General features: G+C 51.2%; 7 protein-coding genes across 15 annotated transcripts; 2 read left to right on the plus strand and 5 right to left on the minus strand.

Moving 5' to 3' along the window:
- Window positions 1–12,639: 12,639 nt before the first annotated feature.
- Window positions 12,640–25,698, minus strand: Slc4a3 (solute carrier family 4 member 3). Of its 5 annotated transcripts, none has more exons than XM_034497400.2 (23): window positions 25,563–25,698; window positions 24,806–24,905; window positions 24,321–24,486; window positions 23,486–23,763; window positions 23,281–23,396; window positions 22,689–22,885; window positions 21,088–21,236; window positions 20,804–20,984; window positions 20,327–20,462; window positions 19,893–20,076; window positions 19,472–19,571; window positions 18,914–19,098; window positions 18,223–18,448; window positions 17,879–18,097; window positions 17,398–17,546; window positions 17,009–17,203; window positions 16,515–16,733; window positions 16,142–16,231; window positions 15,529–15,695; window positions 14,693–14,946; window positions 14,238–14,407; window positions 13,876–14,049; window positions 12,640–12,902 (listed from the first exon to the last, which is right to left on the minus strand). In XM_034497400.2, exons 2-23 carry the CDS (start codon window positions 24,854–24,856, stop codon window positions 12,825–12,827), a joined length of 3,684 nt encoding a protein of 1,227 aa, XP_034353291.1. In that variant the 5' UTR covers window positions 24,857–24,905; window positions 25,563–25,698; the 3' UTR covers window positions 12,640–12,824. The 5 variants fall into 5 exon arrangements, with proteins under 5 accessions (XP_034353291.1, XP_034353290.1, XP_034353289.1 ...); XM_034497399.2 differs by lacking the exon at window positions 25,563–25,698 and adding an exon at window positions 25,340–25,469; XM_034497398.2 differs by lacking the exon at window positions 25,563–25,698 and adding an exon at window positions 25,108–25,251.
- A 7,719-nt stretch (window positions 25,699–33,417) lies between these two features.
- Stk11ip (serine/threonine kinase 11 interacting protein) lies at window positions 33,418–48,293 on the minus strand. Of its 2 annotated transcripts, none has more exons than XM_034499014.2 (25): window positions 48,196–48,293; window positions 47,983–48,068; window positions 45,353–45,558; window positions 45,080–45,154; window positions 44,721–44,816; window positions 44,272–44,379; window positions 44,072–44,143; window positions 43,051–43,177; window positions 42,736–42,839; window positions 42,536–42,631; window positions 42,365–42,406; window positions 42,036–42,185; window positions 41,769–41,853; window positions 40,971–41,318; window positions 40,611–40,813; window positions 40,177–40,293; window positions 39,878–40,055; window positions 37,655–37,867; window positions 37,434–37,537; window positions 36,518–36,615; window positions 36,244–36,422; window positions 35,939–36,020; window positions 35,757–35,827; window positions 35,085–35,332; window positions 33,418–34,411 (listed from the first exon to the last, which is right to left on the minus strand). In XM_034499014.2, the coding sequence occupies exons 1-25, from the start codon at window positions 48,228–48,230 to the stop codon at window positions 34,262–34,264; spliced, it is 3,273 nt and encodes a 1,090-aa protein (XP_034354905.1). In that variant the 5' UTR covers window positions 48,231–48,293; the 3' UTR covers window positions 33,418–34,261. The 2 variants fall into 2 exon arrangements, with proteins under 2 accessions (XP_034354905.1, XP_034354904.1); XM_034499013.2 differs by having other exon boundaries at window positions 40,611–40,816.
- Window positions 48,294–62,411: 14,118 nt separating this feature from the next.
- Inha (inhibin subunit alpha) lies at window positions 62,412–66,104 on the minus strand. Its single transcript, XM_034497743.2, has 2 exons — window positions 65,103–66,104; window positions 62,412–63,442 (listed from the first exon to the last, which is right to left on the minus strand). The coding sequence occupies exons 1-2, from the start codon at window positions 65,371–65,373 to the stop codon at window positions 62,613–62,615; spliced, it is 1,101 nt and encodes a 366-aa protein (XP_034353634.1). The 5' UTR covers window positions 65,374–66,104; the 3' UTR covers window positions 62,412–62,612.
- A 16-nt stretch (window positions 66,105–66,120) lies between these two features.
- On the plus strand, window positions 66,121–89,335 carry Obsl1 (obscurin like cytoskeletal adaptor 1). 4 transcript variants are annotated; one of them, XM_034497737.2, is made up of 21 exons: window positions 66,121–67,401; window positions 68,783–69,052; window positions 69,130–69,381; window positions 69,519–69,821; window positions 69,983–70,279; window positions 71,902–72,174; window positions 73,712–73,984; window positions 74,735–75,007; window positions 77,782–78,054; window positions 78,671–78,946; window positions 79,021–79,308; window positions 79,465–79,740; window positions 80,317–80,586; window positions 80,702–80,974; window positions 82,127–82,393; window positions 83,155–83,267; window positions 83,777–83,933; window positions 84,063–84,224; window positions 84,534–84,638; window positions 84,940–85,209; window positions 85,910–89,335. In XM_034497737.2, the coding sequence occupies exons 1-21, from the start codon at window positions 66,390–66,392 to the stop codon at window positions 85,915–85,917; spliced, it is 5,691 nt and encodes a 1,896-aa protein (XP_034353628.1). In that variant the 5' UTR covers window positions 66,121–66,389; the 3' UTR covers window positions 85,918–89,335. The 4 variants fall into 4 exon arrangements, with proteins under 4 accessions (XP_034353628.1, XP_034353629.1, XP_076787732.1 ...); XM_034497738.2 differs by lacking the exon at window positions 79,465–79,740 and having other exon boundaries at window positions 66,123–67,401; XM_076931617.1 differs by lacking the exons at window positions 79,465–79,740; window positions 80,317–80,586; window positions 80,702–80,974; ... (5 more) ...; window positions 84,940–85,209; window positions 85,910–89,335 and having other exon boundaries at window positions 66,125–67,401; window positions 78,671–78,777; window positions 79,021–79,249.
- Tmem198 (transmembrane protein 198) lies at window positions 86,174–92,143 on the minus strand. Its single transcript, XM_034497744.2, has 5 exons — window positions 92,005–92,143; window positions 91,494–91,698; window positions 88,759–89,334; window positions 87,345–87,547; window positions 86,174–87,022 (listed from the first exon to the last, which is right to left on the minus strand). Exons 2-5 carry the CDS (start codon window positions 91,657–91,659, stop codon window positions 86,885–86,887), a joined length of 1,083 nt encoding a protein of 360 aa, XP_034353635.1. The 5' UTR covers window positions 91,660–91,698; window positions 92,005–92,143; the 3' UTR covers window positions 86,174–86,884.
- Window positions 92,144–92,781: 638 nt separating this feature from the next.
- On the plus strand, window positions 92,782–97,314 carry Chpf (chondroitin polymerizing factor). Its single transcript, XM_034497740.2, has 4 exons — window positions 92,782–93,111; window positions 94,076–94,649; window positions 95,140–95,319; window positions 95,651–97,314. Exons 1-4 carry the CDS (start codon window positions 92,792–92,794, stop codon window positions 96,905–96,907), a joined length of 2,331 nt encoding a protein of 776 aa, XP_034353631.1. The 5' UTR covers window positions 92,782–92,791; the 3' UTR covers window positions 96,908–97,314.
- A 267-nt stretch (window positions 97,315–97,581) lies between these two features.
- On the minus strand, window positions 97,582–120,705 carry Asic4 (acid sensing ion channel subunit family member 4). The gene is made up of 10 exons (XM_034497471.2): window positions 117,937–120,705; window positions 102,973–103,117; window positions 102,744–102,871; window positions 102,396–102,558; window positions 101,903–101,959; window positions 99,569–99,722; window positions 98,959–99,050; window positions 98,803–98,882; window positions 98,514–98,618; window positions 97,582–98,397 (listed from the first exon to the last, which is right to left on the minus strand). The coding sequence occupies exons 1-10, from the start codon at window positions 118,516–118,518 to the stop codon at window positions 98,284–98,286; spliced, it is 1,620 nt and encodes a 539-aa protein (XP_034353362.1). The 5' UTR covers window positions 118,519–120,705; the 3' UTR covers window positions 97,582–98,283.
- Window positions 120,706–121,896: the final 1,191 nt, after the last annotated feature.

The raw sequence follows: 121,896 nt of genomic DNA on the forward strand, positions 1-121,896 counted from the left end.
GCAGAATGGACAGAGAACACTAAAGGAGTGTGTCTCATGATGCTTCAGGTTAGTGTACCCTAAACGACAGTTCAGTCCCGATGATTGGTGGTAGTACAGGCAATGGCTTCAGTGGCTTCTTCCTCTTCTTCATTTGTTTGTTTGTAGAGAAGCCTTGAAATCACTATGTAGACACAATAACACGTTCTAACTCTTGGAAAGTCCATCAGGCCTCTCAGCACCATCCAGAGGGGATGAAGGAAGGATACTTCATTGTTGCTGAGGGTTATGGAGAGCTGGAAACTGAGGCTCCCCCACTAGGCCTCTGCGACACCGCTTTAACAGGAGTGCTGATGTGCCCTGTCATAGTCCCTCTGAGTTGGAAGTCTAAGCACACACCTCAGACTTTGTTGGATTGGGAGGGGGTAAACCCCATTTATTTATTACTTATGATATTTGGAATTGGCACCTTTATGTTTTCTGCCTTGCTGTAAGTCAACTTTTCCTTCAGCTAGAAAAAACAGACACACCTGGAGTATTTTGTTTTCTTGGGTCTAGTCTGGGTTTTGAGGTTGGTCATTGGTTTTCTTTTTGAGGATTCTGTCTGTGCCTATCATTATTTCTTCGGTTTCTTCAGCTCCAATGCCAGAAAGTATGAATCAAAAAGAGAATGTACCCAAGCACTGCCCCTCAAGCCTTGGAGCCTGTCCCTCAGGTAAGCTAGTCTGTATTCTTGTGTCTCCCTCCCCTTAGAATTCTGTTTCTTTTACACACAAGAGAAAAGCGAGTTTAGCTGTACTTTGCAAGATAACTTGTTTATATAGCTGGAATTTACTTGTTGATAGCTGAATTGAACTCTCCGTTCACAGATTCCTGAAGTTCTGACAGGAGCCCTTGTAAGCTGGCTCCAGTTTAACGTTACTATGAATTTCAGAGTCAGCCTCACTGCCCACCATGAAGCTAAGCCACTCGATTTCCAGCCTTCCTGGCAGACACCTAACCTGACCCTGTCCACTCAGACACTTCCACCAGAGGCCATGCTCCAGGAGCTAGCAATACAGAGAAGTAGGATGGTGGAGAATCCTGGCAGCCATTCCAGAGACAGACTAGCAAAGGTTACACCCTTCTCAGGGACTCGGCAGTGGTACCCTGAGCTCAGTGGCAGTGGTCTCACTCGATAGTGTCTGGGTTTGGACTTGACTGTGGTTCTGACCAGCTGTGTCTAAGTGTTGGGGTCCCTTCCTCTACAGTGCAGAAGGTCTCTGAATTCCTTTCTAAAATCCTGTTTGTGATTAAGTCAGTTGGAGCCTGCTTCTATTGAGTGCAAAGAATGTGAAGTGGCGCACATTTCCTCTGCCTGTTGGCCACAGAACCCCCCGAAGAAGGAAAACCTCAGTATCTCCCACCGAGTGGCCTTGCTCTCACCCACAGGAAATGTCCGGATGAATAGGCAGAGCAAAGAGCAGAGCAGAAAACAACTCTAAGGACTTGCTGAGAGGCACTCCTCAGAACCCACAGAACATAGGTGTTTTGACAAAATTCATGTTGGAGAGAGGCCTTGTGTGTAGTATTAAGAGGTAAGCTGTCCGGGTGAGTGCTGACTTCATGGATGGAATTAGTGCCCTTGTACCAGAGAAAGCCTTCTAGCCCCCTCCTCTCCCCTTTTTACCATGGGAGGAAGCAGCAACAGGTGCCATCTTGGAAAGAGACAGCCCAGCGCCAGACACTGAATCTGCTAAATTGAACTTCCTAGCCTCCAGGATCATAAGAAATAAATTTCTATACTTTACGAATTTCCCAGCCTAAGATATTTTATTATAGCAGCAGGGAAAGATAAGATCCAGCCCAAACCCTCAGCCAGCTTTCTCAGTTGTCAAAAATTCTCCTGTGAGCCCACCTCCACCACCAATAAAAGAGCAAAGGACGTTGAAGTCTCTTCTAGTGAGGTGAGTCCCCTGAGTAGCTTAAACTTGGAAACAAAGCAATCTCGCAACCCTGGAACACACGTGTTTCCCTTCTCTACTTCCTCATTCCCCAGGCTCTCTTACACTAATGAATCTTTGCCCATCAGAGGAAAAGTTTTTATATCCCTCAAGGCTGGCTTTACAACATAGAAAAAAAAAAAACACTTCTACACCTAAAAAGTCTTACCAACATGCCTGTCTAAGCATGAGATGAACAAGGAAGACACCAATAGACATACTGTCATGTTTTGTCCATGCTTGGCCCTGGGAGTGGCACTATTTGGAGGTGTGGCCCTGTTGGAGTAGGTGTGTCACTGTGGGCATGGGCTTAAGACCCTCACCCTACCTTCCTGGAAGTCAGTCTTCCACTAGCAGCCTTCAGATGAAGATGTAGAACTCTCAGCTCCTCCTGCACCATGCCTGCCTAGATGCTGCTATGTTCCTTGATGATAATGAACTGAACCTCTGAACCTGTAAGCTACCCCAATTAAATGTAATAGAACAAAGGGGGGCGTGTTCCAGCCCCAGAAAGCAGCAAAACATGGCAGCCCCAGCCATGTGACTCTGGCTTCGGAGTAAAAAATAGAAGGGACTACTGGGACAATTGATGCTGGTTAGCTGGAGCTAAGAAGCTAGTGGTGATTAAGAAGAGACCAGTAATAATGAGGTGAAATCTTCCGAGAAGAGTTTTCTGAGAGCACAAAGAAGCTGTGTTCCAGAGATAGCTAAAGCTGTACTTCATGCTGCAACTGTATTTGATAATGTGTAAAGTCATCCAGGTAGTACTGGTTTTGAAGGCATAAAAGGGTCATGAAGAGCAGCTGAGTCTTGACACTGTGAGAGGCCATGGAAGGCCATTGGTGAAGGTGCAGCAGCTTTAGTTGCAGTTATCAGCCCAGGACTGAAGGGGTCATGCAAAGGATTGAAGGCTTGGTACCATGAAGAAAGCCTATGAGAGGCTATTGGTGAAGCCTAGCTGCAATGGAAGACCTCAGCATATTGGAGATGCCAGTACCATGGGATGATCACCAAGAACAGCAGCGACAGTGGAGTGGATCAATCTGAACTTGGAGTGCTACAGAGGGCAGAGCTGGACAAGTGACACCATCCCTTTGGTGGAGCCCAGAAGATCATATGTAGATTCCAGATATTGACACAAGAAGCTGTAACACTGCGATTGCCTTGGAGACCCCAAGATTTTCGAGATGCCAGAGCCATAGGATATCTCCTGAGGAATGCTGCTAACAGAGAGTAGAACCAGCCCAGGAGAAAGAAGTTTGTTACAGTCAACAACAATGAAAGAGAAGTTGGAGATCTAAGGACTACTTTGACATCAGACATGGAGATGAAAAGTTTGGAGTTTGCCCAGCTGGTTTCCTGTCTTGCTTTGGGGATTGCAGTTAAGTGATTGGATGAATCTCAGAAAAGACTTTGAACTTTGTATTTTTAACACTGTTGAGATTGCTATAGACTATGGGGACTCTGGAAGTTAGACTAAATGTATCTTACATTATGCTATGTATAGGTATGGCCCCCCACAGATTCATACATTTGAGCAAGCCTATGGAGGCCCGGGAGTGGAATGTGATGGTTTGTATATGCTTGGATCAGGGAGTGGCACTATTAGAAGGTGTGGCCCTGTTGGAGTAGGTGTGATCTTGTTGAAGTAGGTGTGTCACTGTGGGTGTGGACTTTAAGATGCTCATCCTAGCTTCCCTGAGAGTCAGTCTTCCACTAGCAGCCTTCAGGTGAAGATGTAGAACTCTCCCTCTCTGCCTAAGCTTGGATTTTCTGGAACTTGCTCTGTAGATTGACCTTGAACTCAGAGATCTGCATAGCTGTTTCCTGTAATGGTGGGATTAAAGGCGTGTACCACCATTCCTGGATTTTAAGCTTTTCTTCACCTAGAATATGCTTTGTCCCAGGCTGGCCTTGAACTCAGAAATCTATTTGGCCTTGTCTCCTGGGATTAAAGGTGTGTACCACCATGCCTGGACTAAATTTAGCTAGGTAGAATCTTGCCCCAAAGTCCCACTCCCTTAATCTGCTATCTCCTAGAACACAGAATTCAGCTCCGTTTCACTTCCCATTGCCCCCTTTAATACTTGAAGCATGTATTTTATATTTTTCCTTTCTCAGCTTGCTATACTTGTTTAAATGCTCTTCATGAGACATAACCAGAGAACAAAGTCTATGATGGGTGTTTCTGAGACAATGCAATTAATCTGAGTCTCTTTACCTTAGCCTCAGGCAGACTCTTCAGCCAAAGGCAAAAGGTAGCCACATTCTTCACCAAAATATCACAAAAACAGTTTTTATGCCACATACTAAAGTTCTTCTCCTCTGAAATCTCTTGAGCCAGGTCAGCACAGTTCAAGTCACTCACAGCAACAAAGTCTTCTATACTCATACTAGAATGGCCCATTAAGCCCTGGTTTAAAGCATTCCATTGCTTTCCAAATCCAAAGTCCCAAAATCCACATTCTTCCAAACAAAAGTATGGTCAGACCTATCACAGTAATATCCCATTCCTGGTACCAACTTCTGTCTTAGGTTTTTACTGCTGTGAACAGATACCATAACCAAGGCAAGTCTTACAAAGGACAACATTTAATTGGGGCTGGCTTACAGGTTAGAGGTTCAGTCCATTATCATCAAGGTGGGAGCATGGCAGCATCTAGGCAGGCAAGGTGCAAGCAGAGGTGAGAGTTCTTCAACTTCATCTGAAAGCTGCTAGTGGAAGACTGACTCCCAGGCAGCTAGGATGAGGGTCTTAAAACCCACACCCACAATGACACACCTACTCCAACAAGGCCACATTTATTCCAGCAGGGACACACCTAATAGTGTCACTCCCTGGGCCAAACATATACAAACCATCACACCACACAAACATGAGTTCAGACCAGCAGTACTCTTGTGAAAAAAACAGCATCACAAGTCTAGAATCCTGGTTCCTGGAAGGCAGAGACAAGAGTAGGGTTTGCTGCCTGACCAATCTAGCCAGACCAGTGAGTGCTACTCCAGATTCAGCCAGTGATCTATCTCCAAAAATACAGCAGAGAGTGATTTTTAAAAGGCACTCAAGTTTGACCTCTGGTTTCCACACACACACACACACAACCATTCTTTTTTTGTTGTTGTTTTGTTTTTTTGTTTTTCGAGACAGGGTTTCTCTGTGTAGCCCTGGCTGTCCTGGAACTCACTCTGTAGACCAGGCTGGCCTTGAACTCAGAAATCAGCCTGCCTCTGCCTCCCAAGTGCTGGGATTAAAGGCGTGCGCCACCACTGCCCGGCCTTTTTGTCATTTCTATATGCTACCTAAAAGATTGTATAACTCTGGATGTTAAAACTATCCATTGGTGTTTTATATCAGAATATCTAGTTGAATTATGATCATCTCTTACAGCTAGTTAAGTCTGAGACCCAAGGCCATGCCTAATCACACGTCTTTTTCCTATCTTATCTTCTATGGCTCTAGAATTCCTGATTTTCTTGGACCTGTCAAAGAAAGCTTTCCCAGAGTCCATGCTCTGCTTCTTCCTAAAGCTATTAATTCCCAGGGCAGCCTCTTTCCAACCTCTCTCAAGCACTATAGTGGTCAAGGTCATTTGGGAGAACAAGGTCCTTGCAAGAGACACTGCAGCCAAATTCTATATCTCCCAGAAGGAACTGACATGGCCCAAGCTGCCAACTGGTAGCTGCATTGAGGGTAGGATTCAGGACTCCCAGCTTCTAGTCCTGATGTTCTGGCCACTTAGTCACAATGCCTTTGGTAACAGCAAAACCAGCAAAGGATGCTCCCAGATCACAACCCCAGCAATGCAGACTGTCACATGTGGCTCTCTGTAAAGAGAAGAATAAATATAGGCTTGGTTCCTGCCCTGCAGCATTCTAAAATAAATATGCAAACTGTGCATTTGCATTTCGGTAGCAAGGAGAAGCAGTAATAAGAGATTACTTTAAACTGTTATGGAAATGAGGTCCAAAATGATTCATAGGGGGAAAAAAATACAAGTTTAGGATGGAGCTGTCAATTCTGACTTCATGTTAGATTCTCTGAGATTGAGGGAGGCTTGTTTTTCAAAAGGCTAAAGTGAGAGTTAGGATAGACAGTTCATTTAGCACATATGAGCCCTGAGTTCCATCACTACTGAGAGAGAGAGAGAGAGAGAGAGAGAGAGAGAGAGAGAGAGAGAGAGAGAGAGAGAGAGAGACAGAGAGACAGAGAGAGAGACAGAGAGAGAGACAGAGAGAGAGACAGAGAGAGAGACAGAGAGAGAGAGAGAGAGAGAGAGAAGAGACACCTATAGAAGTAAGATCCAGATATTAACGTTTGTTAAATCTTTCTAAGTGATTCCAATGCACATGCAGAGTAAACTCCTGACCTGAAAACCATTTCTGACCCCTCTGTCATATGATTGTCATGATTTGTGCCATACACACCTGCTAAACTTCCAGTTGTCTCTCTACACCAACTCCCTTGTTTTTGCCTTATAAATTTACTTCCGATTTACCCTGTAGCTGCAGAATCACGGAGTTGCTGTGCTTCTTTGATTTTTCTCTATGACATGTAAAGACACCTAACCACAAACTGACAGTCTCCAAACACAATGTCAAGCCATCTTAAGCACCAATACTTGTGCCCTCCTTGAGGGGAAACAGTGGCTGGTCTTGAGAAGTGGAAAGAGCTGAGGGCTGTGGACACTTGCTTCGACACGAGGTAATCATTTAGAAGCGTTCACAGGCCAGCAGGCCGGCTCAGCAGATGAACGCACTTGCTGCCAAGCCTCGTGATCTGAACTTGATTCTGGGATCCACATGGTTGGTATGAAAGAATCAACCATCCACCTCCTCAGGTTGTTCTCTAACTTCTATTCACACACACACACACACAGAGAGAGAGAGAGAGAGAGAGAGAGAGAGAGAGAGAGAGAGAGAGAGAGAGACTGACTCATATACACAATAGAATTTTTAATTAAAAAAAATTTTATGGCAGAGTGTGGTCGTACATGCCTTTAATCCCAGAATTTGAGAAACAGAAGTAGGCAGATGTCTGTAGTCTACAAAGTGAGTTCCAAGACAGCCTTGGCTACATAGAGAGACTATGTCTCAAAAGAACAACAAAATTTCATGCCTGTCCCAGTTGTAATGGTTCATGCCTGTAATCTTAGCACACAGGAGCATAGGGCAGAAGAAAAGCCTGAGCTACATAGACGGTGCCAAGCCAGTCAGAACTACCGTGCAAGTCTCTCTTTCTCTCCCTGCACCACACACACACACACACACACACACACACACGCACACATGGGCACACACACTGAAATAAAATAAAATAAAATACACCACTGCTCTTAGTTAGCCACTCCAGGCTTTATAGTATAGGATAGAGTTCCCTGGGAGACAATTTTCCCAGAAGTCTGTTCTTCCTAAACTCTCACCCACTCGATTCCTTCCACCCAACACTTGGAAAGCTGCAGTCTCCCTCAGCTACCTAGAGTGTGAAGATGCAGCAGAGTCATTCATGGTGAACTGACACAGCACACAGGAGGGCACAGCTTGCCAACTCACATGAACCACTGCAGTCTACAGGGCGTCTATGAAAGGAAGCTGGAAGGCAGAAAGCCCCTGTCTGGCCCTTAAAGTGTACTCCCAAGATCCACAGGATGAGAGCACTTGGGTCTGGGCTTCAAAGCACATGAAGACGTAGATTCCGGGGCCTTGCCATTTCCCTTGCAGGATTTTTGAGACAGGTTCTCACTGTATGACCTCAAACACTGCTGCAGGCTCCCAAATGCTGGATCACAGATGCGCACCACCACAGCCAGCAAGAAAGACTTGGATGACTGAGAGGCAGAGGCACCCTGTGACACACTAAGAAAGTACCTGAGAAGGCTGGAGGGGAGAAGAGAGAGCCGAACGCCACCTCCAGTCATCCTGGCTTTGGCAAAAAGTACCTACTAATGCCCTATCCATGACTTGCCAGCCAAAGCCATAATAGAGAACATGATCTGAGTTCTGGTATTTTGAGGAGCTATTGGTAGAGTAGGAAGCACAGATGGACCCAGGATCCAGGGAATGGAGAACAGGCTGACTTCTTACTCTTCCCATCTCATCTCCTGCAGCTCCTGGAAAACATGGTACTTTCTCCTTAGCCCTGGCAATATCAGGATGGCATGCAGGACAGCATCATCAACATCTCTCTCTCCAACCGTTACAACTTCTATTCTCCTGCTCTGCCATCTCAGGGGGCTTACTGTGCTCATCATTTCTCAACCTCCTCTCCAAGCTGACTGATTCAGTCTGGCTTCTCTCCACTTCTAACTGAATTGATCTGCTTGGCCTCAAACTAACCCTAGCAATTTGTTCTAATCTTCTAGCTCCTTCTTATTGTCTGGATTCAACTGTCCCTGCTGACCTGCACTGAACTGCATAAACTCATGAATGATCTCAACTCCACTGCACTGCCAACTGAATGAACTGACTGACCTCCAGCTCACTCCTCTCTCTCCCTGCACTGCTCTTAAATAGCTCCTCTTTCCTGTGCTGTTCCCATGAGAGCTGGGTGTATCCTATCTCTGACTCATTCTGTCAAATCTTTCTCTGATTTGTCACTTTGTCTGCCCATTAAGATGTCACCTTCAAACATGGCTGCTTCCTTATAGAAAACAATCTTAGCTGCATTGTTTGGGATTAAAGGTGTACACTAAGGGCTTGACTATTTTCCAGCCAGAGCTGCCATGTTGCTAGATTAAAATTCTCCAAACTGCCGGGCGGTGGTGGCGCACGCCCTTAATCCCAGCACTTGGGAGGCAGAGGCAGGCAGATTTCTGAGTTCAAGGCCAGCCTGGTCTACAGAGTGAGTTCCAGGACAGCCAGGGCTACACAGAGAAACCCTGTCTCAAAAAACCAAAAAAAAAAAAAAAAAAAAAAAAAAAAAAAAAAAAAAAATCTTCAAACTGTCTCAGAAGGAAACCCACACTGCCTCTTTGGGCTCTGGGGCATTATTCCTATCAGGCACAGTGGCAGTTCTAATAGAAACAAATTATAAGAACCAAATCTTTTCTTTGGAATTCTTTGAAGGGTCTATTGGTGTCACATTTGCTGGATCCTAAAAGAGACAGAGTTTAGAACCATGTGGTCGTTCCTACTCTGACATTTCTTTCTCCTTCTTTCCCTCTGTCCCTCCCTCCACGATTTAGGCTTAGTCTCTGCCTGTCTCACAGAAAGCACAATCAATGGGTGCAGGGTGGGTCAAGGAGACACTAAGCCACTCTAAAAGCAAGCCTGGTTCAGAGGCAAGACTCTTCAGAGCCCCCTTCCCTTCTGTCTTTGCACCAGCTCCAACCTCCACTGTACCTTGCCACAAGCTGTGCCCCGCCTCCATTTCTCTCCCTCGACACGGGATATGGATGAGCTCTGGGCAACTATTTCCCATCACCTACAAACATTGTGATTCATCTGCCACCCAGAGAACATTCCAGTGACTGTCTGCTTAGTTAGCACTTGATTAAGCATCGTTCAGTATTAAGAAACAGTTCCTAGGAAATTGAAAATAATCCCAGCAAACGGTAAATCTTCCTCACAGAACATAAATCCTATAGATATTGGAGCCTGTGCTTCCCCCACCACCCCCACAAGGGATGAGGCATGCAATGGATCAAATTCAAATGATTAAATAATTTATCTGGAAACCAAATTCCTCACTCTGCATTTCCTAATTTGCCACCTTGGATTCAGGCCACTGGTGGGCACTGCCAGAACCTGTTTTTGCTGGTTCTCAGCAATGGCTTCACTGAGAGCAGAGCAGCAGGCTGTGTTTGGTACAGGTGCCCTTGAATTTAGCTTCATCTCCCCGTTGCTGCTTAGAACTCCCTCTGAGAGTGCAAGTGTCAACAGGTGATTATTTGAGTCACCTGATATGATACAAGAAGCGATGTGACCAGGCCTGCCAAATGGTACAAGTTATTGCTAGCTTCTGTATCCTAAAGGAGGGGTGTAGGGCGATGTGAGTAGATGGTCCACAAGCTCTGACAGTCAGAAGCTGTCACAGGGTCCTCAGCTGTCTTAAGTGAGATGAATCCTCAGAATGGAACAGGGCAGTGACAGCCACCTTCTTTGTACAAAGGAGTTAGAACTCTGGGCCGGAAATGGGCTCAAACTTGTCCAGGGAAGCCCCCACCCTGACCCCAACAACCTGCCTACTCTCTAAGCCTTCTCCAAAGAAGCTGGGCTGGTTGTGTAATAGACCATGACCTTTACCCACTTCTTCAACTCCTGTTAGAGTTCCTTCCTTAAAGAGACATACACAAAGCCAACCCCTACCTTACAAGGTCCCAACAACAAACTGAAGTAGGATCCCACAAAGTTCACTCTGGGGAACCCGTGAGTTTATTGGTCACAGGGTACGTGCTGGCCAGGAACCCAGCATGGATGCTGGCTTCCCCATACAAAGGTAAATAAATAAAACACCCTTCTGTTAGCCTTTCCCAGCTGACATACTCTAGCTGCTAGAGGCCTATCGCCTCCCAAGACCTTGAGGTCATGCCCCCTGAACACACCAAGTGCAATCAAGGCAGAATTGCACACAGATGGCTTTGAGAAGAGGTTACAGTCTCTAATGACCTTGCCCAAACCCTGTTCTGAGGAAATGTCAGCAGCCCACAGGCCTCTCCTGATAAGTCTCTTGCAAGCAGGCATAACCCATCTGATCACGGCAGCTGTTGTTTGGAGGACTACACTCCAGAACACCTGTCTTGTAATATCCACCCCTCCCCTCTCAAGCTGTGTCATGGGGATAGACCACCTTTCTACTGATGCCACTCTATGCTTTAAAAAATGTCCTCAAAGGTCCCAGGCCCTTGAGAGGATGTGGCCAAAGGCCCGGTCAAGGAATGGTCAGCAAAAACATGGGGACTACCAACTTTAGGGTAAATTCCAGATGTCCTCAAATGACATTCAGTCTGGTCGCCCTGGCTGGACGTATGTAATGGTCTTGTCATCCGTCTCTTACAGAGTCGGCCTATTCTCCACTCCTCTCCCTCCCAGCACCTTCTTGGTGACTTTTAGGATTATGGAGAAAGCCCTATGGGTCTCAAGCTCTGCCCAGGCACCCACCCCAGAATTCCATCTTCTGTGAGGTTCAGCTCAGGCTTGACCTCCTAAACTTCAGCCCGACCCCTGCAGCCCCTGTATCATGTCATCCTTTTCATATTGGTTGTCATGGTTACATGACTCTAATTTCATATTGTTCTCACCTTTTGTTCTGAGGCCAGCGGTATATCCTCACTTTACTGAACATCTCCATCACCTGCTACTAACTAGATAGATGACTAAGACTCATCTCCCTGTGGATCCCCTTCTTCTCACTTGCAGAAGGCTCCTGGGAAAAGCAGGCTCCTTCATGAGTTGTAAAGGAATCCCCACAACAGAAGAGCCAGCCAGCAGCCAATACCAGAAAGGGTTCCAGGCTCTCACAGAAGCCTGTCAACCAATCCTGCCTGTGATAAGGCTGGGCCCTCTCTGTTGAGATCTGCTCCACACCTGCCCGTGATTTAGGCTTTGCATCTGACCTTTGTTTTGATCCTTGGCAGAGTATTTTGACATTCTACCTTGTCACGGACCATCTAACAAGATTTTGTCTTCATATAGGCTAGGGGAGCCAGTCAAAGGCATGACAGCATCAGAGAACAGGGGTGGGTGGGCAGCTGGGATAAAATGCTTAAAACATGATGATAGCCCAATACTGTTGTGTCTGTTCTGCTCTAACTTAGGAACACAGCAAACATCTCCAGTGCTCTATGTCCCCTGCCCTGCCCCAGGCACTAGCTGTAGGTCTGAACCCATGGCAGAAAAGAAGAGATCAAATCAGAATAAGAGGAATGCAGAGCCAGCGCCAGAGGGAAAGGATCATGTGATGCCAAGTCGTCCTTAACCCTGGATGCTTGGAGCTACAGACCTCCATGAACCTTCCAGAATCCTCTGGAACCCACTTAAATGAAACCTGGGATTAAATCGGATCCGCCAGGTGGCAGCCTTCCCCCTGCTCAGCTGACTGAGCCGTCAGTACGCAGAAACAACCACCAGAGGGCTACACGAGGCCGGCAGGCTCCAGGCAGTTGGTTACCTAGCAACTGTGACGCAATGGGTCCTGTTTCCACCCTCCTCAAGGCCTCCCAGGTTATTTCTGGCAAAACAGACTGTTGCACAAGGAGTGGCTTCAGGAATCCTAGAACGGCTTCACTCTTAAGCCAGAAGAATCTAAAATGGTCCAGTGGGCCTCAAACCCCGCGCCATCCTGGCGTCTAGGGGGGCTGGGCCGCTACCCCTGCTTCCTAGATGCATTTTCCATTCAGTTTTGTAGCCCCACAGGACTAAAGTCACCCTGATTTCTTTAGTGGCTAAAGAAAAAGCAGTGCCTCTCTGTCCCCTCCTTTCTAATCCAGGGCTAGATTAATGGACATGTGACCCTCAGTAGACCTTGAGCCTCCTGTTCTTCAGCTATACTCAAGGGAGCTAAGAAGGGAACAGTAAGACCCAGCTTGGATTTTCTGTAGTCTTGAATCTACCCCTCCCCCTCAAACCCTCTCTGTCCCTTGCTTCAAATCTCTTCCAGTTCGAATAACCCTGGTAACACTTCAGGTAGGTAAATGTGGCCTGACAAGCCACAGGTGGCACCAAGAAAATGAGGCAGACACAAGACACGGAGTGTGTTATAATGACTTCAAAGCCGGTGCTGTCTGGGCTGTGAAAGTCAAGGGGCCACTGGCCTGCCATGGGCAGTGACTCCAGGCACATCCCTGGGTCCTGAGGAATGCCTGGCCCTGGTGCTGGGTTCCTAGGGTCTGTGAGGTGGGGTCTGGGAGGGGCACCATCCTGAGGTCACACAGGCATGTGCAGCTCATTGTACTCGTCCTGACCATCCTCATCAAAGTTTGGCTCAGCATCTTCGGAGTCCAGCTGCGGAAGAGAGCACGGGGTTGGGAAAGGCACCCCAGCTTGAAGTACTTCCCTCCCCCAAACCTTCACTTCCAGATCACCCCAAACAGCCAAATGGACCAGTACAATAGCAGCTATGACACAGGAGCGCATGCCTAGGATCTTGGCGCCTCTGTGTCCCATATCTGAGCATGAAAGAACTGCAAAAATCGAGCAGCAAAATGACTCCTCAGATAAAGGTGCTTCCCACCAAGCCTGATGACCCAACTTCAATCCCGGGACCCACAAGGTGGAAAGAGAACCAACTCCCGGCCTCTGCACATACACATAAAATACATTTTAAAAAGCCAGGCATGGTAGTCCTCGACTTTAATCCCTGGAAGGCAGAGGCAGGTGGATCTCTGTGAGCCTGAAGCCAGCCTGGTCTACAGAGCGAGTTCCAGGTCAGCCACAGAGAACACAGAGATACACAGAGAAACCCTGTCTCAAAAAATAAACAAGCAAAAACGTTGAAGAAGAAAGAGGGTGAGAGGAAGTGAAGGAGGAAGAAGAGAAGAAAAGAAATGGAGAAAGAGAGAGAGAGAGAGAGAGAGAGAGAGAGAGAGAGAGAAAGAAAGGGAAAAAATTAAAGAGCAAAAAAGATGTCCTTTGTGACAGCTGACAGAAACAGTGCCCAGGACTGATGTCTGTGCTATCCCACCCAAACACAGCCCACAGCCAGGTGCTTTATTTAAGCACAACTGTCCACCACAACCCTTTCTGAAGGGTTCTTTCTGAAGCCACATACCAGCAGCTTTACTTGGATTCATAGCTAAATCTCTCATCAGTTCTTCAGTAGGCTCTACAAGCCCATTATACTGGTGAAAACAGCACTTCGCAGCATTTGGTAACCTTCCCCAGTTCACACAAGCCAACAGGTAGCCAACAGGAAGCCAGGTATCTAATCAGTGCCCACCTGCCTTAATCCTACCACCCCGAAGCCATCATCCCTTACCGCCTGCAGCTCCCTGTCCTGGAAGAGCCGGGGCAAAAGGCATCGCCTCAGAGGCACCGTGAGCAAGAGCAGGAAAGGAAAGGCCAGCGAGGCCGCCGTTGACTTGACCACCCAGAGAAGTGCAATGCAGCCCAGCTGGATGCAGGTGAACAAGTGCATCCGCCATGTCTTCACCTGGGGTACAGGCTCAGTCTCATTACACAATGGTCATTCAGGCCCCACCCACACCTTTGAGAACATGGCTCTCTGGGTCCCAGTTATTCTTATCTTATTCCTTCTGTTCATCCCTAGCTGAGGAGTCCCTCCAGACCCCCTCCCATCAACTCAAGCATGTCTCCCAACTTCATGCATCTGGGCCTGACCTTGGTCACGTATGGCTGCTCAGGATGGTGCTTTGCTGGCATGAAAATGAGCAGCAGACGCTGGGACAATTGGATACCGGACAGTGATGTGACTCCCATGTACAGGAAAATCCCAAAGAGTACAGCCAGTGGGATGCGGCGCAGCACAGCTCCCATGACAATAGACAGGCCTAGAGGAAGTAACACAGGTCTGCCTATCCCTGCCCCTGCCTTGCCCAGACAAAGGGCCTGGTAAGGGGTTTGTTTATCTGACCAATCTGGGCCTCCCAAACAGAGATGAATCAGGACAAAGGAGAAGCAGGGAAGAGTTCCCAGTGTGAGGTGCCATGTTGGAGACCTGGGGGAGGGCCAAGCATGATGCACCTGCAGATTCAGGAGGGTCAAGTCCAGGATGATGAGGATTCCAAGCCATTGGACCCAAGAAAGCAAGTCTATGGGGAGACTCTGGTGCTCACCCACGAGGCTGGCAATGAGCACCCCGGTGACCCGCTGCTCCCGCACCTCCTGGATCTGGGGCTTGTCACCAGGCGCAATGGCAGTACGCATCACCGTCAAGGCGTTGACGTGAGTGACAGAGCGGACAGTGGCAGCTGTGAGCCAGGGCAAGCCGAACAACCCACAGAGGCCACCCAAAGAGCCTATCAAAAGCAGGTCAAGATGGAAGCCGGAACCCTTGAGTAGCCTCCGTGCCTTCTGGCTGACAATTAGCCTGTGGAGGATTGAAGGGGAAGGAGCTAGCTAGCAGGTGGACCTGCAGTGCACACAGCATTCACCCAAGGCTTGAGGGGAGGGAAGCACAGAAGACGACAGCTCTCCCAGCACCTGTCAGCTTCCTCTTTCACATTCCCAAATTGAAGTTCTCACACTCCAGTAAAACTGAGCCAAAGTCTCATGCTGCGAACATTTAAAGCACCACAAAAGCCAGATGCCAGATCAGACCGTGTTATTTTGGTTTAACCAAAATGAGAAATGTGTGAGCATCGCTGTCTGGTTGAGAGAACACCCTGACAGAATTCTGAGAACTTCCAAGTGCCACCCTGCCAAGGGTGATAGCAAGAGGCACCAGGTCAAACCCTCACAGGAGAACGGTGCCTGGGTCCACACGCCCATGCCTGTTCCAGCCTGTTGCTCCTCTTCCCCCTCCTCCTCCCCCTCCTCTTCTTTCTCCTCCTCACTACAGCCAGATCCCAACAAATTCCTCACAAGGCATCACTAGACAGATAAGATACCTCTGCCTTAACCCTGAAACCAAGCCACCCGTCCATCTCCCATCCCTCTCCAGCCCTCTCACGCAGTGATCTGTGTCTCCATGAATATGAGGATGAGAACCAAGAGGGCAGGGACAGCAGCAGCTACCATCATCCATGGTGGGAAGGGGCGGGCACTGCCCAAGGGTGGGATGAACCATGTGCGCTTATGCGGGGAAGTCACAGAGAGCCCTGTAGGCACCGTCAGCTTCTGCACGGCAGGAAGGAAGACATAGGTCAGAGCCAGAGGCTGCCCACAGAAGAGATCTACATAGCAGCTGTTCCTACTACAGAGTTCCCGGAACTCTAAATAACTGCTGAAACTCACTTCCATTCTCCAAAGTCACTGTTCCAGGAGCCGTCAGAGGGCATAGCAATGAGATGCCCCCATCCCCACCCCAGCTCCGAAGCTGTCAAGAAACCTGCTGTTGGAGAGCCCTGGCACTCTGCACCAGCTCACATTTATTCTTCTAAATTTCTCCCACTTAGGATCATAACCAGTAAGATCCCTGGGTAGCCCATGGGTCAAACCTCACGGCAGCCTCTGGTGTGACCCAACTTCTTGCCACTCGACCAGGAGAGATGGGCTGCAACCCTGCTCCAGATCCTGTGGCTAGTGGAAATTTGCAGTGGCCACAGGGGATGGGGCAAACTCACCTGTGTGTAGGTGTCTGTGATAGAGTAGTCCACGAGGACCATCACCAGGATGGAGATGGGAATGCCAAAATCCCCGATGATGCGTCGAGCCTGCCAAGGGCAGTCATGTTGGAAGCAAGAGGCTAAGGGACAGGAGATACCACTGCCCCCCCCCAACCAAGCTGAGGCCTGAAACACCCTAAGGTGTCCCTCAAGGTGCCAGCCCCTGAATGTCAGCCGCAGCTGGGAGGCACTCTTGTCTTGTGGGGTTGGGGGGTGGGGAGGTGAAGCGAGAGGAGGGGCTGTTGGACCAATGGATTGGCCAAGAAGGTAGGAAGATTCTCTCAAGAGCCGAGCCTAGCAGGGACAACAGGAACCAAGGAGGACAGAGTACCTTGCCCCCCAGGAAGCGGCTGTTCCTGAACTTGCGAAGGAAGAAAGCAATGAGGAAAGTCCCCAGCATAAGGATGAGGGACAGCAGAGCTGTATTGGGCTGGTTCCTCGGACCTGGTGGTCCCTCTGTGGGGGGCAGGGCACTACTATTCAGTTCCAAGCCTGTCTCCAGGACCCCCTCTGGTGGGTAGAAGGGCAGCAAAGGATGCTCTGTGAACACCTATATGTAGAGAAGAGGACGCCTTGCTCTTCACAGGCAGATGACAAACACAGCCCTGACATCCCTTAACCCCCACCTCCCAACACACACACGCGCACACACACACACGCACGCACGCACGCACGCACACACACACACACACACACACACACACACACACACGTACACAATCACAAAGCCCCTCTCCCCGTCTTGCTCTCACCAAGCTCCAGGCCTCCTTAGGGCAGCCACTACCTCTACCCTATCCCTGCCCACCATCTTGGACACTACCATACCTTATAGAGCTTGTGAAAAGTCTCATAGATGAAAATTAGCGAGATGAGGAAAGCAAAGATCTCCTGGGTAAATGGCGAGATGTAGCGGACAAGGAAGCTGCCTTCTGCAGCCACCAGGGCCAGGACAAAGACCACCAGCCAGAGGCCCACCCACACTCGACCGGTGAGGTATTCCAGGTCCTGAGCTCGACAGAACTAGAGATAGTAAGGAGGTTGGTTACCTACAGGTGAGCCGTCTGCCCCCGAGGCTGCTACCTGTGGGATGAACAGGGGTAGACAGACTCCAAGGATAAGGGAGGGTACAGAGACCCAGCTCCTGGACCTTTGGATAAGAAGCTGACAAAGGGCAGGAAGGAGGGGCAGTGCCTGGGGCAGTGGGCAAGCTTCACCTTAAAGAAAGCTTCTTCAAAGACTAGCAGAGGTCCAGAGAAGCCCACCACGAGCAGCGGCTGGGCCCCCAGCAGAGAGAAGAGGACCCCAAGCACAGCCGTGGACACAATCAGCTCTGACACGCCCATCAGCCCCTCGGTCTTCTCTCCTGAGGTGGAAAGGGATCAGCAAGATAGCCACAGGCTGGCTTTTCCTGTTCTGACCCTTCCTCAGCTGCCTCTCTAGCAAGAGCAGAGCAGCTTCCAGAACAACAGACAAGGCCCCACTCGCATTCCCAAGGAAACTACAGGGCTCCTGCCTTTACACCTTCATCTTAGAGCCCCCCGAAAAAACGGATCGCAGGAAGTCCTCTGACCCAGTAGCTCCCTAAGGGAGTTGCAGCTTTCCTTTCCTCCACTGTCCATCGACCCTCTAAGTGATGTGAAGCCATAGACCCCTACAAGTGACATCTGACCCCCACAGTGACCCCGAGAGCCTCACCTAGCAGCCCCCCAAAAGTGATAGCAGGGCTGAGGGCCGCAAAATAGATGAAAAGCACGGCAGCCACGCACTGGGAGTGCAGTGCGTCCCGCAGGTCACTGGGGTAGTGTGGGTACCGGCGCGTCACATCCCGCACAAGCCCCCCGAACACCGAGCCTGTCCGCTGCAGGGGATCATCTTCAGAGGCTGCCTCAGAGCCTCCCATCTCCAAAGACAGTTCTGGGGAAACAGGAAAGATCCTGATGAAACACAGACCACTCCATCCTGTCTGGAGGCCCTGGCTGTGTCTCCACACAATGACAGTAAGAGCACTCAAGAGAGTCAGGAGTGGGCTGGGGTCTGACCTTTGCCAGGGGCCACATAGCCCCCCCGGGTGGTCATCTCCACTTTGGTCTGTTCCCGTTCCCGCCGCTTCCTCAGCAGCTCTCGCTGGAAGGCAGCCACTGAACGTAGTAGGTCCCGGCCTTCTACCTCCGATGGTGGAATCACAATGCTGCCATCCAAAAACTCGCTGATGGCACCCAAAAGGTCCTGCCGGTCATCTGCCTGGTAGGCGGCCTCGTGAAACAGCTGGGGAGAGGAGATGGCTCTCAAGGATGGGCCACGAGAGCCCAGGAAGGAGACTTCTGAGAGGTGGTATTGGGTCACAGAGGTGAGGTGGAGAAGATGGATAACCATACGTACCAGGCCAGTCTAGGAGAGGATTCCACAACACCTCTGACTAGGCAATGCCAACATCCTACAGACTAATGAACATCTCCAACATCACCCCAGCTAGGAGACCTTTCTGTCTAAGACCAGCCATGGTGAGCATCATCAACACAGGACAGGGGGACAGTCCACATTTCCTACATCCAAGACATTGAGTCTGGGCCTCTACTACTGTGTTACCACCTTTTCCATGCACAGCCCAGGTTTCTGTTTTCTACCCTGAGCTAGCAGCTTGCCAACTCCACTCCAGAAACAGACAGCTGGGGAACAAGCAGATTCCAGGCAGTCAGCTCTACAGAACCCATCCCAGGTTACAGGACCAACCTTGTCAGACATGAGGGTGGCAATGGAACGCCCTAGTTCATGATAGTCGGTGCTGGTATGGCTGGGACCCAGCATCACGAAGAGGAAGCGGACGGGCACGGGGACCTCTAGCACAGACTCCAAGAGAACAGCCTCGCTCAGCCTCACAAAAGCTGCCGCTGGCTGCTCCAAGAAAGGCACACAGCCTGAGGAAAACAAAAGCGGTGATGGGCAGGGACAGTCAAAGCAGGCTCTGGGAGGGAGAGCTGGGTTCTTCTGTATAGTGGAGCAGTTGGACACTGTGAAAGACATCGCTGATCTAAAGTACCCTGTTCACTTAATGTGTTTATATTCACACAGCAGTTACCAAGAGGTGGAGAAAGGAAGGGTGTCTGTCACGCAAGGATCGCTTCCCCCCCTAATTCTTACAATGGTGCTATATATTAAACTAGCCAAGACGGCAGGAAACTGGGAATGGAGAAGAAAGGACTCAGAGCAGCCTCCTCCAGAGGTCCGGGGGCACAGACCGTAACAGAGGACATTCACTATGCACTGCCTCCCGCACCTGGCCCTCCTCACCCACAAGCACGACAGTGGCCTCAGCATCCTCAGGAATCTTCTCCAGCAGTTTCAGGCTTTTCCCTCGGTGACCGTCTCCTCCAGGCATGTGGAGGGGCTTCTGAGGACGCAGAACTGGAATAGGGCTGGGACCCAGCCTGGAGGCCATGGCAGGCCCTCCCAGCCCTGTCCCAGCCCTAGGTCTGAACCCTGCTTCCTATCTCTCCAGTCTCTTAGGAGGACCCCGCACCCTCCTCTGTGCCCTACCCCACCTCAGCCTTATCAGCTGAATGGCTCCCGTGGGTCAGGCACACCATCACCACATCAAAACCCTGTAGCGTCAGCACAGGAAGCCCTCGTGCCAGGCATCCAGCCTTCCCAATCTCAACTAAACTGGGCATCTTCTACGTTCCCAGGCCCAGGTCAGGCAAGGTACACTAACCTCCTTAGCATCAGGGTCATGTGGCCACAACGGGGCTGGCTCCCCTAGGTCATCAGCCATGGTGGGTACCGCACCATCGGGGCCATGACTAGGAGTTGGGTGGTGATTCCCCAAGACTGAGTTCACACTGGAGCTTGACGGATTTCGAGGGAAAAAGCCACTGTCCTTGTCATCGTTGGGATGGCTAAAGAAGGGGGCAAGGTAAGTTGGAGAGCCTTAGGTTAGACTGAGATCACGAGGTGAGAAGTGGGGGACCACAGCCTGTAGCCCTTCCTAATGTGAGAACTTTCTATTGGTTAAGGCTGTAAGAAGATGGAGGGGGGATAAGCTCCCGTCACATTGAGTAATGCAAGCTCAGGCTGAGCTTCCTCAGAAGAGACAGACAATGGTCCTAGGACAGCTGAATCAGAGCCGTCTTACCCAGCCCCTCACACCTGTGTTTCAGGAGCAGAGTCCTCAGAACACTAGCCCTGTCCTCGGGCCGGATCTGGTCAGATACAATCATGGTCTCCACCACAAGGTGAGCAATGCCCGGCAGGGTGGTCTGCTCCAGGTCCAGAAGAGCCGCTCCTAGGACACAGTGAGAGAAGGAGCCGTCCGGCCGGAGGGGAGACCCACCCCACTGCCTTGCTCCCCAAGAGCAGGCAAATGTGTAAAGTGAGCTAAGGGTCAATGCAGTAAGAGCTGATACAGGGCTCACAGGCATCTGGGGGAGCAAATGAAAATGTAGCACCAGAGGCCAAGGCATGAGGGACCAAACAATGGCAGTCATGACCTAAGACTGCAGACAGCTAGAAGGTCCATTAGACACAGATGCAATGCATAGAATTCCCTGAGTGGTCCCAGCTCACTGGGCAGCCCAACACAGATGGAGCTACAGTGGGGAGAAGGACCAGGCCAAGGGGCCCTACCCTGGGCAATGGTCCTCCTGAGCTCCAGCAGGCTACGGAAGGAGAGTGAGGCAACGTGAGGCTTCCCCCAGCGCTCCGTCTCCTCCTCCACATCCTCCTCGAACTTGATCCAGCGCGCTGTCTCCCGCCAGTGTGGCTCCTGGCTACGGTCCAACATCAGTTCATTCAGCTCCACAAACACCTGCAATAGGTATCAAGGTGACGGCTCGGAGGCTGTCAGAGTTGGGACCGTCACAAAGGGGAAAAACTGGATCCTCAAAGCTGACACCCTCAGGCTACTATACCTCATGAGGCCTCCGATCCAGCTTCTTCTTCTTCTTTTTCCGGCGCAAGATGGGTGCCAGGCCACTGGGGCTGCCTCTCCCTCCCTGTATCCGGGATGGTTTCTTCACCAAGTGCCGCCGCACTCCGGGGTTGTCCTCCAGCCGATGACCTGTGGACAAGGTGGACGTGGGCCCCAATGATCCATCTCTAGGTCTAAGATCATGGCCCACATGCTCCAGGCCCCTCTACCTGGTTATTATCCCACACACATTATCCAGGTGGCCATTTCACAGACGTGGGAAACAGTCTCAGAAGAGGAAAGGCACAGTACAGAGCAACATTGTAGCACTGGCCAAGTCACAACAAAAGGCAGCTCCCACTTAAGCCTTCAGTCCCATCTATACCTTGAAGCCCCTTGCTCTTGTGGGGCCATGGGTCCAATGCTTGTCCCTAGACACCTAGCTCTCAACACTTTCATAGCCATAACACCCAAATCCCAGCCCCACTAGTGCCTGTCGAGCTGCTTGGTCACCTTCCCACCTGCCCTGCCCAGACAAACAGCTGGAGAGAGGCTAGCTGCTCAGTTACTCACAAGCAGCTACCCCTGCCAGGGGGCTTGGGTGGCCCCTGATGGGCTCCCATAGGCCATAGTCTTCAAAGTCCAGTACAAACATTTCCAAATCCTCTGAAGCCACTAAGTCACCAGTGCTGGGGGCTGGATCTCTCCCAGGACCTTGGTCTTCAGTGTCCTCAGGCTTAGGATTCAGAGCCCCATTGGGCTCCATGACCTTGTCCACCGGGCTTGTCATTCCCCTGGTGGCCAAAGCCTCAGTCCTGGCTGTCCCAAGAAGTGGGAGCCCCTGCCGGAGGTGACTTTGCCCACACAGAGCTGGATGTGGTAAGGTTTCCTGCTCCCAATTCTCCTTGTTCCCCCAAGCCTGCTCCTGCTGTTATCAGCCCCCACCCTAGATCTGTAAATACACCACCCTCCCTATGACCCCCCCCAATACCACTGTTGCTGCCATCGGATTGTTCCTGTCCCTGTCCTCAGGCCCTGGCAACTTTCCATGACGTATTGAGCTCAAAGCCCTAACTCCCCCCACCTCTGCCCCCGCCCACACCCTGTGAATCTTAGGAGGAGGAGAAGGGCAGGAGACCAGCGATGCCCCCAGCCTGGGCACAGAGCCTCGTGGGTGATGACAGGTGGCACCAAAGCCAGGCACTGATAAGATGGAAGGAATGTGCCGAGATCACAGCCAGGCCAGGGCAAGGGTGGTAGGAAGGAGTGAGTGCAGCTGCAGTCCTGGCTTGGGGAGAAAGCAGTGGGGCCTGGCAGTGCAGCTCAGCCCTCCGCCTCCAGGCAGGTGGGTTAGCGTAGTTTACAAAGGAAGCAAGTCTCAGGAGAGCTCTCCTCCAAGAGTACATGTGGAAAGGGGTCGATTTATGCAATAGGTGACTCATAGAGCACTCCCGAGTGACACTAAGGAAAACAGCTCTGGCAGAGGTGGCTTAGTCAGATTAAGCTCTCTCTGCCACGGGGACACTGCAGAGAGGACTAGACTAGGTAGGGAGACCCTCTTCAAGGTCCCTGTCGAGGTCTCAGCCACAGAGTCTCACTCACTCTTCATGTCGTCCAGATCAGCAGAACCCAGCATTTGAGCCTCTGCCTCATCAGTGGGCACCCGCTGCTCTGGCCCAGGGTTGCCCAGGGCACTGCCTGGGCACAATCGCTCCCGTAGGTCATAACTGGCAGATGGACTCCAGAGCCGGCTCTTCTCTGTGGAGATTCGGGAAGCCCGGGCCCGGGGACTGGGAGAGCTGAGGAAGCAACATGACCCTTTAGGTTTGATGGAGAGAGGCAAGGCTCCTATAACTCCCCCAGCCTCAAGAACAAGAGTGAATACAGAGGCCTCCTTTCCCAGCATGCTCATTCCTTCCCATTTGCTGGCTCATCTCGTCTACCTGGACCCCTCTCTCTCCACCAGCACTTCAGGCCTAGAGGACTCTTGACCTCTTTATTCTCTCTTCTCCCCTCTTGCTCCCTTCTCCCACTTGTAAACCACGGAGACAGATGAGACTCTCCTCACTCTCCTGGCTTTCCAGGTCACAACTACGGAAACTATTCAGGGTTAGGAATCAGGTGGGTGTCAGGGACTTGGGCCAACTGCTCTGGACTGCAGTGGGTTCTACTCAGTGAGGGCTGGGTCCAGTACCTGCCGGAGCGCTGGGGGCTCTGGTCAGACTGCAGGCCCACCGAAGGCAGGGCCTTGGCACAGGGAGCCTTGATTGAAAGGCCTGGACTGTCATCCTCATCACTTCCAATGGAGAACTGTGGACACACATGGACAGACTTACCACTCGGCAGCCACCTTCATCATGTCTTGACCAGCCAGCCCTCCGTCCATGAGAGGACCCTACCTTTGCTTTCTGTGGGGGCCCAGGGGGTGGAGGCTCCACAGGTTCTGCCTCAGACTCTCCCTCTTCTTCCTCTTCTTCCTCCTCCTCCTCTTCTGCTCCAGCTCCCCCCTCCTCCTGGATAGGGGGTGTCCCTTCTGAGGGGGGAGCAGAGGTTTTCTCTTTTTTCCTCTTCCTCCTGGTGTGCCGAGCAGAGGTGGGGGGCAGTCGCCGCAGCTTGTGGGGTGGAGGCAGGCGGGCTGAGAGCGGGTGATGGGTGTGGTGGGATGTGTGCCGGTGAACTGGGGGGGTGCAGGAGAGTGGGTTGAGACCCCTGAGGCAGAGCGGGGCTTCCCCCACCAGGAGTACACACCTTATTCTAGCTCAAGATCTAAAACAAAAGCACCCTAGTCCTCGTCTAGAGCCAGGACACCCCTCCCAACTACTGTGTCCCTGCTCCTGTCATTGGTGAGGCCAGGTGGAGTGGGGACAAGAGTGACATAGAGGGAAAGTCAGTCGCAAAGGGGAGTCAGGAGATGTGGAACAGAAGAGAGACAGAAGCTGAGGGAAGACACAACAGGAGCAGAGGGTGGGTAAGAGAGAGTGGACAATGAAGGTCACTGAGGGAGGCCTCAGGGTCATCTCCTCTACATCTTCCCTGGTCTGGAGCCCAGCTCCCCTGACAGGTGAACAAGATGATGGTATGGGAGGCAAGATGACTTAACATGGCATGGTGGCCCAGCACAGCGTCCAGCACAGGATGACACAGAGTGATCAAGCCGGAGGTGAACGCAGTAATGGTGGTGATGAAGGTGATGATGGTGAAGGCTGTAGCACTAGGGGTCCCCAGGCTACCCACACTCAAAGTCCCGCTCGCTGTAGCTGCGGCTAGGCTTCTCAGGGTCCCAGGCTGGGGTCTTGCTGATGAGGTCCCCAAACCTGCTCACAGCCAAGGTCTTGCCCAAGTCATCATCTTCCTCTTCTACATCTGGACCCAGAGGGGGCTCCTCCAAGGGTACCCGGACCTGCAGGCCAGATAGCCTCTCCTAAGAACCCCTAGTTCATGAACACTCCCCACCCACCTCCAACTTCACAATTCAAGGGCCTTCCCAACACCTTCACCTTTGCCTGCAACAACATCCCCAAAACACCCTCTGAGGGCTTGCCCCGGCCATTGGGAGCACCAGCCACAAATGTGTAAAATACCAAAGCCCTCCCCCCCCCCCAATTCCTCTACACCACCAATACAGCTCCACGTCTGGATCTGGTGGTCCCAGGGTCATCCAAAGGACACCCCACCCATCCTGCCCCTCCTCCCACACTCCACCCCCACGAATCAGTCACCTGGGGTAGGGGGGAGGCGCCCCCGGGCGGCGGGATCACCCCATTAGCCATGGTAGGGCTGAAGACTTAGGAGTCTCTCAATCACTATGGAATCCAAACCCTGGGTGAGAAGAAGGGGGCGCTGCGGAGACCTCTTGGGGAGCCATTGGGGAGGAGGGCGGGGTCAGGAATCGCGCTGGTGGGCCCCCTCCGGGATGCTCCATCCCAGTGCCCAGCCTGCTCTCCCTTCCGAGGCCCAACTCGGTCCAGGTTAGTCCGATGTCCCCACCCGGCCCAGGGCCCACGCCTTGCCCTTTAAGTACCTCCGGCCTCCGGAACCTGCAGGGGCTTGGGAGAGCCGCCGCGCCCCATGTCCCTCCCCGCTAGCTCCGGGGCGCGGCTGCCGGGTTCCCGTCCGGCCTCTCGCCGTGCAGAGCCCGGCCAGGCGAACGCAGGCGCCGGAGCCCGCAGTCCACGGCTCCACCTCCTAGAGCTCGGCTCTGCCAGCCCGCCGCCGCCCGGCCGCACAATGGGAGTGGACGATCCCTGACTTACCCCGACTGGGCCAGCGCGGGACCCGCGCTCGGGTCCCCGCAGGATCCCACCTGCCCGCAAGACCCCTTTCCAAGCGCCCCACGCATTGCGGGGGGTGGGGGGGAGAAGGGGCGGGTGCACGGCCCTAAATTCCCACAATCCCTCAAACACACTCCTCCACCTTGCTTTTAGCCACCCCTCCCTTTCCCTCAGGAGCCCTAGAGGAGACCCCCTTCGCACATACAAGCCTCTCCAGCTTGGACACGAGATCACAGACCCCTGAAAGCCATCGCCATCAACACCTCCGGTCTCAGTTTAGCTGATGCCCTTCAAAGGCTGGCTTCTGGCGCTGGGCGCCACCCAACATTTGACCTTGGCACATTATCTACCCATCTGTAGCCAGAGGCAGCTGAAACAGGGGCATTCCAATTGGGCCAACAACTCTAAAATCCTGTGGCTAAGCTTCCACTGTTCCTCTGCCCGTACCCCTCCTCCCCCTTCTCCAACCGTGGAGGACGTAGCTCACTTTCCAAGGTCAGAGAGATCTTTGGAAAGGGCACCTGGACCTCAGTGTGTTCTCTGAGTCTCTGAAACTGGGCACCTAGACTAACCCATGCCCATAAAAGCCCTGAATGACAGTCAGCTGAAGCCATGTCCCTATGCCTTAGAACAAACAAGGGGAAAAGAACTGGAAGTCAGCAGAAGGTGGGATGGGCAGGTTCCAGCAAGAGCAACAAATGTCTCCTAGCTCAGCCGGGGAAGTGGAAAGTAGGGGATCGGAGCGAGTACTAAGCCCCTCCAACCCCTGCTGCCCTGCATGATCTCAGCCCCACCCAATGAAAGAGTTTACACACACACACACACACACACACACACACACACACACACACACACGGAGCCTTGGGGATTGCTTGAAGCAGCTGGCCATATCACATCTACAATGGGAAACAGAGATGAATGGTTTCCCTTTCCCAGTTTACACAGTTCAGAATCCCCTGGCCAGAGAAATGGTCCTGTCACAGTTAAGAGTGCTACATATTAAAACCCTGTCTCAAAAAAGCAACAACAACAAAACCCAACCAACCGAACAAACAAAAAAGCCAGTTTATTCATATCAATTAAGTTAATCAAGAGAGTCTCACACAGGCACGGCCCACCAATGAGGTGATCCCAGAAGCCACCACTTTGACAATTTAACCATCATAGGGGGATATTATTCCTTCGGCTGAGAACACAGGTGGCTGTCTGAGCACTGGCCATTTACTCCAGACTTCTCACTTTCATCCAGGTTTACAAAGATGCCATCGCTGTGTGTCAGCTGTGCAGAAACAGAACATGTGAATTGCCTTCCGAAAGTCAAGCGTATGAGACCCATGGGCTGGCATTGAATTGTGTCCCCCAAAAGTCATATGTGAAATCTCAACATCCATGACCTCAGAATGAGCCCTTATTTGGAAAAAAAGCCATTGCAGTTGTTAAGGCCATCCTTGAGTGGTATACACTCCTTTCTTATCCGATATGGTGTGTCTATAAAAAGGGGAGATTTGGACACAGGCATGCATGGAAAGAACACTGTGTGAAGACTGGCAATATGCCGTCACAAACCAAGGAAATTCCAAAAAAAACCTGAGAGGCCTGGAACAGGTCCTTCCTGAGTATCTTCAGAGAGAATTTAGGTCTGTGGATACTTGATTTCAGACACTGTGAAGCTGTTCTGTCTGTTATCCTTCGTGGCAGCAGCCCCCAGTGAAGTAACCCATTATCTCCATCTGTCATCACCCTGAACCAGCTAGCCTGGCCTGAAGTCTTAATGGAGCCATCCCTTGTTGAGAACACTCTAGGAGGTGTTTCCCTTTCATCTTAGTGATGGACCCTCCCCCACAGCCTGGAAAACAGTCAGCAAGTTTCATGTCAAGACAGCCCGAGAAGTTTTTGTCAACCTGGAAGCCCTAGGGTGCTGGGCTATGTAACACACAACTTGTCCCTTCGAGATCCCACTCCAGAGTGGATGTTGCACACAGAGTCTCCTCTCACTAGGAGGGAACACCTAACTGGTCCCTTGGAGACCCTCATCCCATCTGGAATCAGGAACTCCATTCTCAACTCCACAAGCATCTTTCTTTTATCTTCTGTATCTCTGGAATGATGAAGTAAAATGTCCCCCTGGGAGGGATTTTAGAAGCCCATGTTCCTCTCTCATTCTGAGATAGGTTGGGCAGGAGATGTTGACTCACCTACCATTTGTTCCCTGCTAACTCATTCTACTTGATGTATTATGTATGTTTTCATGACACCTGCAGCTCTCCTAGCATTCTGCCTCCAGCGTACCTGTACCTGTCACTCCCCCGCTGTGAGTTCTGGTAGAGTCTTTATTACTGTGACAAGGATGGCCCATGCATGCACCAAGGATAGCCACTTTGGCGTATGTGGGCTACCACCTCCGGAGCCTGTGTATGCTTAAATGCTGACAGGAATGGTGACAGCAAAGGCAGACAAAACCAGGGACAGACAGTTTCAAAACAAGAGCTACCCTACCCACTCTCCCTCCTAATACAGTCTGATTGGGACTTCTCACCTGCATGTTGATGCTCCAGAGTGACTTCTTGATACATGTAATGCCACCACAACCCATGTCCTCTGTCCAGGGAGCAAGATCCATTTTGTCATCCAGACTTGGGTAGAGATACAAGTACAGTTTTCAGAGTTCCTCACAGTTGAGCCAAGAGCTCAACACAGTACATTTCTCACAGTACAAGCCATCCCCTAGAATGCCTTGGTCTTGGGTTCCAACATGTTAGACACTAGACCAGTATAAAACATATCTTGTCATCTATGGCAACTTAAATCTTTGAAACTTCTTCATTTAAGTCTGCTCTTGCCAAGGTAGAAGTTAGAAACTGCATGTGTCTCGACTCTCTTGCAGCTAGGTTAAGACACTGCTCTGAGATGAGTTTCAGCAGTTAAAGTGTCTAGTACAGGTTCTGAATTCAGAAGTGATATGCTCAGAGGATACTACCTCTAAGTAATGGATGGCTATGTGGGTTCTGGGAATTAAACTCAGGGCACCTGCAAGAGCAGCAAGTGCTCTTGTCTTCAGCCACCACCACCCCCACACACATACCTATACACATCCTTCACTCTTTTCTTAAAACAAAGTCTTATTTTAATGTAGAGTTGGTTGAACGTGTCCGTGCATCTTCTCCAGAAGCTGGGGCTTCTCTACCCCTTCTGTTTCTGTTGTAAATTACTTGGACTCGGTACTTGACACGTCCTTTACTACGTAGCATTGGAGCTACCTAACGTTTCCCAAGCTTCACTATGTGCCAAGTCTCTCTGATCTATGTGTCACACACAGACAAGCTCACCTTTTTTTCTCTCAACAACCCCATAGTCACTGCTGGAGAAACCGAAGTGCCAGACACAGTAATAAATACCTAGCTCAAGTGGATATCCAGTGGCCAAGCTGGGGTATGATCTCAGGCCACTTGGCCCCCAGAGATCTCAGGCTTAGCTTCTTGCCTCTGTGGCCTCTCATAGCAAAGATAGTCTCTGAGTCCTCAGAGAAACAGGAAAGGACAGTGTGCACACATATGAATTAAGTACATGTTAGTGTATGTTAACATACAAGAGCAGTATGGTTTTTTTGGTTGGTTGGTTGGTTTTTTTTTTTTTGTTGTGGTGGTTTTTTTTTTTTTTTTTTTTTTGAGACAGGGTTTCTCTGTGTAGCCCTGGCTGTCCTGGAACTCACTCTGTAGACCAGGCTGGCCTCGAACTCAGAAATCCGCCTGCCTCTGCCTCCCAAGTGCTGGGATTAAAGGCGTGCGCCACCACCGCCCAGCAGCAGTATGTTTTTAAAGATTTATCTATTTATTTTATGTGACTACACTGTCACTCTCTTCAGACACACCAGAAGAAGGCATTGGATCCCATTACAGTTGGTTGTGAGCCACCATGTGGTTGCTGGGAACTGAACTCAGGACTTCTGGAAGGGCAGTCAGTGCTCTTAACCACTGAGCCATCTCCCCAGCCCTGCATTGGTGATCTTAAACTCACACAATGTGTATAGTTTCATGGAGCCCAGATTGTCACTTAGACTCATCAGAATTATTTCCCTGCTTCGTGGAGCGTAGCACTCAGGGCCAGTTGCTACTGGTGGGTTTATGATCAGGCTCTTTCAGGTAAGGTGGCATTGAATTAGGGCCCAGGCTCTGGAGTTTGAGATGTTGTAATTTAAAACCATTTTGATGCTTGGCACAGAACAGGTGTTCAATAACTGTCACTCTTATTTACTATTCTTGTTACTCTGCAGTGGTTTATCTCATAATCCACATGTGCCTGGCCTTGGCTTTGACACAAATCCAATGTCTGGACACTGCTAGTATTCCTGAGGGTCACCTTCCAGATCAGCCTTCCTGACATGTTTGTGCTGGGATGGCATTCTGAGAGATGAACCAACCCTCTTCATGGTCCTCTGTCATCCCTGAACTAATGGCCTGCTTGAGTTTTATTTGGGGGAAACAGATGGAAGAGAAGGCAGAGATAACCTACCAGCCTTTCTGCCCTTTTGCTTCCCCAGAACCATAGCCAAGGGTGTTTTCAAAAAAAAAAAGAAAGAAAGAAAGAAAAGAAAAGAAAAAAAGGTGGGTTAGCAAGAGAAAGAGATCTTGACCAGAAGCTAGTGGGAAAGGTGGAAGAGCAGACCTTTGCCCTCTCCAGCCATCGAAACAGGAGGAGGTTCCCCCAAGGCACAAAGAGACAAGAGTCAGATCAGGGAGCCCTGCCAAGCCCATAGGATGGGAGCTTGAAATTAAAGTTCAGCTGTTTTGCAAATATAAAGCACTATTTCACAGCACCCAACCTCACAGAGTAAGATTCACACATTCTCTCCATATTCCATGCTAAGTATTTTTTATACATTTATACATTGTGGTTACCATCCACAAGCAAACACCTACTTTTTATTATGAAATATTTTTATTTTATTATTTTATTATTTTATTAATTTATTTATTATTTATTTTATTATATTATATTTATTATTTTATAATAAAAATATAAATATATTTTTATAATTTTTTTAATTATGAAATATTTTTATTATTCAGGTAACAGGACTAGGGCCATCCTCTGTAAGGAGACGACAATAAAGCAATGACCCGAAGGATATGAAAGATTCGGATTGACGATGAAGGGTGGGTTGGAGAGGTAGGGGAAAGGGCAACACTAAAGCCCCTGGGATGGACCCTGTAGCAGGAAAGAATGGTCTGTGTAAACAATCTCAATGGTGTTCTGTTGGCGGGGTATCATAATCCCAGAAGTTGGTGCCACCAGAGAACATTTGAAAGGATTGGATGGAGCCTGAAAGGACGGGCCTTCCCTAAGGCCTAGGAGGCAATATGGTTTAAGGAAGACAGCTCAGATCTTGTAGACAGAGGGTCCAAGCTGGAGAGCACCTTAGTAACCTAAGCCTTAGCTTCTTCACCTATAAGATGTAGATCTTCCCCAGGACAGTCATGATAACATCACAGGAAGGATAATTGCACAGATGAGCACAAAGTATGTCCTTACACACCGACAATGTGCAGTTCATGTTGGTTCAGACCCATAATCCCAATACTAAGAAGACTGAGACAGGAGGATGTCAAGTTCATGACTGGCCAGTTATATAACCAGACCCTGAAGAAGAATACTTTTGTGATTCTTCCTGCATCCCTCCTCCCACAGAGCCAGGCACCTCCAGAGTGCTCAGTAAATATCTGTAGAGCAAGTGCACAAGTAATTATAGTAACTAATAAACTAAAGAATGTTTCTGTGGAGGCCGGAGAAGTCATCAAGTCCTAAATAATCAAATGACAAAAGGATGGGCCAAGAAAAAAACGTGTCCTGACTCATGCTCTTTCCAGGGGTGTTTCCTCCAAAGCACACTGGGGAAATATCCACTCATAAACACGTGGGCAATAAGAAGCAGGCAGCCACTCTTCCAGTTACAAAGGACATTCCAAGGCTCCTGGGTGACAAAGCAACATGTAGCAACTAACAGGCAGGTTTTGTAGCGAGCATTATTTAATGCATCAAGGTTTGCACAATACTTCCACTGATATTCAACACCTCTGTAAAGTAGATAGGTTATTGATTAGTCTCAATGCCACACTGCAGTTGAGCAAACAAGGGGACATTATTTGCTCACAGCTAAGCAGTGAATCATACAACTAAGACACAGTCTTAAATCCTGTGTCCTTTCTATAATACAACCACACTACACTGACCCGTGGATGGATGTAAAATATGGCATTCCTGCATACCCTCACACAGAGCCGTGTGACTGAATTCTAACTGCATATATATAAGAATATATATTATATATATTCTAACTGCATATATAAGAATATATATAACATATTATATATTAAATAATATATAATATATATTCTAATTGCATATATACATATAGAAGTATACATATATTCTTATATTCTTGGTATATATATATAATCTATCTGTATGTATGTATTATGTATGTATGTATGTATGTATGTATATAATCGAGATAGGGCTTCTCTCTATAACTGCCCTATCTGTCCTGGAACTTGCCTTATAAGCCTGGCTAGCCTAGAACTCAGAGATCCTCCTGCCTCATCCTCCTAAGCACTGTGATTAAAGGCTTGTGCCCCCACTGCCCCCACTATAGAATCTTAAAGGGGGAAAGATGTTACTCATCCCTCCATCAAAACGGACTCATCCTCAAGGACCACCTCCTAGGAGATCAGGTCTTTAGTAGGCCAGCTCCCCTCAACCAGTCCTAGAATCATTTAACCCTCAAAAAATTTTAAATATAACTTTTATGCCTATGATAACTTGGAGGATTTAAATTTCCTTTTTAAACAGTTAAACTCTCAAGGTGGGCTCACACTTTTAATCCCAGCACTTGGGAGGCAGAGGCAGGCAGATTTCTCTGAGTTTAAGGCCAGCCAGGGCTGGAGAAACCTCATCTTGAAAAAACCCAAGAGTTAAACCTTCAATGCCATTCCATCCCCTTCTGCCTCCCCTCAACTTTATCTCCTACCATTTCTTGTTCATCCCTTTAGGATCTAAACACACAAAACAGTGAACCACAATCTCCTTCCCTACTCCCTTTATGGACAATGCAGTGCAGTGGTATGGTGGTTTCAGAATTTTCTCTCCACTGCTTTCCAGGAGCCACCAGGCCTCTGATGAGTTGTTCCTCATCCCAGCCTGGGGCCAGACAGAGGCCAATCAATAAGTACTTGCTGGGCTGGTTGCCGGTGGGGTGGGAAGAGCAGACTGAATGGACCAATTGATCTCTGAGGACAGCCCAGAGCACGTGAGGCAAGAGCCTCCAGCCACCTATGCTTAAAGTCACCTCCCTAAGTGGTAATGGCCTCAGGCCTGATGTCTTCTGCTGCACAGAAAGAACACTTTTCACAATGCTGCCAAGGACGGTCATTGTTAAACAAAGATGTTTCCAAAACTAGAAGCACAAAGAATTGGGAGATGCCTTGACTCACTTCTGTGCACTTCAGCCTAAATGACTGGAGATTCTTCTGTCCCAGCCACACTGTGACCCGTTTCTGGTGTTGCAGTTGCTAAGAGATCTGTGCCCAAGGGTAGATGTGGGCCAGAGGCTGAGCAGGTGTTCTTCAGTTTTCTGCTTTCAGACAGCTTAAAGTCACAGATGGGACAGCATCGTGCAAACCATTGAGAAAGTGGACTAATATTTGGGGAAGTTTTCATTTACTTCAATTAAAAATTCAGGGCAGCGTTGAACAAAACAGAAGTAGGTGAAATTACTTTGTGAGCCTCTGCACAGGCCTGTCTAGGTCCCTGTAGGCAGTATCAGAGGACAGCCATTCCAGGAGCACTTCCTATTGGCTAGCCTGTCCTAAGACTTAGCATTTCCCCTCACCATCCCAGCAGACCAGATATGGCACTGCCTGGGAAAAACTAACTAATCTTTTTTTTTTCTTTAGGGGGCAGTTAAGTAGGTAATGTGTACATGTGTGTGTATATGCACTGAAATTTCTGGACAGGTACAATGCTTGGCTCAGGAGGTGACTTCCATAGTCAGCAATGACAGAATCTCACTTTTTATTGCAGGTCTTTATTTAAAATGTAAACTTTGGGAAGAGGGGAAGTTCACAATTTTCTCACATTGGTGGCTCATGCCATTAATCTCAGCACTTAGAAGTCAGAGGCAGGTCTCTATGAGTTCAAGGCCAGCCTGGTCTACATAGCAAGTTCTAGGCCAGTCAAGGTTATGAGACCCTGTCTCAAAAAGAACAATGAAAAATCTTTTTTTTAGTTTTTTTTTTGTCTTTTCGAGACAGGGTTTCTCTGTGTAGCCCTGGCTGTCCTGGAACTCACTCTGTAGACCAGGCTGGCCTCGAACTCAGAAATCCACCTGCCTCTGCCTCCCAAGTGCTGGGATTAAAGGCGTGCACCACCACCGCCCAGCGAGAACAATGAAAAATCTTAAAGGGCCAACTATTTGACTGGCAGTGATCCCATTCAAGGCCACAGGATAGGTCACAACCTGCTTAGGGACTGGGTACATCCGGGTCAGTGACCCTACTTTGCTAGAGCAGGGCTGCAGATGGGTCTCAGTGCAAAGTTTCCCGGAAGAGACTAGGAGACAGCAGGCTTTCTGGGAGACATTTCTATGTACTACCCATGACACCTGGCATGGAAACCTTTATTGATTCCTGAGAGAAAGTGCTGGAAAAATGTCCACTGACCACTTAGCCTGCTCTACTAGGCAGATCACCAAGGGCCAAATGGTTTCTCTTGCCCTTCTCTTAAGCTGTGGTCATCTGGAGCCTCACAAGCCAGTAGCCAACAGCAGCCAGGCAAGCAGCCAGACCCAGAGCCTAGAAGGGGCTTTGGCAGTGCAACTCCAGTGCGAGTCAGGGGAGTCGTGAAGAAGCCTCATCGGTCCAGGTCCAGAGCCTCCTGGGTTACTGTCCGGAGACCAATGGAGAACAACTCTTCCCAGGGCTCCCGAATCCAGGCCAGCAGGGCTGTCAGCTGCTCTACACACACAACACGGAGTGCCCAGAAACTCTCCAGTCGAGACACCTGGGAGATTGAGCAGCAGGCAAGGGAAACATGGGAAGAAATATACCAAAAGTCCAAGGAAGGTCTTAGGGGAGGACACACCACCCTCCGCTTTTAAAGGCTCTTCCCCCTCTTTCCCCACCCCAGGTCTATGTGACACTGCATTAAAGGGCGACTCTGAGCCTTTAAAGCCAGTCTAGTCAGCACTGCCTGAGGGCTCTAGGGGGCTGCTGTTCACAGTTCCATCTCTCATCTTCCATGCTATAAGGAACATGAGTTCTAAAGTCAATTCCAATAACTGCAGGTTCAATTCCTAACTCGACCCTGTGACTTGTCCAAGTTTCATGTTTCTGAGCCTTAGTTTACATCATCTGTAATACAGGACCAATAATAGCACCTCCTCCTCATATTGTGAAGGTCAAACAGCTGGCACACAGTGGGTAGGCTGATCACACCAGCTTACACCAGCTAGGTATTTCAGTACAGGGCTGCAAGGGCAGGACACTGCCACAGGTGACGGCTGTCCTCTACACATGCTGCTCATCCAAACCCAGTCTTGACACCAGGACTCTGTCCCCATTATACGCCTGCACCTCCCTTAGCACCATCCCAATCCATCCCCATCCTTTGGAGATGCATTGCCACATTGTTCACACACACACACACACACACACACACACACACACACACACACCTCGTCATAAAAGATCAGCCGCAGGTCCAAAGGGCTTGTGCGATACAGCTGCACAGAGCTCAGACTGCTGAGTGGTTGCTGCTCCCTGACCTGCAAAGAAGAACCTGGCCCCTGAGGAGCCGGCTGCTCAGAGGCTTCTCCAGACACCACTGGGAGGGGAGATTCTCCGTGGGACCCTGCAGGGTCTTCATCTAATAGGTACAGGGTGGTCAACGTCAGCAACAGGGACACAGGACAGGTAGAGGAGCCTGCAAAGAGAGCGAGGGAGAGGCAGGATGATGCCTACAGTGAAAGGCTGTGTTGGACCTGGATCCCCAGGAGTGTCCTGATGCTGCTCTGGAAAAGAGGTGTGAGCCACACTGAAGAGTCGGCCACAAATCAGCACTATGCTCCTACACACTCCAGGGACCACTGACAGCCAAAAGCCCTGAAGGCCTATACTGAGGGAGCCAGCACACCAGCCACCCCCATCAATGGTCCGTGGCCTCTTGACAGGATGAGTGGAACATATGCAGCCAATCTCCCACTTTACTGTGAATATGCCTGCAAGGGTGAGGAGTCCAGATGCCAGAGACTGAGCATTACTCCATGGGCATGAGAGAGGCAATAGTGGACAAGCCAAGGACACTATGGGCTGTAGAAACCAGGGAAGTACCTCCAACTTGTCCTTACCTTCAGCCAGGAAGGCCCTAAGGTAGAAAAACTGGGGCCCCTCTGCAGAAGTATCTTTTCCCAGCAATGGCCTGTGGAGATCACAGCAGACACAGGAGGAGAATCAGCCAGGGTAGGATGGGAATGGATGTGGGCACGAGGATGGGACATCACCACCTAACCCTAACCTCCTGCTGACTCACCAGAGCCGATGCTGCGGGGTTACCTCCTCCTCCGTGGCACTGATGCAGTTCCTCTGGGTACGAGGCAGAGATTGCAAAACACCTGGATAAAGCCAGCCAGAGACAGAAACCCTCAGAGGCCTCTGCAGTCTTCCACCTCAGCCTCAACCCTGGCCAAGCTCCATTAACTCTGGACCTCGGAAACTTCTACCAGTGGGATTTGACCGAACAGGAAGTTCCAGGACCATCTACTGGTGAGCATCAAACTGAGCAGCAGGCCCTGAAAGCTTCACTTCCACGTCCACCCCTCCCAGCCTCTCTCTTACCAGTGAGCTCCTCAAGGAAGGCACGGCATTGCCTGGCATCTCGGGGCAGTAGTACACAGCTGCCAGTCCCAGCTGCCCACTCCAAACGAAGGCTCTGGCCTGCAAGGCCAAACTCCATGCCACTTAGATCTTGCAGAGCAATGGCCAGCGTGGGCTGGAGCCAGCTAGCAGGAGGCCCACTGTGGAGAGGGCAGAGTAACCAAGATTAAAAGGAGGATGGGATTAGGTTGGCAGGACTGTGACGAGGCTCCAGCTATACACCTGGCACACTCACCAGATGGCCCCTGTCACCTTCAATAGGTAAAGCATGTGGTCAGACACAACCACAAGGCACAGAAACTCCCCTGGGTGGCCTGCTAACACCACTGGCACCTACAGGAAGGGAAAGTTGATGAAAAGAAACCAGAAAATAAAACCAAGCAAACACAGCCAGACCAAAACCTGAGCTGCATTCCAACCAGCGTTACTATCATGATCAACCACTTCACCATCTACGACCCAGCAATCGCCCTCCCACCAACGCCAGCATCATCTCCCCATTTCCAACCTATCCTCCACACTCAGCCAAGACTATCTATGCTAAGTAACAAACTTTTCTACTACTCCCCTGATTCAAATCCCCTGAGTAGTCCCTAGATCCCACCCACATTCCTGGCAGACACAGCAGGTTGCTTCTGGGCAGCTTTCCCCAGCCTCCTAGACTCCCCTGAGGAACCTGCCTCTAGCCCTGCACACTGGTTGTCCCATCTTTCCCACCAGCTACCTTCTCTCAGGCCTCTGTACATGTATAGCTTCCTTCTCCTAGAGCACGGGCCTACACAGTCTGGATTAACAGCCCCTCTAAGACCTTGCCCTGATGCAGCAGCTTCACACTGCATAACCCGGTTTCTCTGTGACTAAGGGCAAGACAGCTGCATGAATGAGACCGAGTGTCCTGGTCAGGAGGAAGTGACAGCACATGTTTGTGCTGACAGGAGGATCCATTTACCAAGTGCCAGGTGCTGAGGGACAGATGCCCGCTCTCAGCCTCTGTGCTAGGTCAAGGAGCATCATTCCTACCTGAATGGGACAAGTGAATCTCAAGTGTGAAGAAACATGCCCATAGTCACACAGTAACTATCTGCTCCTGCTGCTGAAACCCAAGCATTTGACTGGATGCCCAGAGCCATGGGTCAGTGGGTAGCACAGACCTTGGTACAGCACTGGAACTCCTCCTCAGAGTTGCTGAACACCTCAACATCCAGGAAGAGCCGGAGCCGGTGGTCCACAGAGCGAAAACCAGAGTGTCCAGGGGCTATGAACAATCAACAGGTCATCAGCCTGGCTCCAGGAGGCCACAGCTCTAACTTGCCTTCCCCCGCTGCCCATCCCTCCCCCAAGCACACTCCCACTTTGTTCCACCCATACTCACGAGGGCTGAGACTCCAGCTGCCACGGCCATGGGATATGGATGCCTGAGGTGGGATGCCATCAGGTGCACTAGGATAGCCACCGTGGTCAGCAAGGTCACACCCAGAATCTGCTGATTGGTCTTCCTGGTTCTGCTCTCTATTCAGGACTTCCTCAGACACGGTTAGGAGAACCACGTGGTCACTCCCACAGTTGGGACATACAACAGGAGATTCTGGAGGGAGGGAGGGACACCCTGTGAGCCTCCCAAGGGCACGATGCTCACAATACTCCCTGCCACTGTCCAGCCTCCTCAAATCCTATCTCTAGCTCCAGTCACAGCCAACATTCCCAACATCCCAGCCCTAACCCCATATCTAAGCATAGTCTCTAATCTGCCTCTCCTCATCCAAGAGTCAAGTTAGCCCTTGGCCAACAGCCGCCTAAAAATACATCCTTCCCACAGCCTTGCCTTACTCAAGCACTGCAGCACTTTACTAGCAATTCCTGAGAAACCAAAATCAAGAGCTAGGAAGATGGTCCAATCCATACAGTACCTCCTACACAAGCATGAGGACCAGAGTCCAGATCCCCAGGTCCCAAGTAAAAGCAACTCAGTGCTATGTGAGCATCCTAGCGTTCTGGGGAAGACACAGGCCGATCCCTAGAGCTCGTTGGCCAGGAAGCCTCGACAAACTGACTCGCTCCAGGTTCAGTGAGAGATTATGCCAAAAACTAAGGTGGAAAATGACTGAGAAATGATTGAGGACACCCAGTTGGTCTCTGGCCTACACACGCACGCATGCACACACGCACGCACACGGACACACACAATAATAATGATAACAACAACTAACATCAAAACCAACAGACTGGGGAAGGCGAGGAGGTCCCTCATGCCAGGTAGGTTTAAGTCCCAGCTTCATTAACTACAAACAGATGGATAATCGTGGACCAGTCATCTGTGCTCTGAGCCTGACCACTATCTGTAAGAAGATAATGAAAACTCACGTCTGCCTCAAGGAGTCGGCAGGATGCGTGAGTGGACACAGGTAAAGAATGAAGGATGTGTACCAACAATGAGGGGAGACACTGAGTGGCTATGCAGTCTAGGCATGTGCTAGCCACCACATCAATATTATTATGTGGTGGCTCCATCAAAACTTTTCATACCCCATTTTGCAAAGAAAGAAAGAAAGAACTAAGCTAACTTGCACATCCTGCCCATACCTCTGTAGCTGCAGGTAGTGACAGGAGCTACCGTATATTAAAGGACCTTTGTTTTGTGCCAGGAGCTATGCTTGGTGCTTTATTGTCACATTTAAATCTCACAAGAAAGCTGGGCAAGGTACCACACATCTGTCATCCCAGCATTCAAGAGGCTGAAGCAGGGGGACTATCACAAATTCAAAGCCAGCTTCAGGTACATTCAAGTTTGAGGCCAGCCTAGTTATATGAGACTTGGTCTTGAAACATCAAAACCTTTAAAAGAGAAATTCTATCAATGCAGAAGCCACAGTACCTATGGGAGACAGCCAGGACTCAGAAAGAGCTGTGATGTCCCACTGCTTATGTGGCGAGGCCTGCTGGGCCTGCCATGGCAAGCTCACAATAGACAATGACACAAGGGTATTTTTCTGGAAAAAAAATAATAACTTAGTCCTGCTATGTCTGCTGCCAAGAAGTGTGGCTGATAAAAATTGTGCATTTCACATAGCTGTTATCCAGAATTTCCCTTCCTTCTTCAACATCTCCAAAGCCTTTATTGTTTGACTAGCCTATAGTGGAGCGATCCCAGATCAGAATACAAAGAGAAACCACAAGGTTCTGCATCCTACCAAGTGCTTACAAGGTCAGTAAGGAAGGAACTTGTGCCAAACACCAAAGTAGCTCCCTCAGCAGCCATTGCATAGAGGGCACACGACAACCCTGAGCAGTACTGAGGGCCACCAGGCTTTATACCATTCCTGAGACGTTACCCACAAACCGCCGAAAGCCATCAAGTGAGGAAAACCTGAGGAGTGTGTTTAAGTACACTCAGAGAACAGCACTTCCCAACTGACAGGGACATTTCTGCTGTTTAATGCAGGAGGCAGGCAGTCTTATTTCTCCCCCATGCCAAACAGCTGCCCCTTCTCTCCTAAGGCCTTTCTCCCTTGGGCTCCCTCTCCACACTCCTCTCAGAGACACGTTCCCTGCAGACAAAGAGCTAGGTAGCCAGGGAGGCCAAGGGCACAGCTGGTACCTGTGTTTTGAAACAGAGGCTTCCAGCCTTCATCACTCTCCAGTTGCAACCTGGACTCCTCTGGTTTGAACTCACAGCTACAACGCAGACACTGGAATCTGGCCCCCTTTGGGTCCTTGGCCTCCCCAGGCTGCTGCTCTTTCACACTGGTGAATGGGGTCAGCACAGCGAGTAGCTCCTGAGGGAGGTGGGTCAGAAGGAAGCTAGCTGTGAGCAGGTGGGCCTGCCTGGCAGACCTCTAATCCTCCAGCCTGGACCTGCTCCCTGCCCACTTCCCACCTGCCTCTGGACTCCATCACCTGGATGGCTTCATGAGCCTCTGGCTCCAGCACAACATAGCGACGTAACTGCCGGTCAGGACAAATGTAGGAAAAGCGCAGGACAAGAACTGGAGCCCCAGGGGGTGGACCTGAGCCCTGTGCAGAAAGAAAGAACACAGCAGTGAGCAGAGGAAAGGGGTCAGGGCTACATGGAGCTTGGAGGAAAAAGAAACTCTGGACCCCACAATGCTGGTGCTGACACTAAGCCTTGCACAGAGTCCATCCTTTAGTCACACGCAAGTCACACACATCAGCCCTGCACACACTCAGCACCCCTCCTTGGCACCGAGTTCTCATGAGAGAAGATAGAAAACACCCAGCCCAGCACCTGGCACACAAGAGCCAACGGGTTCTCAAAGATGACTCTGGAAATGCCAAGAACCCCTTCCCCAGGATCTGACCCCATAGCTCACCTCGGACACTGGTTCTCCTTGGGTTCCAGTCTCTGACTCTAGCTCAGCTGCCACCAGGCTCTGTAGCTCCAGTCGCTCCAGGGTCCGAGCTGCTTGGAGTTCCACTTCAAACAAGTGGGCAGAAGTGACCCGGAGAAAGCACTCTTTGCCTTGCACACCCCCAATTCCCTGCAACGGACACACCAACATGGGACGACAGAGCTCTGCTGCGGAGAGACCAAGAGAGAACTGGAGTGAAGAAAGTGTCCAGGTCCTCTGCTATCCTGTGAGTGGCCTTCTACCCAGCCTGGCCTCTCCACAGCCCCTCTAACATCCCAATGCCATGTACACCCAAAGCCCCTATGGTCACAGGCCTCTCACCTTCCACTGCCTTCTGTTCCTGCTCCTCTTCCTCCTCCAGGTCCTCTCTTGACCCCTCTTCTTTATCCTGTTCTTCCCTCTCTCCGTGGGGCTCTGGCTCCACCCTGCCTTCCTCTGACCCTTTCTCTGGCGATTCCTTATTGTCTTCTCCTATGGCTGGAGGGCTGCATGCAGTCTCCAGGCTCTGGACATCCAGAGGAGGGGTGCTAAGGGCAGGAGTCTTGGTGGTGGTAAAAGGGGGGCTCCCCATGGTCTCCAGGCGGCTCCTATACTGCAGCCAGTCACAGCCAAACCGCTCCCGGAAGCTGGCCAGCAGCTCCAGTTCTCGATGCTGCTGCACAAACCATCCTGAGATAGAGGAGGATGAAGAGCTGAGGCCCCACCCAGACCATGGTTGACCCCAGCCTCTTCAATAGACCTCCCTCAGCAGAATGTCCTCTGGCATGTGCTATGGAATACTGTGGCCATAAGCAATCCTGGAGCACACACAAAACAAAATTTGTGAAGATTCATAAACATGGCCACACATCTCAGACTCTGAGATGACTTGTAGGAAAGAAACCTGTTTCACGTTGTTTCAGCTTGTGCTTTCCAAATAGTGGTGGCCATAAAATCTCTTTCTTATAGAATCTTTAGCACCTATAAAATCCATGTTCCTTAGGAGAATGCTACCTGGAAGCAGATCTCCGTAATAATTAGTACTACCCCAAAATCAAGTCTCTCCTCTGACGCCTACATGTAAGGTGACATCAACATTAGAGAGGTCTGGAAGGGAGTGAGCAAGTAGGGTCAACTTACCAGCTGGGGAGGGGTCCAGAGTTCGGAGCTCCGGGTCTGTGTCACTGGGCTCAGAGATGCTAGCTCGCCTCACACGGACTCGGCTCTGGTTTAAATAGATAGAATTCTATGAAAGCCAGCCTGGCCATCCATGCTACCTAACTTACCAGAAAATACCAAGTCCTAACAAGGACAAGGCCTTCCTATTGCTAGTCTACTGAGTTACCCACAGCACCAGTAAAGAGATCAGACAAGCCCAGGAACAAATCAGCAGAAGAAGCTACTTACCTTAACCTTACGAAGTGGGGCCTGGGCCACAATGCCCCCTGAGGAGAGGCTATCACTCAACTCAGGGCCACCTGAGGTTTCAGTGGTGCTCCCTACTGGCCAGGGCAGGGGTTGGGTCACAGAAACAAGCCCTGAAGATTCTGAAGTTTGCTGTGTGATGACAGGAAGGGGTCAGAATCAAAGGAGCACCTCAGCCTGCTGGAGCTAACCAAGAGGAGGACCCTACTTTCCACTGACCAGGAAGACTCTCCTACCCTGTCTCCCAAGCTACCATCCTCCCTTCATGTCATCCCACGTGTCCTCCTTCATCCCACCCCCACTGGACTAACCTGAAGATCTTTCAGGGACAAAACCTTGCCATCAAGCAGGAACTGTGCAAGACAAAGGAGAGGACAGTGTTGGAGATGGAGCCCGTCACCAGTGACTCCAAGAACTCACAGCACCACAGAGTGACTGGGACTTTGGCCTCTCAGTCAGGGACAGACGAGATATTCACTCACGCCATGAGCAGCATTTCTGGCCCGAGGTGACAAGTACTGTGCGGTGGTTGCACGATGTGCGGGGTGGAACCACAAAGGGTTACCTTCCAGACAGAGCTGAGGGCAGAAAGGAGATGGCACAGGCAACAGATCCCGCTGTGTGAAGGCACAAGGAGCCAGATCTGAAGGTGTCCCAGGCCTACCAGACACTCATGTCTCACCTTACGGAGCTCGGCCAGCAGCAATAGTGGTGCCAGCTCTGTGTGTCCTTCTAGAAGGTTATAAGCCACATCGAGATGCCGCAGGCTCTTCAGCTGCTCCAGGCCTAGGGCAGTGGAGGGAAGGAAGAAGCCTTGTGGAGGCCTGTTGTGGGTAAGAGGTATGGTGCTCTGTGTGTCCAAAGAAGAGGTAGGAAAAGAAATCTTTGCACCACAGTCCTTCCTCTAAGTCCTCACGAGGCTCTAGATGGTCAACCTGAGCCACACCCATCTGATTCCCTTCCAGACTGACGCCACCCCAATACACTTTCTACTCACCCTGAAGGCTCCGAAGCTCATTGGCCCTCAGTATCAAAGTCCCCAGAGCAGCCCCTGACGGTCCCAATCTTGGCACCAAGTCCAGGTGGTTATAGGAGATGTCCAAATGGTACAGTTCAGATAAGTCCTGGCGGCGGGTGAGGAGACAAAGGTCCTCAACTCGACAAAGTTCTAGGCAGGGTCCTCTGTGCTATCCTCTCAAATCCACGCTGGCCTACAAAAACTGCAGTGTCAACACAGATGACTTCCTCTACCCACACTGAAAGACCTGAACAAACACTAGCTTGTTCCTAACAGTTCCAGGTACACCCCTGGATAGTAACTCAAACCTTTACGTTCCCACCTGAAAGAAGACACTCAGAGCAACCAAAGAGATCCTCTGTTTTAGCCATGGGGTCTGTCTCAAAGTCTCTGAGGGACAATGGGAACCTACCTAGCCAGTTAGTGCTGTCAGTGAGAAAACTCATGCCCTTCAGTATGGACCAAGGGCCACTTCCTGATTTGTGAATTCCCCATTCTGGGTGCTGCCGACGTCCATGCCCTTCCCACTCCTTCATCCTCCAGTCAGTTCACTTTGAATCCTCCTCATTTTAGGATGTTACTTCTCACTGATATATGCCCTTACCACTTTAACCAGTACTCAGTCCTATTTATCTTTAATGGAGGACAGAACGGTCACAGGGAAAGGGTTTGTCACCATCATGGAATCTATCACTTCTGGGCCATACACTAGACTAAGTGATATAGGTACTCTTCACAGGTACTGCTACGATGTATACCTTACAGGTGAACGAAGCAAGAAAGTAACTGACTTGCCCCAAGTCATCGAGGTATCTCAAGCCGAGCTAGGAAGTGACTTGTTGTATGCTAGAGGAGAAACCCACACACAGTACTGACTCTCAGGATGTGCCTCCTCCACCTAAGCCCAAGAGCCATGTGGAGCACAAGCTAATCTGAGAGTGAGTGAGAGTAGAGCCATCTAAGGGCCAAGTCCATCAGCAAGCAAGCAGCCCAGTCTTACCATCAGGAAGCCTTTGCAGTCCTGGATATGATTGTGGCTCAGGTTGAGGAAGCGGAGAGCCGACAGGAGACGCTGAAGGAGATTGGAAAAGGAACCACAGAAAGGTTCTCCACAGAAGGAGACCTGCCAAACAGTTGGCATTCCCCCCAAAGGACCCTCCTTTCCATTCCCAAAGGCAACTTCCCTTGGGGGCCACTCACCAGGGAGCTGTCTAAGTTGCTGAGTGCATTGTAGCTGAAGTCAGCAGAAAGCAAGGCTAGCCAGGGAAGGGCAGAGCAGAGGTCCCCACCGCAGGCCGACAAGAGCTCCTGGATAGGGGACAGGCATAACTACAGTTTCACACTCTGTCTTCTCCACTTGCGTGCTCTATCTTCCAGTCCCCCGTTCATATAGACCAGGCTCTACCTGAATACTCTACAGCTCTGAAGAAAGCTCAAGTCTCTGTCCCTAAAGAGCAGACTACAGGGACCATATGCGGACCATAGGGAGACAGATATACAGCTTAGTGTGACTGTAAACACACAGACAGGTTGTAGAGGGCTGTGGCGTCACAGGACAGAGGGAGGGCGAACACAGGGGAAAACCACAAAGCTGGGTCTTCTGTAGCTCTCAGGATAAGGCATCAGGGTCCACCGCTCACCCTCCTTACCTCTAGTGCCTGGATGCTTCTGGTGCAGACCAGGGACTCCAACTGTGAGTAGATGCCACGAAGGCCGCACAGGCTTTGGATAGGGACTCCTCGAAGCTAGTTCAAAAGAAGAAAAGGAGGAAGGTAAGCAAAGCTTCAAAGAAGACAAAGGCCTCATCCCTACCTTTTCTGATGGGGAAGAGGGAAAAGACCCAAAGCCCAGCTACAGTTTAAGGAAGTGTCAATGAAAAGGACATTACTGAGGAGCAATGGTACATTCAGACACGACCTCCCACCAAAAGAGGCCATCTCTGTCCTCACCCCCAAGAGGCTCTTTTGCACTAGTTTCTGCCCACACATATGTTCTAACACTTCCTCACCTCCAGCTGCCGAAGAGACTTGAAGGGGAAAATCTTGATAGGTCCTGGGAGGCCAACACCAGGGACGTGAACCAGCTGAAAAAGGAGTATTCAGGTTACTAAGGCAGGGCAGCCTCCCTTTTATCCACACCACTTCCTCGGCATAAGCACCAGTAAGTGTCACTGACATCACCTGGATCTCAGCCTCGAAGCCTTCTCACACCCTACCCCATCCCTGCCTCCATCATTCCCTAAGGCTCTCTGCGCATCCTGTCCCCAAGCCCCTCCTAGGACCTTGAGTGACAGTGTTTTCTGCAGCACATCGAAGAGGAACTGAAGCTGGAGAATGACGGGTGAGTCTGCAGGGTGGGAGGGAAGAGCCACAAAGCCTGTCTGGCAGGGGCCCCATGGCCCCAGGTACAGTTCAAGCACTCTGTTCAGCTGCTGCAGTGTGGCTGTTAGCAGGCTCAGTGTGCTACAGCCAGAGAGAACCGCATCCCCTGCAGGAAGAAGGGCAAACGGGAAGGAGGACAAAATGAAAGGTCTTTCCTTCTGGGCCCTCAAAATGTACCCAGTCTTGTCTGTACTGAAGATATTCCACTGAGAGATCAAACTGTCTATCTCCTCCCCAGCTCAAACGTCTTCTACAGCTCCCCATCTAAAAAACAAACAAACAAAAATCCTAGCTTTTCAGCCTGATACAGAAACTTGTTTTACTACCAGACTCCAAGGGACTTTTCCAAATGCTTTTGGTTTCTACTCTGTAGGAAGCAGCCTAGGCAACTTACAGAGTTGGAAACAGCCCACTTGGCTCACAGCTCTCTCATTTTGATACAGCCCTTTCTACTGCCATGCTGAAGATTAACTTCACTCAGCAAGCCTTTGCAAAGTAATACCTCTAAGGGCTGTGGAGATGACTCAGTAAAGGACTTGCTGAGAAAGCCAGCGAATCTGAATCTGACCTCCACCACCCACATAGTGGTGGGAACTGAAGAGGCAGACATAGAAGGATCCCTGGGGCTCAATGGTTAGCCAGCCTACTTAATCAGCAAGCCTCAGGTCTCCATGGGAGACTCCTTCTCAGAGAACAAGGTAGACAGCTTCTGAAACATGAGGCCCCTGGCTGTCCTCTGGCCTTGATACAAAGATGCCCTCCACACACAAAATAAAAATATTTAAAGAAATAACACCCTGTACCCCACTTCCACACTGCAATCACCCACTTTACACAAAGGCTAACTGTATATTGATTTTTTTTTTCTGATTGCAAGAATGACATGCACATTTATAGAAATTCTCAAACAACATTGAAATACATGCTGTTGTCCATTATAGCAGTTATTTCTATAAAGCCGCTCTACCTAATGAGACCATCAGCCCTGTGAGGTCGTCTTCAAATACTGCCCACTTATCACTCTATCAGGAAAGTACACTTACAATAACTGTGGGATTTTTTTTTTTTACTATATTCTGAAACCAGGTATACTGGTGAACACCTTTAATCTCAGAATGTGGGAGACAGAGGCAGGTAGCTCTCTGTGAATTCCAGACCAGTGAAACACAGTGAGACCCTGTCTCAGGGAGGGAGTGGGGGAGGATCAAGAAGTCAAGATCATAATTTCAAGGCCAGCTTGGGATACCAAGAGTTAGCAGAGACCTCACACACCCTTCACTCAGCTTCTCCCACATAAACTTACGGAATTATAGTACAATTATCAAAAACCAGAAAATTGGTGTTGGTGTAATAGGTACAGTGTCAGTTCTATTCTGTTAGTGCAGATTATTACAACCACCACCATAATCAAGACAAGAAACGATTCCATCCCCACAATCATATTCACAATAATATTCACACATTCCATGATTCCTAGCCTGGGAGCCAAGTCGGATTTTTGCTGAGTAATAAGTCTTACAACCTTACAAAGAGATTTTCTATGTACTAGACACTGAGTATAGACATAGACATGATTCAAGGTGTCCCTTGGAAGTCTAGAAAAGGCACAGCATGGGAGTAATTATTAACACAAACCAGAAAATAAACTACCATCAAGAGACTCAACAGATGCCATGGTGGGAGTGTACAAATACCCAACACTAATGTCATCAAGGCAACACATGCCAAATGACTCTGCTGCCCCATCTAGATCTCATCAATATCTCCTAAAGACAACTACTGACCCTACCTTACAGATAGGGAAACTGAGGCTCAAAGAAGAATATCTCTTTTGTGGGGGGGGGGAGGGTGCTAGGGATTGTAAGTCAATGTTTGTACACGCTAAGCATATGCTCTGCTACTGAACTATATCCCCAGCCCTCAAAGAATCATCTTGATTGTGATCATCTAGCTGATAACTGATATGTCTCTAATATTGAGTCAAAGCTTGCTTCTACAACGTAACAAATAACATGGTGAGCTTCGCCATGTCTAGGCACAGGGGGAAGCAACCGAGGGAAGCGACTATAGTAGCACTGTCTTTTGAACACTTATTACGCATGCATGCACTGCACTAAATAAGCTAACTAAAACCCCGATATATTTTGCGTTCAGTACAATCATTACGTTATCCTATTTGCGAAGAATATTCAGGCTTTTAAAACTTATCCAAGTCTGATAGAGGGTTAGGACTAACCTATGAGGATCTCACTCCAAATCTAAGGTGTTTTAGGTGCTTTCTGTTCTTGTTGCCATATGTTTAATCTATTAATGATCCCTTCACTCTGGATGGTTAAGTGGTATGAGAGATGGATAGAGTTTAGACTGTCAAAGACATGACTGTAAACAACGCGTTACAAGGAACACACCCAAAAGAGAAGACGCTAGCACCTCGTGACCCCGCCGGCAGTGACTCGGTGATTCCCAGCGTTTCTGGACAGTAACGAACACACCCAGGACTCCCAACCAGATAAGCCAGAAGCTCACTCACCCGATTCCCGCAAAAGTCCCGCGAGCTTCCACACTACTGAATCCCGCGGAGCGGTCGTCATAGCCACGGGACGCTGGGGGCGGAGCCTGGGAAAAGGGGAAGCGGAAGAGCCTCAGGTGGGAGGTGTCGACAAAAGCCCAGCGCTTTCGTGCAAATGGAGGCGTCGCGCAATGTAAAAAGTAAGCAACAACTATAAAGAACGTCCTCTCTGACCCGCTTTCCAAAAACAGAGGGCCTCGGGAGCCCATGGGCCCGGGTAACCCGCACTCCAATCACTCTGGCAGCCAGACTCCTTTAGGGCAGGAAGTCCCGCCCCGGAAGCAAAGGATCTACCGGAAAGCCTGCCTTCCCTACCGGAAGCCACACCCTGGACGAGCTGATGTGTCAGCCGGACAGAACTAGCCAGGATTAAGCCCCGAGCTGGGCCCCAGGTCTAGCTAGGCTCAGGGTGGCCCCTTCGGCGGAGAGAAACCTGACTCCTTGTTTGCAGACTGGGCGGGGGAGCAAAGTTTGGAGAAATGGGATTTTGTGTTAGAAGGAAAAGAACTCATCCAAAACAAATACTGTTTTTCCAGTTAAACAGCTGTCCTGTCCTCCTTGCGAAGTTCTATGTCAGCCAGAAGGGCTACGGCTGGCAGGGATGCCACCTCTCAAATTCTCTTTGCTGTCATAGTCCTCAGTCTCTAGACTTTTATTTTTCCTTAAGGTTTAGCACACTCTCAAATTGCTCCCTGGTCTCTAATTTCAGAGCTCTGGAAGTAGAGGCAGGAGGATCTCAATGAGTTCGAGACCAGCCTGTTCTAAATAGTAAACTCCAAGCTATCCAGGGCTACATAGTGAGATCCTGTCTCAAAAAAACAAAAATTAGTTGCTGATAATGACCTGAACCCTGTTCAAAAAAAAAAAAAAAAAAAAAAAAAAAAAAAAAAAAAAAAAACCACTTTATTTACAGCTCCCATACCTGAGACTAAAAGTGGTTTTCCTAAGTTTGAAAATAAAATGTCTGAAAAGAGGTTAGGTTATTTACCTGCAAAGGTCAGTCAATGAGTAACAAAAGCAAGACTGTCGACTTTTCTAGCTTCCAAATTGCCATGGTGGCTTTTTACCCTGGCTCCTGGTCTGGCAGTTGACATCAACTTCTGGACTACATAATGAAATAATTTCTTTAGATGGATTTAGCTAGGGCTTGGGAGGGCAATGTCTTTTATGAAACACTCCTTTCCAATACAAGAACATTAAAATGAATTGTGAGATTGAAGAGATAGCTCAGTGATTAAGAGCACCGGCTAGTCTCCCAGAGGAAAGGGTTCATTCAGTTCCCAGCACCCACATGGCAGCCCACAGCCATCTGTAACTCCAGTTCCAGGTTGTTGTACAATCTCTTCTCATCTCCATGGGCACTGCACATACATGGTGTAGAGGCATTCAGGCAAATGTCCATACATGAAAGTGTTTGCTTTTAATGAAAAGTCTAGAAAAATGTGGTTGCGGTGAGTCAACTTTATCTCAAGTTGTCAAGTTTGGGGCTAGAGGTGGCAGAAGGTTTCTCTAGCATGAACAAACTTCCTCATACAATCTCATGGATCCAGGACATTTTGTGCAATTGATAATCCCATTACATGGCAACTGTCAGTCCTGTTTATTGATCACCTGAAGCTGGCCATGGGGGAGGAGCCATAACAATCAAGTAAACTTTATCAAGTCTAATTCTCTTAGGCAAAAAAAAAAAAAAAAAAAAAAAAAAAAATCTCATTCTTTTGATATTCTGATGTGGTGCCTTGAAACGTTAGCTTTTTAGCCTGGCCTCCCCAGCCCACAGTTATTGTGCGAAACCCTCCATTCATGTCGGTAGCCCCGATATTCAGGTTTGGTCTATACGGCCGAGCTTCCAGATAAGTGAAAGAGAGAAAAATCAAAGAAAAGGAAGCTATCAGGGAGAGAAACTAAGCTAAAGAAGCAACAAGAGAGTAAACAGTCCATTCCTGTCCTCCCTGGGAGCCCCACTCCTCTCCCCTTTCTGTCCTTGGCTCACAGTCAAGGCCTTGGCTGCCTTCCAAAGAATTCTCTCTCTTTTTTTCTCCCTCTCTTGCCTAAGTTATGTTCTTCTATAAGTTGTTACTTTAAAAAAAAAAAAGTTTTTTAATCAAAGGGAAAAAAAAATTCTGTGTAACCAAAGCTATTAAAAAAAAAAAAAAAAAAAAAAAAAAAAAAAAAAAAAAAAAAAAAAAAAAAAAAAACGGTGCACATTTTGAGAGTTCATCAGATCCATAGAAGAAAGCAAAAACTGGACGGCCCTTAAAGTGACCTGGCCAACAAATGAAAACAAAAAATTAGGATTGTAATGATGTCAATTCAATGCAGTTTGAATTCCAGTCCCAAAAGAAAGATTTTAGAAACGGACAAGTTGATTCTAAAATTTATCTAGGAGACTAAATATGTGCAGAGCCAAGAAACTTTGAAAAGAAAAAAATGAAAACAAGATCCAAGAAACACTAATAGGGGCCTTGCCCTACCAGACAACAGAGTGTCCTCCAAAGTCAAGGTGACCAAAGCTGGTGATAATAGCAAAGGGATAAACATTAATAGATTGACGGAACACCAAGCAGAATAATTAGTAATTCAGCAGTCGTAGGAGAAGTGCCTGCCCATCTGGAAAAAGCCAAATTACATTCCTTGCATTCTGAACGAGATTCCAGAAATATAAATATGCTAAAATAATAATGAATAAATAAATAAACAGATAGATAGATAGATAGATAGATAGATAGATAGATAGATAGATAGATAGATCTGAGTGTAATGGCTTTGTAGTCCCAGAACTTAGGAGACGAAGGCAGAGATTTAGAGTTCCTGGCCACTCTGGGCTCTAGACATAAAGAAAGATGGAGAAGAAAAGGAAAAAATAGAAGAGAAGGAAGGAGAGAAGAGGAGAAGAAAAAAAAAACAGAGACTGACTTCTTCTAAGTTGACATTTAAACGTACTTCCCAAAGATTTACCTTAACTGACCCAGGTAGTACAAGCCTGACATCCCAGTTACTAGAAAGGATAAGGGAGGAAGATCACTTTGGGGCCAGCTTAGCCCAACTTAGCAAGAGGGTCTAACTCCAAAATAATAAGTAGGGAACCTGGAGAGATGGCTCAGTGGTTAAAAACAGTTGTTCTCCCAGAGGATCCATGGTGGGTCCTCATGACTGCCTGTAACTCCACTGCTAAGGAACCCAGTGCCCCCCTTCTGGTCCCTGGGGCACCAAGAACAAAAGTAGTACACAGGCATACATGCAGGCAAAATACTCATATACATAAAATAAAAATAATACGTTAAAAATAAAGGTATGAGCTGGCCGGTGGTGGTGCACATTTTTAATCCCAACACTTGGGAGGTAGAGGCAGGGGGATCTCTGGATTCAAGGGCAGCCTGGTCTACAGAGTGAGTTCCAGGGCAGCCAGGGCTACACAGAGAAGCCCTGTCTCAGAAAAGGCATTGCCCACAAAACCTAACAAGCTGAGTTTGAACCCCAGGCCCCACATGGTGGAAGGAAAAAGCAAGTTGACCTCTGACAGCTGACATAGCTAGCATTGTTAGTATTTTGTCTTGGCTCCACCGCACTGTTACTGGCAACAGCCTGAAGCGCCTGACTCACTATGTAAAAGGGGGCTGCTTGGCCCCTCCTCTTTCTCTTGCTTTCTTCCTCTAGCTCTGTCCTTTTGCCCCTTACCCATCTCTCCCCATTCCCCTCCCCTCTCTCTCCATATGCTCATGGCCGGCCTCTACTCCTCTTCTCTTCTCTCTCTCTCTCTCTCTCTCTCTCTCTCTCTCTCTCTCTCTGCCTTTCTCTGTCTCTACTCTCTGAACTTCTCTCCCCATGCCCTGAATAAACTCTATTCTATACTTTACCATCCTGTGGCTGGTCCCTCAGTGGGAAGGGATGCCTCAGCATGGCCCCGCAGAGGCACCCTTCCCCCATACCTGACTACACATCCACCAAACATATTCCCTCTCTCTATCTTTTTATAAAAAACACAACAAGCATAGCACACACAGAGAGCTTACACACGAATATACGTAACTTTTTAAAAAATTAAGTAAAATAAAAAGTAAATGTTGAGGTGGGAATGACTGGAAACAGCATATGCCTAGCATGACCGAGGCACTGAATTAAATTACTACTTTAAAAAGAAAAACAAAAACCCAGAGCTTTATTAAAAAGATACACACAGGGGCTCAGATAAACAAGTACCATATGTTCTCACACGCAGATCTTAGCCTTGAACAATTAAATGTGTGTATCCAAGAGGAATTAAATATGGGTAAATGCCAAGAAACTAGGAAGAGGCCTGTGTGGCTGAGGAGGAAGAGGGAAAGCAGGACAGCAGTGGAAATTGTTACCGAAGGCTAAGGCAGGCGAGGTGGTCCAGGGAGAGGGGACAAAGGCCCCGTATTACTTTGTAACCAAATCTGAGTTTCCTTTGAAAAAAGAAAACTCTTTTTAAAGACACAAAAATACCATGGGATAGTAGCAGTGTTACATGATTTATTACCATGAATGAAATTGCTTTCTCGAAGAATGCTATGACATCATGCTCTCAACTTGTAAACGTGTCTGCCTTTCAGCCCCCAGGAGTAACACACTGCCTAAAACCAGAAATGTGTAGCTGGCCCTGCCAAGCACATGACCAAGACTTCACAGAATAGCAGTGGAACTGCTACTCAAAGGACACACGGACACACGTCCCTAGGGTTTCGCCCCCAGGGTACAGGAGGAGAGAGCTGCTGTAGGTAGCTTCTTACCTCCCCTAAATTCCCTGTAATAGCCTCTGCAAACACTTGTAACAAAAAGGATTGAGGAAAGGGTGTGACCATTACTGGCTTAGCCTGCAGGCCACGGGGATCTTCATACCAGAAGGACAAGCCAGGAACAGAAGAACACAGATCTGAGAACCTGGTCCAAAGCCTGCTTATTTCTGTTACCTTGGAGCATAGCAAACCCAGGATGGCTGCCATAGACAAATGACGTCATAGTTCATCCTTCTGATGTATGCTATAGCCCTGACCTCCTGATACTATAGAAGATCGGAAGCCAAAATCCAAGAATTCTTACAAAAATGAAAGTTTCACAGAGGGGTTAGTGGTGGGCAGAGTGAAATTGGGTCATCTACTTGTTTTTATCCACATGGTCTGTACTTGGGATGGGAAGAGAACCAAAGAAGGCAAATGGAAAGGTATGAACTGACTTCCACAAATAGTTTTGGTGAATGACTTTATACTAAGAGATGTGTGTGTGTGTGTGTGTGTGTGTGTGTGTGTGTGTGTGTGTGGTACACTCAGTTCCAGAATTGGATGGTGAGAAGAAGTCCTTGCTCCATGAGTTTCCTCATTGCGTCTCCTGGCTCTGCTACCAGACCCGGCCACAAAGCAGATTAAGGAGTGGGCTGCATATGTTTCTCCAAAATCAAATACACAGGAGCACTGGAGGAGGTCTGGACTGAGAACTTTCACTAGACCTTGAACCTGGTTCCTGAGGAGACTAGGATGAGCCTAAGCATGCAGAGGAAAGCCAGGGAGAGATGCAGAGGCTAGCTGTATGCGAATCAGAGAAGCCAAGGGTTGGGCATGCGATTCATGATACAGCATGTGCAAGGCCTTGGGTTTGATCCCCAGAAAATAAATAAATAAATAAATAAATGGAAAAAAAAATCTCATAGAAACTGGATCCTGAGAATAGTCAGGAGATGAGAAAGCAACAAAATAGGAATTTTCCTATGCTGGTGGCCCAGGAACAGTATCACTCATTCAGCCTGAGAAGCCTCTGCAATTCTGCGGAGAATAAATAGAGGGAATCCATGGTGACCTTATAACCCAAGATAATTTAAAAACTGTTTCAGCTTACTTTATCTGTCCTACAAACCCACATAGGTAGTAAAAGAAAGGCTATAAGATGTTTAATTCAAGACACAGAAAGGGAGAAGAAAAATGAAGGCTATATTACTCACTCAAACTGAGTGAGGAGCGGGCTGTTCTTCCAGAGGACCCAGGTTCAATTCCCAGCACCAACATGGTAGCTTACAACTAACTGTCTATAGCTCCAGTTTCAGATGATACAACACCCTCATGCAGATCATACGTGCTAGCAAAACACCGACTCACATAAAGTAAAAATAAATATTTTTTTTAAAAAAATTGAAAAAGTGTTTGTCCTCTGTGTGTTCAATCCTCATCATGAAAAAAGGAAAAAGAAAGAAAAAAAGAAAGAGAGAAAGAAGACAAACAGATATAATTCCACACTTGAGAGGCTGAGATAAAAGGATTTGTCATGAGTTTGAGACCAGTCTGGGCTACAGAGTAAAACTGTCTCAAAAGAGAGAGAGGGAGAGGGAGAGAGAGAGGGAGAGAGAGAGGGAAAGAGAGAGAGAGGGACAGAGAGAGAGAGAGAGAGAGAGAGAGAGAGAGAGAGAGAGAGAGAGAGAGAGAGACTCAGGAGGATCTGGGAGAGAAAGTAAGGAACATCAATCAGACACCACCTGGAGCATAGTTCACAAAGGCCTGGTGCAGTCAGTTACCTTTGTAACATGGGTTTTCTACCTCAAGTCTTCCTGCACAAAGACTGAGAGAAAAACAAAACAAAACAAACAAACAAAAAAAAAAAAAACAAAAAAACGGTTCACAACAGAGGAGGCAGCGGCAGGTGGAGAAACATTGAGACACCGGCCACGGGGATTGGAAACTCTGGGAAAAGGTGAGAACATTAGGTCTGTGGGAAGGAAGCAAGTGGGAGGTTTCCTGGGGTCTTTACAGAACAGCCAAGAGGATTCTTTTATTCTTTTGTCTGTTCAATATTTTCTCAGCCTCTGACAATGGGCCAGGTCCTAGCTCCTGGGTAAACAGAGCACAAAAAGGTACAACTCCTTTCCCAAAGATCAGTTCTTAAGGTAGAGGAGACTCTGCAATCACTTTATGATACTGTCTTACATTATTGTTATTATTATTATTATTACCATTGCTACTGTGTCAAATGGCACGACCTTTAGTTACCAAATTTAAAACAACACAGTCTCAAGGTAGAATCCCAAACAAATCTCACTGGGTTTAAATTAGTGAATCAGCAAGGCTTGATCCTTTATGGAGCCTCTGGGGAGGATTCCTGCCCTTGTATTTTCCAGATTCAAGTGGCCACTTGCTTCTCTGGCCTGGTTCCCTTCCTTCTTCACAGCCAGCAATGGTTGCTAGAATCTCTCTCACAACACAGCCGACTGACCTTGACTCTCCTGCTTCTCTCTTTAACATCCCTGCAGATTACACTGGACCTGCCTGGATGAGCCAGGATGTAATCTCCCTATTTTAAGGTCAGCTGATAAACAAACGGAATTATATCTGCAATCTTAATTTTTCCTTGCCACATGACAACATATTTACAGCAACTAAGGATCAGGATGCAGACATCTCTGTCTACCACAAACATGAGGCACGTTACAGCTGAGTTAGCACCGTGAGCCATGGCCTAGTCCAAGGCTGTGCACTGAATATGTGCTGCAGCATCCCCCACCCCATCCCCACACCAGCTCTAACCCCAGACCAGCCTGCCCCCCCCCCCACCATCCCAAACTAACAGAAAGAAACCTAAAATTAAACAAGTTCATAACCATGGAACCAAAAGAGCCCTTGGTGCTCCAAAAATTACAAAAACCTCTTCAGGATGGATGGCAGAAAAGAAAAACCACATCTCAAGTACACATAGCAAGAGATGACCCTGAGGAATGAAAATGAACCGGGGATGAGCACTGCAGTAATGTGCTTGCCTAGAACATGCAAGGCCCTGGGTTCAAGTCTCCGCACTCTCGCGCACAAACACACATACACACACAGAAAAAAAAAATCTAAGAGCAGAAAGCATCCTTACATTGAGGGATGGATGTGCTGGAAGAAGGGCTTCTTGCAGACACCAACAGGACCCTGATTTTTCAAGACACTACAGCAGGTACACCAAATGCTGGGCACACCTCGCTTGCAAGAAAAGAGAGTAAAACCTTTCATTTTGTTGTCTTTGTTTGTTTGTTTTTTGAGGCAGGGCCTATTATGTTGCCCTGGCTAGACTGAAACTCATTATGTAGTCCAGGCCAGCCTCTAACTCACAGAGATTGGCCTACCTCTACTTCCTGAAAGTCTGTGGTTTTTGTTTTTATATAATTTTTATTTTTATTTAATGCGAATTGGTGTTTTACCTGCATGTATATCTGTGTGAGAGTGTCAGATGCCCTGGAACTGAAGTTACAGACAGGTGTGAGCTGCCATGTGAGCCGTGAGCCCTGGGAGTTGAACCTCAGGTCTTTTGGAAGAACAGCCAATGCTTTTAACCACTGAGCCATCTCTCTAGCTCCCACTGAAAGTCGGTGTTTTAAGAAACAGATAAAAGACTCAACATACCAAAGAATCCTTGGAAAACTGCTTATAAAGAATAAGACATTATCTGGGTGGTGACGGCAGGAAGCAGAGACAGGTGGATCTCTATGAGATCTGAGGCTAGCCTGGTCTACAGAGCTAGCTCCAGGACAGCCAGGGCTACACAGAGAAACCCTGTCTCAAAAAACCAAACTAAACCAAACCAAACAGAAAAGGACTTTAGAGTGTCCTATAATCATGAAGAATGTCACTCACTGAGAAGCACACATGTGATTAGTAAACAATAGGCATTCACTCAGTGACCTCCAGGGCACATTGAGAATGTGTGTGACCCCCGATAGTGGAATGGTAATCTCACAGATTCCAGGGGAAAAACCACCAACCCAAGGCATCATCATGACCAAATTAAAGTAGAGTTTTTGGTTCATGTACACAGGCTGTCCCCCTCTAAGGCATGGTTCAAGAGATCACCATGGGGAAAATATGTTTTGTTTGTTTGTTGTTTGTTTGTTTGTTTTTAGCTCAATAGTAGGAGTTTCCAAATGGGGGATTTGTACGGCAAATAAGTGGAGATATAAAAGCAGGACATAAGCATAACAAGTTGATCGTTAAAAACTTCCTAAAACACTGGGCGGTGGTGGGGCACGCCTTTAATCCCAGCACTTGGGAGGCAGAGGGAGGTGGATTTCTGAATTCGAGGCCAGCCTGGTCTACAGAGTGAGTTCCAGGACAGCCAGGGCTACACAGAGAAACCCTGTCTTGAAAAAACAAAAAAAAAAAAAAAAAAAAAAAAAAACCTTCCTAAAACAAAGACATGGTTGCAAGATGTTGTGTTTATAAAAAAAACAAAGGAGGAAGAAAGGAATATGTTTGGTGAATGTGTAGTCAGGTACAGGGTAAGGGGGTGCCCATAGTGAGGCATCCCTTCCCACTGAGGGGCCAGTCACATGACGGTATAGTATAGAAGTATAGAATAGAGTATTCAAGGCATGGGGAGGGGAGTTGAGAGGGTAGAGGCAGAGAAAGGTGGGGGAGGGGAGAGAGGAGTAGAGGCTGGCCATGAGCACATGAATGGGGGGAAATGGGAAGAGAGAGGGGAAGGGGTGAGAAGACAGAGTGAGAACAAGAAGGCAAGAGAGCAAGAGAGAGAGGAGGGGGCAAGCAGCCCCTTTTACAGTGAGTCAGGCATACCTGGCTGTTGCCAGGCAACTGTGGGGCAAAGCTTAGACAAAATGCTAACACAGGGTAGTCACAACTACTTGCCATTTCCTGGAACAGATAGTACAGAACCATTTGTAGCAAAGGTTACAGGTGGGGCACAGCCTAGTCCTCGAGAAGCAGAGATTTTATCATAAACAGAAATGAACCGAGTTTGACTTTACTTTAAGATGGCTTTCAAGACTAAGGCGGAAGCAGGCCCCATTCATCAGGAGCTCGTACATCTTCTTAGCACATGCATCACACAAAATATGGACAGTGTTTGTTTTAAAAATTAAAAGGAGAGGGCCAGCAGGATGGCTCAGGAGGTCAAGGCTCTTGCTACCAAGACTAATGACCTGAGTTCCAAACCAGGGACCCAAATGGTAGAAAAAATTGATTCCTACAAGTTTCCTTCCACATATGTGCTCTGGAATGAACACACATATACAAAATAAATAAGTGTAATAAAAAAATGGAACTTATTATGTAGACCAGGATAGCCTGGAACTCACAGAGACTAGCTTCTGCCTCCCAAGTACTGGAATTAAAGGCATGTACTTCCATACACAACCTTTTTTTTTTTTTTTTTTTTTTTTTTTTTTTTTTTTTGTCTTAATTCTGAGAATCAACTAAAACTTTTGATGTCACCTGGAATAGAGCTGGGGGTTGGTGGCGGTGCACGCCTTTATTCAGGCACTCAGGAGGCAGAGGCAGGCTGATGTCTATGAGTTTGAGGCCAGCCTGATCTACAGAGCACGTTCCAGGACAGGCAGAAAAACCCGTCTCAAAAAGGGGGGAGGGATCTGGAGAGATGGCTCAGCAGTTAAGAGAACTGACTGCTCTTCCCAAGGTCCTGAGTTCAATTCCCAGCAACCACATGGTGTTCTCACAACCATTTGCAATTGGGATCTGATGCCCTCCTCAGGTGTATCTCACATACATAAAATAAACAATTTTTTTTTTAAAGAAAGAAAGGAAAGAAAGAAATACCATGTGAGAAGACATTATATTCAAACAAATAAAAGAAGAAAACATCCTAAATTTCAAACCAAAAACATAGGAAATTCTGTTTGAAAGGGCCTAGCAATGGCCAATCAGGACGTTTATAAAATTAACATATAGGTCTACTGTGATGTGATTGCAGGCTCTGTAATAAGGACTCCCACCCCACCCCACCCCCGCAAATATCAAACAAGGGAAGAAAAACTTCCAATGTTTATTGGAACATCATATTAACTACAAAAATAAAAGACTTCTCCAGAGGTCTTATCACCCATAGACTCACAAAGAGAAACATTGGCATGCAGAAGTGAGCCCATGAAACAGAGTGGGAAGCAAAAAGTAACATGGACAGGACTGATACCGTTGTTCAGACCAGAGCATCAGACAAGCTCGGACAAAACAGGCAGGAGAGTGGGGGAGGGAAAGGAAGACAGGGAATGCAAATGGACAAGGTGATTTGAGATTAAAAGTGATTGTCTGGGTTCAGGATGTCCTCATCAATGGACACAAATACTCTCTTGTCTCCTCGGGAAGAAGGAGAGGCCATGGTATAGAGGGATACACAGACTTGTGAACTTCTGGGGTCCAAATCTCGGCTCTTTGTGCCGCATCCCTATGTGTACAGTGGGTATGACGTCAGTGCCTGCTATGTACAGCTGTTCTGAGCCTTTAGCTGCGTTGTACCTAGCACTAAGTGCTGTGCATAGGTGGGGACAAATAAAATTAGCAAGGCAAGTTTATTTCTTGGGGGGAGGGATTGTGATCGCTTAAACGGAAAAAAGCTGGAAAATAAAGCTAAAGAAAACTGCAGAGCCGGGCGGTGGTGGCGCACGCCTTTAATCCCAGCACTTGGGAGGCAGAGGCAGGCGGATTTCTGAGTTCGAGGCCAGCCTGGTCTACAGAGTGAGTTCCAGGACAGCCAGGGCTACACAGAGAAACCCTGTCTCGAGAAACCAAAAAAAAAAAAAAAAAAAAAAAAGGAAGCAATAAAAAGAGACAGAACCTTTGCTACTTGGGAGTTAGGAAAGAGGCACGGAAGAGATGACATCAGAGCCATTGTTTTGAAAGAGGCAGTGCTGAAGCACGGGAGGCCTGCAGGAGACTGAGGGCTTGAGAAACTGATGTGATTGAGCAATGACTGGGATTTGTGTCCGCGAAGTCTGGAGGGCTGTGATTGGCTGCTGTCTTGGTTTGTTCCTGCTGCAACAAGATACCTTATATGGTGTGATTTTGAAATAACAGAGATTGGACTGGAGATGTCACTGAGTGGTGGAACGCTTCTAGCATGTGAAAAGTCCCAGGACCACATCGGATAAACAATAGAAACGGCTCTCTCACAGTTTCAGAGACTGGAAGTGCAAGCTCACAGTTCTGACAGATTCAGGACCAAGTGAAGGCACACACTCCCCTGCCCAGATGGTGCCTTGTTATGGAATCTTCATGTGATGGAAGGAAGTGTGCTCCCTCACACAGTTACAGGCTCCCAATTCCCTTCCGTGAAGGCTCTGCCTCTATAACCCAACAGGGCTCCTCCATAATCTCTTTTTGTTATTTATTTGATTTTGTTTGGGGTTTTGGTTTTTGGTGTCCCTTACCTATAATTTTCAGCACTGGGGAGGCAGGAGAATTTTGAGTTTAAGAGTAACTTGGACTACATAGTGAGTCCCTACCCAGAAAGAAGAGGGGGAGGGGCAGAGGAGATGACTTGGAAGGAAAAGTGTTCACTGTGTGAACATGAGAGCCTGAGTCTGAACGGCCCGCATCCCTGTAAACGCCTGGTGTGGAGGCTTACGTCTGTAACCTCAGCACTAGAGGTGGGGGCAGGGATAGGTGGACCCTGTCTGTGTTCAAGTGTGTGTGACAGAAAAGATGGAAAATAATTTCAGAATAAATAATGGCTCTTTAAAATGAATGTATTTGCCACTGTGGAAGATCATTTACTTCTTGTTCTGTCTTTTTCTTGCTTTGTCTTGGGCACGTATTATACTGGCAATAGCCATTTGCCAACTGGCCTAGTGCAGGGTCCTGTGGCCCTAAGTAGAGTGTTCCCAGCCCTCAGAACTCTTCTACCTCCAAGTGACAGAAGCCGTCTAGCAGCACAGCGACATAGAGGGTCTCTGTAGAAAGAATACAGAACTGGCAGGGCTAAGAAGATGAAGTCCCCAAGGAAAGGCCTTGGTGTTGGGCAGAGAAGCCTAGCCAGGAAGCCAGGCAGGGAACAAGAGAACATAGACAACCTTGAGAAAAAGTCCTGGATCCCACTGGCTATGCCTGTGCGGTGTATTCCCCCAATCCTCTTAGTAGGGAGCACAGAACCCTGAGTACAACACAGTTCTAACAACACAGTTCTAACGCTGGTGGAGATGAAGGTACTGGGAAAGACTAAGCTGTGAACTCAGCCCTGTCTGCCCTATGCCTTCAGAGCCTCCTAGGATGAGTGAGCCAAGTCTGAGTCTTGTGTGGGGAGCCTACCCCGGGGGGCCCCTGTGCTGCCAAGAATAGAAGCTCTTTCAGGTTTATTCAGGTGGGGGAGGGGTGTTGAAAGGACTCTGACCTCTGGGATTCTTTCCCTCTGTGTCTACCCTTTGCTGGGCTGCCTGAAGGAAGCCTTTGACAAGCCGGAGGCTCTGTTAGCACAAAAACACACCCGGAGTCCTCAGTCACGATCCAAAAGTGCTCTTGTGTCCCATGCTGATGGATTGAATACCCCAGCCCACTCCTACACACATACCATACATACATACATACCATACACACATACATACATACTGGCTCGGAGCCAGTACCCTGAAATAATAAAGTGTGAAAAAAAAATCCAGAGAAGGAAGTTCTTAATGCCCCATTCTGGAGGCAAGATGGATTGATAGGAAACAAATGAGGGATAAAAAGGATAGAAAGACAGACAGACAGACAGACAGACAGACAGGTTTATTACCATGCCCTGCTTTCCTCGGTGTACATACTAAGTGTATGGACCAGTTCACTGAAAAGCACACTTTCCCCCAGCTGTGGCTTATCTCTCCATCTTTCTGACATTATATACTAAGTTAAATGTCGTGTAAAGATACAGAGGAAGCACCAAGACAGCCTGAGTCCCACCCAGGTTAGTGAGGCTCTACCTGTAACTCCTAGCGCTTGGGAAGTTGAGGCAGGATGCCTTCAGTTCAAAAACAGCCTGGGCTATAAGGTAAGACCTTGTCTCAAAAAAGGGTGGGAGTCATTAGGGGATGGATGAGAGGTCCAAAACCAGTTTCTTAGCAATCCTGACACCCTCAGCCAATGGGAGCTCTTGGCTCTTCGTTCTGGTCATCAGACTTCAGTATGACACTGCCTCTCTCCTTGAGTTTCTCTGTGGCATTGTCAATTCACACATTTGCCCCTTTCTTCCCACCCAAGCTTTCAAGAGGCATCAAGATCTGCTCTACACAATTGTCCAGCTGGGTTGCAATGTCTATGAATCCCCTGACCTTGAGCTAGACACCAGTCAGCCAGACCAGAGAATGGCTACATGTGTGTGTGTGTGTATTGGGGGTAGGGGGAGTATGTCACCCTTAGATGAAACCACATTGATTGTAACTTTCTTTTAGGTGTGGCAAGATAGACTGTGTGACATGTCAAGTTCAGCTTGTAAAGGGACAATGTGTCTTTAGAGTGGGTGTCCAAAGCTCTGGGATACTTGGCAGCTTCCCAACAAATTCATATCTAATTTTACCTCTTAGACTATTGATCTCTAAAGCCAAAAGCAGTTGAGTTAACTCAAAATCCCACAATGCAATTCTTTGACCCCAGACCTCCCCAACCCCGTTATCAAAGACAGCCTGGAATGCATACAAAGTCACACACACTTCCTTCTTTATTGTTATTCACAGGACCTGGGTGGAGCGGGATATGGAACCCTCACACAGAAAGATGTAGGGGAAAAGGAAGTGGAACTGTCTACTTTCCACACCCGCCTTCCTCCTAGCAGAGGAACGACCTGGGATGGTGAGATGATGGTGGCCATCTGCTGTGGAAGGAGGACACAAGGTGCTTTTAGATACAAGCACAGTGTTGTGTAATAAGGTTGGGTACCATCTCATACTTGAAAGAATAACCTCCATCTGAAGTGGTTCTTACACGTAGGGACCTCATGCTCCCTGGTAGTGCGGCACAGCAGGGCTTGGCCCCTGGCACCAAAAACAGGGGTTGAACCGGGGTAGGGGGAACCCCAGGGACTGGCAGAGGCAGGTCAGATGTGGGCATCCCACAGCTACCATGGCAGTAGTAGAAGATGAAACTGGGAGGGTGTACGATCCAGCGGTCCCAGCCCAGCTCCTGGAAGGAGATGTTGAGGGAAGCTCGGTGGCAGAAGGCGTGGGCAGCGGGTTCCTCTGGAGGCCTCTGCAGCAAACGCAAAGCTGAAGGAGACCAAGGCCAAGGCATCGAGGGAGCTGAACGCCGGGCCCTCTCCCCCGCACTGGGTGTTCTAGCCCTAGTGTGGGCCACCAGGAAAGGAGTAGTCTCAGGCCGGCCTGAGCAGGAACAGAGTGGGCATCGCAGCATCAGCACTAGGATGGGGTGGGTCAGCAGAGGGAAAGCAGAGGCTGCCAGGTGCAGTACAGCCCAGCGTGGAGGGCCCTGTCCCAAGGACATAGGCACAGCCATGGGCCCCCCAGATGATAGCACCAGAAGATCTAGCAGAGGCCCAGAGCTATTGGAGGTTGCTGTGCTCTTCCTGTCTAGTCCTGTGTGGAACCACAGCTGGGCTGAAGTCACCTGGTGGCTACGTATGTGCTGGGATGGCCGGAATACATAAGTGAAGAGACCATCCTCAGCCTCCTGGGTGAGCCCTCCAGCAGCTGCCTGGTCCTCACAGGTGGTACCTGCAAGGGACAGAAAAGGGAAAGAGAGGGTAGCCTTGTTCTGTGGTACCTGAAACACCTCCACCTGAAAAGAACGTGGGTGCCATGCTCCAGTGCAGACTACGTCTCAAACATCGGGTGCCACTTAGACCCGGACATCCCCTGGAGTCTTGAGAAAGCTGACAGAGGCTCCCCAATTTTCTATTTATCATCAAAACATGACATTGGTAAATTTTCTCCTAAGCGGTTTCACCAGTTAATACAAAGGGCAATGCGTAAGAATCCATTTCACTCTCTACTTTATCCTCAGGTATACACCACGAAGTGATCCCTATGTCTTGGATGCGTGAGTGTGTTTTGTTGCTTTTGCTTTACCTCTGCATGTCAGAATCTTTTTTTTTGGGGGGGGGGGGGTCGAGACAGGGTTTCTCTGTAGCCCTGGCTGTCCTGGAACTCACTCTGTAGACCAGGCTGGCCTCGAACTCAGAAATCCGCCTGCCTCTGCCTCCCAAGTGCTGGGATTAAATGTCAGAATCTTTAAATGACAAATTTCTGTGTTTTTAAAGACAGGTTACAGGGTAGGGAGACAGCTCAGTTGGTAAAATGCTTGTTGTTTCAGAATTAAGACCAGAGTTCAGTCCCAGTACCCACATAAAGAGCAGGGTGCACTCTCAAAACAGTCCTGAGGAGACAGACACTCAGGGCTTGCTGGCCAGTCAGTCTAACTAACTAGTGAGGTTCTACTGCAGTGACTGTCTCAAAAACTAAGGTGGAGAGTGACTAAGGAAGGTGTTCAGTGTCAGCCTTTGACCTCTGACCTCCACACACACACAGGCATATGCATAAACTAACATGGACAGAGGAGGAGGAGGAAAAGAGAAAGAATGGAAGGCAAAGGGGAAGAGAACAGAGGTCAGTCCTTCCCAGTGAAGGACAGCTGCCATTCTTACTCCAGTGTGCACACAGACTATAGTGAATATGGGACAGCTGTCGCCAAGACTGGCAATTGGGGCCAGACTAGAACACAGTCTCATTATAAATTCGAACAACTGATCCACTCTCAAGACAAGACACTGAAGAGACTGACAGTCAGCTAGTAAGTGGCAAGACAGGGATTCCACTTGATCTGAAATCCATACTTTCTGCTACTATGCTGCCAGGGGCTGAAGGCAGGGAAGGGAGGAGACCTCAGAGTGGGCTAGACCGGAAGAGCCCAGCAGGACTTCCCCCATCCAGTCATTCATGTGGATATGGAAAACACATGCAGGGATGAGTAAGAGACTCCTGGGAACACAGACAGGTTCCCCAACTAAGCATTCTGCTACATCAGAGACCCTCTCAAGTCCCAACTGCCTAAAGCTAATGAAACAGGGCATGGGGGGGGATTATGGGGGGGGCAGAGGACACACAGGACAGACAGTAGACAGCAACCTGAGCTCTGTCTCTCCAGAGCCTTAGCTTCCCTTTCACAATTCCAGGTGTGCTAGGCTCACTGGATCAGTCCAGCTTGAGAAGTAGAGGCTGCCACCTATTTGATGTTGATCAGAGGGGCTTAGGAACTGGCCCCTTGCCACAAAGCAAGAGTAGCCGCCATTCACACCCAGAGCTGCCGGATACCCAAGCCCCTGAAATAGGTGCTGGCTACTTTTCAAAGCTGTCTTGCCAAGCCCCAAGTCATTACCTGTTGCTGGGAAAAGGATGACCTGGGAGACATCTTCCTCCTCTGGTTCAGAGGTCCTGTGCACGGAGCCCCCAAGGGCATGTCTTCGAGGCAGCCGCCTTATTCCAGGACCCCCACCTTCCCCATCCATTGCTGGGGGCCCCAAGGCATCTAGGAATAGAGCCTTCACCTTGGCCAGGACAAGCTCCCGGACAAGTTCGGGCCCCTGGCAGCTGTCTACACCCTGTAGGGTCAACAATAAAAGGAGCAGCAGGGACGGCTGGATCATCATAGTTCACTTGTCCTTACGACAGGGAACCCACACTCTGCCCCGTGCCCTTTCTGTCTAGGACCTTCCCACTCTCCCCTCCCCATTCCACTGCCAGCCTTCTTCTACCCTTCTCACCCCAGTCTCCCCCAGTCCTTCCCACGCCCTACAGTCTCAGTTGCCCCTGCCCATGGCATTGAGACCTCCTATCTCTGACGCAGATGTCTGTGGCCCTGAGCCTTATCTCCCACTCCCGCCAAGAATGTGGGGGAAGGGGCTGTAATGGGTATTCACCCCAAGTGACCTGACCCATTCAGGCAAGCATACAACCCACTCCTCAAGCGCACACACACACACACACACACACACACACACACACACACGTGTGAGTCTACATCAGGTACCACAAGTGCCTGGGTGCTTAAGGTTGGCCAGTCATCAAATCATTTGTCAGGAGGACAGAATGCACCAACCCCCTCAGACTTTCTGGGGTTCTTTTCAACCATAGCAGCTGCTAGGCCGATGTGGGAGGGAAGACCTAGGGTTGAGACTCTAGGCAGGTGGTCCAGCCTGTTCTATACTTAGCCTGGAGGAGCCAGTCTGGGCTCTTGTCCTCCAGCTGTGTCATCAGAGAATATTTTTGGGATTGGCAGCTGCAGGCGACAAAGTCACTCAAGCCCAAGCCTGGCCGGCAGTTGGAGACCTGGCGGTCGGAGGTGGGAGGGAGGAGGGGAAAGAGGCCCAGGCTGTGGGAGGGGGCTGGGAAAAGAAACTCCCAAGAGCAGGAAGCCAGACCGCGGGCAGTCTAGGCTGTAGGGCCCCTCGCTGAGCAGGCAAACAGGAAGGACTGCCCCCTGAGCTCTGGGCTCGGGGCCCAGGAATTGCCGCGAAGCAGGGCTGCAGCCTGGGTCCAGAGTAAGGAGGCGAGCGAGCACCAGTGGTCACAGGAGTCCCACCGGTCCCAACTACCGCTCCGCCACGCCCTGGTCTCGGCTCCCGGCCTTCCCGCGCGCTCAGGCGGGCCATCTGCATCGGCCGCAATGAAGGCCGGCTCAGGGGATCAGGGGAGCCCCCCGTGCTTCCTACGCTTCCCGCGGCCCGTGCGGGTGGTAAGTGGCGCGGAGGCCGAGCTCAAATGCGTGGTCCTGGGAGAGCCGCCGCCCACCGTCTTGTGGGAGAAAGGCGGGCAGCAGTTAGTGGCCTCGGAGCGCCTGAGCTTTCCGGAGGACGGCGCCGAGCACGGCCTGCTGCTGAGCGGCGCGCTGCCCACCGACGCCGGGGTCTACGTGTGCCGCGCCCGTAACGCGGCTGGAGAGGCCTACGCGGCGGCCGCCGTCACCGTGCTGGAACCCCCGGCCCCAGAGCCCGAGCCCCAGTCCTCCGAGTGTCCGCTGCCGCCGCCGGGCACCGGAGAGGGCGCCCCGGTGTTCCTGACGGGGCCCCGATCCCAGTGGGTGCTGCGAGGGGAGGAGGTGGTGCTGACGTGCCAGGTGGGAGGCCTCCCCGAGCCCAAGCTGTACTGGGAGAAGGATGGGATGGCCCTGGACGAAGTGTGGGACAGCAGCCACTTCAAGCTGGAGCCGGGCCGCGGCGCGAGTGACGAGGGCGCAAGCCTGACGTTGCGCATCCTGGCGGTGCGGCTGCCCGATTCCGGGGTGTACGTGTGTCACGCCCGCAACGCGCACGGCCACGCGCAGGCGGGCGCGCTGCTCCAGGTGCACCAGCCCCAGGAGAACCCGCCCCAGGACCCCGATGAGACCCCCAGACCGGTGATGGAGCCGCTCAAATGCGCGCCCAAGACCTTCTGGGTGAACGAGGGCAAGCACGCCAAGTTCCGCTGCTACGTGATGGGCAAGCCTGAGCCCGAGATCGAATGGCACTTGGAGGGCCGCCCTCTGCTTCCCGATCGCCGCCGCCTCATGTACCGCGACCGCGACGGTGGCTTTGTACTTAAGGTGCTCTACTGCCAGGCCAAGGACCGTGGGCTCTACGTGTGCGCGGCGCGCAACTCGGCGGGCCAGACGCTAAGTGCGGTCCAGCTGCACGTGAAAGGTAGAGCGCTGTGCCTCCAGTGTCTTCAGAGGTCCTCTTTGCTCATGTCCACTCCCACGTCCAGATCAATATTGAATTCCCATATCCAACCTGCCTCCCACCTTCAAGGATGGCGGGTTTAGATGCCACCAGTGTACTGGTGAATTTCTTAGCAAACTATCCAGGTGACTTCAAAGCAGATGATGAAAACCACTCAGCTAAGGAATAGATGACTGTAAACCTTTCCAATTCTAGAACATTCTTATCCTTTATTCTTTTCTCTTAGGCCTCCTTTCCCAACTGGATTCCCATCGGTAGCAATATCTGTAAAATAATAGGACCATGTTGTGGGTGTCAATAACTAAGACTAAGTTTATAGTATGTTAATCAGTGAGAACAAGAGGACTGTTGGATTGAAAACACACATTTGGAGTGGAGGCTGTGTTCACAGCTTCGGGCCCCAAATCTGTTAGGAAGGCTGGTGCAAACCTCCCCTGAGCCACTGCTCACTCACAGGAGAAATAGATGTGCCGGAGGGAAAGTACCAGGCAGTCTGTATTCCTTTAAGTTTCAAAGAAGATGAAGGCAAAAGAGATGGTGGGGGGTATTTTTTTTGGGGGGGGGGGTGACCTTACATGTTTTTCAGTACTGGTGAACAGAAAATCCAGAGAAAACGAGACACTCTAACACTCTAAGTCACACTGGAAGCTAAAGTTCCCCTTTATAGGACTGATCACGATTATGAGGGATTACATTTTCACTAGTGATTGCCCAACTTTCTCCTTCCAAGGAAAACATGCTGGGAAGTTCCCTTGAGTGCTGTCTGGCACTTAACCAAGTGTGTAGTACCTGAGCTGTGGCAGTGTCCTCACGAGTCCCAACTCAGTGTGCCCAAACTTGCCAGGCCAGTGAGAAACTGGACCGCCCTCAAGAAAGTAAAGAAAAACTTTACTTTACTTTTGGAAAGTAAACTTCTCCAAGTGGAACCAAACCTTGTTTTCCCCAGCAAATTAACTCTCTTAGTGGTTTCCTATGTCTGAAATAATCGATTTGAAATGCTTAGAATGCTATATTAAAATGAAATTCAATGGAGACCCCTGCAGAATTAGGGAAGAGCTGTAGAGTTAGGGGATAGTCTGAAAGTCACTGATCTGGTTCAATGCTTGCCCTCCCTCTCCATCTCACACTTGAGTGAATCAAGACACGGAAATGTTGTAAGACACGTTGCATTCAAGGAGATATGGCTGCTGAGCAGTGGGGTCAGACTGGAATTAGGCCAACTAACTTAGCTGGGAACTCAGCTGCCATTCCTAGCCTGCTAGGAAGAGCAAGTAATGTCTGGTATGCGTTCTCCTCCTCAGCCAGTCTCGCTCCTGAGTCTTCTCCTGTTCTCTTTCTACAGAGCCCCGCCTACGGTTCACACGGCCCCTGCAGGATGTGGAGGGCCGAGAACACGGGATCGTAGTGCTGGAGTGTAAAGTACCCAACTCTCGAATTCCCACCGCCTGGTTTCGAGAGGACCAACGACTGTTACCCTGCCGGAAATATGAGCAGATTGAGGAAGGCACTGTGAGACGCCTCATCATCCACAAGCTGAAGGCAGATGATGATGGTGTCTACCTGTGTGAGATGCGGGGCCGTGTGCGCACCGTGGCCAATGTGACGGTCAAAGGTCAGCTGGCCAGTGGGAGGAGGCTGAGGCTGGTGGTGTCTCGTTCCTGGGCTGACGGATTCCCATCCACGTCTCAGGACCCATCCTGAAGCGCTTACCCAGGAAGCTTGATGTCCTGGAAGGAGAGAACGCGGTACTGCTGGTGGAAACGCAGGAAGCTGGGGTGCAGGGGTGCTGGAGCCGCGATGGGGAGGAGCTACCAGACACCTGCCAGAGCAGTTGTGGTCATATGCATGCCCTGGTCCTTCCAGGGGTGACCCGAGAAGATGCTGGCGAGGTCACCTTCAGCCTGGGCAACTCCCATACCACCACTCTGCTCAGAGTCAAATGTGAGAGCGTGAACGCTTGTAAACAGGAGGGCCAGGGTAGGGGCGTTGCCGGTTGCCAGTGCCTGGGTTGGGAAAGTAGATTTAAAGCAGGGGTATTGTTGGGGGCTTGTACAAGGTTCATCCCGCCTTTATCTTAGGTGTCAAGCACAGTCCTCCTGGGCCCCCCATATTGGTTGAGATGTTCAAAGGCCAAAAGAACACGGTCCTGCTGACCTGGAAGCCCCCAGAGCCACCTCCAGAGACTTCCTTCATCTACCGCCTAGAGCGGCAGGAAGTAGGGTCTGAGGATTGGATCCAATGCTTCAGCATTGAGAAAGCGGGAGCCGTAGAGGTGCCTGGGGACTGTGTACCCACTGAGGGCGACTACCGTTTCCGCATCTGCACAGTCAGTGAACATGGCCGCAGTCCCCATGTTGTGTTCAACGGTTCTGCTCACCTTGGTGAGTTAATCCTTCGACCCTTGCCCATTAGTATCTGTGGTCCAGTCATGCCCTCCGTGACGTTTCTTCTCTGACTCTTACTCCTTATGTTATCCCATCTCCAGCTTTTGCCCTCTCTTGCCCTTTCTGGTTCTAACAGCCGTGCTCTGTCTCTGTCCCAGTACCCACAGCTCGCCTGGTGTCAGGCCTGGAAGATGTACAGGTGTATGATGGGGAAGATGCCGTCTTCTCCCTTGATCTGTCCACCATCATCCAGGGCTCTTGGTTCCTGAATGGAGAGCAGCTCACTAGTAATGAGCCGGAGGGCCAGGTGGAACCTGGAGCCCTGCAGTACCGAATAGAGCAGAAGGGCCTTCAGCACAAACTCATCCTGAAAGCTGTCAAGCACCAGGACAGTGGGGCCCTGGTAGGCTTCAGCTGCCCTGGTGTGCAAGACTCTGCTGCCCTCAGTATCCAAGGTTCGTAACAGGTGAACACCTAGGTGTTTGCGGAATGAGGCGGATGCTGTACCTGTTTCTCATAGCTGGGCTGGAAGAGTAAGGGGCATTCATGATGGGCTCGGATTGAGAGCTCAGACACCTGGAAAGGGCAGTTTCAATTCCCAGTATGGAGAGCTTCTCTCGGGCTCATCGGCATCATCCCCATTCTTTGGATTGTTTTGCTTTGCAGTTGGGGTATAGCTCAGTGGTACAGCACTTTGCCCAGCATGGGTTCAATTCAAAACTACCAAAAAAAAAAAAAATTATACTTGACCACTCATTTGAAAGACATGGATCCTGGCCCTAGTCCCTGCCTGCTTTCTGTCCTCTTGTCTAATTACCTAATGAAACCCTGTCTCCTGTGTCCTCAGCCTGAACCAGACAAAGCCCTAAGCACTTGATTTAGGTAATTAGCACAGTCTTCCCGATAGCCTCATAAAACAAGTCCTTCGTCACTTCCACTGTACATGTAGGAAGATGGGCACAGAGAAGTTAAATGGCCTGCTCAGAGCTACAGTTAATGAGCCATGGTACTGGATTGTGAATCCAAGTCATGTGGGTCCAGGACTGCACCCTACCCCATACTTCCTTTTTAACAAGGAAGGAAAGGGAATGCAGCATCGCTTGGGCCTGGGGAGGCAGGTGCTAAAAATTCAAGGGCCATCCTAGCACTTAGCTTCCTTGCTATTGCTAGAGAATCTGGGGTCTTACAGTGGTAGCTTCCAACATCAGCAGTAGAGAGCAAAGGCAGAAAATTTCAAGTATAGCATTTCCGTGTGTAACCAAAGACCAGTAATGCCAGAGGCACCAGGAGAGACAGGCTCTTTAAGAATTCTTAAGTACAGTGAAACTACTACTCTTATGCAGTGGCCTAAAAACCTAACTTAGCCTTTTTTTTTTTTTTTTTTTTTTTTTTTTTTTTTTCTTTCTGTTGCTGTAACAAAGTAGCTGATGCTGGGTACTTTATAAAGAAAAAAATTAGTTTAGTTCACAGTTCTGGAAACTCAAAAGTCCAGTTGGTCAGCCCAGTCTTCAGTGACTACTATCTTAGCTTTTCACTAAGTCAGACCATGACAAAGAAATAGAAGGGCAGTCATGATCAGAAGGAACCAAGTACATAGGATGAACTTGCTTTGTAGCGGCATACTTAGGAACTGACTGGGTTCCTTTGAGAACCACGTCTTACTAAGTCTCACCATTACAAATACTTCTTCCTATTCCTCCTTCCGTAGGCCTCCCCTCTTAGAGGTTCCAGACACTGCCACCCTGAGGACTACAGTTCCATGACATGAATATCTTTCCGAGAATAACTCAGATCATATCCGAACCATAGCAATGCACAGTCCTATTTCTTTTTTAAGTCAGGAAATTGAACCTAGCACCTTATGTGCATGCTTGATAGATACGCTGCCGCTGTTCTCTTCCCTCTTGACCCTCAAACCTGTTTGAAACTCTAACCGACATCCTGGCTTTAGTCACTGACAGTTGTCTTGTTAATGTATTCACCCCTACACCAGCACACAGGCTGGAGAAAGGGCTGCATATCTGAGGAGCAGAATAGACTAGAGACATTGCAAGTGACCAGGTTTCTCTCCATGCAGAAAGCCCAGTGCACATCCTGAGTCCCCAGGACAAGGTGTCACTGACCTTCACGACCTCTGAACGGGTCGTGCTGACCTGTGAGCTCTCAAGAGTGGATTTTCCAGCAACCTGGTACAAGGATGGGCAGAAGGTGGAGGAGAGCGAGTCACTCGTAGTAAAGATGGATGGGCGCAAACACCGACTGATCCTGCCTGAGGCTCAAGTCCAAGACAGCGGTGAATTTGAATGCAGAACGGAAGGGGTCTCAGCCTTCTTCGTTGTCACTGTTCAAGGTCAGGAACCTTGCTGGCTGCTTCTGGCTGAGGCTGATTTTGGGAGCTTTGTAAACCCTGCCCTTGTGGTCTGTTGGCTTGGTGGGTGTCCTCTTTTATGGAGGGCTTTTTGTTTTGTGGTTTGGGCCTGGGGCCTAAGGCCTTGTGGGGCTGGGTAAGCACTCTATTATCGAGATACATCCCTAGACTTACATCTGCATCTTAAATCTCTCATGTACCCACATCATCTATCGCACTTGCCCTCCTGTGTGTATACACCCTCTGCTAGATCGGTGAGGGGCTGAATGCAATTGTTGGAAGAAAAGAGGCGGGGCTGGCACTTAATGAGAATCTGCTCTGGGGCTAGAGCTGTGCAGGTCATTTGCACGTATGCTGTTTTGTTTAGCTTTCGCAACTCAATAAGCATAATCTCCAGTCCACATTGAGGCCCAAAGAAGTATTGTGACTTCTTTGTTGTCAGGCAGCCAGCACAGGTGGTGGGCTGGAGTCACACGCTGGCCTGGCTTTTTCCTGCTACTCATGGTGGCTGAAGTAGGCAGAAGTGTTACATGTATTGGTCCTGGGGTTCACATAAGACAGGAGTACACTAGAAGCCTGTTAGAATGCATGTTCCCAGGTCTCCCTGTGAAAACATTCAGGACTGAGCCTGAGGGGTCTTTTTTAGAAAACTGACAATGATGGTAACTCAGCTGAGTGACACATGCAGATTGAGACTGTCCCCAGCTGTGTGAGACACTGACTCAAGCTGACTCTCAAGGAAATCAGCATAGGAGCTACTGATCCCTTTGAGTCAAAATCCTGCTTCAACTCAAGAAACCCTGTGACTCAAACCTGAATATGTCCCATGACAGGGAACATGCCACTATAGGAAAATACCTGCAAAATTCATTGATATTGAGAAAGGGTTGTTTTGGGCATTCAAACCCAAGACCAGTGTTTTGAAATTATGGTGGAGCTGCTGGATGTCAAAGGCAGGGTTGTATGTGGCAGAACACATTGCTCATCTTCATGGCCAGGAAATGAGGGGAAGAGGCTGGGGTACCACCTTTGAAGATAGGCCCCAGTGACCTAAGGTTTTCCCATCAAGCCATTCCATAGCACCATGACAACGCCAGCCTGGCCTGCAAGCCCTTAACATCTAGGCCTTCAAGTTATTGCCTGTGTACAAAGCACACCATTGCCCAGTGGAGTGGCTGCTTGATGCTAAGTCATCCTCCAGGCTTGTCCTTTCTGCCCTGTCCTTGAACAGTACACTTGGCCAGGTGTCTTGTGGTTGGGATCTCCTTTCTGCCTGTGTCAATGTTGACTGCCATTGTATGATCCCTGGGTGCCTCCTACCCTCTGTGTCCCCACTCAGCTACCTTTGGGGATCTGTTTCATCTTCCATCATACCTAAGCTTCTATGCCAACACAATCTCATGCCCCCAAACTCCTGCATAGCATGGCTTTAATTACTGACCACCAGAAGGATGACCTTCTGCTGCCCTGGAATCTCCTGTGTAAGGGGTGTTTATGATCCATCTCTTTCCCCATCAAGATCCCCCAGTGCACATCGTGGACCCCCAAGAACATGTGTTTGTCCATGCCATCACCTCCGAGTGTGTCAGGCTGACCTGTGAGGTGGACCGAGAGGACGCAACTGTGCACTGGTACAAGGATGGGCAGGAGGTGGAGGAGAGTGATGTCATCATATTGGAGAATGAAGGGCCCCAGCACCGCCTGGTGCTACCTGCAGCCCGGCCCTCTGACGGGGGCGAGTTTCAGTGCGTTGTAGGAGACAAACGTGCCTACTTTACAGTTACCATCACAGGTGAGAGCAGCTAGCACACATGCTCCTGCCCCCTCTATCCTCCCTGTATTGTTGAGTCCTGAGCACATTAGACCTGGTTACTCATCACCAGGGAGCCCTGCCTTTCCCATCTTCCAGGAGTCCCCTGCTAAGAGGGTTCCTTGGGGACAGTAGTTCTGTTACAGAGCAGGTGGTACCAGGTGTTGAAGGGGTCAAAAAGTCTCAGAGGACTGTACAGGACCCCAGTTCATCAGAGACCCAGCCCCCTTCTCCCATGTTACATTTTAAAAAATTATTTATGTATTTTATGTATATGAGTACACTGTAGCTGTTTTCTGACATACCTGAAGAGGGCATTGGGTCTCATTACAGATGGTTGTGAGCCACCATGTGGTTGGTGGGAGTTGAACTTGGGATCTCTGGAAGAGCAGTCAGTGCTCTTAACTGCTGAGCCATCATGACACTCCCCCCCCCCCCCATGTTTGTCCTACCCTAGAGATTATAAACTGTTAGTTAACGTTGACTTCACACTCCCCGTTACACAGTTTCCACACAAAGCTTGTTGTACTTTGGAGATCATGGTCGGATCTCTGTGGCCATGATGGCTACTCTCGGGCTTGTGTGGTACTAGCTGTGAGCGACTGCCTAGAATGACTTTTTCAACACATGGCTGGCTTTCAAAGCATAGGAAATAGGCCTGGATTAGGAAGGATAGCAGGACACCCCAGTCCCATCCCCTCTTGCCTAGAATCACATGTCTCTGTCCTTCAGATGTCTCTTCATGGATCGTGTACCCCAGTGGCAAAGTGTATGTGGCAGCTGTACACCTAGAGCGTGTGGTGCTGACCTGTGAGCTGTGCCGACCCTGGGCTGAGGTGCGCTGGACCAAAGATGGGGAGGAGGTAGTGGAGAGCCCAGAATTGCTCCTGGAGAAGGAAGAGACCATCCGCCGCCTGGTGCTGCCCTCTGTCCAGCTTGAGGATTCTGGCGAGTACCTGTGTGAAATCCATGATGAGTCAGCTTCCTTCACTGTCACCGTCTCAGGTGTGGGCCCACCCCAGCCCCCAGAATCACCAGAGGACAACCCTGAGCCTGAGGGATATTGAGTGAATGTTTCTCCACATGCAAGCTTGCTGGTGTCAGGGAGGGAAGTGTGGGTTGAGGGTGCATGCACCAGGGTCCCTGCTGGAAAGAGCCTGGAATTTCAGTTGGAATCAACAAGCCCTTCTCTGGTGTCAACAAGGCCAGGCCCAGCTGTGTTCAACCAGCTCACTGACTGAACGCCATCTAGGCCAGGTGCCTGGCTGGTGGTCAGTTAGCCTCGAGACTAGCTGGGAAGACAGTTGCTAACCAGGGGTCGCAAATGGGGGACCCTTGGACTCTGACTCTGTGCAGCCCACAGATGTGTTTTGTTTGGCCTGCAGAGTCATACCAAAGTCAGGACAGTCCAAATAACAACCCGGAGTTATGCGTCCTCTTGAAAAAGCCGAAGACCCAGCGGTTCTGGTCTCGTTTCCCCCCCTGGCGACGAACGGCTGGCACTGAGTAGCAGCTGCCCCATAGTATGGGGCCCCCATTTCTCTGGTCCACCCTCCCTGCCATTCCTTCTGCCTCTCCCAGACTTCTTGAGCCGTTAACTTAGCCTACTTGGCCCTCGCAGTTTGCAACTCCTGTGTTAAACCAATAAACACACCAATAAACATTCCAAGAAACCTCATGATAAATAAGTTCAACTAGTGTCCAGGGCTTCACAGAACACCAGGCAGGGAGGACCCGGGAGGAGGTCTCAGGGTCACTGTAATATAGGCTGGGCTCCATGTATTCAGCAGCATATGAACAGACATGTACTTCCTCCTTAAAGAGCATAGCCTAGTAAGAAAGCCAGACACATGTCCGAGCGTAGGCTGTCAAGGACAGCGTAGGAATCCCTGGGCTGATGGCTGCTATCCTGGTCAGGGTAATGAAGATGTTTACCTACTTATACTGGAGCTAGGTTGAGTTCGGTGGGCAGAGAATATTCTAGGTACGGGGAGGTAGAGGTTGGCTAGAAATGGTGGTGGTTTATGACAGCCACCTCAGGACTGCAGCCCGCAGCACCATTCCCAGTGTGCATGCTAGTGGGGGACATTAGGCAGTTCTGGGCATCACAGAAGAACCCCAGTGGCAGCACAAGGACAACTACCCTATTCTTCATAGCCCTGTTGCCTTCTTCCCTGACTTGCCCGAGGAGCCATGCCCAGGCTGAGCTGCTGAGGGACTTCCACTCAGTGTACCCTAGATAGATTCCACAACTGCAACAACACTGTGTACACAACCTGTTTTACAGCCACCTATCTTCATTCCCTTGTTCCCAGCCTTGGCCAGACATAACAGCCACAACCACAAAGCACTGTACACCTCCCAGTAAAGTTCACATAAATGCCACCTCACCTCCAGGCCAGAGTGGATCAAGTCCCCTACCAAATGGCTTCTGTAGCTAAATCTTTACCCCTAGCTCACTACCTCAACCTCTTCCACCGCCATTTCATTCAGAAGAGGCTGCCTTCTGTAATCTCCTGACCTTGTCATGACTGGATCAGACGTTTTGGGAAAAGAATGCCATCTTGTCTCCACAAGATGCTGTCACATGAGCTCAATGCGGCAGTGTCCTGTGGCTGGGTCTGGCCGAGAACTGAAAAGTCCTAGGCAGGGAAGCCAGCAGTTCCCTACTCAGACCACAAGGGGGCCAGGTGTACTTCAGTCTTCTGGAAGCTTAGTCGGTCAGAGAACAAGACTGAATGGTATTAGGGACAAGCTTGGGCTTGCTGACAGTCTAATAGTGTTGACTTAGTTCCTTTTCTATGGAAGAGTGGCCTGTGTTTGAGGATGAGCTCCCTGAAACAGAGCATAGCGTCCCTGGGAAACTTTTAGACAGGTATTAACAACTTTGGTATACAAAGATTCAGTCCCTAGTTGCTCCAAGTGCGAGGCTTGGGTTCCCTCCCACTGTCTGCAGCAGGAGAGCCTGCCTAGAACAGAATGCTTCCTTCTGTCCCAGGAGTTACAGCTGTCCGGGACCTTAAGGGCAACTCATTGCTTAATCATTGCGAGCCTCAGTTCTTTCATCTAGAAAATGAAGACCACATAGTCCTTTCCTCCAGACATCAGTGTGGGGCTAAACTCTCAAAGTGCTCAGCGCTATGACTGGAGCATTAGGAAGTGTTCACTTTTACAGATCCTGATCCCACCCCTGAACAATTTTGAAAGCCCCCAATCCCTCAAAACCAAAAGACTTGTTAAAAGTTCAGCAGTCGTCCTGTATGGTGGTGTATACCTTTAATCCCAGCACTCAGGAGGCAGAAGCAGGTTGATTCTCTGTTTCCCAGGCCATCCTGGTCTACATAGTAAGTTTCAGACTAGCCAGTGAGATCAGAAGTTTGGCAGTCAAGTTTACTTCATTTAAACTGAGTTTAACTGATGCATGCTTAATTATTTAAGTATGGTAGGGCTAGGATATATCTGTATCTTTGTGAGATTCGACTGTGTCTTTTAGTATATCTTGCTGAGAGTAGATACATCTAATGTTAATGGGAATAGTTACAGGGGGCAGAGGCAGGACCTGAAGATAGCTACCAAATGAGAACTGCATCCTCTTAAAGTCCAGAAGATTCTGGATTCTGTGTCTGGCCTTGAGGATTTCAAGGACAGATCAGGGACATATTGTTACTTACTACTCTGTTATTCAGGACTCAGGGCTATTTTTAACACATGGGCAGCGGGGGCCCATGTGCTGCCAGGTCTCCCTAGTTAGTGATAGTTGTGTTTGCCCTCTTCTGCAGAGCCCCCTGTGCGGATCATATACCCCCAGGATGAGGTGACCTTAACTGCTGTGAGTTTGGAATGTGTGGTGCTCACATGTGAGCTATCTCGAGAGGATGCTCCTGTATGCTGGTACAAGGATGGGTTAGAAGTGGAGGAGAGTGAGGCCCTGGTGCTCCAAAGTGATGGGCCTCGTCGTCGTCTGGTGTTGCCTGCTGCCCAGCCAGAGGACGGGGGCGAGTTTGTGTGTGATGCTGGGGATGATTCAGCCTTCTTCACTGTCACTGTCACAGGTGGGTAGTTTCTGTGGACACCTCCAGGGAGGTAGAGAGACAGGGTGTTAGGGGATAGACATCCACTGTCCCTACTCCCCCTGTTTCCCTTCCCCCATGTCTCTGTTTCCCAGGCTCCTCAGTCTTAGTCATCAGAGACTCAATTCAAGCTGGGATGGTGTCCACAGGCCTGGTGAGAGGTAGCCCAGCAGTTAGCATCATTCATTCATTCATTCATTCATTCAACAAACAACTAGCATTTGCTTGGCACCATCCTAGATGCTGGGGTACAAAGTGAACCAGTGAGCTACGAGTTTCAGTGTTCATGGAACTCAACGATGGGAAGTGGTAGTCAGGCATTAAAAAAAAAAAAAAAGGCAAAATAAATGGTTTATAAAAGAGCAATAGCTAAGTGTGTCAGAGGCAAAGCATAGAAGAGAAGGAAATGGGGATGGATCTAAGGAGACGTGAATTGATAGATTTGGGTATGATCCTGACTTCCCTCTTGTATCTGTATGAACTTGGGCAAGTCCTTCTCTTCATAGGAGCCTTCAGGTCCTTACTATAAGGTGTATTGGAGAGGCAGGGAGAGACCATTGGTCAAAACCATGTGCCCCTTTCTCTGCCCATCCACCAGCTCCACCAGAGAGGATTGTGCACCCAGCAGCCCGATCCCTGGATTTGCAGTTTGTGGCCCCAGGACACGTGGAGCTACGCTGCGAAGTTGCCCCGGCTGGGTCTCAGGTGCGCTGGTACAAGGATGGTCTAGAGGTAGAGGTGTCAGATGCACTGCAGCTGGGTGCCGAGGGGCCTGCCCGCACTCTCACCCTGCCCCACGCCCAGCCTGAGGATGCCGGGGAGTATGTATGTGAGACCCGAGATGAGGCTGTCACCTTCAACGTCAGCCTGGCTGGTGGGTGTGCCGGGCCAGCCTGGGGTGGGGAGGCAGGGGCTGGCTTGGGCTTACAACCCTCTTTCTTTGTGCAGAGCTTCCAGTGCAGTTTCTGGCTCCAGAGGCAGCCCCAAACCCGCTCTGCGTGGTTCCTGGGGAGCCAGTGGTGCTGAGCTGTGAGCTGTCCCGAGCAAGCGCACAAGTGTTCTGGAGCCACAATGGGAGCCCTGTGCAGCAGGGCGAAGGACTCGAGCTGCGGACTGAGGGTCCTCGCCGAATCCTCTGCATCCAGGCTGCAGACCTTGCTCACGCAGGTGTCTACACCTGCCAATCTGGTGCATCCCCAGGGGCCCCAAGCCTCAGCTTCAATGTCCAGGTGGCTGGTGAGTACAGCCTGGGCAGAAAGCCTTAGTAGTCCCCCATATCCAGGGCTCCCCTACTTTCCTAAGACATCACATCTTTCCCTTGCCCTGTTCCCTCAGCTTGTCTCCCTGCTCTTCTCACTGCCCTCCCAGTGACCCCTAGCTCTGACCCCACAGAGCCCCCGGTGCGGGTAGTGGCCCCCGAGGCAGCCCAGACGAGGGTTCGAAGCACCCCAGGCGGGGACCTAGAGCTGGTGGTACACCTCTCCAGGCCAGGGGCCCCTGTGCGCTGGTACAAGGACGGGGAACGCCTGGCAAGCCAGGGGCGGGTGCAGCTGGAACAAGCCAGGGAGAGGCAGGTGCTGCGGGTGCGGGGGGCACAGAGAGGGGATGCTGGAGAATACCTGTGCGATGCACCCCAGGACAGTCGCATCTTCATCGTCAGTGTGGAAGGTAACAGTGCACCCCTCACACCCATCGGTCTCTGGCACCCACAAAGACCACCTCCTGTCCTCTGGGCCCTTTGCATCTCTGACACCTCACCCAACTGTTCCCTATGGTTCCCACCAATGCGTTCATGACTATCACTGTAAGAAGGCAGATTCCTAGCATGGCCCAGTTGGGGGAGGACAGGGGAAGGCTTCTAGAGTCAACTTGCCCAGGGTGCAACTCAGACTCTGCTCTTTGGGACTTGTGTGACATTTGCAGGGCCTTTTCACTCCTCTGAGCCTGAGATCTGAAATGAGATAGCAGATAGGTTGCTATGACTACTAAACAGGGCCCATAGTAAATAGTGTGTTGGTACTAGAGACCTGGGGAGAGGTGCCAGACTAGGATTTCAGGGAGCTTACTAAGTGTGGCCAGGAATTGGCATCCTAGTCTTTGGGAGAATACCCACAACCAACACATAGTAGAGCCTCACTCAAGCTGTGGTAATTGGTGGGAGAAGGAGAGCTTGCGTCCTGAGGGAAAATGGAGAAGGACAAAAGGAGAAAGGTATCCAGGTCACTGTCCCATTCCTCCCTCCAGAGCTCCCACCAGTGAAGTTGGTCTCTGAACTGACGCCCCTGACAGTCCACGAGGGTGACGATGCCACATTCCAGTGTGAGGTTTCACCACCAGATGCCGAAGTCACCTGGCTACGCAATGGAGCTGTTGTCACACCAGGGCCACAGCTGGAGATGGTCCTGAATGGTTCAGTCCGCACCCTGATCATCCGAGGCTGCCAACTCAAAGATGCAGGGACTGTGACTGCGCGAGCTGGAGCCACTGACACGAGTGCCAGGCTCCATGTTCGAGGTTTAGTGCGACTGAGCATAAAACCCTCTGTTCCCTGTAACCCCTCACAACCGTGGCCTAGAAGTGAGATAGCCTTCAACATCCAGGCTCCATGATCTCTTGTCTTCCCTTCCAGAGACAGAGCTGCTGTTCTTGCGGCGGCTGCAGGATGTGCGGGCCGAGGAAGGTCAGGATGTGTACCTTGAGGTAGAGACAGGCCGAGTAGGTGCGGCTGGAGCTGTTCGCTGGATACGAGGTGGGGAACCTCTTCCTCTGGACTCTCGCCTGACCACGGCCCAGGATGGCCATGTCCACCGCCTCTCTATCCATGGCGTCCTCCTTACCGACCAGGGTACCTACGGCTGCGAGAGCCACCATGATCGCACCCTGGCCAGGCTCAGTGTGAGGCGTGAGTGCCCAATCTTCATCTAATTCATCACTTTCCTGGCTAGCCCAGAGTCCCCAAGACCCTCCCACCAACGTGCTCCTTTCTGCTGAGGAAGGTCTGCCCTGGCTGTCCCAATCTAGGGTTAGAGCCAGAAGGCTCCTGCTCAAACCGAAAACCTCTTACTAATGTTTTCTAGTTACCTCGAAAGTCCAAATGGACTTTGCATTTTACTCCCAATTTCCAAGATGGCTTTTCTAGCAACATAAATGTTATGCTCCAGAAAGACTCTGTATTTATTTTTTGAAAAAAAAAAAAAAAAAAAAGGCTGACAAATAGTATTTCTCACCCACTGCCCTATGCTGGAGCACTCTATTACCTGGGTGACCTTATGCAATTTCTCTGAAACAAACCCCCTTAAAAATAGGGTTGATCTCTACATCCAGAGTCTTTGAGGAAGTTAGCTGAGGTATCAGACCTTGGTGATTGGCTGTCTCGGGTGATATGTGTTCATTACAGTATAACCCAGAGCGGCACTGCTCTTTAGTGAGGTGGTTCTCAACCGGTGGGCCGCGACCCCTGTGCTAGCTGAACAACAGGGGTCCCCCCATCAGATATCCTATATTAACATTACAGGTATCAACATTACAATGCATGACCATAGCAGGATCACAGTTATGAAGTAGCAATGAAAACAATAGTTTTATGGTTGGGGTCACCACCAGTGAGGGACTATATTCAAGGGTCACCTCATTAGGAAGGTTGAGATATATTGATTTAGTGCAATAGGGAAAATTAGGCCTAGAAAAAGCCAGAGCAGTTTGCCAAAGATCCCATGGTACATAGACATAGACGAGTTAGTTATATGTTACATAACGGCTCTGATCCCAGTGGTTGTATTGTTCCTTTCAGTGTCATACCACCCCACGGAGACTCCTCAACTCCCAGACTCTAACACTCCCATGTTTTCCTTTTCCTAACCACAGTACACATCTCCCCTGACCAAATCTAGCCAATTGTGTCTGTCCTTTCCTCCCTCCCCCTCTCCCACCCAGTCTGAACTTGTATAGCCAAGGCCTTCGATTGGGTGCTGGGGGTGGTGCAGAGCATGCTAGGGGTGAGCCCCTGAACCCTGCCCAGAACTGGCATCCTCCTTCTCTCATCTCCCCACACTAGCCCGGCAGTTGAGGGAACTTCGGCCTCTGGAGGATGTGACTGTCCATGAAGGGGGCAGCGCCACCTTCCAGCTGGAGCTGTCCCAGGAGGGAGTGACTGGAGAGTGGGCCCATGGTGGAGTCCGGCTGCACCCAGGACCCAAGTGCCACATTCATTCAGAAGGCCGTACTCACCGCTTGGTGCTAAGCGGCCTGGGTCTGGCTGATGCAGGCTGTGTCTCCTTCACTGCGGATACCCTTCGGTGTGCTGCTCGGCTCACAGTGAAAGGTGTGGCCTCTGGAACCCTGCCTGCTAAATCCCTGTGTGTGACTACTGACCTAACCATGTGGCTTCTACTGACCACCCTGCCAGAGTGGGGAATCTCTGGACCCTTTGGATCGGTGTGGGCCCCCAGTGACCACCTTGCTTGAGTACAGCTGTTCTGTTTCCTGTAGCCCAGCATCCGGTGCTACCTCGAACAATCCCATGTCTGTATGGTCTCTTTTGTTTGCATACGTGGACATGTCCCCACTGGCTACTCTAACTATGACTCTGTGGCTCTCTTGGCTGCCCAAGTGTGCCCCCTGAGGAAGTACCAGAGAAAGCTCTAGTACTAATTCTGCCTGAGGCCCCCATTTTCAGCCCTAATGAGTTCCCCATTAGCCACACCTCTAAGGACCCTCAGTGCTCTGTGGAGCACTTTTATGCCCCCCCCCCCCAGCCCAATGTCTTCATCTGTCCACTCCAGCCATGTGGTCACTGCTGTCCCTGTGTTTGTGAGTGATCCTTTTGGGATCTCTTCTTCCACCTCTGCCATTGCCCCCCAGCCCCAGCATGTCCATTGCTGACCACCTCAAAATGTGACTCCTACCCCACTGGCTCTCTGGCCCTGCCGTGTCTCCCACTCCCTTAAATGTCCTGTCCTCAAACATCATCCACTCACTAGTGGCCTCCACCGACCATCTGCATGTGTCTGTGTTGTACAAGCTGGACTCTCATTCCTCATTTACCCCTGACCCTTGACATTCTTCTCCCTTACCCACTCTCAGAGGTCCCAGTGACTATTGTGCAGGGGCCACAGGACCTAGAAGTGACTGAAGGTGACACAGCCACGTTCGAGTGCGAGCTCTCCCAGACTTTGGCTGACGTAATATGGGAGAAGGTCAGAGCATGGCCCTAGTGCAGACCTATCGACATAACAATAATTCGGGCAAGAAACTAACACTCACTGTACCTGTGAGACTGGTACTGAGCTGAGATTGATGTCACATTTAATCCTTTTTAATCCTTACAACACCCTGTGAGGGTACACCTTGTCATCACTGGGCTAAGAAATACATTCTGTGGGATGAACAGAGTTAGTTGCTCAAGGGCAGTCAATAGTAGCGTCTATGTTGAAAACTAATTTTAAAATCCACACTCGGTGGGTCCGTGCAGAGCTTTGGGCTTTCTGCGCCATTGGTGCCAATTCTTGGCTCTAAAGTCCCCAGCGGATGGCACCTTCTCAGAAAAGTGACCAGAAAGGGAAGACGTGAGACAGTCCAACCCTACCTAGCTGGGGAACAAGGAATCCACTAGTGCGCTTCTAGCCAGCTCGACATCCACCTTCCAGGATCGCAGCCCCCAGAATCCTACTGGGCTGGTCTAACCTATTACGAATCCCACCCTTAGGATGGGCAGGTGCTCTCTCTCAGCCCGCGCCTCCGGCTCCAGGCTCTCGGCACGCGCCGCCTTCTGCTTCTGCGGCGTTGCTGCTCCACAGACGCCGGGACCTACAACTGCGTTGTGGGGACAGCTCGCTCCGGGCCTGCGCGCTTGGCCGTGCGCGGTGGGTACCCAGAGATGCCAGGGTACTACTTGGGCGCCCCTTACAGCTCAGCCACTTCTAGGGAGGGGGCGTGGCGGACGTGTACTGGCTCCGCCCCGCCCCCGCCTCACGTTCCCGGCTCCGCCCCAGAACGAGAGGTGTCTGTGTTCCGTGAACTCCAGCCGGTTAGCGCCCGCGAAGGAGACAGCGCCACGTTCGAGTGCACCGTGTCGGAGACCGAGACCACCGGGCGCTGGGAGCTCGGAGGCCGCGCGCTGAGACCGGGAGGTCGCGTCCGCGTCCGACAGGAAGGTGTGGCCGCCTTTCTACCCTCTGTGACCCCTTGTTACTTTGCCCTGGGTTCAGGCAGACTCCGCCCCATTCAGATAAGCTCCGCCTCTAGCTCGAGCAGGCCACGCCCACCGCCTTCACTGCTGGTGTCTCCCGGACTTTCTCTGCTGCCAGCTCTTGAGTCCTGCTTAGCTCCTCTTCATGTCCTCTCTCCAATTCCGCGCGCCGACACTTCGGAACCTCCCCGGGACATGCTCGGGTGCCACCCTCATTCTCAAATTCTCCCGGGAAGCGGCTGAGGCCTCAATACCTCCCCACCCCCACCCCCAGGGAAGAAACACATTCTGGTGCTGAGCGAGCTGCGAACCGAGGACACCGGAGAAGTCTGCTTCCAGGCGGGACCCGCCCAGTCCTTGGCTCGGCTAGAGGTGGAGGGTAAGCTTCTGAGGCGAAGGCGACAGGGAAGGGCCTCATCTCCCGTCCTGACTGACTAGCTGCTGGTCCTAGAAATGCTGTCTTCATCTCTCCTCGCTGAGAGGCTCTCTTGGGGCAGGTCACAGAGAGCAGCTCGTTTCCTCAGGAGATGGAGAGGAAGAGACTTTGAACTGGGCATGCAGGGAAACGGACTGGTGGCACGGAGGGCTTGTGCCAGATGTGGAGGTTGTAGGCAGGGAAGATGGATCTCTCCTCTAGGGGCCGTGTGTGTCCTTATTAAGCCCCTGTCCCCCAACCGCAGCGTTGCCTCTCCAGATGTGCCGCCGCCCACCTCGCGAGAAGACGGTTCTGGTCAACCGCAGAGCGGTGTTGGAGGTGACTGTGTCCCGCCCTGGGGGCCACGTGTGTTGGATGCGGGAGGGGGTTGAATTGTGCCCGGGAAACAAGTATGAGATGCGTAGCCACGGCACCACCCACAGCCTAGTCATCCATGACGTCCGACCTGAGGACCAGGGCACCTACAATTGCCAAGCAGGCCAGGACAGTGCTGACACACAGCTGCTGGTAGAGGGTGAGTAGAACCCGCTGGGCAGAATCACAAGAACAGGAGGCTGACAGGCAGGAGGGGCTACCTGGAAGCTGCAGTGCTGAGCTATACCTATGGGAGGTTTTCCAGGACTCAGGGACTGGGTTTTCCAGGACTCAGGACTCATGGAAGTGGGTTCTGATGCATGTGGGGGGTGGGGGTGGGGGTGGGGAAAGGGTAGGAAAGATCACACTCAAGGTTGAAGAAGAGAGGGAACCCTGAGTTTCAAAAGAAGCTTCCCTGACTTTCCTAGGGCCTTTCCTGCTAGGGCTTCTCACTTTCCTCTGCTTCTGGCGCTTGCTTGTCTCCCCAGAACATCCAATTGCTACCAATTGCTCCTTCCCCCACTGTTTGCTGGCACCTGTTCTTCACCTCCTCCTGCCCTCTTTCCAGCTGGCTTCTGGTCACCTCAGTGGGTTCCACAGCAGCCTGGGCAGTTCCTTCCATTCTTTCTCTCTTTGATGTAGGAGGTGGCTACTCTACCCCAAATCTTTCCATATCTTTCACACATTTTGCTGTGTGTTCCACCCTACCTGCCTTCTTGGCCCTGCAGACATCCTTGCCAGAGGCTCCGAAAGGGTGGGACCCAGCTCTTCCCGTGGGTATCCAGACTCTGCTAGGGGAGGCAATTGGCTTGACCCTACTCTCCCTGACCCCAGTCCCACATGAAGTCATTCCTCTACAGGTGACTAGAGGACTGAAACACACCAAGAGGGTGCCCTCGGACCATTTGGAAGGAGCATACCCTTATACTGTGCAGGGTGGGGAGGGAGGAGCCAGAGGTATCAGGTAACAATAAAGATGCTACTGTTCATGCCCACACCTGTCTGTGTGCCATGGGAGGGCAGACCATGCTTGGAGTCCCTTGTAGTAAGTGTCACACCTCAGAGGCTGCAGTGTTTCCAACTTGGTTGATGGAAGTACAGTTACTGAAGACTTCTGGCAGAGGCTGCATAGTTTGGCACATTTATAAAAGATGTAAAACAGGGCAGGAGGAGACAGAAGCATGAGGTGTCTAAGGTGACATAGCAGACACCAGACATGCACCGTGCATTTAAGCCCTTTTCCCTCCACCCTCCTCCCAAACCCAACCCAGGACAGCACCTCCCAACCCCCATCCTCTGCCACTGCCCTCAGGCTGGTAGCTTTGCAGAGGCCAGGGGACCAGGGTGAGGGGTGCCGCCATTAGTTCCATGGACAATAACAAGAACCCTTAGATGAATGGTTGAAAAGTAGAGCGATAGGGGAGGCAGGCAGGCCTCCTCCACACAGACATGCAGGAGAGTGGCCCATGGGACCCCAGCAGCGGGACAGGAGGCGGGGCTGGCCCTGAAGAAGCCCTGCCAATCAAATCTAAGGCAAGGGTCCCAGTGTCCCCTCCAAGCCTACCCCTTCACACACATGTATGGGCAACACACAACCCTGAGCACATCCCAGTGGGGCTCACACCCCGAGTCCCTCGGGAGCTTGGATGAGAACTTCTCCCTCAGGCCGGCCTACCTAGCCTGAGACACAGCCTCCCTTCTGGTGGCTGGCCAACCCTCTCCAAGGAGGCGAGACAGCCAAAGGCCACAGGGCCTTGCAGCCTCAGTAGTGGCCTGGCAGGAGTCTTGAAGCTGGAAGAGCTGGTGACTGCAGAGTCCAGATAGTGGGAACATGACTACACCCGTACAGGGGGGCCCGAGCAGGCTGTCAGTGGTCCACGAGACCCATACTCATAGTCCGTGTCTGTAGGTGAGGCCATGAAGGAACTCAGAGAGCTCCCAGTCTGCCGGTCCCGGAAGCTCTGGATGTAACTCTGTGGGGAAGTAGGAACAGGTTTGAGTCCTGCCACAGAACCACGTCTCCCTGTACCACCCAGGCCTGAGACTCTCTTGGCCTGCACTAACTCAAGCCATCTCCAGACTGAGCCCACAGCCTAAATCCCACCATATAGGTATTCATTGAATGTGAGAACTTGGGACACCTGTCCCTACCTCCAAAGCTGGATCTATCAGAGCCCAGGTATAGAAGTTCTGATGGGTGGAAAAATACATCCAGTCCCCTAAGGAGACTCAGTCCTGAACGGTCAGTCTACACATTCCTCCCACCCCAGGGCTGGAGGGGTTCTGGGGCCTCACCGGGGAGAGGACATCTCCATTGAATCGTTTGATGGGCACTGGCCTGCGTCTATAAGCAGGGTCAGGGGGACCAGGCCTTGGAGGTGCCCGAGGACCTCTGGGAGGAGCCCGAGGGGGCCTCTTCTTCTGCCGCTTCTCCTTGCGTTCTTCCTGCTGCCGGATCCTCATCAGCTGCACTCGCCTTCGCTGCCGGCTGATGACCACTGTAGAGGAACAGGCACAGAAGACACTCAAGTACACATAGCTCTTCGTGGAGTCCTCTTCCTCTCTTCCTCTCAGAGGCTTTAGGCTTCCACAGTCCCTTGCCCACACCATCACCCCCTTCCTTCCTTTCCTTATTTCCCACCTCCAAGATGGAACTTTCCACAGTTTTTCTCTTCTTGCAAAGGTCTATATGCACAACATCACCTCCCCAACTGTTGTTGCTGTTCCAGTCCCCCCAGGCCAGATACCATCCCATCATCTTTTAACCAGACAGCTCCTTCTTCACTATTTCCTTTCTCCATCCACTTGTCTCCCTCTACCATAGCGGTTCTCAACCTGGAGGTCCCAACCTCTTTGGGGTCACCTAAGACCGCCAGAAAATACCAATATTTACATTACTATTCGTAACAGCAGCAAATTACGATTATGATGTAGCAACAAGAATAATTTTATGGTTGGGGGTCACCACTACCCGAGGAACTGTATTAAAGGGGTGCGGTGTCAGGAAGGTTGAGAACCTCTGCTCTACTACATTCTGCATTCCCAAACATTAATCTATGTTCCTTCCTCTCCTCCGCTAAGTCCTCCATGGGCATCTCGCTGTCCTTGTGACAGATTTCAGCCTAGAGGGTCCATACCATCAGCAAATCTCATTAACTGCACCTGCACCTGAACCAAGCAGCCTTCCTTGACCACCCTATGTACAGTGGACTCCGTAAAGTTACTGTTTCAAATCACCTTGTGTCTCTCCATACCACTCTACATAAGAGAAGTTAACTTATTTGTTTGTTTGCACATCTATTATCTGTTTCTTGGCTACCTTAAATGCGCACCCTTTATAAGAGCATGAACCTTCTCTGGCGGCCTTTGCTTATTTGTGGTCCTGCAGTCAAGCTCAGAGCCCAGCACATGTTGGGCAAGCATGCTACCACTGAACTACATCCTCTACCCTGCTTTTGTTTCATTGCTGCTATATTGCCCCAGTGCCTGGAATGGACGTGACCTAGAGCCAGTGCCCCACGCATTCTTTCGGGATGAATATTGTTACTTAACCCTGCTCTCCTAGACCCTGACCAAGCCAACGTTCTAACCCATCGAGGCCCCGATTTTTCATGTGTAGTTTCTGTCCCTTCTCACTAACCCCTCCATTTCACCACCCATCTTCGTCTACCCCTTCTTCCCATGCCCACCCTAGCCTGTGTCCTCTCACCTTCTGTGTGGGAGTCCCTCTCGGTTGTCACCCTCCACTGCACCAGAACGCCCATCAGGCTAAGTAGAGGCCAGAGTGCCAGCAGGGCCCAGCTCCGCCAGCAGAGGGGAGGCACAGGCGCAGCCCGCAGTCGCTCCACCACGTAGCGTCCCAGCAGTAGCAGTTCAGCAAAATAGTCTGCTGCAGTGGCGATGAGGGCAGCACCCGTCACGGCAGTGGCAAGGGTGGTAAGTGGTCGGGGCCAGCGCAGCGTGAGCAGGGCACAGAGCAGGCCTCCTCCCAACAGCAGCCCCAGTGGGCCCCATACGGAGCCAGGCTGGTAATAGGGTGCAGAGCCTAGTAGGGCAGCAGCAGCGAGCAGCAGACCGAGCAACAGCCCCACTAGGAAGAGGCCCACACTGCGTACCAGCATGGCTACCAGCCCGCAGAGCAGCCCGATGCCCAGTGCGATGCCGGCGCTTGCCCCAGCACTCAGCTGGGTCTCCAGAACCCGCTCTCGGTAGCACAGCAGGAAGATGACCACTGAGCCAAACAGCAACCCAGTGAGGAAGAGTACTGCCTTGAAGCAGCGGTAACCTGGAGGGGAACAGGGCCAGTGAGGGGCCAAAATGAGGTTACCAGACTAGAAGTCAGAGGGGTTGGGGACGTGGAGGCACAAGGGCATCAGAGACATGGGTGCTAAAAGAAGACTTAGAGGTCATGAGAGCTCAGGGTGGAGCTGTGGAGGTCAGGGGAGATCATGTAGATGCTTGCTGGGAATCACTGGGAAGACCCGTAATTATTAAAATAATGATATAAGCCTTTGAAGGTTGAAGTTAAGAGTCACTGGAGTTGAGTAAACCGGCCATGGGGCAATAGGGTCCTTAGGATCACAGGGTCCAGAGAGATCACTGGAGTCCCAAGGGAATCAGCAATGGAGTCTCTGGGGCCTCTGAGGAGGACTAGTCAGAGATAAAGAATCTAAAAGTCAGAAAAAAAAATGCATAGGGGTGAGGCCACATAGGTTTAGAAAGAAGATTCTTGTGTGGTCACAGGGCTTCAGAGATAAAGCAGCACTGAAAAGTTATGGAGAGGACAGAGATTGGTTTGGGGAGATGAGGTCTTTGCAGGTCAGGGGGTTGGATGAGAGTAGAGTCATTAGATTACTGAAGACAAAGGGGAACATGGAGGCCAGAGAAATGGGGGTACCAGAGATCACCATGTGGAGGATCAATCTACTGATTGGAGTTACGGGGATCAAAGAGAACCAGTGAGTGGGTACTAGGAGCTACACGGGGTTGCAGTAGGTCCAAGAGGACCACGTGGAGAACAGGGGTGATAGGGACTTGAGAGCCATTAGTGGTACTTGACAGAGGACCGGAGTGTAGGTCACGAGCAGTTATGAAGGTGGAAGTCGGAGCTTGGGGTCCAGGAGAGACAGGGAGAACCAAAGAGGAAGATGATAAGGAGGAAAAGGAGACTTACAAGAATGAGGGTATCAGAGCCCAGAAGGTTCTGAAGTCAGAGGAGCAGAATTTAGAAAAGGCTCTGAATCCCTGGTAGGGGCATCCAAGATGTGTAGGATGATATGGGAGCCGAGGGTAAGGAATGAGGCTATCCAGGGCACCATGCAGAGGGAGGAGGTACCCGGAGCAGAGCGGGCAGGATCTTTGCAGACCCAATACATGTCCTAAACCCTGTGTGGGGCATTTTTTCCTGCCCACCCTGCAAAACGTACAAGACAGACCCTCTGATCCTATATTCCCAACTATTTATTCTGACACACTTCTGGCCAACCATGCCAGCCTTTCTGCCCAAACTGGTTCTGATACATATAGTCTTCTCGAAGGCCTCCTTTGGGTCCCTACTCATAGAAGGCACTCTCCTCGTTGTGAAGTTTTATAACTTCCTGAAGAATCTGGGCATTTATTTACTGAAAGCTGACACTAGCCCATAGGTTACCTTTGTGAAAATGAGAAAAAGGTATACTTTTCTATAGAGAAGGTAGCCTTGGGCCAAGACCTTGAGAATTGTCAAACGAACCCACACACACACCTGTTCAACTGAAATGCAGTTACTACTCACCCACCCAACCTCACTGAGCTATGTAATCCATGTTGGCCTTGAGCTTCCGTTCCCTCTCTTCAGCTTCCTGAATGCTGGGATTACAGGCATACCACGCCCTCCCCCATACAACTCTTCACAATAACCATCCTTATGGGAATCTGCCTTGTAGGCGATCTCCATGTGTATGACTACCATCCAGCCCACTCTAATATGTATCACAAGCGTGAATATTCCAGGTCTCGCCCCCACCATACAATATGCCCTGTTGTAAGGGACCATGTTTAATCACCATGCTAAGAGGTTGGGTTTTTTTTTTTTTTAAGTGTCTGCTTATCCTAGTGATCCAAACATATCTTAGCTACAATAGCTATTATTCTTTGAGTACCCACTAATTCTTGTCTATATAAGGCAAACGTTGTTGTCTTTGTCCAGGTGAAAACGCTGAGACCCAGGTTAACATGCCCATTACATCACAATGACTAACATATAAAGCCAGGTTCAAACTCAAAGAGTCAAAACCGATTCTCTGTAGAATCTAGAGTCAATGATCTACAAATATATTTGAAATCAGCAAGAGAAAGAAATAGCCATGGGGGTGGGACGGGCTGGAAATGATTTTGGAGACACCAGAGAAAGGAACCTTAGGGAAACGGTAGAGGGCCACAGGTGAGGGATGAGGGGGATCTCACCAAAGAAGCAGTAGACGACTCCAAACAAACAGCACATGATGCAGACGAGGGCCGGCAGTGCCTGATACCTGCGCTCCAGAGGCTGTTCACAAGGTGCACCCCAGAAGGTATCATCCGGCTCCGGGGGCAGCAGCTGAAACCGCAGAGTTTCCATAGTACCCGGCATAGTGCTGGGAATGGAAGAGGGTCACCCTCCCAGGACAACCTGACAGGGAGGAAATTGGGATCAAGAGTCAGTTGTGGGTCTCCACCAGAATAACAGTGTGAGTGGAGGAATTCAGCAAGGGCACAGTGGACAAAGGAATGGTGCTCACATCAGGCAGCTCTAGAAGCGTCTCTGGAACGGGGAGCAAAGGCAAAGGGAAACAAGTGCCTGGCTAGAGGCGGTTGGGATACACTTAAAAGAGGGACTAGATGGGGCTAGACGAGGAGAGGGAGGGTGCTACTGGCAAAAAGAGGCAGCCTGAGCACCGTCTGTGGGAGGATCAATTTGGAATTGTCCAAGATCTACCTGGGCTGGAGGTGACCCGAGCTTCCGAGCAAAGGAGGGTGTGCAGGGGCCAGAGGAGCTGGGGTTGTAGGACACCAGAAGCTCCGACTGACTGGGGTCCGGGCAAAGTCCGCCGTGCGAAGGGGGCTGCTGGGCCGGAGAGACGGGTCTCTGTGCGACGGCGTCGTCGCCCCACCTCCAACACCGGCTGGCACTGCAGCCCCACAGCCCGGGGACTCAGGCCCGGCCCTAGGAAAGGAAAGGAGCAGGAGCTCGGGCTGTCCCGGAGCCGCGGCCCCATGCCCTGAGCCCGCCGGCGGCCTTTGGTGCTGATGGACAGCTCCGGCCTCTGCTCCTGACGTCACTCAGGGTGCACCATCCTGGCAGGGGCGGGCTGCTTCTGACGTCATCCGGGACGCACCAACCACGCAGGGGGAGACGGGGGACTCCGCCCCCGGCGTCTGCCTCTCCGGCGCTGAGGAGGGGGCACTTCCGGGGGTCCTTCCCCTTTAACCTCCTCCCCCTCGTCCCACTCCGGTAACTGACGGCTGAGACCCCACCTCGGGGGCGGGGCCCTCTCCGTGACACGTCGGACAGCAGCTGCCTGGAAGGCCGGGGCGCGCAGTGCTGCTCTAAGGGCTGCCGACCCGCTCGGGAGTTCCCGGCTTGAGCTACCAGCTCTTCTCGGTGGGGAGGGAGCGGGCCCGCCTGCTGGGCCCGGGCCCTCCGGATCCGCCCCCTCCCCGGTCCCGCCCCCTCGGAGCCGCCTCGGGCTGCGCGGGGGCCCGGGACCCGCTGTCGGGACGCCATGCGGGCGTCGTTGCTGCTGTCCGTGCTGCGGCCCGCGGGGCCCGTGGCCGTGGGCATCTCTCTAGGCTTCACCCTGAGCCTGCTCAGCGTCACCTGGGTGGAGGAGCCTTGCGGACCCGGGCCGCCCCAACCCGGAGATTCTGAGCTGCCGCCGCGCGGCAACACCAACGCGGCGCGCCGGCCCAACTCGGTGCAGCCCGGAGCGGAGCGCGAGAGGCCCGGGGCCGGGGCCGGCGCAGGCGCCGGTGAGAGCTGGGAGCCTCGTGTCTTGCCCTACCATCCCGCACAGCCAGGCCAGGCCACCAAGAAGGCCGTCAGGTACTGATGCGCTCCGTCCGCCCTACTCCCCCCACCTCCAGGCACCAGTCAGGATGCGCGCGCTAGGGAGGCCGCCAGAGGCCGGGTCAGGCTCCGGAAGGAAGGGGCCGGCCGGCCAGGAAGTCATTGGGCCTCGATTACTTCCTATAACCCTGCCTTGCAGGGAGACAGAGGGCCAGTTTGAAGCTTTTTCTGGATCCCGGCCGGATCTGAGCTGAGCTAAACAGACTCCACCCAATAGTACTCCAAAGACCCTCTTAGCCCCCCACTGGTCTGTTTAGAATTAGCGAAATTAGTGTTAAGGAGGATACGTGTATAAAGAGGGGGAAAGAAAAAGGAGGGAACTGGAATTTACCTGTATTTCATTCCTAGATGGGTTTCAAGGGCCACCTTGGGATGAGATGGGAGAGGGAGGAATATACTCATCACATTGATGTCTCTGCCCACGAATTGAAGTAATTTCTTCTAAGTAACAGTGAATTCCAGTTGTACAACTTACCTTCTACCTTAGGAAGGTGAGTCACTGTCTTAGTTTGCCCCCTCTCCAAAAGACATTCTCTCCACCACTATGCCATATGCTTCTCTACACATCATTTATAGGACATATTTGGGGGGCGGAGATGACGGCATGTTCATGTAGCAGGAAGTATCTGCACGGTGTGCCAAGCATTTTACTGTTTAAATGCAATCTGTCCCACTTTACAGATGGCACAATTAAGTAACATTCTCAGGGACACAACTACTAGGTTGTGAAATCTGGAATTAAATCTAATGTATCTCTTATATACATCTGCATTGGAATTGCTGTCTCCTAAATGCAACACTTTCTGTAAGACCATTATATCACTTAAATAATGTCTCGTGGGAGAGACATTCTTATCCTGTTCGTAGGTGCAAACCAGGTCCAGAGAAGAAATAACAAGTGAAGCTGTATGCTATCTTGTTCATAACTGTCTTTTCCCAGAACTCGGTATATCAGCACGGAGCTGGGCATCAGGCAGAAGCTGCTGGTGGCAGTGCTGACCTCACAGGCCACGTTGCCTACACTGGGTGTGGCTGTAAACCGAACTCTGGGACACCGATTGGAGCATGTAGTGTTCCTGACCGGTGCGAGGGGCCGCCGGACACCATCAGGCATGGCGGTGGTGGCACTGGGTGAAGAGCGGCCCATCGGACACCTGCACCTGGCGCTGCGCCACCTGCTGGAGCAACACGGCGATGACTTTGACTGGTTTTTCCTAGTGCCTGATGCCACCTACACTGAGGCGCATGGACTGGACCGCCTAGCTGGCCACCTCAGCCTTGCTTCGGCAACCCATCTATATCTTGGCCGGCCGCAGGACTTCATCGGTGGAGAGACTACCCCAGGCCGCTACTGCCACGGAGGCTTTGGAGTGTTGCTGTCTCGCACACTGCTACAGCAACTGCGCCCCCACCTGGAAAGCTGCCGCAATGACATCGTCAGTGCTCGCCCGGATGAGTGGTTGGGCCGGTGCATCCTAGATGCCACAGGCATTGGCTGTACTGGTGACCATGAGGTAGGAAGATAAGCTTCCCAATTAGTGTCTCTGCTCAGAGCTTGCATACCCAGGAGAGGTATGAGGTAGTGGAGATAGACGTCTGGGTTTTCTCTGTTAATCTATCCTTTTTTTTTTTTTTTTTTTTTTTTTTTTAATCCCAGTGGCTCTAGGTAAATGACTAAGTCTGAGCTTCGGTAGCCTCATGTGTGCTAATGGAAACAATTAGTAGGCAGGTCTGTATAGGGATTAGGGAAGAGTAAGAGATCTTTGCACATAATATATTTTATTTAGCTCTGTGAACACCTCTGAGGCAGCTTTCACAGATGAGCTCCCAGAGTCCTCATCAGGCTTGTACAACATCAGCTGGTCAAATAGATTTCAAGTCCACAGAGCTCTGACTCCCATATCCACAGCTGGTGATGGGATTAGAAGATGAGACAGTAGCTAAGAGACGGAGGAAAGACAGCTCTGTCGTTTCTGTTTTGAATGCTTCCCTTCCTCTCCCCAGGGAATGCACTACAACTATCTGGAACTGAGCCCCGGGGAACCTGTGCAGGAGGGAGACCCTCGTTTCCGCAGCGCCTTGACAGCCTACCCTGTGCGTGACCCTGTGCACATGTACCAGCTGCACAAAGCTTTCGCCCGAGCTGAGCTGGACCGCACATACCAGGAAATTCAAGAATTGCAGGTACACCTTGGGCTTGAGGGTAGAGGAGTCAAGGAATGAAGTGGGAGCAGGTCGGTCCTAAAAGACCTTGGGGATAAAAAGTCAGTGATAAAGTTGCAGAGCAAGCCCACTGTGAGGTCTGTGACCTTTGTGAAACCTCTAGGAAACTCGCCTTTTAACTTTTAACCTATCTCAATCTGTGGAGAAACTGCGTGGGGCCCTTGGGTTTAGGGGCCGAGGTTTACAGTAAGCTGCAGACCCTCCCTGATTATCACTGACTGTCCACACAGCCTCTAGCTGTGTACTGGCTATGTGACCCGTGCTTGGCTCATGGCTTATTTTTCCGGCCCAGTGGGAGATCCAGAATACCAGCAGACTGGCTGCTGATGGGGAGAGAGCCTCTACCTGGCCAGTGGGCATTCCAGCACCGTCTCGCCCTGCCTCACGCTTTGAGGTTCTGCGCTGGGACTACTTCACGGAACAGTATGCTTTCTCCTGTGCTGATGGCTCGCCTCGCTGCCCACTGCGTGGGGCCGACCAGGCTGATGTGGCAGATGTCCTGGGGACAGCCTTAGAGGAGCTCAACCGCCGTTACCAGCCAGCGCTACGGCTCCAGAAGCAACAGCTGGTGAATGGCTACCGGCGTTTTGATCCAGCCCGAGGCATGGAGTACACACTAGACTTGCAGCTGGAAGCGCTGACGCCCCAGGGTGGCCGCTGGCCCCTCACACGCAGGGTGCAGCTCCTTCGGCCCTTGAGCCGAGTGGAGATCTTGCCCGTGCCCTATGTCACTGAGGCGTCTCGGCTCACTGTGTTGCTGCCTCTGGCTGCAGCAGAGCGCGACCTGGCGTCTGGCTTCCTGGAAGCCTTTGCCACCGCAGCACTGGAACCTGGTGATGCAGCAGCCTTGACCCTGCTGCTACTGTATGAGCCCCGCCAGGCCCAGCGGGCAGCCCATGCAGACATCTTCGCACCAGTCAAAGCCCATGTGGCAGAGCTAGAACGGCGTTTCCCTGGTGCCCGGGTGCCCTGGCTCAGTGTGCAGACAGCCGCGCCCTCTCCACTGCGTCTCATGGATCTGCTCTCCAAGAAGCATCCACTAGACACTCTGTTCCTGCTGGCCGGGCCAGACACAGTACTCACACCTGACTTCCTGAACCGCTGCCGCATGCATGCCATCTCTGGCTGGCAGGCCTTCTTTCCCATGCACTTCCAGGCCTTCCACCCTGCTGTGGCTCCACCCCAGGGCCCTGGGCCACCAGAACTGGGCCGTGACACTGGCCACTTTGATCGTCAGGCTGCCAGTGAGGCCTGCTTCTACAACTCCGACTATGTGGCGGCTCGTGGACGACTGGCGGCAGCCTCCGAGCAGGAGGAGGAGCTGCTGGAGAGCCTGGATGTGTATGAGCTGTTTCTGCGCTTTTCCAGCTTGCACGTGCTGAGGGCCGTGGAACCAGCCTTGCTGCAACGCTACCGGGCCCAGCCGTGTAGCGCACGACTCAGTGAGGACCTTTACCACCGCTGCCGCCAGAGTGTACTTGAGGGCCTTGGCTCCCGCACCCAGCTTGCCATGCTGCTCTTTGAGCAGGAACAGGGTAACAGCACCTAAGACTCTGCACCTGTCCCTGCTCTTCCCCAATAACCTGGAGCCACATGCCAGCCTCGCTGGACAGGGTTGGCTGTAGCCTCAGACCCTAGGGCAGTCCACTGGTCCCTTGTCTCTTGCTTTGTTGGACCCATGGGCTCAGGACAAGCCCTGAGACAGGTGCCCTAGAGCCATCCTTTCTTGTCCAGTCTCCCTGTCCCCTTGACGCTGCTGATTTCAGGCTGTGGCCCCTCTGTCTATGCCTAACGCCAGCCGTGCTTCCTGGGCTCCTGTCCTGGGGGCTGGGCTGTAGATGAGTTTTCGGAGAAGATGGAGCTGAGAAAGGAAGGGTACGGTATCTACTACCTTCTCCCTTCTGGATCCATGATAAAGCCCTGGCTTTAATAAACTGGCTAAGTGTGGACTATTGAGTGAAGACTGGTAATTCATTTTTGTCAAGATAGGCACAGGAGTAGGAGAACTGACTGAGGATGGAGGAGCCCCGGGTCTGTGGAGCCGCCTTTTCCTTTTACAGGGATCAAGTCATATAGATGCCCAGCCCCCAGCAAGTGCACGTGGACAAGCTCTCTTTTACTCTCCCTTCATATATACTCCCCCCCTCTCTGTCTCTTTGTCTCTCTGTCTCTGTCTCTCCCTCTCTCTCTCTCACACACACACACACAGAAACAGACACAGAATTCTTTGTGCCTCTTTATTCCTAATTTCACGAGCACTTTATAAAACCAGTCTCTAGGGAGCAAGGCCTGAGAAGGCCGCCACCCCTCCCCCTAAGCTCGGCCAAGGTCTGAAAGGTCTTTCCACCCACTCCCCATGAAGGGAACTTGTGGTGGGGCTGGTACAGGGGGAACTGGGAGCTGGGCCAGGCCTGCTGGGCCACCCACTCCCCCTGCCAAGAGGGAGCTGGGTCTGAAAAGAGGGAAGTAGAACCAGCCCAGCATGCCTGGGTCCCAAGGAGTTGTCTTCTGCCATTAGGGCTGGGACCCTGAATATCATGTGTCACCCTCCCCTGCAGCCCCACCCTTCTATGTCTGTGTCCCACCCCCACCCAGTCCCTAAATATATACAAATGTACAGAGGGGCTCTGCCAGGGTTCTACCTTCCCCCCTCTCTTCCTCCCTCCCCTCCTCAGGGCCTCTAGTCTGGTCTCTAGCCCTTCCTGGACACCTGCCTGGGAGCAGGGAGTGTGGACAAGAAGGACCCTTGTGCAAGGCAGCTGAGCCTGGGTCAGGGAGAGCAGGACCCTAGTCCTGGCCTCTCAGTGAGCACCACCCCTTCCCTTAGCCCTGGGCTGCCCCAGGCCTTCTGTCGCAGGAATAGGAGATGTGTGGGGTGTGCCTAGAGTCCCAGTTTCATAGGTACTTTCCCCACACAGCACCATCCTAGCAAGCAAAGTCTTCAAAAAGGCTTCCTGGGGGGCCATGGGGGTGGTGATGGTTGGGAAGCAGGCTGCTAGCCCCCCCACCCTCGGCACGGCCCCGGCTTGGACAGGGACTCTGTAAAACGAAAAAGGGGACAGATGGGACAGTGGTCAAGTTGTGACTCAAGTTTGCCATCTCCCCGGGGTGTCTTGAGAACTTTCGGGATATGGTTCTGGGGAGAGGTCACCCACCTGTTCCTTCAGCTCCTGTAGCCCCAAAGTGGAGATGCCCCCGGTGGATGTCCGAAGTGGGGTCTTGGGCCGTCGCCATACCCGCTTGAGTCGATCCCAGGAGACCTTTCAGGTCAAGGTGGGGTGTCAAAAAGAAAGGCCTCAGTTATAGGACTTGGTGCCTAGCAGGGCACCAGTAGGGCTCCCCATTCCTCAACCCAGCTTCTTCAGACCCAGGCCTTCAGGCACTTCTAGAACCCCAAGTCCATTGCCCACCCAAGAACCTGCACCACTCTCTGCCTTTGTTTACCTCATAGATGTAGTCTAGAATCTCCAGCAAGGTGAGGATGCTAGCTCCAATGAACAGCCCCATCTGTCCCCCAAGGTCCCCTGAGGAGAGAGGGAAGGGTCAGTGGGAACAGGCTGGGCTGAGCCACATAGGAGTGGGGCCAGGGTCAGGGCTTACCCAGCAGGGCTGACAGGCCATAGGCGGCTCGCTGTTCCATGGCTTCAGAAGTTAGGGCCTCGAAAAAGACATCTAGGACCAAGAAGTTCTCCCTGGGAGACATGAAATGACACCTGTGTGGGGCTGCTGGTTTTCCTGAGGCCGCTGGCAAGGTCATCCCCAGCTGATCCTCATCTAAGACCTCTATGTGCTGTGAAGTTAGCAACCTCCGGCTCCCAAACGGAGCTAGCAGGCCCAGTTGTGTTAGCTTCATGGCTTTGTGTTGTTGTTGGTGGTGGTGGTTTTGCTTTGTTTTTCTGAGAAACAGTTTCATATAGCCCTGACCTTGAACCCCCTATGTATCTGAGGAGAAATACAAATGGGTCTAAATGCTATCATATGAATAAGGTCTGTGCAGTGGCAGGGATACAAGGAGTTATGACAGCTCAGACTTGGACTGGAAAGGGCTTTTCTGGAAGAGGACCAGGATGTAACTTAGAAAGGTTATGAATGACACTCCTCCTGGAAGGAGACCCAATATACACAGGGAGAGCAGCTCATTCCCAGTCTCTTCTGTGCCCCAGGCCTGCTAAAGGGCTCTCTCCACAAAGCTCGTCTGGGCATGGCTTACCTTATGTAGGTCTCATTCCGGTTGTACTTCCTTGCCAGGTACCTGGCTGAGCCCCTGTTGGGGATCTTGACCATGGAGATCTCTTTGCCGTAACGAGTCAAGTTGCAGGGTGTAGGGCAGAAGCATGGGCCCTCAGAGCCCCCACCCAGGGAGTCTGCAACACAAAGGCACCCGTTGCAGCAGGGAGAATGGCCCACAGGCACAGTAGCTATGGGGATAGGCACAGAGGCTATCCTGAGCTGGCATGTCCATTCAGAAGGCCAGACCTGTCACTTTCTAGAGCCTTCTGACTGGGGTCCCCCTCAGACCAGCTTTAAATGACCCATGACACTGCATCTGCACATCTCTCTGTCCCCAGCTCCCTGGGACAAGGAGGTCCCATGGCTCAGAAGGAGGTGAGAGCACATCTGCCAGAAGTATTCAACATGTTAGACACAGAAGCAAGGGATTAGGGAAAGCTTGCTGGGATGGCTGGGAGGGAAGATGGAGAGAGGGATGGATGGATGGATGGATGGGTAATAGATGGATAGATAGATGGGTGGATGGTTAATGGATGGATGGATGATGGATGGGTAGATGGGTAATGGATGGAGGAATGGATGGATGGATAGATGAATGAATGATAGATAGGTGGGTGGACAGAATAAACTGACAGGATTCACACACTTGATAGGCTAGGATGTTTCTGCTTGCCCCTTTGATCCCCTGTTTCGCTCTCTCCTTGTCTTATGCCCCAGGGACTGATCCCTGCCAAATGCATCACCTTGACACCTTTGCCCTCCAGCCTGTGGTCAGGCAGGTCAGAAGGCATGGGAGGGCAGGGGTACGTATGTGTGTACGTCTTTCCCGGTTTCTCCAGTTAGCAGGCTACAGATCGCAGAGGCTGCATTCTTTTGTGCCACACTGCTCTCGGCCAGACCTCTCAAACAGTCCCAGGTAAGGGCTCATGCTCGCTCTTCCCCTCTTATTCCCCCCCCCCCCGTCTGTCTCCTTCTTTCCCTCTCCCTCTCCCCCCATCCCCCCATTCCCCCATTTATGATGCTCCTTCAGACCTTCAGGCCTGAGAATGAAGGCTCCCTGGTGTCACCTATTCTGTGGACCTGTGGTTCCCGTATCCAGCTGATACATCTGTTCCTTTGTTTAATGCTCTTCAGTCACACACTTCACAGGTGCAGGTGTTATGGGGGTACAGAGGAGAGGCTGGTGTGCCAGTCCACTGCCCCAGTGTCTCAAATGCATCCCCAGTGGCCCATCAAACTAGATTTCTGCAGTGAGTTCTGGTGCCCTGCTTCAGACTATTCACTCTGTTCACTATATCACTCACTCACCTTTTTACCTTGCCTTAAATCTGTGTTGGCGTCCAAGAACCTCCCTCTTCCACGCTCTGCTCCCTCCCTTGACCTCTGTCTCCAGCTCTACTGACCTTTGGGTATCCTGGACAAAGCAAGCTTTCTCTAGCCACAAGGTCTCTGGGACATGGGACATGCATAGCTTTTCTTGTACAATCCTTTCTGCCTTTGCAGACTGGGACTACTTGTCCCTCCCTAGGGCCTTATAACACCCATGAGAAATCCCTATTCAGGAACTGTTGAGCTGTGTTAGCATCTATCCTTAGTAAGTGTTCATGGGCAGGGCTCTTGGACCCTCACTCTTAATACCCAGAGCAAGTTGAGTAGGTCTAGAGAATGAGTGAATCAATCAATCATTAGGTAGGTGGATGGATGGATGGATGGATGGATGGATGGATGGATGGATGGATTGATGGATGGATGGGTGGATGGGTTGATGGATGGATGGGTGGATGGGTGGATGGATGAATGGGTGGATGGGTTGATGGATGGATGGGTGGATGGGTTGATGGATGGATGAGTGGATGGATGGATGGATGGATGGATCAGTGGGTGGGTGGTTGGGTAGTGGATGAGCTGCAGTTCAGGGAGACCTGTGGAAAGATGGAGTTCATTTTACCCATACTAACATCCAGCAATGTATTTTTTCCTAGGGCTCAGAGAGAAGTCATTTTACTCTTTCCCAGAAAGGGGTTGGAGGGGGGGGGGGAGAGAATGTTGACTGGGAGAACTGAGATGGGCTCCATTCCCAGTCTTGGTTTTCTGTAGCACCCCCTTGGTCTGCCATCACTTACTGAGTGTCTGAACCTATAGAAGCCATTAGGACCCACCCCCACCTCCACCTCCCGCTGAGATGTGAACAAAGCTCAACTTCAGCAAGACCCCTCCAGGACACACTAGGAGGAGAAGTGACAAGACACAGGAGATGGGCACACAGACAGATGAAGGAATGGAGAGAGGCAGGGAAGGGGAAGGCAGCACACACCCAGTGTGTGGTCAGCACATTCAATGTAGATATTTGGTGGGCAGATGGTCTCGTTGCCTGAAAGAAGAGAAGAATATTTCTGAGATTTACAGCCCTTTCCCTTCTCCCTTACCACACACCCATGTAGACATCTACATGTCTGCATGTCTGCACATGTGCATAACAGATCAATGTATACAAACATGCATAAACACAGTGAAAATGCATACATACACATATGCAGGTAATTGTACATTTGCTTACACAATCATATATACGTTCTTTAGTTCATGCACACAACCCCAAAGCACATACACACAAATATATATTAGCATGCGCGCACGCATGTGCATCCATGCGTTCCCAAATACATGGACCCATGCATAAGTATTCAGATATACACTTGAGCACATGCTCATGAGTGTAGATGTGTGTACGTGTTATACGCATTTCTGCCCCCTGGAAGTTCAGGAGCTCAGAAGAGTGGCACCAAAGACTGGCTGGAGGTGCCCACCTGGCATGTGCACCATCCGGCAGTGACAGCGCTGAAGCACGGCCTCCTTCTCACAGCGCAGTCGGCAGGCAGACACACTATAGGCTGAGTAGCCCTGAAGCTCAGGCTCCCTGAGCTCGCTTTCCGCCCGGCAGTTGCCCCAAGGCTGGGGCAGATAAGTTAGCTGCAGAGATGGGGCATGACAGGGTCAAGGCCAAGCGTGTCCGTCAGGGCCAGTCCTCCAGTGTCAATAGACCCAGCAAGGGCCATGGGGCTGGCAGACTGAGTATCTGCAAGGCAGAACTGGCCAACATCCCTTTGAGCAGTGATTTGCCCTGTGCCCAGCCTAGGCCTAGCTGGGATGCTCACCCGCTGTTCCTGGCAGGACACAAAAGTCTGGAAGCCTGGGGACACACCGAACCCCAGCTCGTGGATGTAGGGAGGTTCCTCCTGGCTGTGGATCTGCACCCGGATCCCCGCCTCGAATGACGTCTCATCTGCACAGCAGAATCGAGGGACTTCAGAACCCCCTTCAGGTGGAGAGCAGAGCCCAGGCCCCATCCCTGAGTTGGCCCTTATTCCCTTCCCGCCTGCATACTTGTCTCCCTCCATATGGGTAGGTATTCCTCCTGCTGAATGTCTAGCATGATCTCCAGGCCACTACCCATGCCGCCTGCCCTGCTGGGCAGTGGACTCCGAGGGTCTGCGTTGAAGGTGTAACACTTCCCATAGCGAGTATAGACCTGGAGAGAGAAAGAACACATCAGACACAGGACTCTTTTATTATTTTTGGAGGATCAGGTCTTTACTGTGTAGTTCACATTGGATCTGCTCCTCCCAAGGGCCTTGCAGTCCCCCAGAAATTCCCCTACCCAGGATGTGCTACAAGAGCTCCCTGTGTAGCTGGCCTTGAATTCTCAGTCCTCCCACTTCAACCACCTAAGTGCTGGGAGTACAGAGATGTACCATATGCCAGGCTCAGAACTCTTGTTATCCTACCAATTCCTGCCCTCCCTCCTCTGAGTAAATGCTGAGTAAATGGTCCTCCTATTGCTACTTAGTTGTTTTTTTTTTTTAATTTTTTTTTTTTTTTTGGTAAGGATCCTTAAAATCTGCATCTCCCCTACTCCCATAACAATTCTAAAATGGTCTCCACCTACTCTGTCTCCCTTCATTCATCTATCCCTTCCTCTGTTTTCCACACAGCAGTCAAAACACTCAAACCAACCAAGTCTCCTGCCAGATTCTAGTATCTGTAGCGCACACGTCATGTAAACCTCAAGTATACACAATTAAACATATTTTAGTCTTGTGCGAGTGTGTGTGCTTGCGTGCAGTGGAGGCCAGAGATTAATGTACAGTATCTTTCACGATCATTCTCCCCCTTACTTTTGGAGACAGAACCCTTCACTGAACATGGAAATCATCAATTTGGCTAGACTGGATGCCTCCCCAGTACTGTGATCTCTCTCTCTCTCTCTCTCTCTCTCTCTCTCTCTCTCTCTCTCTCTCTCTCTCACACACACACACACACACACATCCCAGTGCACAGATTTTTACATGGATGCTGGAGAGCAGAGTCCCCATGCTTACCCAGCAAGCCCTTCATCAACTGAGCCATCTCTCCTGCCCCAGCAAAAGTTATTTTTAAGTGAAACTAAACAATGATAGCTTCTCATTTTCCAGAGAATAAAGTCAGACTCTTCCCTTAGCCTTAAAGTTGCTCTTCAGTGTGACCCTGGCCCTCTTCCTCCTTCCCTTTCCACTCCTGAATCTGTGAATCAAACATCTAGTCCTGTTCACCTCAAGCCTTAGTGGTTGCTCCCTCTTCAGGAGTGTCAGAGCTAGCTGTCTTGCATCCCACTTACCTCAGAGCTTGCTCACCTGCTCCTCTACCCTTTTCACTGTCCGTTGCCCATGTCCCCCACTGGAGAGCAAGCTGCACGGGAGCAGGGAGCCTGCCTGTTGTCCCATGCATTTGTCCCATCGTGGGGCACATAAGGGACTTTCATAAACCTTTACTATCCAAAGCCCATCTCATGTCTCTTCCACGAGCATTCTCCATAAAAGACACCAGATGGCGCTGGTGACCCAAAGATGAAGTCACAGGCTTGGACTGGGGATTTTCAAGGCTGCCTGGAGTCACTGAGCAGCTGGAGTGGGAGAGCTACTGAGAAAGAGGCGGATTCTAGTCGGTCCCCCCTCCCCTGCCCGGCTCACCCCACAGGGATGTGCCCCTGGGTCAAACCCATCACAGGCAGCACCTTCTCTGGGAGTGAGGGGTCAGTGTGCTCCAACATTACCCCCACCCCTTTTCTTGGAAACGTGTTCACACTGTAAAAGCTGGGAGAAGGCATGAAGTGGCTTGGAGGGAAAAGATCTCAGACTTGGCTGCAGCAGGAGAGTGCTGAAAGAGAGCTGAGGGTGGGAAGTGGAGTTCTGAAGCAGTCTGAGGGGACCCTCAGGGACACCTTGAGGGTAAAGTTCTGTCCTCCCTCCTCTGGTGAGTTAGTTATCTCTCCAGCTTCAGCAGCTCTTCTCCTCCCCCACCCCTCCCCCACACTGCCTTCCCCGGTACAGCATTTACCCAAACTGTTTTCTGAAACAACAACACGATATGCATAGCCGGCACCTTGACATTTACAAAACATGAAAACATCTACTGCTACGTCATGTCATCCACCCAGTTCCTCTGATTTCAGATGTGATTGATGACCTTGGTCCCAGAGAAGGAGCTCAGAGAGGTGAGGTGACTCTCATGAAGCTGCACAGCCAGTGAGGAGATGAAACTCATGAGAATGCGAAGCTCCAGATATTCCCATAATTCCTTGCTAGCATCCTCTCAACCCAAACCTACCCAGCTCCCACCTCAGGATATAAAGCTATGCCTCCTACTGGAGCTTCCTTTCCTCCATTCTCTCAGTGTCATCTGCCTTTCCCTTCCTCACCCATCCCTCCCCAGCTTCTGGGTTCTAGTCCTTGTGCCGTACTGTATGATTCCTGTCTCCACCTGTGTTCTCCATCACAGCCTGTCCTTGTGAGGCAGGAGTGGGCATCACAGACATCTTAGAGCATGTTAGGTCAGGTCGGGTGCTCAGTCTAATGGAATCATGACAACTGCCCCCAAGGGCAGTATTACCATCTCCTCATTCCACAGAGCAGGAGACAGAAGCTCAGAGAACTGACCCAGTTTGCAGAGGTCTCTAAGATGGTCAGTGCTCCTCAAATGCCAATTTGTTCCTAGATTCCCTTTGTACAGTGCTGGCTCTGGTTTAATACATAAGGTAGACAGAGTCTCAGGAATGAAGTTCTGCTTTTTTTTTTTTTTTTACAAACCCGCTGATCTGTGGACCACACAGTAAGTAACAGTGAGTAGAAAGGTCTAGATGAGTAAGGCATGGTGGCACAAGCCTGTAATCCCAGCAGCTCTGGACCATGGCCTGCCTGGGCTACAAACTGAATTCAAGGTTAGCTCTAGCGACTTAGTGAGACCCTGTCTCAAAAAGTAGAGGGTCACGGGTCCAGCTCAGTGGTGAAGTGATTGTGATTGCCTACTGTGGGGATGTTCTAGGTTCCATCTCTGGTGCTGAAACTGAAAATAACTAAGACAGCTTGGGCCTAGTCATGGGCTCTCAGGCCGTGACCGGAGAGAGAGGAGCCTGAAGTACACGAGTGCAAGCCTCCTGGATCCCAAGTGGTGTGAGAAAGGCAGACACAGGAATCATGCAAGTGGCTGCCCAGCATCTTCCTGTTTCAGACTGGGAAGATGCTGGAATCAGTTCCTGCCAACTCAGCCAGTTTTGAGTGCATGCTTGAGTTGAGAGGCTAAGTGAGGCCCAAGCGACGTGAGGGAACCCCCGGGTTTGTGTTGCTCACATGACTGGGTCTGCCACGGTCTCCAATGCTTAACCTCACTCACAGGTTTTCAACTCCCTGAAGCCTGGAGTCCCGCTTTCCTCTTCACAGAAGGAGGGGCAGAGAGCAGGAGAAAGGCAAGCGTGATCAAACATTCTCATTTTGTCCCAGATCAAAATTTTCTTTCTTTTTTTTTTTTTTCTTTTAGAATTTCATACATGAGTACATGTCTCGGGTCTTTTGAAAAGTGCTTTTGATAGATCTTTTCCTTGGATCCTTTCACACACAAGCCACATGAGGTGATCATTGTTGCCCCCTGTGAAGGATGAAGTAATTGAAGCCCAGAGAGGGAAAGCAGCTAAGTGTGCACAGCAAGCGAAGAGCAGGAGAGATTTGAACGGGATCGAACGCCGTAGGCAGTACAATCAGGACTTAGGAAATACCTGCTGCGGGCTCAGTCAATGAAAGATGTTTGGAGGCTGCTAGCCCTTGGCGGAGCTGCACTGTAGGCTTATATTTCAGTATGTGTACACAGACACATGGGTCGAGGCCCCTGCAGGATGGAGCTCCTCCCTGACTCGGGAGGAGTTGATTGCCTGGCAGATGTGCAGGTGAAGTAGTTGTATACTAGAGAAGGGGCAATGTGTGACACGGATGGTGAGTGAAAGGAGTCCAGGTCCAAAGGACAATCTACGGAGACTGGAGACTGGACAGGCCAGACTGTCAGGACTGGGCTACCTGCACAGCTTGGGTTAGGCCCCACTGCTGGGAAGAGCAGGTCGTTGCCCTGGAGACAGTCCCTGGCCCAGGCAGTGATGGTGGAACCAGGCACTGGCTCCTAAGTGGTAGAATTCTGGTGGCAGCACAGCCCATAGCTTCTTCCATGGAGACGGCACGACTGTTCAGCCACAAGGTCCCACCGGCTGTCCACTACTCCCTCCCCACAGGCTGGCCTGGAAGGACGTGCATACAAGAGTTGAGAGCCCAGAGGCCCAATCATAGAGAGAGTTGGCGCTGGACCAAGAAGTGTTCTGATGGTGGCAGGGCCATCTCCAGATAACCTCAGCTTCTACGCTCTGCCCATAGGGCCTTGATCCTATCAGAGTCCTAACACCTTTTGGCCATCTTGGCTTCTGATCCTGTGCTACCTGCCCTAGCTGGAGTGTGTGACCTTAGAACTTCCTTGAGCTGAAGGATGGTCTGTAAGCAGGACATCCCAGGATCCCCCTGCCAGCGTCCTCTAGCTAGCCCTTTACTGGTCCCTCTCTATCTCTCCTTGCAGCGCTGGTCTGAATCACTGCCTGTTTCCTGCTCTGGGTCTGTCTCCCAACTGTTTCTGTAGATCCCTGGGTCTACATTTTCTGGGTGCCCAACCAGTTATTCCTCCAGACTAGGTTTCTCTGCTCCTAGGCCTTGGCCAGCCTTTTTATTATCCAGAATCCCTTGCTCTTCCAAAGCTTAGATGCTGTCTGCCCTCTTGGTCCCTTGCCCCCTGTACCTCTGTCCTATTTGCTTTTCTCTCTGCCTGTCTTCCGTGCAAGTATTCAGCTTCTACATCTTATTTCCCCCCCTAGGTTTTACTATGGGCCCAAGGTTGCCCCAGTGTCCTCCCTGCTCTCTCTCCCTCCCCATCTGCCTGAGACAATGATCAGGAGCTGGAAGAGATCTGTCCAGAGCTTGCTTTCCTGAGCGATGGCTTCTCTCTCAGCCCTCTGAGCTCCATCCATCCACAGCTCCCATCTCCCGAGATAGCTCTCCCTGCCTGGCTGCTGGCTCCCCACCCCACTGCAGCCCTCCCTAGCTCTTCTTCCTCCTACAGCACAGAGCCCACAGGGTTAATAGCCAATTAGTAGGGCCAGGGCTCAGCTATGTGGGAGAAGGCCCTGGGCCTCCGGGAGATAAGCAGCAGCCAGAAGCAGCAAGGACCAAGCAGCTAATCCCACAGCTAATCTGCAGCTTGGGCTTTATCTCCACCGCCTTCTGGGTACCCAGCTTCTGCCAAGACCCCAGTACCTCCCGCTTAGCTATTTCTCTATGGATGGTAGCCTCTCTCCTTTATCCCTGTGCCCTCCTCTGTGAGGCCCACCCCTATACCTCCTTCTTAGGTGCCCCGGAATGAACTCCCCTTCACCCTGCAGTATCCTGGAATCCACTGTGGACCAACAGAAGGGGTTGGATTCCTCTTCATCCAGCCATGACTAGCGTCTCAGGTGGGAGCGCTCCTAAGCCATGAGTTTACTCAGAGGTGACCTAGGATGCAGGCTCAGGGCTTCATTCTCCTCTCGTCTCTCCAGGGGCAGAGGAAGAAACTCAGCACTCATTGCTTGGATATCTGTGCTGGTTAGAAGCTTGGGGTCACACAGACCAACCCCCAGTCCCACGACCCATTGTACAAAGGCTAAATCAATTCCCCACCCAAGAGCCCACATATATACGATTCAGCATCACAGCCTGGCCTGCCTTCCCGGCTAATGACAGAATTCTTTGCCAATTGTGTCCCTTCCCTGGGAGTCAACAGACACTAAGTCCAGCTGCCTGTAACCGGCATTACTGATTCTTTGACTTTTCTGAACTTCAGTTTTCTCTTCTGTCAGATGGAATCTTCCAGAAATTTTCTGCCTGACTTCTTTCTAGGGATAGTTGTAAATCTTGAAGGGGAAAAAAAAAAATGTAGCAAGTCCCAAAGCAAGCACTTGTAGTCCCAGATACTTAGCAGTCTAAGGCAGGAGGATTGCTTCAGCCCTGAAATTTGGAGCAACATAGTGAGCTCCCCTTACGTAAACAGACATCTGCAACTCGAAATTATATTCATGACTCTCCAGCATCGGACTGTGATGCTGGAATAGAAGCCACAGAGCATAGGAGAAGGACAGAGTCTGTAGCCTGACAAAGCAGTGTTCAAATCCCGCCTCCTCCACTATCTTAATAAACAGCTTGAGACACTAGATCAAGAGCCGGGTGCCTGACAGTCTCTAGGTCTTTGGTTTGCTCCTCCATAAAAGGCAACCAGCAAGTCCTCCCCCTCAGGTTAGGACTGCAGATTAGAGATAAACTCCAGAGTGATGCATGGCCTGTACTCAGCAGGGAGGGAGGCGGGGGGGGGGGGGGTGACCTAGGGAAGGGAGCATCCAGCCAGCCAGCACAGCACTGTCCATCTTCACAGGGCATCCTGCCTCTTAGTAAAGATGTCTGCCCTTGGTGAATAATCAGCATAGATCTCTTTCAGAGCATAGCTCACAGGCTCTTCCAGCAGATGGGAAGCCCGACCTGGCTTACCTCCAGGACTTGTTTTTATTGAGGTCTGTGGGATTCAGACCTCTTTGATCCCCCATTTTTCATCTGTGAAATGGGAATGAAATCAGGCACCCTTCAAAGTTAGCATGAGAAAAGAGATGATTACATAACACATTAGCGACAACAACAGCAATTTTCTGAATGTCTGCTCTGAATCAAGCAGGGATTTGAGTACTTTACATAAATGAACTCTTTAATGCGGGAGGAAAAAATGATAGTAGCTATTCTTATTGTCCCCATTTCACAGATGAGATGGTCGAGGCACAGAGAGGATAAGAAACTACCAAAGTCACACGATATAGCAGAGCAGAGAATGGTGGGTGTTGGAACAGCCCATGTGTCAAGCAGTATTCCTTAAGCCTTTACAATATGTCAGACACCGTGTTTGACACTGGGGATACATCCCAGAACAAAACAGTCTTCCTCAAGGAGTTTGCTGTGGGATGTGGAGCCATGGATTCATTTAAAAACCTGAGCACCCACGCCATGTGCCAGGCATATTCAAAGTGCCAGGTCTACAAGAGGGAAAAACACAAACCTAACAATCACACAAATAGATACTACTGGCTGTGCTCCATGCTGTTGTGGTGATCCCAGCCAAGGCAGCTGCTGCGACGGCGGCTACACAAGAGTTTGCTTCCGGTTGGAGGGCTAGGGAAAGCTTCTTTCGAGTAAGCTGGCTGGCCCACTCCCCAGGAAGGACATCGGATAGACCACATGTTCTTAGCGCCCAGTTCTCAGTGCCCAATACCACCCACGTGCTTTTCAAGGAGTCTTCCTCCCCAACGTGGGTCTGGGAAAGGCAGTAGTGTTGGTTCAAACGTAAGAGCCATGGTGGATGCGAAGGAGGAGTTGCCTAAGGTCCAGTAGCCAGTGTGAGGAATTGTGGAAGTCGAAGTATAGAACTAGGAGCTCCGGGTTGTTTTCCAAGTAGAAGAAGGCGGGACTCCGGGACCCAGGTAAACAGTTTCACCTGTTTCCGGGCAGCCATTGCCTAAGCATTAAACCCCAGAAAGAATTTTGCAGGCGACAAATGTTTTTAATCTAACTAAGTCTTTCCCTGGCATCCCCACCGCCTGATGCAAACAAAGCTGTTGAAGAGTTTAGCACTCACAGTTGATGGGCGGTAGTTTTCAATTCCAACAAGACTCGGGGAGACTTGGAGTAGAAGTGTGTGTGTGTGTGTGTGTGTGTGTGTGTGTGTGTGTGTGTGTGTGTGTGTGTGTGTGTGTGTGTGTGTGTAGTCCATCCATCCGTCTAGTTGACGAGTGGGTGGACTCCCATCAAGGACCCCCTGAACTAGGCTCACTTTGGCAGCACAGGCCTAGTTGCCGGCCCCGCACTGCGAGGCCGCACCCACGGGCAACGCTTCCCACTGGCTGCCTCGCCTGCGGGGCGGGCATCCATCACCGAGCAGCGCCCTCCCTCTGTCTCCTCCGGGCTCCTCGGCTCTCCTCCCTGGGTTCGCCTCATTTGCATTCCCTCGGCTCCCCGCTCCTCGGCAAAGTGACCTCCGTGCACACAGCAGCGCCAGAGGCTTCCACCGTGGAGGGAGACACCGTCGCCCGCCACCCGCCGCGGCCGGGAAAGAGATCAGAGGGGCGGGAGCGCTGACCGGTGTAGACTGAGCTCTGGACCAGAGCTGGGCGTGGCCAGTGAGCCTGGAAACTACCGAAAGGCCTAGTGCTGAGGCAGCGCTGAAAGACTTGAGTCAGATTTGAACCCGTGACCTTAGTCTCTAGCCCTACTGAAGTGAAATGTGGAAGTCACTCACCCGGAGGTCTGGGGAGCTGTGCCCGAGAAATGAAACCTCCTTTTGAAACCAAAGGCTCTCAAACATCCCAACCTCCATTCGCATCCCCGCTAGGGAGACGCCTGCTCCACTGTGCAGTCACCCGAGAGTCTCCAGCCCTCCCCAGGGTCTGTCCAGTCCCTTGTCCCCACTCTCCTGGCCGGCCAAGCTGCCTCCCCCGCCCCCCGCTTGGTATTTACACCTTTCACACATTTGTAAGCTATTATCCTGTCCACGCTTAGTCACCGCTGAGCCAAGCGCCACGGATTTAGCTCCTTTAATCTTTCCTCCTAAATCAATCCTCCATTTCCCCTTAATCATCCCGTGGCTCCTCTCTGAACTCTCGCCGCTGCCTCGCCTGCCGCAGCCTATCTCTCTGGAACTGCTCCCCCCACCCCCAGCCCCAAGCGGTGTCCCAAGGGCACTGTGAACATTTAGGGGGTGGACTGGATATTCTGCCCTGCTACCCACTGCTTGGGAGACAAGGAAAGAAACGCAGGCATCCCTGCCCTTTCTGGAAGACACACAGCATTAGAACTTTGCTGTTCTCAATCTGAGGCTCTCAGTTTTCCTGCCTACACCCACAGCACAGGGGGTAGGGTTGGGGTGGGGGTGCTCTGAAGAGTCTAAGCCCCTGTTACCGCCCACCAAACACAAAAATAATGACAACAAAATGCATAACAAGTCTGGTAGATGGTAGTGGGGCTTCTCCTCACTGCCCGTGAAGCTGGCTGTCCCACCTCCTTGACCCAGCTGCTTAAAGGAGGTGGGAACCAGGGGAACCAGGAAGATCACTGGGTGGGATGGGGGGGCAGGGGGGGGAGAGCTGGTATCTCCCCAACCCGAGGTTGCTGTCCTTTCTCATCCTCCAAGGACTATCCTTAGCCGCCGTCCCCACTTACTACTCTTCCTGTCCTGGGTTGGATCCAGTAGTCTAGAGACTGGACTTTCTTTGAGATCTCTAGGACCCTTTTGCCTCCAGGTCTGATCCTTTCTGCACCTCAGTCCAGACCTGGATCAGGCAGCTCTGCTCTCCACCACGAGAGGGGGCAAGTTCCTCCTGCAAGCCTAAGGACAGGGATGGGGGTTCATGAAGGAGGCCAGGAGAGGTACGGTATGGGGGCCATTTCTTCAGACGCTAATCAGCATCTTCCAGCAGCGTGAGAAGCTGGGTTGATAATGAGCCCAGCTCGGGGCTGATTCCTGATTAATGAAGAGGCTACAGGGCTTCTTGAGTGGGGCTGGGTGGGGCATGTCTCTCACGACCCTCCCCGCTGCCCTTGAAGACCAGCCCTCTGTGAGGATTTTCCCTGTTTTTCCTTTCAGGCACACTACCTTAATCTGATCCACCATCTTCTCTGCCAATGCGTCCAGACTGAGAGCGCCCCCTCCAGGAGGACTGGAGGAGCAGCAGCCAGTACGAAGTAAGGTGTGCTTTACCCTCCTGGGTTCTGCAATCTGAGCTGGAGGCTGTCTACGGGATTGTTAAAATTGGGGAACTATTTTATTGAAACAAACTAGATTTGGAGCTTCTTTTGACACCTTGGAAGACTACTGACATCCTCACATGGGCACGAGGCAGTTGGAACTGGGGTAGAGACCCCACCCTTCGCCATCTATAATCTCATTTTTCCCTCCTAGCTCCTCAAGGCAAGAACAGTCTTCATCCAGATCCAGATGCTCACTAAATGTGCACAAGGGTCACACCTCAGGACACAATGGGACCATAGGGACAGAGGACTACCTGGGGGATTCAGGCAGAGTTAATAAAGTTAATCTGGAAAGTAAGAGGTCTGGACAAGAACCAGAAGGAACCCTGCCACCCCTCCCCCCCGAATTTCTAGAGCCAAGGGTTTTAGAAAAGATCTGGAGTTGGGAAGTGAGAATGGAGTAGCCCCTTTGATAGATAGTGGCAGTGGGTTAGAGACTGAGCCTGCCAATATTGGCGGAACTTCAACACTAGGAAAGACCAGGGACCAAGGAGGAGACAAATGGAAAAGGAGATTGCTGAAAAGCCTCAAACTGGGCGTCAGGGCAACCAGAGTAGCACAGGGCTTACATGAAGTCCTCATTGCCTCAGAGCTGTCCTGGGCATCGGATGGGGAGGGCTGTGAAGGGAGGGGAAGGGCGGGGGGAACTGCCCAGCTGGAAGAGGCCTTGTCTAATTGTGCCTGATTAGTAGAGAGGAAGAGAACGGGCTAGTGATTAATAGTCACGGCAGTCACCAGCGTGCGGGGAAGGAGGACTGGGAGGGGGAGGGAAGCCTGAAAGCCAAGGGGGAATGGAGAGAGGAGGTACCTACCCATGGAGCCTTGGCCTCTTGCCCTTCTAGGGACTGTCTGCACCCTTGATTGGGGGAGGGGCTACATTGAGGAGTTGGGACCTGCCCCCACCTCCCAAAAGAGTCCCTCCTCCTTCTTGCTTCAATTTTCAGGCAGAGGCATGGAAGAGAAGAGAGCAAGGTCATGCCTGCCTCTGGGAAAAGTAGTATGTGTATTATTCACATGATGCTTGCAGATACCCCAAAGCCTCCAACCATGCTCAGCTTCACTTTGCCATACCCTACAAAACATCATTGTTTAGCCCAATCCGTAATTCCAGCCCTGACTCAGCCAAGCAATCTGAACCTTAGTCACCAGTATGCTGTCCAAGATCACACGCACGAGTTGCACATGCCAAATCACATTCCGAATGCTCGACAGCCGTGCCTGGCTAGTGACTACCATGTTGGAAAATGCAGGCGTAGGCTGTCTCCATCTTTACAGCGGTTTGTAGTCTAGCACTGACCTACAGAGTACACACACACATGCACGTGTGCATGCTTGCTTGGGAAGGCTATAACCAGACAGTGGACAGCAAAGGTCTGAGGGAAGACCAGAGGATGGAGAGCAGTGGTGCTCCAGAGCAGGGATCAGAAACCGTCAGGTGACGCTGAGAACAGTGAGATAAAAGATGGCCTGGAGCTGCTGCGGTGGTCTTTGTGACAACTGGCACTTGCAGAGTGCACATTCTATGTGTGCCAGGCAGTGTACTAAACTCTTTTCAGGCATCTTACCCTCAAAACCATCCCAGAGACAATGCAATAGATACACGAATGGATGCTCCCAAAAGCATTTCAGCTTCCTCGAGGCCACACGATGGAATAGACCTGAGGTACAGGTCCACACGGTCAGTTGGACAGCTCCAGAACTCACCCATGGTGTCCTGTCCCCAGCAGAGAGAAGATGCTTGGCTTTCAGAGCTGCCACCTTTGCATTTGTACAGGGCAAGCACGAAGGCTAGGGAGAGAGCTACTGCCTCCTATTAAGCTGATAGACCGAGAGAATGAGCCATGATGGGGGGGGGGGGAGACCTGGGGCTCAGCACACAGTTGGGGGATAGGAGGAAGGGAGATCCCTCTACTGTGTCAGGGTGAACAGGACAATGGGGAAAGTATGAGGTGCAAGTGGGAGTGGGCCATTGTGAGCTGGCTGGAAGAGAAAAGGGAAGAGCTGGGGTCCCGAGAGGAGGACAGTGGAGATGGAAAAGGCCGGAGCAAGGCTCCTTCAGAACCCCTGCCTCTCTCTCCCCTCTCCAAACCTCACTCTGGCTGCCTCATCCCTTAAGTCTCCCCGGCGCTCTTTTAGCCCAGAGTGGCCTCTCTCCCTGAGCGCAGGCTCTTACCATGCACCTCATCTGGCAATTAATCCTGGCACCTTATGACATCCCTTGCATGGCTGATTAACTCTTGCATGGTTGCTTAAGCTTTTGAGAATCCCTGTCCCTGTTCTACCATGGGACTGAAGGCATCTTGAGGACAGGGGTGGAGGACTAGGGCTTCCCTTCTTTGCTGTCCCCCACAGGTCCTTGCAAGGAACCCAGCATGCATGGGTCCACAGACCAGCATTTTGAGCGCCGGACTAGGAGTAAATGAAGGGATATTTGGGAGCGTGGAGGGGTGAGAGCGATCTCAGTGGCACCAGAAACAAGAGCAGCGGCTTAGGGGACTGGGGGAGGGCACATTACCCAGAGTAAAAATAGGCTGGAAAATGTGACATTTATTAACTTGGATTCCGGAGGAAAGGTCACAGCAGAGTGGGGAGTGGGAAGGAGGAAACAGGGAAGGCAACAGAAAACACATAGCAGTCCCTTACTGAAGCCTGTCTGTCACCACCACTGGCCATGTCACCGCCCACTCCCTGGCAGGTGCCACCTCAACCAGCTCACATTTTCATCTCCTGACCAAACCCTTCAAATCTCCATCATGTACCCCCACATCCTCGCCACAGAGCTGAGTTATGGACTGCATGTCTTCATTGGAGGCCTTCAGTCTCACCCAGGCAACACGTCCAATCTTGTCCAATACCATGGGTCTCAGCCCAGTTCCTGTCTCAGACTCAACCGAGTACTCTAGGTCCAGGAGGAGTTATATGCAGCAGGTGGGGGGCAGGGTGTGAGCAGGAGGCTATGAGTCCAGGCTAGGAGGATGGGCATGGGGGAATACGAACCTCATAAGGGGAATTCTGTCCCTCAGTGCTTGCTTTGTTCCTCTCTCTCTCTCTCTCTCTCTCTCTCTGTGTGTGTGTGTGTGTGTGTGTCTGTCTGTCTGTCTGTCTGTCTGTCTCCCTCTCTCTTTTGAGTCCCAGGGTACCAAAGGACCTAGGGAAAGCTATCCTCTTCCCCATCCATCCCCAGGATTCGGAGAACTTTGGTCAAGCTTTGATCAAGGGAATCCCTGGCCCTGTGTTCTCTGGACACCTCTTACCCTAACAGAAAATCCCAGTCACCTTCCCTTCCCTTCCTAAGTGCCCTCCATCTCTCCTCCATTGATGTGTGTCATCGGTGCCCTTCCCCTTTCCTGCCCACCCCAACTGGAGCTAAGACACAAACTCAGGGACACAAAGACCCCATTGATTTCTGTCCCAGCAGCACCTGCTGAGACTTGAGTTCCTCCCCACCCCCATCACAGAGGGGTGAGGCTGCCAGGCAGGAGTCCCATGGATCCCAAAGGCCACACTCACTTCACACATCACTTCCCTCTTACCTCTGGTCTTGGAGAGCAATGTTATATTTTCCTAGAAGACAGAGCGTGTAGCTAGACAACAGACTGCTATTCCCTAATTCCACTCCTGGAACAATCTCCTCCCTCCTGCCCCTCTCTTCATGTTAATTCCTCCCACCGAACGAACCCACCCACACAACCCAAAGCAAGAGGCCCTAGGCACTGCAGACTTGGTGGGGCCAGGAACCTGGCTGATACATGTTTCCTGGTAACACTGAGGCAGGGAGAGAAGGAGAGCTTGTGGGTGAGGAACTAGGCTCTCAGGAAGGAACGTACCCATTGCTGCTGGCGGCTGGGTGTGAGTGGGCATCTGGGGGCACTATGCATTTGTTCATATATCAGCCAATAGCCACAAGGATGAGACCACACACACACACACACACACACAGGCGTCAACTGGGGACTGGGGACACTCAAGCACACTGTGAATAATAGCATGTGTGTGTGTAATAGACCTGACAGCATCCAAGACACATCCCCCACACTCATCCACCTGATGGCGGGAGGTGTACAGGGGGAGCAGGCGAAGCTGGCATTCCTCTTCTGGTGAGGGTACATGTGTTTGTGTTCACATACATGGGGGGTGATGGTGCCAGTTGTCTCTGCCTGGAGAATGGTGGGCAGAAGTTGGGGTAGGTTGGTGTCAGGAGCTGGTATGACATCCCCAGTGTGACCCCCCCCCATTCTTGGCAGCGAAGAGCTGGGGTACAGGCATGGAATGAGTAGCTCTCTGGGTTGTGTGGGTGTGCAGGTGTGCATATGAGTGTAGTGACAGGGACGCTGAACACGCATGGCGGGGAGTATGCAAGGAAACCGTGTCCCTGAGTGTGTGTGTTCATGTGCCAGCTCTGAGGATGAGTTATGCCCAGAGAGGGAATGAGTGATTCCCAGTGTGAGAGCCAGAGCCAGGCAAGGGAGCAGCAGGAACAGGGACCAGAGGGGGTGGGGGCACTGGCAAGCAGGACTGACCAGGGGGAGCATGAAAGAGGGGTGTGTGAGAACAGCTGTGAAGGGCTGTGTGTGTGTGTGAAAGACACAGAGACTAAAGAGACTGGCATCCAGGATACATGAAGACCATCTCCATCCAGCTGGCTGGCTGGGCCAGCTCCCCAGAAGGCAGCCCAGAGTCCTTCCTTAGACAGGGACACCTCTCCCCTCTAGCAACCCTCTCCCTGTCACTTTGATTTGGTGGGAAGAAGAATCCAGTAGCTCCCCCTCCCAAAAAAAGGAGAACAAGAACAAAGTGGGCTCAGTCTGTCTGGCCTTGGGATGAAGACCAGCTCCAGGGCCTTGAGTCTATCCCGAGGAATACCCCTGGCCCCTGAACCTTGAACACTGCAGCAGCAGCAGCAGCAGCAGAGGAGGAGGAGGAGCTGGACCATTGGGGTAAGCCCTTCTGAGCATCCACTGCTCCTGGGCTGAGGAGCCAGAGGGAAACACCAGCTGAGGGAGACACGAGGCCCGCCTCTGGTGGCAGAAGGAAGGGAAGCCCTGTTGAGGATGCCCTCACGTACCACCCTCCACCCCCACATTAGTTTCTGGCCACCTCAGGCTTAGGTGGCCCCGCTGGTAGAACTCACCACAGAGAAGTTGCTGGCGGAGCAGTGGTGCCCACTGAAGTTGCAGCTCTTGAGCATGTCAGCCAGCTGGTGGCCAGTGCGGTTGAGAATGTCTACCATGTCAGGCTCTGGGTAGCGAAGGCCAGCTGCACGGTGCCCATCCCGGTCTTTGGGGGGCAACCCTGTCAGATTGGCCAGGTGGAAGATATCAGCATCGCTGAGTGCCGAATGCCGGAAGCGGTTGATGTTGCAGAGGGTGACAGCCGGAAAGCCCGCCACTGGGGCTGGGGCAGCAGGGTCCATGGCTACCAGGTGAGGCCGGGTCAGGTAGCCCCTGGCCAGGCTGGCTGCCTGGTACAGAAAGGCAGCCAGTGAGGTGAGTAGGGCCAGTGCCCACAGGGTTCTGCGCAGTCCATGGGGGCCAGGGCCACAGGCCCGGCCCAGCCCATGCAGAGTACTGGTGCTGGCAAAGGTGGCCAAGTCCCGAGGGGCTGCTGGCCCCTGAGCAGCCCCCAGGAGGCTCTGCTCATCCCCTGCCTCCTTCTCCTTGGGTTTTGCATCCTCCTCAGCAAATTTGATTTTGCACACAATCTCGATCGGCATCTGTCCCCGGCTGCTGGGACTGGCCAGAGCCTCACTGCCACTGTCCCTCCCTGGACAGCAGCCCTGGTGCCCTTCGGAGTGGTGGTGGTGGCAGCGGCTGCTCTTCTAAACTCAGGGCAACCAGGAGGAGGATGGGGACAGGGTGGGGGCCTGAGGTGGGGGCGTCACTCCCACTCCCAGCAGCTCCGCAGCCCCGGCGCTGCCTCTGCCGCTGCTGCCTCTGCTGCCGCTTGTCTCTCTCCTCGATCGTCTCCTTGTGGCTTCCCTTATCAGCACCCGCACAGCTGTCAGCCCCTGCGTGTGTCCCTGCGAGCAAGCGAGTGAGCGAGGGAGCAAGCGCTGCTCCGCCACGCCGCGCAGCCCCAGCCGCTCCGCTCAGCATGTGCTCTGGAGCCCACCCCGTGCTTAATAATTCAGGACATGTCAACAGCGTTTCACCGTCGGGCACTGGCACGGGAGGCAGGAGCCAGGCCAGGGAGGGAAAAGCCCCACCCTACCCCAGCCCAGGATGGAAATTCCAGGATCAGGGGTGCTTTTGAAACTCTCTCGCTGTACCTTAGTCGAGTGTGGGGGCCACGGACAGCCTAGTCTCGGCCAACCAGGGAATGATCCTATGCAGAGTGCTCGGCCCATCCCTCGCCACTTTTTCTGGACCACACCCCAGGAAAGGTCAATCAACCCCACCTCCTGGCTACCCTGACTCCTGACTCCAGTCTTCAGCGGATCTCACTGCCCCACTCAAAGCAGCTCCCAGCAACTCCTTGTGAGAGCCACTTGTTTGAATGAGGGAGGGAAAGTAGGGGAGGGCATGCAAGAGAGATGAAGAACCAACTGTGGCCTCACTCAGACTCCCCTTCCCTAGAGCCTTCCTGCTGATTTCAGCGTTCCCGGCACCCCCACCCCTCCAGGAGGAACACTGGTTCCCTTTTCCTGACTTTGCCCTCAATCCCAGGTCCAGACATTCTTGTGACTGAAGCAGAGGCCACCCTGGCTGGTTTGCTCGTGTGTAGCCACTTACTAGTCCTTTAGTCTTTAAATCCCTTGTTATGACCAGGCTTGGGGGGAAAGGAGTGGGGCTGGATGAGCCAGGCTAGGAGGCAGAGAGCTCAGAGGCAGGGGAGAAGGAGATGAAGCACGAAGAGGAGGTCTTAGAGCCAGCGGAAAGATGAGTGGGGGGTTTCAATGGAAATGCTAGGCTAAGGAAATCAGTGCCCAGAATGTCCTGTCCTCTGGCAGAGCTAGGCAGGGTTGCCCTGCAGGCTGCTATCTTGGAGGGGAAATCAGACACGTGGGCTACCATCACAAGAGGAAGTGGAAGCCCCTCTTGGCTCACTAGGAGGGGGTTCGTTGGTACCTCCCACTTGCGGGTAGCAAGAATGGTCCACTTGTGCCCCCTGGGGGGTATGTAAAAGTGTGAGTCCTCTTGGGGAGAGGAAGCACTTGTCCTGGGAGGAAAGGGGGGCTGATTAATCGGGGCGCTAATGAGCAGCAGGGAGAGGAAACTCAGAGGGGAGGGGGAGGCGGCTCCATCGATCCAAGCCGTGGAACCAGCAGCTGAAAAAAAAAAAGTGAGAAGGGAATCGATCTGAGGGAAACGGCAGCTGCTGGGGATTAGAGCCCGGGTCCACGTGCTGTCCAACGGCCACCCCTCCCCTGCGTCAGCCTGGCCCTGCAGTCTCAGGCTGGCCCCGAGGGAGGGTCACAAGCGTAGCTCCCCTTGGGGGTTCAGGTTGCTGCTCAGCCCACCCTGGCAGCAAGGCTAGGTCAGGCCCCTCGTGAGGGGCACCCCAGTGTGCAATTCACCTGCACACCTGGTCCTAGCCATGCATGGTGCTCTAACTAGATTTTCCCAGCCTTTCAGCAAAGTGGCTTCCCAGGGCCCCACAGCTGGGTTTCCCTACGAGCTTCCCATGAGTCTAGGTCAGCAGGCTCCTGAAGCTGGGAAGATAAGACCCCTGGGGACAGGTTCAAGTGCTGCTTTTGGCTGGGACACAGCAGAAGTAGAGCTGGCACTGGAAGCAGGTGCTGAGTTCCTGTGGAAGGGTCCAAGTGACCACAGACAACTAGCTCCCTCGCTACTCCATACCCTGGCAGTAGTCTCCCATAATCTCTCACCCCCTCTGTCGACTTCTAGACCTTTCCAAAGCCCCACCCACCTCCTGCACCACACACCCACCATCCCTCCTTTTTTTTTTCCTTCCCTTTTCTCCCAATATTGATTTTTCTTTACTGGGTTTTTTTTTTTTTTTTTTTTTAAAGGTGATTTAATTGCGTTTTTAAGGTTACTTCAGTCTGGGCCTCTGCCAAGAAAGTGGGAGCTGCCCCCCAGTCTCTCCCCCCCCCCAGCACTCACCACTGCCCTGATATCCTCACTATCTGCTGAGCGCTCAGGGTCAAGCTGTCTCCACCGCACGCTGACCTCCCTCCCTCCCCCGCTGCAGGTCAGCAGGGACTCTTCCACCTCTAAAAAGAAAGGCGTTGGGTGGTAACTCCATACCGGGGGTGGGGGTGGGCTCTGTGGGGGAACTCCAGGGCATTGGAATGAAGCAGCAGTTTGTTACATGCAGACTCCCACCATTGCCTGGTGGCCAGCTGTCTCTAATTGTCCCCAGGTCCCTACCATCCAGTCTCCAGACCTTCTGGAATTGGGCTATGCTCAGTGGGGACCCCCATCCTTCCAGCCCATCTCTTGGCAGTTTCCACTCACTCTCCCCACCCCCAGCCCCTTCTGGCCCCCTTTCTATCCCTTCATACCCCCTTTGCCTCTGGCCCTGTCCCCTCTCCCCCCCTTCTCCCTGCTTCCCTGCCTGCCTCCTTCTCTGCCCGGCTGCAGTTGGGTGATAATCTCCCTCATTTAGCCTCCCGGCTGCTTCCCCGGCTCATTGCCCAGCTGGTCCCTGGGGCCCGGCCCAGTTTCTTCCCCACCCCCACCCCCAGCCCTGCGCCCAAGCTCCCTCAGCCTTTCCCTGTTTCTCTCACCCATTCCCTAGGGACCAGCTGCCCCCTTGGGGGTAGGACTGGGGGGGGGGGAGCAGAGCTGAGGGGAGCTGGCTAGGACCTGAGCCAGCAGTAAGCTAGTGGGAGGGGCTGCCAGGGACTCCGGAGTTTGGACTGTGGGGAGAGGCTACCGTTCAGGCAGAATGTGAGCCCCACTCGGGCTCGTCTGCCCTCCAGTTATCCCCATTTCTCAGATTTGTTCACAGCCCAGTTCTCCCCGCCCTGAAACTGGGAAAGAGAAGGTTAGCGAGAGAGGGAGACAAAGGTCAGAGTACATTGGGCTAGACAACAGGGAGGGCAGGCTGGATTAGTAGAGGTATTGGGAGGATGCTTGGAAGTTTTACTTGAGCAAATTGTCTCCAAAGGGAAACCCGAGACGCC

The sequence above is a fragment of the Arvicanthis niloticus genome, chromosome 3 (genome assembly GCF_011762505.2).
Source record: "Arvicanthis niloticus isolate mArvNil1 chromosome 3, mArvNil1.pat.X, whole genome shotgun sequence".
In the NCBI taxonomy this organism is placed as follows: domain Eukaryota; kingdom Metazoa; phylum Chordata; class Mammalia; order Rodentia; family Muridae; genus Arvicanthis; species Arvicanthis niloticus.

Coding starts and splice junctions, on each gene's coding strand:
- Slc4a3 (XM_034497400.2), bottom strand. CDS start 24,856: ATGGCTAATGGGGTGATCCCGCCGCCCGGGGGCGCCTCCCCCCTACCC. Junction 14,947..15,528: donor ATGGAGACACAGATCACTGC/GTGAGAGGGCTG, acceptor AATCCTCCACAG/GCTAATTGTCAGCCAGAAGG. Junction 12,903..13,875: donor AGGACAGGGAGCTGCAGGCG/GTAAGGGATGAT, acceptor TCTCTTCCGCAG/CTGGACTCCGAAGATGCTGA.
- Stk11ip (XM_034499013.2), bottom strand. CDS start 48,230: ATGGGCTCCCGAGGCCCTCTGTTTTTGGAAAGCGG. Junction 44,380..44,720: donor GAAGCATCCAGGCACTAGAG/GTAAGGAGGGTG, acceptor TCCCCTATCCAG/GAGCTCTTGTCGGCCTGCGG. Junction 35,333..35,756: donor TAGGGCCTTCCTGGCTGAAG/GTAAGGACAAGT, acceptor CTCTCTTTGCAG/GCTCCTCTACCTGTCCTGTG.
- Inha (XM_034497743.2), bottom strand. CDS start 65,373: ATGATGATCCAGCCGTCCCTGCTGCTCCTTTTATTGTTGACCCTACAG. Junction 63,443..65,102: donor CATCCTTTTCCCAGCAACAG/GTAATGACTTGG, acceptor TGTCCCTTGCAG/GTACCACCTGTGAGGACCAG.
- Obsl1 (XM_034497737.2), top strand. CDS start 66,390: ATGAAGGCCGGCTCAGGGGATCAGGGGAGCCCCCCGTGCTTCCTACGC. Junction 75,008..77,781: donor CTTCACTGTCACCGTCTCAG/GTGTGGGCCCAC, acceptor CCTCTTCTGCAG/AGCCCCCTGTGCGGATCATA. Junction 84,225..84,533: donor CGTCCGCGTCCGACAGGAAG/GTGTGGCCGCCT, acceptor CCCCACCCCCAG/GGAAGAAACACATTCTGGTG.
- Tmem198 (XM_034497744.2), bottom strand. CDS start 91,659: ATGCCGGGTACTATGGAAACTCTGCGGTTTCAGCTGCTGCCCCCGGAG. Junction 89,335..91,493: donor AGTCGTCTACTGCTTCTTTG/GTGAGATCCCCC, acceptor GTTCCCCTCCAG/GTTACCGCTGCTTCAAGGCA. Junction 87,023..87,344: donor ATGGAGATGTCCTCTCCCCG/GTGAGGCCCCAG, acceptor ACTTCCCCACAG/AGTTACATCCAGAGCTTCCG.
- Chpf (XM_034497740.2), top strand. CDS start 92,792: ATGCGGGCGTCGTTGCTGCTGTCCGTGCTGCGGCCCGCGGGGCCCGTG. Junction 94,650..95,139: donor GCTGTACTGGTGACCATGAG/GTAGGAAGATAA, acceptor TCCTCTCCCCAG/GGAATGCACTACAACTATCT. Junction 95,320..95,650: donor AGGAAATTCAAGAATTGCAG/GTACACCTTGGG, acceptor TTTCCGGCCCAG/TGGGAGATCCAGAATACCAG.
- Asic4 (XM_034497471.2), bottom strand. CDS start 118,518: ATGCCGATCGAGATTGTGTGCAAAATCAAATTTGCTGAGGAGGATGCA. Junction 99,051..99,568: donor CGGAATGAGACCTACATAAG/GTAAGCCATGCC, acceptor CATGTCTCCCAG/GGAGAACTTCTTGGTCCTAG. Junction 98,619..98,802: donor TTCTAGACTACATCTATGAG/GTAAACAAAGGC, acceptor TTGACCTGAAAG/GTCTCCTGGGATCGACTCAA.